The 144,179-nt window shown below is 41.1% G+C and overlaps 1 protein-coding gene across 6 annotated transcripts; it reads right to left on the bottom strand.

The window, feature by feature from the left end:
• Positions 1–52,021: 52,021 nt before the first annotated feature.
• On the bottom strand, positions 52,022–137,834 carry FSHR (follicle stimulating hormone receptor). Of its 6 annotated transcripts, XM_040059196.2 has the most exons (11): positions 137,597–137,780; positions 108,594–108,665; positions 83,692–83,766; positions 83,229–83,303; positions 75,567–75,638; positions 73,159–73,236; positions 69,474–69,542; positions 69,289–69,363; positions 64,248–64,433; positions 56,756–58,031; positions 52,022–52,161 (listed from the first exon to the last, which is right to left on the bottom strand). In XM_040059196.2, the coding sequence occupies exons 1-10, from the start codon at positions 137,746–137,748 to the stop codon at positions 56,804–56,806; spliced, it is 2,082 nt and encodes a 693-aa protein (XP_039915130.1). In that variant the 5' UTR covers positions 137,749–137,780; the 3' UTR covers positions 52,022–52,161; positions 56,756–56,803. The 6 variants fall into 6 exon arrangements, with proteins under 6 accessions (XP_039915130.1, XP_039915132.1, XP_039915131.1 ...); XM_040059198.2 differs by lacking the exon at positions 73,159–73,236 and having other exon boundaries at positions 52,022–58,031; positions 137,597–137,834; XM_040059197.2 differs by lacking the exon at positions 108,594–108,665 and having other exon boundaries at positions 52,022–58,031; positions 137,597–137,784.
• Between the last annotated feature and the right edge of the window lie 6,345 nt (positions 137,835–144,179).

The following is a 144,179-nucleotide window of genomic DNA, read 5'->3' as shown; positions in this document are numbered from 1 at the left end:
AAATGCCCCACTGAAGCTTGATCCCAAGAGACAGGGAAATCTGGAAAAGCAGTGCTTGCGACCTCGACAAATCCTCTAGATCACAATGTCTGGTGGGAAATATTGGAATATTTGAATTTTTATATCAAGCATGGAAATGTTTTTTATTGAAGAAAATGTGCTTATGTATACTTTTTGTGTTAATACATGAGATTTTTGTTGATTCTTTCATATAAAAAATTATGTGGAAATGCCTCTAATGTTTTCTTTGAGAACTGCTTTGTTCCGAGTTCCCCAACTAACCTGCTGTGCTATGGGCAACACTGAGAAACCTATCTGTGGGGGATTTCTGAGTCAAAGAACTCATAAAAAGCTCAACTGAAAAGCCTAAACACGGTTTCATTTCTGTTTGATTTTTTTTATTAAAAACCATATCCTGGATGCCCAGCTTCCCTACCTTTCCCCTGATGCGCAGTAAAAATTCCGGTTATTTTTCTGGGGAGAAGTGAAATCATCACTGGAACTGGATCAGACCTTTCATAGGTTTTATCAACATATTTCCAAGTTTCCTTTCAATTCATTTCCCTAAAGATAACATTAGAGATTTTGATTTCTGCTGACAATTCATACCATGCCCTAGTCTAGTGGGAGATTTAGGGAGGGGTATGACTCACTGGCATTCAACTCCAGGTTTACACTGCCTGGCTTCTGTGTGGTACCTACAGCCAGCATTTTTCAACAGCAGAGGCCAAACCTCCTGAGACCCCAATGTGAGCAGACAGCAGTAGAAACATGCAATCACACAGCAGCATGCTGCCTCACACAAAACCCTTCATATTCATAATGAGGGTTTTTTTTCAGAAAATATTTGTCTGTGGTTTTTAGGCTTTCTAAAATGAGAATTCAATAACTGGTTGTTGTTGTTGTTGTTTTGTCCCTGAAAAGCAACTGTTTTCACTGACAAGTTATTATTTCCCTCACCCTAGCTATGGGAATGTTTTGCTTCCAATATGCACCTCAGTCTCCCTGACTTGCTCAGATAGACTCTTTAAAACCATGAGCTGCATGAGTAAGTAAAACAAATTGAAGTCATAAAATGGTGTCCATGTCTGGCTGGCAAGCACCAGTCGCTGTATCAGCACCTGCTGTCTACTCCAATGCAGGTTTTGATTGCGTTTCCCACACACTGCAAGCATTTGGCTTCTGTGGATTCATCCTCCCAGTCCTGAGCCCTGATGAACCGCCCGTGCTCCTCTGCACAGCTCGCTCCCAGCAGCCCCAAAAACCAGCTCTGCTTCTATTGGATGGTTGACAGCAGCTCCTTGATTTCTGCACTGCCTTGTGCATTCAAACCAGCACTGATTTGCAAGCCCATGGAGTTTTTTTGCCAAGCCACGAATACGCATTAATAAAGCGCAGTTTGGTGCTGCTGAATATAGCAGTGACATTTGTCTCATGTTTGTGGCTTTGATTGGATAAATCTCTGGCAAAGGCCTTTCTGAAATGCATCTCAGGCTGTGCTGAGCGAGATGTGAGCTGGGCTTTGTAGGCTCGGTGTGCTGGGGCACTGTGACAGACGAAAGACACAATTATCTCACACTGCCAAAGTAATAGCTTTTGCTTATTCCTCAGTGAAAGCATAAGGGCCAAGTCCCCAAACCATTGAAGTCAAGGGAAAGATTCCTGTTGTTTCACACAACTTTGGATCAAAGCCCCTGGGCAAAGGCACAATTTTTCAGTAGGTTACAAAGAAATTTTTTTTTTTTTTTTTTTTTTTTTTAAATCCAAAGAATGAGAGCATGGACATGCTATTTCTAACCCAGCTGTGCTGAAATAAAGAGAGTGGAGAAGTTTAGGGTAAATTCAGATGAAGGCATTTGGAAAAATAATTTACTGATCAAAATCAACAGTTTTAGGAGGACTGAAACTATTTATGAGTGTGTGGTATATTTGAGAAAAGGGGTGGGCAAAGGAGCAGTGTGGGGGCATTTATCCACAAAAATTTGTTAGAAAAATAACATTTCATTTAGAAACGTTGCATGATGCAATTTAAAAACAATAAAGCAACACTGTCTTGACCCAAATGCACTGAATTAAATGATCCCCTTTCCCTGAATGATCCTTTTGCCTCCTTCCCCAGTTTCCCAGCTTAGCCATCAAAGGAAGGCAGGAGTCTGATTTCCCAGCTGTGATTGTAAGGAAACGACTCAAACGCCGCAGTCGCTGTCTCCTCGTCTGTGGCTGAGCCAGAGGAGTGAGCCATGAGCACTCCCATTAACTGGCAAGCTAATAATTTTTTGCTGCTTGTTATGGAGAGAAACGCACACGGATGTCTCTGTTTAATCGGATGAAATTCTGAAAGTGCTTTTTGGTTCCTGTGGCTTTCATCATTGGTGCCAGGGTTTTCAGCCCTCAGCGGAAAGAATTAAGGTGCTTCCTTTTCTGGCTCTCCCGAAAGGCAGATTGGTTATTACACCTGGATGCAAATTGAGCCGTCTGCCTTTGTTGAGACAAAGAAAATGAGAATGAGCTTCACTGTAGGAACAAAAGCTCCCTGAGTCTGGAAGGACTGGCTCTGGGTATATGTGCAGGGTGATGGGGGTGTGAGTGTGTGAAAGCAGGCTGCCTTCTCATGGACTAAAGGGCTCTCATCGATCTTTAACCACAGCTCAGCACTGCTCTGGAACGCTCTTGGCATTAGTTGAAAAGCATCACCTCCAGTAACAGGACCCTTGCTGTGCTGGGTGCACTCTGTCTCCATTGCCCGCTTTCACTCCACATCTGCCCTCTTGGACATGTTCTGACCAGTTCAGTCCAGTGCTTTTCCTCTACCAGCGACTACAGTAGATACTTAAGAAAACATTTTTGAGGAAAAAAAATCGATTACCTGCCCAAATTTCAGCCATCGGCAAGGCAGACCTTGCTGCCTCTCAGTCTTCCAGTTTAACACTCTCAGAAACTTTCTACTATGGATATTTATACCTTCAGCTCTTTTAACATCCTGTGGTGACAAGCTCAGTGTATTAATTCTATGCTATGTGAAGACAATACTTCCTTCTCTGTGTTTTAAACCCTCTGCCTGATAATTGTATTAGGTGCTCTCTAGTTCCTGGGTTATGAGCAGTAGTTGTTAATCTTTCCAGACTGGCTTTACTGTGGTTGAACATGTTTGCCAAGCTTAACCTGCCACACTTGCCTCCTCTGCTGTCCTTTGTCCAGGCAGAAGTCTGACCTGCTTCACAGCTCCTTTGCAGGGGCCATTCCCTACATGGGCATAGCCATGAGTTTTGATGTTCCCAGTGCTTCCTCTTTTGGGGAGAACAAAGGGTAGCAGGACTGCATGATATCCAAGATACGACCTGGAATGCAAGAATATGGTTTGGAAAAATGCTGGGATTTTAGTCCTCTCATTTCCTTTCCAAATATTACTGCCTTTTTGATTCCTGATGGTAACTGAGTTGATATTTTTGGAGAACAATGCAGAACAGCCTTACAAAGAATTAGCCAATATCCTGTTGTTTTACATTCATCCCTGGGGGTGTTTTCTCAATATCCATAGCTTCATACATCTTATGACAATATTATCAGCCCGGCACAGCACTGGACTCAAAAACGGCTGCAGAGGTTTTTGTGATCAGTTTTCTCTCAGTGGTTTTGTCAGGAAGTCTAAAGCACACAGACGGGACAGAGAAGGAAGTGAACACACAGAGGTATCTGACACCATCACTCCCAGACCTGAGGGTGACAGGTACCATAAACCTCTCTGAAAGCTCACCACAATTTGCAGCACAGTTCAAGGTATTTTTATACAGATTTTTAATTCTTTTTTTTTGAGAGATAAGTTTACCTTTTGTTAATTTTTTAAAGCAGCCTGAGAAAACAGTGGAAGTGTTTCTCTACATAAAATAGCTATCTGTTCAGAAAAAAAATCCCTTAATTTTGTGTTAAAGTGTTAATGCTAGCTTAAAATCACAATGAGAAGTTTCATTTGACTGAGTACATGTTTCCTTCAGGAACAGACATTAAAATGAAAATAAATTTGTATTCACCCAGCTTTAAATGTGATGCTGTGAGAGCAGAATACTGCAGAAACCATTTCTCCAGCACTGTAGTCATCAGCTTCACTCCTGACCTCACAAAGTAGCTTGATCTGTGGGGTAGAACTAAGGAGGCCTTTAAACCAACATTGTACAAAGTTTCAGGTGAATGAAAGGTAAAGATCACATTTTTACTTCTGTGCAAATGCACTGCCAGCGATATCTGAAAGTCTGTTCTGGCATGTTGTGTGTGGAGCAGGCAGAGGCCACCCAGCGTACGTGGAGCAAATCACCTTTAGAAGTGTTTCCTTCTTATCTTCTGGTAACTTGTGGATAATTCCAGCTTGGACTGGTTTGAGCCGCCTAAAAATAACTAACCCAGGTTGAATTTAACAAGGCAACACTTTGGGGAGCAAACCTGAATTTGATTGATACTTTGGATAATTTCATCTCCATGACTCTCTGCCCATCTTTGCCAAGTGAAATAATGTTCTTTCACCCTCTTCAATCCGTGAGAAAATTCAGCTGGAGAGGTGTCAGATCTAGATCCAGGAAAGGGCTTGCAGGTTTCAATGCCTGGCACTGCAACTCCTGTTGGGGATGTCACAAACTTGGTGTTGCTTAATTTCTGCCTCAGTATGTGTTGGATTAGACTCCACTACAGTGAAATTGTTTCAGTGAACGAAATCAGACAAGCACAGCAGCAGCAGGTTCCCTTCCTAATATGCTTTGAGCATTGGTGTGAGGGGAGAGGGAAGGTCAAATGTTTTGGGCAGAGAACAGCTGCATGTGGATCTTGCATACTTCGTGTGAGACCTCTTGAGTCCCGAGCTCTTGAGGAAATGGGGAAATGCTCTGCTCTTCTGCTTCTCTTTTGTGAGGAGGTTGACCCCTAAATGTGCTTTAGCTATCTTCAGGGAAAGCAGGCAGGGGAATGATGAGTTTGCTCCCAGATACCGTTGGGATTCTAGTGGTGTTTGGGAATGGAGATGCAAAGTTTCTCAAAGTTATCTGGACATACATCCCTCAGAGGATGCTTTGAGGTCTTAAGGATATTTACTGACAGATGTGGAATTAAGGTCTGGGAACTTGGAACATCTCCCAGGCAAGGTGGAACCAGTGGGGGGATTTTGAAGACATCCTGATTTTGTGCTCTGTGAGCCTAGGTCCCCTTGTATATCAGGCCTACATGCAAACAGAGAGGCCCTGCAGAAGACCTCCAAAGAGTTTAAATCCACTAGAAAATATAATGTGTAACTGGGTGCTTAAAGACTGTCACACACAGCAAGGACTGGGATTACGTAGATAAATTTAAGTTCAGGTGTGCCCATCTTTGAATAGAAACATCATAAGTTTTAGCTCTGTTGAAAATATTTTGTGTGATTGATGCCAGTTTAGAGGCAGTAGATAAAGAAATGTTGCTGGTTTGGACATAACCAATATTTATTGTAGTGGCTTTCTATGAGTTGAGTCTTTTCAGGATAGGATCTTCTGGTTAAATAGCAAACATCACATTCCCTCATGTTTTCATTAAATGTGAGAGTACGATTATATCAGTGAGAATAAGGATAACACTGCACAACTCGCCAAGTTAAGAGTATTACAAAAGCCTTTAAAGATAGCAGTACACAGAGGGTGTGGGAACATGAGGTTTTCTTTTCTTTGGACTGAGAGGCTGTTTTCCAACATTTCCCAGTCCCCTGCTTGCAGCAGGGACCCTCCCAGGCTGACAACACATCTACTGCAAAACAATGTCTTGCTTCTGAAGCAGAGGACATTTCAAAGAGGTCACTTATGACAAAGGGTAAATATTTACCTCTCTCTGCTTGCAGAGAAAAAGGCTCTTTTTCCTTTTAAAACCCTATTAGGCAAATAAGAAAAAAACTGGCAAAAAGGTATTTTTCCTGGGAAACAGAGTGCTGGAGAAGGGATGCAACATTTTAAAGCAACATCTACTACACCTGAGCTGAGCTGTGTCACCTCTAAATGCCTTAGAATAGCAATCCTCTCACCCTCCCATCATCTAATTATGAGTATTAATGGACTTTCCAGAGTGCATCCATGGGAAATGCAACTGCATCTCTCTGTTTGTTTCCTTCACCATGACACTGCCTGGGCACACTGTGGGGTTTATTGGCAATAACTCTTCTTCGTTTGAGATGTGTAAAGCTGTATTTACAGTACAATTGTTTTAGTTACTGATACAGAAGTGATAAAAGGGCAGGAAAGAAAGGGATGATCCATAATTGCCTATTTTTGCCTCTGATCAGCAGGAAATCCATCAGTTTCCTCAGAGTTGTTCCCCAAAGGAATGAAACATGTATAAATATGTAAGATGAGTTTTAATTACTGAAAATGCAGTACATGTTTCCATGACTAAAACCTTTCCTGGAGTCATGATAAGTGTCCCGCAGAAAAATGGGCCACTAATTAGTAAAGAAAGTAAATTATAATCAGGCATGGCAATATCCATGTTAATGGATTTGGAATGTGCCAGTGTTAATTTTGTAGAAAGAGCATTTTAGGACTTGGGCTGCCACATGAACCTCAAATGAACAAGGATGTGCTCCTGGATGTGCTAAATCCTCTCTGCTGACCATTGCCCTCAGCACAACAAAGGTAAATTATGCCCTGTTGCTGTAGTGGCAGATTTAGGACTGGGTTTAAAGGGATGTGAAGTTCTTGTTGCTTTAGGTGAAGCTGGCATCCAGATGTATCTGCTTTTCTCGTGGAAACTGGCAGTTCACTGAAGCCAAATCCCTTCCATCTGAAGCAGATGAGAAGTCTCCTGTAATTTTATACAGAAGGGGAAAAAAATCCCCAATAATCCAAATTTCCCAAATCTTTGTAAGATGTGGAGGTGTGTCTGCCCTAATCCAGAACAGGAGTGATTTCTTTGAGAGCACAAAAACATCTTCAGGTCAGAGAAATTGTTTCCCAAGCATCTCTAATGAATTTACTTCCATATATAAGGCAATATTGTGTCTTTGGGTATTCTGGGAGTGTGGGCTCACTCTCAAAATGTTCCTTTTTTTAGCTTTGTTTGCATGAGTTTTCCTTGTATTTTGTAGTTGATTAGTTTAGATTGATGCAATTAGTGTAATTAAGTGTAATTATGAATTTTGGTGCAAATTCATGTAATCATATATTTACAATGCGTAATTAGCTAATTACAATATGTAATTTGCAATATAAAATGTAGTGTCATTACACAATGCTGATTAAATTTCATATTAAAAAAAAGATGTCCTGGCACATGGAATCAATGATCTCAAAAGATGGAATTCTTTTGGAATATCTTTAGGATATCCTTTCCAAATTATCCAACCCCTTCTATTTCCCATATGGAACCAGAACACTGCAAAAACCTGATTTTATAGAGCAAACATATTTCCTCGTCTCACTGTAGCCAGCTGAAAAAGATGCCCTCACCCTCCACCTACATTTTCTACCCTCTTTTCTATGTACAGACTTTAAAAGAAAGACAAAAAGAGCTCCAGTAAAACATGCCAACAATTTGCAGCAGCAGCAAAAGAGCAGTAACAAAGAGATTTATGTTTTGGAATTGTAATGATTTGTGCTCTGTTTTATAGAATCCATTTTTCTATGTAATATTTAATCTCCAAGCAGGGCATTTAAAATGCAGCAATTAAATGCCTTTATATGTTGATGCATCTCTGAGGACCAAAGATGAAGAAAATGGATTCTGCATGTGGATACTTTGAGGATGTCTTCTGGGAAACAAAATCTCCATTTTAGCATCAGCAGTAAATATTAACTGAACACCTTCATAGTCCTCTGTGGTGTGTTCAGAGAGACTGTTCATCCCTGTGGATGAGGACTAAAGGAATTCCTATTGTGTTTGACACACATCTTCTCAAGATATTGAGGTTATTGGTCAATAGATGTGATGGTAGAAAGGAAAGTCACTCTTATGCTAACCTAGCAAACTGTCTCCAGGTCACAACCTCAACATGCAAAAAATCCAACTCCTGGGATTTGGCAATATCCCAGCAGGCATTGCCCTTCATCTGTAGGACCAAAAGGCTCTTTAAAAACATCTCAATCTCACATTAAGGTGTCTTTAAGCCATTATATTTTAAAGTTGTAGCAGAAATATCAATCATCTTAATAAATTATTATCACTTGGGCAGTGTAACAGCCCCATTTCTACTGAGCCATGAAACTACAAAGCTCAACACGCTGAAGCTGCTTGTTCTCTTGGAGAAAATGTGACTTAATTTTTATTTTGATCAAGTCACACCCCTATTCATAGGGGTAAATAACTGAAAAGACAGCAAGGCAATATAAAATTTAATTTTAAGTCTGATACTGCTGGTTAGAACAGGCACAAGGGGAGATGGTTTCATCCAAACAATGACACATCTCCCCCCCAAACTGCAGAGGTTCTGTAGTGAAGGAACAAAGGGTTTCATGAGCCCAAAAGGGGCTATAAGGTGCTGTTCTGAGTCTTGGGAGACTTTGGACACAAGCCAGCTTCTGGTGCCAGACCCTCCATGTAAGCCAGGGCATATCAGGGAAACTTCACTGCATCCTTGCTAAAAAGTGATTTGATTTCAAGCAGGCATGAGGCCAGCAGCAGAGCCTGAAGAGGGGCCATGTCATTTGCTGTTCCGTGTTGACAGATTTCCATTGCAATCAACACCTTGGCACAGCCAACACTTTCCTGAGCTCCAGATGAGAGCACTACATCTAACCTGACTACAAATCCTGCTTGACTTGCCAAGGAAAATAGGTCTCAAATTTCCTATAAATTGCACTGTGAGCCACTCTGAGGAAATACCTTTCTCCACTGGTTTCCAAACAGTGTGGTCTTCTCTACCCTTGAAACAGAGGTTTGAGCAGAATCTAGTCTTGACTTTAATTAGGGCTGAAAGTGAAGTATGAACAGGACCATAAGAAGAGAATAAGAATTGCTGAAAAGAGAGGGAAAACTCATCAGCTGGGGCACTCTGCTCCATGAAGCTCTTTGGAAAAACAAGATAATTCACAAAACTCTCCCTGAAGCACAAAGAATTTGTACCACTGGTTTCCATTAATACCTGTAAAGATTACCCATTAAAATATCCACTGCACAGATGGGAGAGGAGACTGTGTAGCTCTGCTATGAAATAAATGTGGATGTTACCAAATAAAGAACAGGTTTTTTGCACAGATCCTGTAAAAACCATTCTGTGATGTCTGGCTGTGAAGCAAGTCAAAGGGTTAGGTGATGAGAGGATTTGGAATACAAATATATACTGTTAGTTGAAATAAAGGGGGGAAAGCACATCTTTTGACAGTAGAAATACATGCTAAGGTAGGAACTATCAGAACCAGGAATTGCTTTCTTAAGATACAATAAAATCCTCCAAAATATTTGTCAAGAAAATAAGATTATCAGGATGGCTTTATCATTAGAAGAAAAGGAATATTAAAAGACCTCAGTTAGGTCTGAATAAAAAAGATAAATTTAAAGTAAACTGGCATGGAGTTTATCCATGGTTGGGTTTGCAGTAATAAAGTCAGTCAGGGTATAAGCTGTGTGATTTACAGGCAGTAAGCTTCTGTAAAATTTACAAACTGCTGTTATAAAATGTCACCTTTTATGATGCATTCCTCTCAGCCTGCATATATAAAGGGCACTGCAACAGAAAGAGTAGCAAAGGCAAAGCAGTTTTCTCTCCTACCTAGCCAGCTACCTTTTTTTTGCTTTTACAGCAGTAGCAGAGATCTATCATCTGATGACCCTGCACTAGGTTTTTTCTCATTAGTTTTTCTGTTTGTGTAGATACACTGCTGGCCTTGTCATTGTTAATAGAAAATGTAGGGTGGTTTAAATGAGACTTTTTTGTAATGGACTCATGGATGAATAGAGGAAGACTCCTCCCACACCTGTCAGTGTTTGTATAAAAGAAGTGCTTATGACAGAGATGGGTAATTATCTGTTTTTTTTTTTCCCTGCATTGATTTAATTGCTAGGTCTACAGCTCTGCAAAGCTTAGGTGGCATAGGCTAAAATTAACCTTTTCCTTGATGCTCTTGAATTTCTACAGAAGCTGACCTTGGGAACTCAGGATCCATTTCCTGCCTGGCTAGTTGAATCTAGAAAACCTCCAAGAATGCCCCTCAGTGTAGTAATCCCCACAAGACCAGACGACCGCCGATGGCAAAATAAGAGTCTACTCTCTGGCACCAGGTGGGATTTTACAGCTTTTATTCTCAAGTCCTACCTGCTTTGCTGGAGACCGTCCGCAATGACTCGCCGGCGCCAGAGAGACCTGGCCCCTCCCGTGTCGTGGCTTTTTCCCCGGGGGCACGGCCCAGAGGCACCACCCAATAAAGGAGAAACGGGACGGGAACAGGGCTGGGTTACATTTCAGTGTGGGGGATGGACACTGGGGGGCAAGGACAGAGCACATGATGCGTAGAAAAAACATTACAAATCCGATGAAATATAAACCCAATTAACGCATTACAACACCTCAAGGTGCCAAGTCTGTTCCAAGGCTTTGCTGGAAGGGTGACTGAGTATTTTCACTGCACCTTTTCGACAAGTTGAGGTGTCACAGACAGGGAAAATTTTGGCTGGTACTATCAGGTTTCTGGTCAGCTTGGCCAGCAGGTGTCCAGGCTGAGCTCCTCAGCGGGTGATCTGTGGTGACTGAGCTCCTTTGGAGTCACAGCCTAGTCCCTGCTTCATGGCAGAAACACCCAACACATTCCTCTCATTTTCTGTGTCAACTGAGGGGGTAATTCCTGCCTAGAGCTTCACCTCCAGGTGAAAGCTCTGATATTATTTTGTTGGGCTCTTTTCAGCCCAGTGTGAGTGACACAGTTACCTCTGACCTAAGGGGAAAGTCCTGATACTCTTCTGTCAGTGCCAACAAAGAAGAAACACACTCTGATTTAAGATTTTAACAAGGCTGTATTCTGGAAGTTCAGGAAAATAAATCAATAATGGTGGTGATAAAACTGCAGTTTAATGGTAGCTGTTATAGTAAAACAATAGTCAGTGCACAGCCATTTTACCACTCTATGGCAATGGTTTCTACAGTTTACTCTGACAGATTTATGGTTGCCTTAATTTAATAATTTACTTCTCTTTAACACAACCACCACCATTATAGGTTTAAAATAAGCTCTTTTTAATTTTACTGCACAAAACCCAATAGAATATATATCTACTGCCTCCCTAGGAAAATATTTGAATTTCAAACTGTTCATAAGCAGAAAAACAAATAAATACCATTTAGGAACCACCTCTTTTGCAGGAAATTGGATGAGCCTCATCAAATTCAGCTGAGAAATATGTCTGAGAGCATGCAGGATGGAGAGTCCTGTGTCTGTGAACCTGCCAGTAAACTCCAAGAGTGTGCTGTGCAATGAATTACAACCAGCAAACTGGTTTAAATTCCTCATAAAGTTGTATTGCAGTAATACAGATCTGGAAGCTAGGAGAGTACTGGCATATGGGAGAATCTGGAGTGTCCTGGAAGGAGCAATTTCATGTTAAGTCTATAAAGGAAACACAAACCAAGGGTCATGCCAGTACAACTCCAGAGTTTCTGATGCCAGGGAGGATTAGAGTGGGATCATTTTTCAGCAGTGACCTTCGTGGAAATACTATGATTTGAGGTGCATTGAGTCACATATGAGTTAAATAATTACATGATCCGGACCTTGTATGCAAGAGAGACAGCAAATAAATGCAGTAAAATCAAGTGGGATTAAAAAAATTAAGAAAAATTAGGAAATCAAAATGGGTAGATGCTGTGGCTTTTAATGAAGACTTTTGAGAAGCTTTTTGAATGAGAACTTTAGCATTATGTGTTCCTCCTGTTGATATCTATAGGAGAAGGGAATACAGGTGACCTTGACCCTGATGATTAACAGCTGTGTTGATTTCCCAATACAGCCTCATCCCTGATGAGTCACAGCTATATCCAATAAAAGTAAGTGTGGTAAAGGGAGTAGGTAGCTGGTGAGGGGAGGATCATGCAGAAGGAGGATCCTGGGGAGAGAGTCACTGTTGTGAGGTTAGTCTGGACCTGCAGCCATAGTCTGGCTAGGTAAAAGCCTGCAGTCAGATTCTGCAAACTAATCCATGCAGTCACAGTTCAGCAGGAAATAACCAGCAGTCAGAGGCTGCAAGGGAAACCTACAGTAGGAGCTTGCTACAGCCAGGATCAGTGAATAGCTGGAGTCAGGATGGCTGAGCTGTAAAAAAGGAATAAACCAGGAGCCTTTTCATGCTGTGATAAATGAGAAGTCTGCATCTCAGCTCATTTCTACCCTCTAACAAGAGGGCTGCTGCAACAGATATCAATACTAACTTTCCAGGCAGTGAAGTTGGTCTAAGGCTGGACATTTCAGGTTCTCATGCACACAAAGTGCTTCTTCTCAGACTGTGCCTCAGGGGCTGTGCTGGTGCCTTGCTCTACAAAGACGCAGCTGGGAAGAGATCAGACTTGGCAAGTGCTGTTCCTGACTGGGGCCAACAGGAAGTTCACAGGAAAGGATGTATCCTGTGGGAGGGGTGACAAAGTTTGGAGGCTGAAAGGTCCCAAAGAAGGACAATTGTGTGCATCTCTTGACATTAGTGGTTGGTGTTTCTTCCTGCACTATCTGTATTTCCTTGGATTTTGAGCTTTTGTGGTATGTTTTGTTCCTGGCCTGTGGATTTGAGTGTGATCACTGAAAGCCAGGAACATGTTAAGCCGTCTAAAAGGGCTTACTGTAATTTGAGGAGGAGCCAGGTGAGCTTATAAAGCACAAGATTAATATTGCTGCACCACAGATTAGATGACTTAAATCAGGATTGCAATGAGGCTCTGTGTCAGGACTAAAAATAGAGAAAAGCCTATGGGTCCCTTTTGCATAAAGCCATCCTTCCTCTATGAATGTGCTGGCCTGGTCCTATTGAAATAAATCCCAGCAATTCCACTGATTTTAATGACTCAGAACAGACCACAAGCACATGCTCTTTAAGGTCTGTCTCCTGCACTAATATCTAGTTTGGATTTCCTTCTGCAACGTATGTTAAATGCTTGATAATAAAATATTTGAGCAAATCCAGCATTTTTTTTTTCAATGGAATAGCATAAATTAATGATGCATAGATCAACAGAATTATATTATTCCTTCAGCAAATACAAAAATTTGGCACTTCAAAGCACAAAATATTTAGTACAGATACATGTTGTACCCAGTTAGAAAGGCAAAGAAAAAAATCTTGACGTATGTTGGAGCATTTCTTCTCTGCATAGAGTTGCTCTTCCAGAAGCCCTTGAACACTGGCTAACCTTCTTCAGCAACAAAGGACGTAGCACATGTCTTTTCAGAATCAAGTCTCTTTCCTTCCTTGTTTCTGCTGTCTTAAGGACTAAATAATATTAAGTTGCACCAGAAAACTGAACTTGAAGCAAACTTATTTCTATACTATTGGGAACTGAAGTGCTGCAAAGCCATATTTGTGGAATGCATGGGCACAAACAGTTTTAGGCGTGATGGAAACACATGTCTGATATAATTTCTTTCATTTCACCTGCTTACCCTACTATTTTAGTCCTCTTCCTGTAAAAGGAGAAGTTAGAATTAGACTGCCTGTCCAAATCGACAGAGTTTCTGTGCAATATGTACGTGCCTGCACACTATTTTTCCACCGGTTCTCTGTATCTTCAGTGCACATAAGAGGTATGCTTGAAGAATTGAGTGGATGTTTGCTAGCTTTTTCTCATTGTTCCCTGAGCAGCCGCATGAATTAGTTGCACACCCCATTCAAACCTTACTCAGCAAACAATGGTTATTTTCCCCCTGGACTCTCCTTTACTGTTCATTGCTATAGTACCTAAATACTTCACAAATATTAGGGTACTTATTTTTATGCCATTCACCTGCACATGCAATAACTCCACTTTACTGATCATAAAACGCAATTCAGGGAAAGAGGTTAAAAATATCCCCATCTGCATACCCAGGTGGAGGCATGGGAGTTTGGTTTTCAGCACACCCAGACTACTGCTCTCAGCTGGATCTGTGCAAGCTCCAGCCTTCTGTCAGCACAGCTCCTGTGCCTTTCTAGGCACCTGGGTGTGCCCTTGCTGCGAGTGCCTCTGGAATTCTGCTTGGCAAAGGTGGGGAGGAAGTACAGCTTTTTAAGTGGGCAGGGAGGCTCTAGCCCTTCTGGGTCTGAAAACTGGATGTTGAGATGCCTTGAGCTGGTATCATCCAGCCATGGTCCTCATCATGCAGGTGATCATCTCACAGCTTCATGAATTCCTGCTCCTTCTACAGGAGAACAAGGAATTAACAGTCTGTGGGGATCCTTGTTGCTTTTCCTTGACACTGCAGTAGTGTGTGGCTGTTCAGTTACCGTCTCAGTTTTGTGGTTCAGCTCCAGATAAAACTGGGATAATCTAGGAATATTTGAGAAGAATTACAATTAATAAACAAAGCTAATGGAGTGCCTGCACTTGGCCTGGATCAAGGCATCTGTGTGTGACCTTGGGGACAGTGCAAATAGTTTCTACAAGCACATCTTGCAGATAGATCAGTTCTTGTCAAGCAACATATTGGAAGTTCAGGATGCCTCTTGCTACGTGTTCAGTGCCCAGTGAGGGTGTCCAGATAGCTGGCTCCATCAAAACCACTGCAAGATCCTTTTCCAAATAAACAGCCTGGAGATGCTGCTGAAACCATAAAGAAACCTGCAGACTGCTGTGGTTTTTACATGACTGTGGGCTGCAGAAAAGCCAGAAACAGGACTATCCAGAGCTGATACTGTTTTGGAAGAAACCTCCCCATCAGAGCTGTGGGTTAAAACTTACCAAATAACATTTGTAATGCATAAGATCCATTCTGCTTACAGGAGTTTCCTCAACAGCTGTTATGCATCCACATTGATACATTCCCATCAGTTACCAACCCAATGTGGATTTTGGACTGTAAAATCAGGCAGAATCATAGCACCAAGTGGAATGGCCTCAGGCCAGTTTCTGCAGCCCAGCGAGCCTCACACAGGCTCTGAAGTAATTTCTGGGAGCCTTTGAATGACTTACACAGAGGATATATTAAATATGCCTTAGGGAAAGAAAGGCAAAAGACTGAATTATTCTAAGACCTGCAGAAGTAATATTCAAATGTCTAAGGAGTGCTCTGGTGTCCTGAATTGACCCAGAGGAAGGGATCAGTTTTATCACGGCCAATGGGTCTCACACATCAGCTAAACTTTCCCTTTTGCTTCTACACAGGAAAACCATTTTCTTGGCTTAGATGGGGGGAAACTACCTGAATAGTAGCAATATTTACAGAAGGCAGCAAGAACACTTGCTAAAGGGATTAAAAGCCCCCACTAAATTCTGTGACCATCCATGCCCTAAAGAAATAAGATGGAAGTGGGATTAAGGTACTTTAGGAAATGGTGAACGGTGCTGCATCCAGCTGGCAGCCTGTCACCAGTGGTGTCCCTCAGGGGTCTGTGCTGGGGCCAGTTCTGTTCAATATTTTTATTGATGATATGGATGCGCGTATTGAATCTTTGATTAGTAAATTTGCGGATGACACTAAGCTGGGAGTGTGTTGATCTGTTGGAAGATAGGATGGCTCTGCAGAGAGACCTGGAACAATTGGAGGGATGGGAAGAGTCTAACAAGATGAAGTTTAATAAATCCAAGTGCCGAGTTCTGCACTTTGGCCACAATAACCCCCTGCAGTGTTATAGTTTGGGGACAGTGTGGCTGGACAGTGCCCAGGAGGAAAGGGACCTGGGGGTACTGGTCAGCAGCTGGCTGAACATGAGCCAGAAGTGTGCCCAGGTGGCCAAGAGGGCCAATGGCATACTGGCCTGGATCAGGAATAGTGTGGCCAGCAGGAGCAGGGAGGTCATTCTTCTCCTGTACTCTGCACTGGTGAGGCCACACCTTGAGTATTGTGTCCAGTACTGGGCCCCTCAGTTTAGGAAGGACGTTGAGATGCTTGAGCACGTCCAGAGGAAGCAATGAGGCTGGTGAGGGGCTTGGAACACAAGCCATATGAAGAACGACTGAGGGAACTGGGGTTGTTTAGCCTGGAGAAAAGGAGACTCAGAGGTGACCTTATCACTCTCTACAGCTTCCTGAAGGGTGGTTGTAGTCAGCTGGGGGTTGGTCTCTTTCTCCAGGCAGCAACTGGCAGAACAAGAGGACACAGTCACAAGCTGCACCAAGGGAAATATAGGCTGGATATTAGGAAAAAGTTTTTCACGGAAAGAGTGATAAGGTACTGGAATAGTCTGCCCGGGGAGGTGGTGGAGTCACCATCCCTGGACATGTTAAAAAACAGACTGGATGTGGCTGGCACTTGACGCCATGATCTAGTCGAGGTGTTAGAGCATGGGTTGGCCTTGATGATCTTGAAGGTCTCTTCCAACCTAGACATTCTGTGATTCTGTGAAATTAACTGGTGGTTCTGAAGATATTATTAAAACCTCTGTCTCTGATATCATCTATTCACGAGGTAAGAACTTCTTTCCCCCCAAGAATGGGCTTTTGCTAAACTTTCATCCTAACCAGTGCAAGGAACAGCTGTTTCTAGTGGTGACAGAGGAAGCAGTCACATGGTTAGTTAGTTGCCTTCTGGAAAACCCCCTGTAAAGCATCTATGTTCACCAAAGAAACGTTTAATTTTCATAGTTATCAATGAGAATTTGGGCAGAACTTGTGAAAAAATAAAACTTTAAAAACCCACATAATTATCTGATAAGTTAAAAGCATAGGGGAAATAGACATTGGGATGACAACCAACCAGGATTTCTGACAAAAGGCAGTTACAGCTAAGACAGAAATAATAAATGTCAAAAATGAATTTTAATATCCTGGGACTGTCACTCTTTTTCCTGCCTATAAAACCATTCTACATATAATTCCCTGAATTTCATTTTTCAGGGTTAGAGGTAGTTTCCACCACAAAGGTGGTCCCTATCACAGAGGTTGGTATCCCAGAGTTACATGGCAATGAAATTTTTTCACTGTGGAGGATTTTCATCTGAAATGATTTATTTGGTGAGTTATAAACCACAAAAATAGATCAGATTAGGGAATGTGGAGAAGTGCTAATGCAGATACCTCTGCCAGGTGGTTCAGTCTGGGATGAATTTGTGGGTCATCATCAAGAAAAATCCCTTGAGTTTCAGCCTTGGGGCAGCAAGATCCATCTTCTGTAGGATGTGGTAAGTAGGTTTATCCTGCAGAACAGATGTTAGTACAGATATAGTACAGGCTGAGAAAATAAACTCACTCCCAGTGTGAGGAGTGCAGGCAGTGCCTGGATATGTACCCATCTGGCAGCTCATGGAGATGGGAGCAGATATGTGCTGGTTGTTGTGTGGTTTCAACCCATTTGTATGGTGAGTAAAGAAGTGGCTTCTCTCCAGCTGGGCTTGGCAAGCGGCTCCATGTACGCTTCAAGTCACAGTCAGCGTCAAGGAATATGCGTGTGGAAACCCAGGACATGGTACCTCTGTCAACGAGAGGTGGAGAAATGTGTGGGTTCGAATCTTGTTTTTTCATCAGGACTGCGGAAGAATGTGTTGTGCCGTATTGCAGTAATGACTCCATCAGCATTCCTGGGTATTTGCAGCCATGGCATTGCTGAAATGAGAGGGATTTTCTGTCAATGTATTCTTAAATGTTTTTTTCCCAGTCTGAGCTAAGTGTCTGTAGATTTTGTGTTGATTTCAGACAGTTCAGTCTCACTGTCTCCTGTTACCTTTGTCTAACAGAACAGCTACCTTAAACAGAGTCCTTTCTGGCTTCTTGCTGGGTAATATAAAATTCTCAAATGGGAAGACTGGGAGATAGCATTTGCTAAATAATTAATCACATATGATCTTGTTTGCAGGCTGAATTTTTTTCTTGTGGGGATAAACGTATGCTTGCATGAAGAACAATCCTTTTGCACTAATCTGTCCAAACAAAACTTTGTTGTAGCCAATATCAAACATCGTGGGAAATCAACATGGCCGCAATGAATAGCTGTTAAGAATATAAATGAGAGTGCTAAAGTTTTATTTGGGTTATCTGAAATCTAAGCTGAATGCAGCAGAAACCCTCAAAGAGTGATTTTTTTTTTTTTTTTAAATATAAATAATTCACTGTGTGCACAAAGCCTGCATTTTATTTCTGTTTAGTTTTGGATTGCTCAAGTTTATTTTTCTGGTGTTTGGGAGGTGTGGAAGCATAATATTGGCCCTATCTTTGCAAGCAGAGATGTAATTCTGAGAGTGGTGGGAGAGCTTGACTCATGCCGTGATTTCTACCAGAGAGCCTGAACCATGACAGCTTTTGGTCTCCTGTTCTCTCCACTGACCCCTGAAAAAGGCAAAAAGCAGGAAGAGTATTTTATGAACAGGGAGGGGAGGCCAAGGACTTTTTTGTACCCTGTGATCTTGCTGAGGGGAGGCAGCCATGGCTCTGAACAGCTCTGGGGAAGAGCTCAGGTTACACTCCTCTAAAATGTGTGGCACACCTTGCAGCACAGCAAACAGGCAAACCTCAAAAGGGGAAGCAATATGCTGCGCTTCCTCAAAGGTCTTATCAGGTCATACAAGAGATTTTAAATACCTTTGGGAGTTTTTACTGGTACTCCAACTTGCTATTCTCTTCACATACCCCTTCAGTCCCCAAATAGTATCTTAGAGATCTAAAAATCAGAGCCCCCTGGACCTCCTGCTAGCATAATAAGATTTGTTTCCTGTTTATTTGAGTGTGTCTGTGCGTGTTTAGAGAGTTGAGGCCTCGAGCAGGGGGCGAAGGGAGCTGATGTCAGGATGAAGTATCTGTTTCCTGGCTAAACTGCTGGGGACACATAATTATAATTGGCACCTTAAAATTTCAAAGCATCTTTCAGAATTGCTTCCACTCCATAGAAATAATTATTGCTGTACAGTCATGAGGAAACATCACATTCAAGAATGCTTGGTGTAGTTCACTTGATGAGGATGTGTATTCAAAGACTAAAAGAACAATAAATGGAGTTATTCCTCTGAAGGCATTGAAATTAATTTGAGTTGATGGCCTCAAATGTGTGTTTGTCAAATACAGGTAATGTTCAATTGTACTGTAAATCACAGACTACTGGAGCTTGTGCATACTGATGTTTCATAAAAAGGATGTGCTAATGCTGTTTCTGCTTGATTTTCTTTGCTCTGTTTAGCCTTGTATCTGTTGTGTGTCTAATAGTGGACTAAACTTGTATAATTTAATTTGTTTTCCCTTATTAAATGTAGATTTGGTTTGGCTTGTGGCACAGGCGTGAGGTCAGGTCAGGCAGGAAGCTGTCTCAGAACCTAAAGGCTTAAGCTAATTTCACTTTTTTTTTTTTTTTAATCTTTTATCAAAAATTAAGCATTCTGTCCTTTCAGTCTATTCTTATAGTCCTGAAAAGGTGGCGAGCTGAGCTAACACTACAAGCCAGGGCCTTAACCTACCCCTGAAATAATTGTGGTTTTGCTAACACACAAAACCTTTAATTGAAAGGTTGAAGGTTTATACAACCCTCAAATCGGGAGACTGCTTCTGGTTTTCAGTCACATTTTTGAAGTAGAAGTGGAAGAGTCACTGTAGTAAATATTTCTCCTGGGTGGCTGTTCCAGGGGCTCAGAAATTGAGTGAGCTTCTCTATGGTCTTGACACAGAGTTTGTGTGATCTTATAAGATCAATGGGATTAATAACTGAGCTTGAGCTTTGTTCCCCACCAGCAACCTCCAGCACTGGCTGAAGCCCCCTGCAGCCTCCAAAGGGACTGTTGGCCGTGAAGAGGCAGTGTTTGAATACTTGAATCCCTGGTGTAGCATTTGTTCCACTCCTTTTTGGCCTGTATTTAAATACCATGTCTGTTGAAATGTCTTCTCCCAGCGTTAGCCAGTTGGTATTGGGGCTAGAACAAGCCCCTTCCCAAATGAGCCAGAGCTGAACACCCAGAGGGGAGATCCGGTAGACACTGCAAGGTGCTCAAACAGCTATCATTTTCCAGGACACAAGCTGAGTAAGTGTATCCTTCCTTTTGGGAGCAGCCTGGGAAGCTGGTGAAAGGAGCTGGTAGTGCTAGAAAAGAATTAAATAACCTAGAAGTGCAGCTTTGGCTACCAAGGGAAATATTCAATTTTGATTTTTGAAAAAAAAAAAAAAAAAAATCTTACTCAGTATAATTTTGCACAAAGTTTTCTCACACACTTTCTGCTCTTGGAAGAGGCTGTGTGGGAAAATTAAGTTCTGTGCAAGGATATGAGTTTTTCTGAAGGCCATTTATGAGAGTGCACGCCACTAAGAAAGCACCGGGTTCCCTCTTTATGGCCTTCTGCTTTTTACTACCACAAAGGAAAGGCATGAGATATGTCTAGCATTTGGAGTTTTCATGTGTCAAAACTATGATAAAAGAGGGGATGCAGAGAGGGACCAGACCACATTACACTCTCTAAGTCCTGTAGTATTTAGCTTCCAGAGGCATTGCTCCTTAGCTCAGTTTTTTGCGTTCTTCAGTGCAGCTGTGTGACAAAACTTTGCAGAAGGTGTCCCTAAAGGAGTCTGGTTTTGACAGTAACCTACAATAAGTTGAGGAATGTTAGTGAGATGGTCTCCAAACTGTCAGAGATAAACAATTAGGGATAAAAATCTTGCTTTTATTTTTTCTGCCTTTTTTTTTTTAAATGTATAATTGGCTTCTAATTTCTACATTTTAAAGCATTTTAAACATCCACCCTAATGTTAATTGACTCACAGTTGGGTAGCATGATGAGCAGATGCCACTTACCTGTTCCTTGGCACTCTGAGCAAGTACCACCTGCCTTCTACAAGGCATCATAAACAGATTCAACCTGTTCATTGGCAATGTGAGAGAAAAACACCTTCTGTATTTCCTGGAAAAATGTGGAGTTGCCACTTGCCCTCAGCTTATTATCTTGAGCAAAGAGCTGGTGCATACTTTCTGCCTTGTGTCAGCAGGAGAGATCAGAGATTGCCATTTAGCTCAGATTCACTCTCACCTTTAGGTGCATGTGGTGTCTCATTTTTAAAGAACAATTAGTTGTAGGAAAAATCATCCCAACAATAACAGTAGTACTGTATTTGTGCCTGGAAGCCCAATCTCAGATTTGCTCATGAGGCTGCTGGATTTTTCCATAAATAAAAGTTCAGGAAAGGTGCCAGCTGAGGTTAAGTAGTTTGTCATTATTTAACTTGGCTTGTGAATTTAATTTATGGTGGCGTTGTATAAAGCTTGAGGGATCTCTGAGTGTTTTGGACAGGGGTCCTTGACGGTTTTGAGATTTGCTTTCTCCCTCTACTAGCTGATCAGCTGGTGGCCAAAAAAGAAGTTTGGGCTGCAGTGAATACAAATGTTGGCTGGAATGAACCACCAGTAGCTCCTTTGCAGCAAATGAAGCCTGGAGAATTTGCTCATGCTGGAATTAAAAGCTTGAACAGCTATAACCCTAAAAGTCTGGAGAGCAAACCAGAGTGTCCTGGAGTTGTCCTGTGAAATGATGTGAGAAGGACAGAATTCATCAGGGATTTTTCCGAGTGAAAGATCCTTGGCTTCATTCTCATCCATGTAAAGTATGTAAAAAGGGAAAGCACTGCCCATTATTTACGTCTTGCAGGTATCAGTCCCTGGTGCTGTGGCAGAGAGAGTTTTCTTAAGGAATCCCTTAGGCTATGTATTTCATTTTGTCTTTCTCCACAGCTCTCCCTTTGCTGTCAAGCAGTAAATACACTTGCTATGCGTCCTCACTTCAGTGAATGACGGATCCTACCCTTAAGTATTATCTCTCATTAAGATGTCACTCCTGCCTCTCCTGCCTCTCCTGCCCAAGGCAGCAGCCTCCAATACTTTTGCCTTATTGGCACTGCAAATGCTTCCCTGTCTTCTCCCATGCTGCCTTTCATCCTTGAATACACTTGTAAAAAATTCATAAACCCCCTCATTATTTTCTCTTAAATCCCTTCTAAAAGCTCTCCTAGACCATGTTACCCACAAGAAACTCCTTGATAACAGACCCCTGGGTGTAGGGACCACGGCTCCTTGCAACAACCTTGGCGTTTTCTCTCAGCAGGTGATATAGTTCTGTAATGCCTTCATTTCTTCTCCCATGTGAATAATGGAATTTTGATATGGCCCGGGCTCGATAGAGCTCCTGAAGACTTGGAGCATATGCTACAGAAATATTTGCCTCCTGGAGAGCCCAGAAGAAGCTCTCCTGGGCAGCACCAAAGCCTAAACCAGAGAGGCAATCCAGAGGGATGGCAAGCATACGCCTTGTTTGAGCCAGGACAAAACCATACCAATTTGTTTTTCCTGTTGTCAAGTTAAAGCTCAGTTCCAGATTTACACTTCTACACAGCTGTTACAATTAGGAGCTGGGCTCTCTAAACTACTGATGAGGCTTTCATTTTAAACATTCATGATACTAAGAGAGCAATGCTGAGATGTGCAACGAGTGTCCAGCAAGCCGTGTGGGCAACAAGATGCAGTAATACAGAATTTCAGAGGATACAGGCATCTATTTGAGCAAGCTCTTGGGCACATCAAACTGTCACATAAGATTTCCGTGACGAGTTGGCATGAAATTCAAATTATGAGCAACTATTGCTTTCCAGTCTGCTGACAATTTATTGGGAATTTGCTCTGAGACTCTGCTGCGGGCCACTCCTCTAGCTTAACATGACCTGACAGACAGTACCCAGCGCTGTGCTTCATGACACAAAACATCACACAGTGCCTCTTGAAGAGAGAAGGGGGCAGTCCTGGGGGTAGAAATACTTTTTAAAGGTTTTATAGGGAAAAAGAAGTCTTTATTCACAAATGCTCAAGATGGAGTCACTTGGCTTTAATTCCCCTCTATATCCTCAGGAAACTGGTGATGTGCTTGTAATGCAAAAATTACCACCAGTATCCTCCTGCACCATGGGTGATCTTGGGACAATGGGATATTCAATGACAAAATCAATTGCTTGCCTTGTGTCAGCACAATGACACCCTCAGCCCTGGGTGACAACTCCTGGGGCTTTGCATACTTGGGCATGCCCCAAGAACAGCAATTCCCAGCCTGGGCTCATATGGCTCTCAAATTGAAACATGCCTCCAGTCCCTTCTTCTGCAGTACACATTGTGTTTAAACCCTTCTTCCTAATTTAATTAGGAAATAATATAAATCTCAACTTTCTCTCCAGGTCAGAACTGCATGTGCTGCATCAGGAAAAGACCATGCCCAGAAGGGTAGTTTGGCACAACCATCTCCTTTGTGTATGAAATATCTAACTGCATTTCAGACTTCATTATAATTTATCTTGCTCTTCTCTCCTCTCTGCTTCTTTCCCCCCATATATTAGGTCCTAAAAAGCCTGCAAACTCACACAGCTTAATATGTGAATAAAACTTTTCACTACACTCTTTTACAAGCAAGTCTCAGATTAGATCAAATAAGAAACTTAGCTGACTCTGCCCAATATCTCAGCGAGCTTGGGTCCTCCCAGAAGGTCTGTACCTATAAATACCACATTTCTGCAAGCTCAGTAGCAAAGCATAGACATGCAAATGTGAGCTGGCCTCACTGAACCTGGCAGTGGCAAGCACACCAGCTGCATTTGCAGGCAGTTGCCTTGCATAGTGAGTAGGCACTTTGGAGCAGCTCCACTTGAAATGATCTGGGAAAGCCATGACCCTCTCTGCCTGACTACTGTGCCAGTAAAGATGTTGGTGGGTCCCTGGAAAGAACAAGAGTGCCTTTTCCAATCTCACCACAGCTGCGGAAATAGAAAGGCACAGCACTTTTTTGGCCAAGGAAGAGCCAGCAGTTCAGTGGGGAGGGATCAGGGGCCACTGGTGCAATTAGAGCAAGGAAAGTGCAGTGTCGGTGGCCTTGCATGCAAAAGGCTGCGGGGCTGGAGGTTGGACAGAGTGCTCTGCATTCAGCAGCTGTGCTGCTCTGTCTGTGCAGAAACTGGTAGCCTACAGGTCAGGGGATGTTGGCTCACGATCGGTTCAGTTCAAAAGCAGAGTCATGATAAAGCGCTAAGGGAATCCAGAGGCATCATTCCGACTGTGTGGAATTAAGGTCTTATGTTGATTTACATTAATTTACCAATTTCTGATTTTCAAGACATGTTTTTTCCTGAATTTAAAAGTTCCATCAACCAACCTCAGCTCTTCACTTTGCAAAACAATCTGTCCTTCTCTCTGGTAGGAATGAAATCATTAGTTGTGAGAGTTAGGATTATACAGGGAGCTGTAATTACCATCCATATTTTCAGTTCATGCTACGGCAGGCGTGAAAGGTCCATGTAGTTTCCAAGTGTTCTCCACCCTTTTCTGTTTATACTTTCCTGATAGTGAATCATGTACCAAAATCCTCTACAGACTAGTTTCTCCATTTGAAAAGTCCTGCCTCTTTTACTCTATGGAGGTGGTGATAACACTTTGAGTACTTGATGCCTGCCTCTTGCAGCCTCTTCCTCTCCCTTCTGCCCTGACCTCAAGAGCTAATCCCTGGCTAGTGCAGTTCAGCTGCTGCTGGGAGCAGCTCTCGCTCTTCCTTCCTGACAGGCACGTGCTGGAACTAAGGTGAATGCTGGGGGACTAAGCCAGTGATTAGAAACATGGTTTCAGTGTGCAACTCAGTCTGGGAGACATGGGAAAGGATTTTCCAGATCTAAGTCTGTGAAGCTGCAAGGATGGGGCTCAGGGGCCTCCCAAGGGTGGACGCACCACACACAGCACATGCAGGACATGACTATGTCACATGGATATGCTTTCCCACATCCAGCTCACAAAAGGGAGCAGAAGCCCCATGGGATTCAAGGACACTTAGGTCCAAGATCTTACAAGAACCCCCCATCCTTTGTCAGTAAGAGGGAAGAAGAGCATGAAAGTTGCTATGTTGTTATTCTTTCTATCTTGCTCGGATCCCTACCCTCACATTGTTTTTAAGCTATTCTTACCCTTGTGTGCCCCTCTATCCTTCATATGAGTCCTCTGAATTTTTCAACCGGTCACACATCCCATTTCCTCCTTGTTCCCATCCCACATTTGCTTCCCCTTCCCTAATACCTCACTGCAAGAATTTGTCACTTTCTTTTTGAAAATACTTCTAAGCATCTTCTGTTCTGCTCAGATCACATCTCCCCCAGATAAAATTCTGTCATAAAACCCCTTTTGATAGAGTCAAGCAGTAGCAACATTTGTTTTTCTTTCCCAGGCTCCTGCCAGCTCTCCGATGTGAGCTGACGGTGACTGGGTCAGATTTGGTGGCTACTGTATGTGCACCCAGGCAACCCAGTGGATGTAAAATTTGGCAGCTAGGCAGCCTTTCAGCTATTTGGCCTGCATTATGGGATTTGTTTTGTTTATGAGCACCAGGCTCTATCTCTCCACAGAATTCATCTCTTCACTGGGTGCTGTTGGAAATGGTGCTGTCATCTGGTGTGTTGTAGATGCCATTAACTGAAGTAATTGTTATTTGACCCCATTGTGTGGGAAGCGTGAGGGTTCAAGGAAGCCTCTGAGGATGTCATGGTGACAGATGGAAAGGATGAGATCTGACTGCCTGATCCTTGGGTCGGTATTAGAAGGAGAGTGTGGTGCTCTGTCAACCTGTCACTCCTTTCAACTGTGCTCTAATGTCTTCAGGTGGAGCTCAAACCCTTTCTTACAGGCCCCAGGTAAAATAAATAAGCACCTGAGTGCTTTGAATACTGACTTTTAAACAGAAGAGGCTGTTCCCCTTCACTTGGTTAGTGCATCTTTACCTCTCTTCTATAACTGGTGTTTTCCTGTAGTGGTACTTGTCAGGTTTAGTTGGGGAGATGTGTTAGGAATTGTGAACTTCTGGACATCTTCTCAAGGTTCTGGCTATGGTTCAAATAAAGGTGCTGACTTTGGAGCAGATTTACCATCCCCATGGAAAGAGAGTATCTGATGATAAAGGAAAAATTGGTGGAGTGGAGTAGGGGGAAATGAGCAGGTGGCATTCACCCATCAAAGGGTCTCTTGAGCTAATTGTGATGGTGATGAGCTCCTTTTTAAATGGAGTGTTTGGGCGGGCAAATCTGGTGTCCAAGGCAGAGCCTTGGGATAAACCACCAGCTTTACTGGTCTGGAAATTATATTTGGAGTCTAAATCCAGCCCTTTACCAATCTGGTAACTTAGTTCAAGTTAAGTTAATTAACTCAAGTGATAAAATCTGAGGTAGATGCACTCAGGTATATTCCTGGCTGGTCATAGAAATGGAATGAAATAAACACCTTAATTATTCTAGCTCTTAGAAGTTAAATGAAATAAATCCTATTATATAGGTTTTTCAAACTAGATAATGATGGGACAGTGGACTGGATAATGAATCTCATGAGTAAAACCTGAAATATTAGGCCAAAACCTCCTTATCTGAATTTCAAAAGTAGAAAGTTTCTTTCTCAAACCTCTTCATGTGCAAGGGCTGTGCATAACTCGTGCAAGATAGTGGAGACAAAGAATCATATTCCTCAAATACTAGTGATTCCTTAAAATGTTCTAAAATTAATTCCCTGTGTATATGTATTTATATCTTCAGTTTCATACTCTTGAGCTGAGCCATTATCAGTAAAATAGTGGTCGATTGACTTACAGATCAAAATCTGTCAGTGGGGTATCGCTGCCAGTGAGGTGACTCTTCCTTCTACAGCTGGCTGGAGCATTTGGCTTTGGATTAGGCAATGCCACCTTATGTTCTTGTTCTTCACTATTTTCTTTAACCTTTTTTTTTTTTTTTTTCCTCTCCCTCCCTAATTTCATAGTTCTTCTTTAGTTATTACCTTTGTTCCCTGTGGCTTAGTTCTGGGTCACCTACTCCTTTCCACTGCACATCTTGCTCCCTTGTGATTCTCTGGTTTCTCATTCACAGAGCAGAAATGGACAGAAGCAACCAGCTTCCTCTCTTTCTGCTCATGAAGGTCTCAAGCAAATATTTTAGAAGAAAAAGGGGCATACAAAAGAGCCTGGGATCCTCCTTTGCTTGCTGGTCAGTCCATGACTGGTGGGATGGAAATAGGCAGGCAGAGTGACCGGGAGGGAGGCAGCTCAGAGATCCCTCCTTGAGGCATCCCTGGGGACTGGGAAGCAGTTGCTGTCTGCCTCTTTCTGTTTCTGCATTCTCCTGGAAGCCTTTGCCCTTGGTCACTGTCAAAGACAATGAGCTGAAGAGCCCCCTGCTTGGCCCAGCAAGGTCAGCCCCGAGGCTGCCTGCAGCCAGCAGTGAAACCGTGCTGTGCAGATTGCTCAGGCACTGGAGGGGACCCAGGGCTCTTGGTGAACCACAATATTTCTTCCTCAGAGGCAGAAAGGGGCTCTCAAATGAAGCTCTGACCTCCCGAGGGTTTTCACAAGCATTTTTAGCCACATCCAGGCAAAGTTTCATATGGATGGCTGAATCTTGGAGCTCTTTTCAGATTAGAGGGATGGTTCTGCCTGGCCAAAGAGAAATGATAGAACAGGCAGAGCAGTGGGAAATACTTGGCGTCTTTGTTCACGTTGTCTTCTCCTCGCCCTGGGAATCAGAGGTGTGCCACTGGATACAGTACAGTGTGTGGAACTGTGTCTTCTTTTTGAAATAGCCCATGGAGAGTGAACCTGCAGGGCAGGAATTCAGACTTGTGAGGCATCAGCTTGTGGACCAGGGCATGTAAAAAGAAAGCAGCAGCAGAAAAATTAGGAAATAAAATATTCTGGGGATAATTTTAAAATAAGCCCATGGTGTATTAGAAGGAAAACATTAAATTTGTCAAATTTGGGTTCCAATCCACTAAAGTCAGTCCTGTCCTCACTCTAAATGTTGCCCAAAACAAACTTCAGTGAATGTCTGCAAAAGAGACAACCACACTCTGGTAGTTCAGAGCTATGGTCATTACCATTATGGTCACATTAGCAACTTTTTAATATGGCACTATGTTACTCTCTTAACAAATATATTACTATGTTCTGTATAGATGTAGAAACTGGACTTCATTGCAAAGGGATTTTTTCCCCCCCAGCAATTTGCTGTAATCAGTAAATTCTGACCAAATATTTAATCTACAGACTAAAACTGATTTTCTTCCAGAAGTAAGGCAAAAACCGGGTACTGAAAAATAAGCTTATAGGCATGGCTGTGATAATCTGATTTTAGAACTAGCACTCATCATTATCTTTACACTGAGAATGATAGACAGGTAAGAAAATAGCTTGGCTGTAGGTCTCTGTTCCAGCTGGCAGAAAGAATTCACTTACCTTCCACCAGAATTTCCAATAAATCTATATTTAGTATCGTTCATAGTCTATCACTTGATGAAATTACTTTCCTTTGTGAATGTGCAATAAAGTCTGACAGTGAAATATGTAAGAGCATTAAATTCTCAATGGCCATGTTATGAGCAAAGGTGATCTAACAAAAAATAATATACTTTAAGGAGCAGACAACAGGGCCCTGTCTCTGATCTCATTGACAAGGCTTTACAGTGGTAGACCTCTTTTTACATTCTTAAAATCATTTATTGATATGGATGTATGGGAGAGAAACTCTTTTTTTTACATATGTGCTTCTCCTCTCCCACACAACATTTCAAATGTTTGATTTTACTAGTGTAAAGTGTATTGTTTTTTGTTCATCTTTGTTCATGAAGTCTAGTTGAATGTAAAGCCAGTGAGAGAAATTCATTAATGAAAGAAGAGAACCAACTGATTGAGTGATATAAGCTGAAAAAACTATTAACACCCCATGCAGAAAAAACATTCCCTTTGGGCAGATTATGATTTCCCCTATTCCATTTCTTATTTATGTATGGAAAGCTAAAATTCTGCTGTTTTTTATTGAGAGGAGAATTTTAATGTTGGTCGTTGAGTTTCTCTGAGTTCCTGGTGCTTATTATCTACTCCTCTGACATGGTTAAAGACCTGCTTCTATTTTTAGAAATAAGAAAAAAACTAGCATTTACTTGAGGATTATGGTTTCAAGTGATTGATGTGCTCACGTGTATTTTCTTATAATGGGTATTTTACAAATTCTTATTATCTCCACTGTCCCTAAGAAAACTCTCTGTCCTTGCACAGGCTTCTGCTTTTCTCTTTCTCTCTTAATTGTGTGTGTTTATTGGATTTCATTTCTGGAGGACCCCTCACAGAAAGGTTTTTCATATCCTAGTTAAACGGTGCTACCCTTTTATCACGCACCTGAGGCTCATATTCAGTTTGAGCCCTCCCATGAGGTGCTCTTTATTTATGGTATCATTATAGTTTGTTTCAGAAGAGCAAACCCTCTGCAAAACTTGCAGGAAACTTACCAGCAAGCACTGTCACTTAGCCGTGGCTGGGCTCCAATCTGATGCCTTAAATACTAGCCTCACATAAAGATAATGCTTTTAATCAGGAAAGGGAGACAAGTTGCGAGAGCTTGTTCGCAGTATCTGTCAGCAGGGAGCTGCAGTGGAATCAGGAAAAAATCTAAGTCTTTGTTTCCAGAGAGGTTTTGTTCTTGAGCCCTAAAGGCTTTTTAAACAGCAGGACCCGATAACTGCAAGGAGAGGAAAGGCGAGCCTGCGCTGCCCAAGCTTGTCCTTGGTAACTGCCGCAACCCTGCTCCCACCCTACAGAAAATGTCAGGCTGGGGGTCCTCAGCTCTAGAGAGACAAGAGGCAAAAGCAGGCGCAGGGCTGAAGGCTGCAGAAGTGCTGGTGGGGGACAGATCTGCTCTCCAGCACTGCTTGGACATCTTAGCTGGAAGTGTGCTGTGGCAGAGGTAGAGGCTGATGAGCCAACAGAGCTCTACTGCAAAGTGTCTGAGGTTCATCAGCTGCTGTGGGAATTATGGGCCAATTTGTTTTCCCTCTTCTTGTAGACCAGCACTGGATTTTCTGAGGAAAGTTGTCGGTTGAGGGAATTTGGAAATAGCTGATTAACCTGGTTTGCTGATTGCCTTTCAATTGCAGCTGACATTTCTAACGTGATATTCCAGGTTTAGTTTCAACATTTCCTCTTCTATATGGGATCAGATAAGAACAGACAGAAGTACTCATTGCATTACTGCAGGATTTACATATATGACTGTAAATTCCTGACTGGTACGTATCAGCCGCTTTTGAATCGTAGTAATTTCTACAAGCTCAGAGTGATATACTCTGATGTATGAAAAAGTTCTTAAAAATAAACAGTCTAATATCTAACCCAAATTTCTGAAGTAAACCTAAAAGCATAGTAACTTTCCTAAGACAGATGAAATTCCGCTTGAGTTACACATTTCCTCACCATCTTTATATTTTCCCTATAAAGGAGTGTACAGGGAAACACAACCCTTACAGTTTAAAAGAAGCAACTTACTGTGACAAGATAAGAATAATTTTGCAAGTTATAGTTTAAAATGTGAAGAATTCATTCATCTTAAAGCCTAGCCTTAGCCATCTATAAAAACATAAATATTAATTGACCTAGAATAAAGGACAAATCAAAAGGTGTTATCCTTAAAACCCAGCTAAGTTTAGATATGTATTCAGCAACACACATCTAAAATGACAATTCTTACATAAAATACCCATAATGATTAAAATACAATTCTTGCTGCCTTAGTCTTCACAGGAGTTTTTAGTGATCTGGAGTAACAGAAGTACTACTGATCCATGCCTTATTAAGGATACTCAATTTTTAAGAAGATATGCATTGAAAATTTACAATTTTATATCAACAGGAACTCTGCTATATACCTACATCAAGTAAAAAATCGCTGCAGAAGACAGTATCAAGTCCAAATGAGAAAGGTAAGCACTTCCCATCTAATCACAGAAACAGGGGAAAATGCACCTCTCGCAGCAGGACTGGTAAAAGATGTAATCAGCCTAGCAGGGCAGGAGTCACATATAGAGGTTTTAAAAAACCCCATTTCTGGTCAAAGAGATGAGACATTGTGTGGCCAGACCTCTCCCTGGGAGTTTGCATGAATCTGAGCCTGCAAAGCAGTTACATGGCTCTAGGTCCTCATCTGTGTGAGAGGTAGAAATTGAACTGGAGCTGTGAAGACATGGGAAAATTCATAGCATGCCTGGATACTCTCACTCAGGAGTTTTAAGTGGCTGTAGATCTCTGTGGTTTATGCCTCAGAGAATTAAATTATAGTGGATTAAAGACTCTGCTGCACAAACTCCAGTGATTCATGTGGGGAAGGTTTAACTGATTATCAGGCTGTTCCCTTCTCTAGCTGGAGACTTCTTCCAGCAGGGTCATAACTTGGCCTGCCGTCATCCTCTCCGCAGTGAGTGCCGCAGTTATCGCTCTGTCTTATTAATTGCTTACACAATCAATTGCAGTTTGGATTAACTCTCAAGGCAATGAACTGTGGCACCAGGAATTAGAACTTCCCCGTCACCTGCACTTTTGCTTCGGTGCTAGGAATAAACGGAGAGGACAGGCATGTGGAAAAGGCAGTGTCCTCTGTCATGCCAGCTAAACCTTGCAGAGCCAATGTGTTAAGACCCTGAAGCCACCTTAGCATCTTGCTGCAGACTGAATGTGCTTTGAATTATGTGCATCGTCTCCTGCCTGCAGTAGGTTTGCTTTGACCTTCCTGAGTGTGTGCGTAAACAGGACCCAAAAAGAGGGTGCTCTGCCTTGCCCAGGCAGACAGCAGAGGGAGGACCGCTGAGTGCTCCTACCACGTGTCACAACAGGAACAGCCATGGGAATGAAAAGGCAATTTTGCTATTTGCCTTTTTATGTTGTCTGATTTTCTTTTGGAAGCTGTAGGCCCGAGCCTGTTGCCGTAGGCAGGGATGCAGAGTGACAAAAGATCTCTATTACCCACTTCAAGGAAAAATATGCCAGGGTGTGGTAGGTGTAGAAGAAGCTGAGCCCCATGGGGGTGTCAGTTTGGAAGCGTCAGGGCACTGTGTATCAAAGAAAGGAAATAAAAGGGAATGAGGGCATGAATAGACTCCTGCTTGGCCTGGAGAGGACCCCCTGCCTGCAGTGGCAGGAGAAAGGGGATGCTGTGGCTGTGGTCTCTTTCTGTGCCTGTGGTCTCTTTCTGTGCCTGCTGAGGTTTCCCATGGAGGGATCTGCGCTGGCTGTGGCAGGAGGGCTGAGTGGCAGAAGGCAGGACAGTTCTCCACCTCTTCTGCAGGTCAGGAACAGAAATTCCAGACACTGGAAAGCCCAAAGCAACCATCAAGGCCTGAATTAATTTTCACTTGAATTATAAGTGAATCCAAACCAACTCCTCCCCCCTCTTTAATGCAACATTTTGCTGTGGTGGAGAGTCAAATTTACCCTTGGGAAATTGATCCGGTGATTAAATACAAATATTGTTTAAAAATTGCGCTGGATTTTTCTAGCCTCAGGTTCTAGCCATTTGGTATTTGATGCATTTGAATGCTAGACAGGAATTTTTACAACCTATCCAAGTAACCCCTCAGGCCTGATGGGATAAATAGCTGGAGCCCCTGTAGTTAGTTCTTTCTAAGCACACTTTCAAATCCCTAGTAATTGTCAGGAAATTTCTTGGAATCTTTTCCAACTTTTCAGAGTTTTTTTGAGTGACAGATGCTGTGTTTCCATCACAGATGGGTAAGTCCCATATGCAGAGAAAATCTAAGCTCCCTGCTTCTATCAATACTCTTTAATTATGCACCTAATGACTGCGTTTGTCCGGGGTCACTGTGTTGTACTAAGAATTCACACTGAACTGATTATCTGCAAATCTGTCCTGCTGAAGATAATGTTTGCTGTAGAGAGCCAGGGGAATGTTTATCCCACTGCTGCCTTAAAACACAAGCACTTTTTCTAGGTGGCTTTGCTAAAACATGCGAGATGCCTCAGTCAGTGAGCCAGGCTCCCTAGTGCAGCCAATATTCTGCACTGATTTGTCCATGTTTTACCATGTGAATGTGAGGAGGCTTTTGCAAGGGTGCCGTGTGCCACACTTGTTCTGTGGACATGAGAGAGGATTTAAATAGGTTCATAAGCACCGAGGGAACAGAGGGAGACGCAACACAGCAACCTGCACCGCTCTCACTCGATTTCCCATAATGGCTTTGTTATCAGGACTAGATGGACTTGTCAAATTTCCTCTCCCCTGCAGAAAAAGAGAGAGAAAAGCTGACAGCAGTACATCCCTGAGGGCTGCACACCCGGAGCTGATCTCTGCAGCTCATCCCAAGACTGTGAAGAGCCGCCTGAGGAACACCAGTTTGTGAAGGCAGCATAGCCAGCATGCAATTTATTTATAACAGCAGTGAGACCAGGAGGAACAGTGCTCGGGGGAGGGTGAGCTCTCCATTTAGGTTTCATATAATACAGAAGGAATATTTAGTCTTTCAGGCCCCTCTTGATGCTGCGCGTTTGCATGGTGATAAGGTGGCTTGTCCATAACCTGCAGATATTAGAGGAGAAGCAGGTTGTATCCCGGTGGTCATAATGCCTAGCATCCTAGGGAAATTATGTGATTAATGGGGCTGGAGGTACTTCTTATATGCCACAACAGTGAATTGCACAAACAGTAGTCAGCAAATCCAGCACTGTTAATAATTTCAGTGTAATAGGTACGTCACTGTGCTATATGGGCATCCAGAAGATTTCTGCAGTGAATGCACTTGGGGAGAGGAGGAGGGGGCAGCTGGGCTTGAGCATTATGGAATGTACATTAGAAACATGTAGATATGGGAGGACATATATTTAAGAAGGGGTTTGGGCATGATTCTCTACACCATTACTTTTAAGTGCCTTCTAAGTGAGAAAGTGAGTTTCATCCCTGTGTGTGTTGGCGCTGCAAAGCTGTGGGTGGCAGCACACCAGAGGGGTGGCAGGGGAGTGGCTGGAAGGTGTGTGCCTTGGGTCTGAGACAGCTGTCCATCTTCTGGGGAGCTGCCTGCCCAAAGTCACCCCAAAGATTTTAAAGCAGTGTACAAATGAGAGAATTAAGAAACACTAACAGAGCACATTGGCTCCAGTCATGTTACTTAAGGTTACAGGAGTGTAAAGAACCGGAGCACTGGGACATTAAAAAAACCCCAGTAGATCTGTAGCAACCTTCCTACCAACACAAGAAGCTTAGGCAATAAATAAGAGGAATTACACATGAAAAGAAATTGGATTACCTCAGTAGTACCGAGAGTTGTTTGAAAGCCTGAAATACCTGGAGTGCCCAAATGCTGGGCATAACCTCTGTAGAAACTTTAAATTGTGCAGAGAGGCATGTGTTTTGGGTGCTTCTGATAGGCTGGAAGCATCTCTCTCTATCAAAAAGGCCATTTGTACCCCAGAGTGACCTTTTTCTGAAAGGCTAAGAGTTCTTGCATGCTGATGGTCGCAGGATAGATACAGACGGGCTGGGAGGTCACCAAGAGGCCACCATCCCCTTATAACCTAAGTGCGTTAAGCAGAGGGAATAAGCAAAGAAGGAAAAAATTTGAAGCACATGTACATTCTTCCAGTCACACCATAACCTTAGAGCTTCTAAATATGACAGGTAGTTTTCTAAGCACAAAACCCCCCAAAGGTATTTTAAATATCATTAAGAAAACCCCAGCTGTATTTGCTGATCCTGACTGGAAGGCAGACATATCCAGCAATTTCCTCTCTTGCTTCCTTTCTGCTTTAAAAAGGGATAATTCTCAAAAGACAAAATCATAATGAGAAAAATTGAAACACCAGAGTACACACAGTAATAGAAAACTCTTCAGGAAATGTTTATTAAATTTCAAGCCTCTGCAATTCAGCAGTGGGGGGAAAAAAAGGCCACAGCCTCCTGCTGATTAGAAGGAAGGGCAGTGACTGTAAGTGAAAACAATTAGGTGTATAAGTTTATACACATTCCTGGATATGAAATTGGAATGTAGGGCTCTTAAATTTAAGATAAAATTCAGAATATTGATAAAAGAGTCTAAAGACAGTGCTGAGCAACCTGAGGAACAGATGAAACCGTAACATTGGTACATGGAGAGTACCACATAGAGAAGGATGTGATAAAGATATCTAATACTAAATCTAATACTGATGCTATCTAATTACTATTACTATCTAATACTGATACTAAAAACCTGAAATCTTTGTCATGAGGGTGCTGTTAGAACCATGGTAGCAAAAATATTTAGGTAAAGCAGATTTTCCAGACAGTGATAAAATCTTTTATTATACCTGCTATCAGGATGATCAAAACTATTTGATAGTTTTGATAGTCCAGCAAAGATACCGCTTCTCCCCAAAAGTTTTGCCTCAGGACTGTTCAATAATTGTTTGTTCTTTGCCCAGAAAGAAGGAGAATGATGGTTTCATGTTAAGAACATGTGTGGTAACGCTTTCGCTTCTGTTCTTATTTAGGGAGGATGTTAAACAGCAACTACTGAAATTAAACATTTTAAAATCTCAGCATTATAGTGCTTATATTCAGAATCATTGAAAGTGTTGCCTGAGGAGATTTATGAACTGCTTGTACTGATTTCTAGCAAGTCTTGGAGCAAGAGGGCTGAGGGATGCCAGAGCTAATATTAAGTCACAATTTAAAAGGGTAAATTGAATGATCCAGCAAATTACAGACAAATTAATCTAACAACTCTCTGGAGGAGACATCATGTAAAAATAGAAGAGGATCCATAAGTAACAAAAGAAAAATAATTGCAGAAGTATTGCTTTAGGTTTATGAAATATCAGTTTGCTCATCTTAATGATGTTAACACAGTGCATTTCGATTTCTGAAAAACAACTGGAACTTGCCATATTGATAGTCTGGCGATATCATGGTGGAAGTATCGTGGATACCTTGTTTAAAAAGAGAGATTAATGTTGTCTTTATTACTAGTGCGTGTCTCCTTTATCCAAGGCTGAGAGGCAAGCTGTTCACTGTATTAAGTCCTACCCTAGCTAGAGGAGAAGCTGCTGGTAAAAGCCAGGTCTGTAATGCAGCAGAAAAAAAAAGTAAGGACAGAGGTGGGAAAGATATTACTCAGGATGGACATAAATATATTAAAGCATGCTTTTCTTTCTTTTATCTCCAGTGATATAATCACCCATCTTATGCTGAGGTCACAGATTTCTACCCATGCTCAGTTACCTTCCCAGGCGGCTCAGCCCAAGCTGTAAGCTTGCTGCAGGTGGTGCTGGGTGAGATTTTCTGTGCCAAGCAGGAACCACTGTCAGTATTGCCTTCCTGGCCCTAACATTTTAGAAATGAGAAATGTCTTGGTGGTTTAAATGAGCACGGGCATCAGTCTGAGGAGGTGAGAGGGCTCAGCTGGCAAAAAGCTGGGAATAGGCTGTCAGGCTTGGGTTTAAGGGCAGTTAAATATTGTGAAGGGTTGGGGTCTTTGGACAAAGCATTCATTGGTAGTGCTGTTTACGCTGATGGAATCACACCATATTTTTTTCTCCTCCAGAATTTTAATCATCCTGTACAGACATAACTTTGCCATTATGGGAGACTGGTTCTTTGTTATGAACACAAGTGCTCAGCTTGGAGGTCTCAAGCCACTTTTACAATCTTCATCCCTGCAATAAAAGTCTCTGGATGGCAAAAAATACAGAGTACCCATCTAACTTTTATGAAATCAAACACTCAGGTAAAATTAATTAAAAAAAAAAAAAAAAAAAAAAGGCAGTTGGAAAAGATTTTATTTTGAAGTACTTTGCATTTTGCTATGTGCTAAAATATATTTTGCTCTAATCTATTCCTATATTTGTGAGCAGGGTCTAAAAAGAGATAATCTCATGCAAAGAACACAGTGACCTGATATATTTATATACTTGTAGAAGCCAAATGAAACAAGAGTCTTTTCAGTTCCATGTAAATAAATATGTATTTTAATAACAGCTAATGTTGGTTCATAAAGGGAAGCACACTAGGAGAGTTCTTGAAGAGAATATTATACTCTTGGTGCAAAATCCTTTCCTAGAAAGTGATTGAAAAGAAATATGAACTTACAAAATATCATCTCCAACACAGAACAGTCTCAGCTCCATTTTTTTTCTGGCTCCCTTAGGAAAGCAGAAAGGCGTTATTAAGGCATATCAATCAATTTTGGTAGCACCTTTACTGCCTAATATTATCATTGTGTACATACTAATAATTTCTCCACATGCTGTTTACATAGCACATTTTACCCATCCCTTCTTCCTTCTTCTAACAGTTACCACAAAAAAGTGCATGATTTAATAATGCATATGCCCCAAGTGCTCAGTGGTACTCAGACAATATCCACCACTGGCAAAATCCATGACAAATGCAAAGAAGAGATGGTCCCTTTCTCTCTAGTACCATAACCCTTTAACATCAGACATGGTCTGTACTCCTCACTGGTTCCTCCTTCAGATTGTATCTTTCGGGAGAAATGTGTCACACAGCGGTGCTCCCAGAATAAATTATAGGTGTAACTAGAAATTTAGAAACCTGCACTGTGTTACACCTCTGCTGTCAGACCCTGGGTCTGGCCAGAGTTCAGTCCTTTTTGGATCTCAGTTTCATCTCCACTCACTGCAGATGTGGAGTCGTGGCCAAAACTCTAAGCATCCCTTTGTCTCTTACATTTATTTCTTGCTTAGCCGGCTACAAAATAAATAGAAGTGTGGTGAAAGACCAAAACCTCCAAATACAGTGTGTCACAGGACACATGAGGGCATTTCCAGAGTCTCAAGACTTACAAAGGTCGGGTTTTAGCTGAAGAAAAATCCCAGACTGCCCTGAAAATGGGCCCATACCAAACAACAGAAAAAGATGGAAAGCAAAAAAAGTAAAAGCAGTCAGACAGGAAACAATGATTGTTGCAAAGTGATCTGTTGAAAAACAAGTTTTAGTCCAAACCAGATGATGAGTTTAACCCTGAACTGATGGGTGAAAAATATAGATGGCCACCTGGAGGGGTTTAAAATCATTGAGCCAACAATGCACTTTCTCCTGTGGACAAGCTCTTGTGCTTCAGAAGAAGGTGGAAAAAGACCGGCCCTTCAGAACCCATGTTGTGTGAGAAAGAAAAAGCAAAAAAAGCTCCCACACTCCTGTGCCGGTACTCTGAGAGATCTGAGGCATGAGTAAGTACAGAATAAATGGAGTGAGATCCGATCCACTCCCTGCTCTGCAGATATTGAGAATTTTGAAGTTTCAGGATTGATACAGCAATCCCATGTCTTAATCCCTTTTTTATACAATCTCATTAATATATCAGCCTCATTTTAAAACAGTGGGAAGTTCCAGTTCCCACTATTTTTTGTGTAGGCTATTTCAGTTTATTATTAATTTATCAGAAGTAGTTCCCCAATTTCCACTCTGAATTTGTTCTTGATTTACTCATGGCTATTTGATTTTGTATCAGTAGTTTTTTTAAACTATTATTATTTTCTTGGTTTGTGCTTTCAAACCCATTTAAAAATAATTATGGTGATGGTGATGTCACCAAGAAAACTGTGTTCGAAAAACAGAATTGGGACAGGCTACCTCTTCTGCCAATGAGCAGTAACTGTTGACTGACTGAGACTGTGACTACTCCTGAAACTTACATTTTTTGGCTAGTACTGCTGAAACACTCAAACCAATTCACAATAGAACTCTTGCAAGTTAGAAGTGAGAAAATTATATAAGTGAGTCTAGAATTAGCATTTCAGAGACCTTGGCTCTCTTAGGACACACAATGCATTATCTGCATTAGCATCTTCAAGCAGGACTGGAGTGTGTTTTAAAATTAATTGCCTGTCCATTTCTCCTCACTCTACTTTTGAGTCCCACTGTGGAGCAGTTTTGGACGCACCTGGTGCAATCTGCTTGTGAGTCTGGGTCCAGCTTTATGGGCCCAGACTAGAAATACATAGCAAGGATTATCCATGTGGGTGCTTTGAACCCAACACAGATATCATGGATTGATACAGAAATCCTGTGTCTTAATCCCTTTTTTATACAATCCCATTAATATATCATCCTCATTTTAAAACAGTGGGAAGTTCCAGTTTCCACTATTTTCTGTGTAGGCAATTTCAGTTTCATATGTTTTTTTTATTAATCAGAACCAGTTTCCCGATTTCCGCTCTGAACTTGTTCTTGATTTACTCATGGATATTTGATTTTGTATCAATACAGATTTTTCTCCCCGTGGCTCCACTCCTCCTGGTGTGTGCTACTTCATCAATTTTAGATGTCCTGCATGAGCACACCAAGGTGATTTCAGGATTTGTACCCCATGTTCTCCATCTGCAAGGCAGGACTAACTTGAGTTTTCTCTTGAGATCATTACAATTACTGGTGACTTGTGCTGAGTCCTTACAACAGTGATCACAGCAATTTTTATGACCTCTTCCTCTTTGTGGTACCAGAAATTTCTCATTGCTGTTAATTAGCAACCAACTGAGCAAAGGAAAAAAAACACTGACGATTAATTTAATGAAAAAAACCCATGTTTTTTTAAGAATTGTTTTCAATTTATTATTTATTTTTGAATCCAAAGAATTATTTTCAATGCTTTACATTACTTTTTAAAATTTCCACAGAATGTGTTGTTTTCCATTTAAACTTAACACAAATTTTGCTTGAAATATAAAGCCCGATTGTATAACAGAAAGCTATATCCAACAGGAAACTACATCCAAAGCATTTTAATTTTAGGTCAAATATCACTTTTTACCTCTTCCAGAATATATATGTTTCCTAGAGTTTTCCTGTGACATTTTTCAGGTAAACGTAAATATTGTGATCTGACCTGAAATAAATTTCTTATAAATTTTGAGATCAAACACAAAACTGAGAAAAAAATACAAACTCACAATTTCATGTTATCCAACAAAACACTGAAAACCAAGCAAAATGAACTGAGAGTGAGATTACTTCTGAAAGAAAAATCCTTGCATAACCTCAATACTCAGCACAAGCCTCCTGTGGTTAAACTACATCACTGGAGTGCAGCTTTGAATCCTAGAACAGTCTTTGGTGCACTAATATATCATTAATGTGTCTGCCTTTGCCTCTAGCTGGCAGAGCATCTCTGCAGAACGTCTCTGCTGGAGACGAGGAGATGCGCTCCCTCTGGGAAGAAGGGTTTGCAGTTTCATGCAGCTCTGGCTCCAGCAAGTGTCTGTCCTCAGGGGGCGGCCACCACAAACAACTGGGGCTCGTATGCAGATGTGCTGAATATATTCACACTTTTAAAGCATTCTCTTTACACCAAGTCAGACTCTGCTAACAACAGTAACAAACCCTTTTAGCACAATTTGACAACAGTTTGGATGGTTTTCTTCCCTTTTTTTTTTTTTTTTTTCTTTCTTTCTCTCTCTCCCTGTGTCATGAAGTAAAGACAAATATGTCTGAATTTCTTCCTTCTTATTCTTGAAATATATAAACTCAGTAACTTTCTTCTACCCAGCAGTGAGAAAGATTTTCCATCATACCCAAAAATCATGTGATACTCAACTGGTTTCTGGTTCTAGCTCCAGCAGGGCTTTCTTTGAGACCTCTTAGAGACTGCAAATCTTAAGCATAAATTGCAAATGGAATAATTTAGCTGCCTCCAGAGCAGCACAAATTTCTTGTGTCAGAATCTCCATTGATTTGTTTCATGATCATTAATAAAATCCACACGGCAAGTATCCTGGACCTTCATTCTTCAGAGCTCACATGCAGGAGCTGATGGAATAGATTCCATACCAGTCCCTGTTAGATATTTGTTATGTACCAGATTATTTATTTCCTTGTGTTTTTCATACCCCCAGTGAGCTGAATGTGGAAGGCTGCCCAGGTCTGTGAAACACAATTCTCCAACCTGCCTATAGGAATGGACACAGTGATTAATTGCAGAGACACAATTAATTATCAAAAAAATTCGATGCTGTAGAGCATCTGTTCCAAAAAAGACAAGCTAGTCACTTCAGATTCTAGAAGAAAAACAATAATGTAATGTGTAGCAATACTTCTAAAAAACCTCTATTTTTGCCTATGACCCTCCAATCAAGCAGATAATAAAGTCTGTCTTGGTTTAGCCAGGAGGAACAGTGCTGGGTGGATCTGGAGGGCTCTCACTGCAATTCTGTTTTGTGTCTGCATTTGTTATTTCCGTTCTTATCCTTGAGGCAGCAAAACAGCTGAGGAGCCTTGAGCTAGCTCTAAGAAGAATATAGTCTTCCAGCAGTCTGGAAAGCACTCTGTGCATACCTGATGGAGAACTGCATGGTTCAGTCTGGGCTTACACCGTGATTTAGGTAATGAGTTGCCCAGTTGTGTCTCTTTCTGGATTTAAGATTAACTCCACACTCCGATTGTGTTGTTAGGGTGGCACTCTATGCTCATAGGGTAAATCATATTTATGTGATGTGAGGTAGAATGTCCTTTTTCTTCAAGCCTTCACTACTCTTACAAGATCAGTGGCGGGAAGGAAATATTAAGAAACCTCAGAATCACAGAATATGCTGAGTTGGAATGGACCATCAGGACCACAGGGTCCAGCTCCTGATCCGGCACAGGGCACCCCAAGGGACACACCATGTGCCGGAGAGCATTGTCCAAACTCTTCTTGAACTCTGTCAGCCTTGGTGCTGCTCGGGGGAGCCTGTTCCACTGCCCAGCAACGCTCTGGGATATGAAACTACATATGTTATGAGCATATTAATAAAGCACATTTTTGTTGCAGATATTCCTTTACTTTTACTTTACTAATTAATACAATTCAGGCAATCCCATTGGAATGTCTCTCTAGTCTGCATGCAGTAAGAAAGGCAGTGAACTAGGAATTCTATTTCATGTTCTGATTTTCCTGTTACACAAACCCCCAAGTGCATTCCTCAGCAGATATGGATGCTCACTAACACTGCTTCTAAGAAGAAATAAATATTTTCCACAGCAGAACCTCTGTCTACAGTCCTGGAGACCCTATGGTCTACAGCTTTAATGGGAGCAACCAGCCCACAGAGAACCCCTTGATCCTCAGACACTGACTTCTCCTTCAGTGGTCAGGTTTTGCTGTTGTTGGCAACCTGGCTACATGTTTTTCTTGGAGCCTTGTGGTTGATTGTTGTGGGTCTGGTGTGTTGGCTGGAAAAACAACATTCCCTGGGCACCTTTCCCTTCTGAGTGTCAAAGAGCACTGAAGGGTTGTTCAATCTGCTTTGCAGTGTTTCTTCTTTCAGAACATATAATTACATTGAACCTAGCAGTGTTGTGGGTGTTTGGGGTTCATGATGAGCAGAATGCTTGCATACATTCCCTCCCCAGGATTTCACACAAACACTACAACCTTTCCAGGAATAGCTCCAGGAACATGGTGGTGCTGGTTTAAGTTTCAGACTTTTCTCAAATTTTTCAAATAAATAATCTCTTACATTGTTATAATTAATAAATAAAGTGTGAATATGTTAGGCCAATATACTATACTTATATTCTTGGTATTTTAGCAATAGGTTATGATGGTATAGGTAGCAATGCAGAAAAATCAAAATAAGTTTTCTTACTAAAGAATATTTGACACCAGTTTCTGAGTGTAACCACCAAAGTGTATTTGCTATCATGAAGCAAACTAAGGGAGTGCACCATCACTGCAGCTCATTTCAGCTGCCTATAATTCAAAATTTATAATCTGGGCATCAACTCTTGTCCAAGGACATATGGAAAATACTTATTTCCACAGTCTTTGCAAGGAAACTTAGAGGTTCTTCTTCCTCCTGAGCATGTGAAGTGTTTTGTAGGAGTTACTGGGACCTCAGAGAGCTGACCTCTATACAGGAGTTGTAACCTCAGTACAGCAGAACTGACACACAGAGCACATTGTCTTTTTATTGATACAATTAATCTTTTGTCCCTTAAGTGGAAAAATCCAGAAATGCATTAAAAAAAGTCCTTGAAAGCACAGTGTACGCCTTTGTCAGTACATAGAGAGGATTTCCGAAGTGAATCTGTATCTCTTACAGGGCTGGAAATAATGTTTCTCTGAATTTCCTTCTAGGTGCAATATTTATTTGAGACAGAGGAGAGACAGCAACAAAATGACATATTTGCAGCAGTATGCGACCAGAGCTGCCTCAAGATGAAATCTGCCTTTTTGCTGTGAGCAAATCTCTTTTGTCAGGCTCCTATAAGGGTTCATTCAGGTGTACAGCACTGTCTCCAGCTCCTCACCTGGTATTAAAAGCATCCGGTCATTCAACAGTAGGGGCAGTGGAATTAAAATTTGGGGGTCTTTTACACAGCACAGAAGAAACTACAGCCAATGATCTGACTCAGCCCTGTTACAGCTCTTTTTTTCCCCTGTGCGCATTCCAGTTGACAAGCAGAAGGCAGCAAAGCGCTGAGCACTTGCAGAATGGTTGCAGAGGGGTTAAATTCTTATCACCTGCCTGTGCTCCAGGGATGGGTTTACAGGGTTGGCCATGGGTCAAGCCCAAACATGTGAGCATCCCCTGAAGTTCTCTCTTGCCCTCCCACGCCAAAACTGAGTGTGCACTTCAGGGATCCACATAGTCCTTTGCTCTCCTCAGACCCCCAGGAGACCCCAGGGTCCCTCACTGCTTTTTTATTGGTGGGACCACAAAAATGTGCTTGCACACCCCTTCCTAACTCCAAATGGTTGTCTCCCACAGGTGGGAAGCAGAGGAATAATGAGGGCAAAGTCACAAGCCAGGGTGGAAGAATCCAGCCTCCCCTTCCCTACCTGCGAGCATCCCTGCATTTTAATCATGCAATTTTGAGATAAATCATGCATTTTGAGATAAAGTTTGTGCTGTTGTCCTTAAGGAAGGAGTGTTTCTCAGTATAGGCATGATGTAATGCTCCTTTTTTCACTTCAGAAAGAAAACAGGAATTGCAGTCTGTGCCTCACTAATGTCTGTGCAGTTATATAGCTCACTGTGCAGCTGTGTGTGGGAGCACACCACAAAGTCAGTCTCAGAGAAACTCATTTTCCAGGCACAGCAGCACCGAGCAGGAACCTCCCTGGCATTGGGCTGACCTGGATGCGGGGAGCAGCCAGGGGACAGTGTCATGCCAGAGGCTGCTTTGCCTGCTGTTTGCCATCTGGGAGTGATGGTGGATCCAGGCAAATCTTCCCTGAAAGGCGTTCCGTGAATGAGGCAGAGTAGCACCGTGGAATTGGTTTCCTGTGACAGACCTGTCCCCCATGGCTCATTCATCTCACCTCTGGCTCCATGGCTCTCTCCTGAGCCAGAAGCTGCAGCAGGAGGGAGCTGCTGTATCCTCCAGTTTGTGCCCTCTGTGGGAGATTCCAGACATTTCCCAGGAATGAAAGCTTGTCCTTTGCACCACCTTGCAAGCCTGAGGTACATGAGGAAATGTCAGTGTCTCTGTGAGCAATGGGAAAAATTTCCCTCGATGTTCAGTCACCTGAAACACTCTCCAGGGACCAGGATGAGGGTGAGCTACCCAAGCACCCTGATGATTCCAAGCAGGTTGGATGTGCCATTTAGAGTGTTGCTCATTCACCTCTTTGGAATTATATGCCTGCTCTGTTTATGCCTGGATTGCCCCAGGAGCCTGATGTTGCCACGGGCCATGCCCATCATTTGTATACCAGCTTTCCTGGCTGCAAACTCTTCTGTATTCCCATAGGCAAAACGTCTGATTTTTATGCTGTTCAAAAGTTTTCAGTTACTCAGAAACTTCTGTCAGCTCCTGCTGCTCAGCCTTGGTTTTCATGTCCTTCTCTGAGCCTGAGCCTTGGGCATAAAAGCTTATTGTATTGCCACAAAGCAAGCCCAGAATTTATTAGTATTTTTGCTGTTTCACTAGCACAAAGTGACTGCTGTGAAATCCATCATGATAAACTCCACTGGGATGCCATGGCCTGAAACTGATCAAAGACGTTCAGGAAGCAGAGCAGTGAGTGAGCATTTCCAGCTGCTGCACGTGTGCCAGGAATGCTGGAGTCCCTGAGGATTGAAGCAGAGGAGAATAAGAGGTGCCCAGCAGTGTCCTGATGACAGCCAGCACATGGGCATTACTATGAAAAAGGGGTGGTGGTTTGTTTTATTTAAATGCCTCACCTAAATTTAATTTTGCTTAAATGCCTCACCTAGAACCCTTGCAAGGTCAGAAGTTCTCTGGTATAATGAGCACATTTTCCTGGGGTGTGAAAGCATAGGATTTGCTAATCCACAATACCACAATATTTTTACCAATTGAACTGTTTAGTAAAAAAACCCCTCTGCAACTCCAGGGAACCTTACTTTCTAAGATGGAAGAATAAATCAGAGGTCAAAATGGATCTTTGACCTGAGTGGCTATATAAGTCACTACATTTTACTTTGCAACAATCTTGAATGTGTCAGAACCTTAAGTCTCTGCAGAAAAATTTATGCTATTTGTCCAAAATGGCTTGGAGGTCAATGGAAGCTTGACCGAATATAGAGTGTGTGTTGCTGTGTGAAGACTGTTGGTCTCTAACCTCAAAGCAACAGGCCAGACCTGATTTTTCTTTTAGTACCATGTACACATTTTCATTAGGCTACGCTAAAATGTCACATCCCTCTTTCAGATAAAATAGAAAAAGCTCTGGGAGGAATAATTTTGTTCTAAGAGAAGCTTGGAGGAAGACTGTAGCAGGTATTTCTCCCTCAGTCATGGGAAGAGAAAGGGTTAAATAATCTGTCTAGAAAAATTTGGTGAGGCTGAGGCATGAGAAAGGAAAGGAAATACTCACTGCTTCTGGAAAGCTTGGTCTATCCTGGCAGATGCATAGGTGGGGTCTAGATGGACAAACAGCTATTGGGCAGCAGGCTAGCTAATGCCACCCCATTCATACGCTAAACACTGGATACTGTAGAAATCCAGGGCAGCTGCTTTCTACTTTAAGAGGGAAGGGAAGCTTCTGCATTATTAATAACTGAGACTGGGTATTCTGTGCAACTGTGAGTTAATCCCATTAAGGGAATGGATAAGAAACCATGACAAAACTTTCCAAGTGCAGAAATAGCAAGTGGCCACAAAGCCCCAGGGTGCTCCCAGGGTGCTCTCAGAGAGCTGAGGTGCATTGCAGAAGCTTGCCCTGTCCTCTGGCCTCACCACACCCAGCTGGTGGGGACAGCCCATCGCCAGGTCCCTGTCTGTGGATGCTGTGCCCTTGCTCTCTGCCCGCAGGGCTTAGCAGGCAGAAAGAAAATGTGCCAAGAGATAGGATTGTGAAGAGGGGAAAATTTCAAGTTCACAGCAATTTCCCAGCAACTGGCATTTCTGCTTTCTGGAGCAGCTTCTCAATCCTAGGAGCTTGGCTGGGCCAATTGTGGAGTGTGCAGTTTATACATCCAATCAGCCTGATTTTGTGGCTGGAGGCTGCTTAGCAGCGTTTTTTTCATCTGGCAGTGCTTTTAAAGCACAGCAGCTTTCTTTACTATTCCTCTTATTAGCTGGAAAATGCCAGCCAATGTCCTGTAAATAATGTGACAGTGTTTTCATAACTGCTAGCATCTCTGCCTCTCCATCATAATGTACATAAACCTTGTCCTTCTGAAGGGTTTGGTCTTTGGTTTCAAAAGTCTATACCAAACCAGGACAGACCCTTTGGGCTAGGCCAAGGTTTATCCTTCCTCTTCTTCTAAGACCCTCAGAAAAAATTGTCTCACCCATCAGTCTCTTGCTCAAGCTCAGACTTTCTTCCTCGAGCCTCTCTCATCTCCCCTCTCAGCTGCTTGTATGCTTGAAGGGCACAGAATATTCCCATCAGAGGTGAAACATCCAGGCTGGTTCAGAGGAATGTAACAGAGAGGGACAGGGAAGAAACAGAAAACATTTGAGCAAAAAAGAGGGAAAAAGGACACCTGTGCCTTAGGAGGTGGTGGAGGAAAACACAGAAGGGGATTACAGGAGAGAAATGTGGTACAACTTGGTGATCAATGAAGAAGGCAAGAAGGAGCTGTAATGTTAGCAGAGCTGCAAATTCTTCCTGCTCCTTGTAACCAGACTGACTGTGTGCTTTCTCCTGCTCTGCACAAGTGGATGCTTTAGCTTTTAAAATGTTATGCACAAAGAATATGTAGATCTGGAGGGCAAATTCTTCCCCCACCCAAAGTCAGGGCCCTTGAGCAGCTGTGGAGCTCAGCTTGCTCTCATGGACCCTGCACATCGTGCCCTTGAATGGTGTTCAAGCACCACCATATTTTGGTGTCCTGGCTCTCATCAAGGAGCAAGGAGCAAGAAGAGTACACCAGCAAGGCAACATGCTCATTTCCTTGTTTCCTGAGCTCCAGTCTTGCTCTCTTCCTCATCATACTCACCTAAATAAAAAAATTCTGCACTAGAATAAGGGACCTGTATGAAACAGAGAGGAGGGCAGAGACTCTCCAGCCCTCTGCTGGCTCTCCTCCATGCAGCCCCCACTGCCTGTTTGGCTTTAATGCCTGCACAGCAGGTGGAACAATATGTGCTCACTTATTTCACATGCTTTTCTCGGCAAGTTTCTCTGATGCAGAGTGTGAACAAAAGCAATTCTGCAAAAGCACCAAGGTCTTGCTCTCATCTTGCAGCACCTACCACTCTGTCTGGGGAGAGCATGCCTTGCATATACATTTTTGGGTTTACCAGGCTGCACAGCTCTGGTGACCTCTGAGGGGTGAAGTAGAGGCTTGAGTCAGTCTGCACACCCTGCTGTGCTTGCTGATACTGATACCACTGCCCAGGAAGCAATGGATGGGGTCCTGGATGGGGTCCTGGACTGCCTGTCCTGTGCAGGCATGAGGCAGGAAGAGAGTTTACTCTGCCACTAGTGGAGATATCAGTACCCTGAGCAGACATGCAGACTGCAGCAGTGGTTTATTGCAGACACACTTTCTGGCACTAGGAAGGGCTTGAATAGGAAAATATTTTTTTTCAAGAAAAGTGTAAGGAAATATAGAGATAAAGCTTAGAATGATGAGACAGTGAGAGAATTGCATTCAGTAATGGTGAAAGTGGTTCTTGGTGATGAAACATGAGGGAATTTTTTGTGTAGATGTGTAAATTTGGCTGTAATTTAACAGAAGAGTTAATTTGGTTTGTTTCTAAGCAAGAGCAGGTACAAATCCATGTCATGGCAAGACCACAAGGTAGATTTGGTGGGGGTCTCATGATCTTCCAGCCCTTTAACCACCCTCTTGTGGAGGGAAGGGTGTTGGCTTGAACAGGCTGAGAGCTGAGACACTCAAATGAAACATTCCTTCCCTTTGCCCAGGCCTTCTTCCCCCCTTTTTTTTTTTTTTTTTTTTTTTTTTTTTTTTTTTTTTTTTTTTTTTTTTTAAATACAGCTTGAACAGATAGGAACTCAGGTGCTCCTGTCATCTGTCTGCCTCCTTTCTGTGATTTTCAGCTCAAAAAAACTGCCCTGATCCCAGGCAAAAGGTAGGAGCCACCTGTCTTTTGGGGGAGGATTTTGCCACGCATTTTACTTTAAAAGAATGTGTTGCTGTGGTGCCATTCCGTGATGCAGAGCCTTGGAGCCCAAAGTGTACATAAACAAATGTGTGTTCAGAGTGGCTGGGGGTGACGGGGCAGGCGTGGGCCGTTTTTCATAGGCAAAAGACAAGCCTTCCCTCCTCAACGTGAAATTTGCTGCAGTGCAGAGGGCCAGCACAAAACTTACGCATCATGTCAGCCTCACTGTAAAAGGTCATTTTTTGTGGAAATAATCCTTGTGCTGATTCTCTGAACAGGGATGGATATTGGTCTCTGTGCAGAGCATTGCTCATTCTAGGAGGCCTAGCTTAAAAAATTAAACATTGGGGTTTTTTTTATGAGCCACCTCAATGCAAATCTTTTCACTCCCCTCCTAAGAGGAGTTTTATTTTTAAGTAAGAGAAATTTCATTCTCCTTGTCATCCTCTTCCCTCCTTCCTCAGCACTTTTTCCTCAGAGTTTGCCATCAATTAAAAAGAATTATAAAGCCTTTGAAACCCTCACTAAGACTCTCTCCTCAGACAGCCATTTTCTCTTAGCTGGCTGAAGGGCATAGGACATGGAAGATTTTGCTTCAATACCACCTGGTTTCTGGTCACAGCCTTAAGCTCCTGTTAAGTGCACCTTTGTATTGGATTATATAACCTAAAAATGTGTATTCTATTTCATCTGTTGAAGGCTGGTTTTTTCCTTTTTTTTTTTGGAAATGTTTTCTCCTTCTCTTGCCCCTCCAGGGGGGAAGGAGGCAGATGCCTCCTGATAATGGCCCAGCTGTTAAAACCAGGTGGGGCAGTGTTTCTTATCTCTTTCACCACCCCTCCATCCTCCAGGGGAACATCTTCTGATAATGGGCCATTAGGGCCCACCAATGACATGACACATTCCATCATCCCATTGTGAGATGCTCCACACAGTGTGGGGGGAACCAACGGTTCCTAGCTAGAAGAAAACTGCGACTGAAGCACACAAGGGATCCTGTTTTTCCACTGGATTCCCGGAGGAAGACCGGACCCATCTCGTCACCACTGGACTTTCTACAGGACCATCTCTACTCCACAGAACCACCTCTGTTACTCCAGGAGGACTTATTTGGACTGCTTCCAATACCCTGAGCAACAGGGTGCCAGGTCGTACCCCTGACTCTGTCATGGCTTTTCCAGGATTTTTGTTTGCTTCCTTGCTTGTTTTTTTTTTTTTTTTTTTTTTTTTGTACTACTACATTTGTATTTTCCTTTTTATTTTAAATATTTCTAGTAAAGAACTGTTACTCCTGTTCCCATATCTTTGCCTGAGAGCCCCTAATTGCAAAATTATAATAATTTGGAGGGAAGGGGGTTTACATTCTCCATTCCAAGGGAGTCTCTAGTTTTCCCTGGCAGACAACTATCTTTCAAAACCAAGACAACCTTGTTTTCCTAGATTCCATCCATCCATCTCCCTCTCTCCCTCCTTACCTCCCTCCCTTATTTGCAATTCTCACTCTAGTAGCAGTGACTGCTTCTCCAGGCTTACCCGTCAAAAGCCTTTTTATTCTTTTAGTCTTTTGGGAGGGGAAGAACACCATGAGGGTAAGAAAGGCACTGATGGAGACCTGCCTTTGTGTCAGCAAGTATTGATTAAAATAGAGTACATTACCATCTTGTCTCAAGTAAAGTCCCCTTCCTCAAAGAGTTTCCCCAGATTAAAGAGATACTAAAACCCCCAGCCTTCAAAGAAGTTCTCCCCATGAATGTCCCTGAATCCTGGACAACTGAGGTCCCTCTGGAGCTTTCTGCCTAGCTTGTACACCATTGTCTACATGCAAATGTTAACTGGAGTTTTGCAGAGTGAGGGAGGTGTGGAGATGGCATTATGCAAACAGCCTCGGCTCCTCACTCAGCTTCAGGCATTGCCATCTGTGCCTTATTGGCAAGGGGATGCCAGACACAACCCTGGTGGTGTTTCTTACCTTTTGAAAAAAGTGACAAAGGGTCTTTAATTGTGAAAGAAGTAACCAGAAGCCACTTGGGCTACAGCTCACAGGCGGACTCTTCAAAAAAAGGAAATAAATGTATTTGCTGATGAATTGTTCTGAGAGAGGAAACAAACCAAAGGATTCCTGGATGGTTATTTTCCAGAAATTAGGTCAGACCTAATTAGCTGCATAATTAAATATTTGATTGTCTAACTAGTTAACTCTTAGAGACCTTTATTGACTCGTGGTGACAAATGCATGCACGCATATTTTACAGGAGAGATCCCACTGTGCTTTACAAACTGCAGCTCCAGCACAGTGAGTTCTGGGACACAGCACTGTGGTGCTGTGTGATACACGGAGGTTCATCTACAGCAACAAGGAGAGAGGCAAAATTGTAATTACAAACATTTACACAGGAGATTTGGCTGCTCTTCCAGTGTCCTTCGAGGTGCTTGAGTGATGATGAGGCTGTTCTGAACACAGGTCGCCTATTTCCTCCTCAATTTCTCATGACTTCACAGCTCAGCCTCCTCAGGGACAAAAGCAGGACTCTTCTGTGAACATCAAAACAGGACTAGCACCTACAATTAGGCAGTCTAACTGGGAGGTGTCTTCTGAGTATCTGAGAATGATGACACTTGTCTGATTTACACAAATGCAGAAAGGATAGTGAAACCGAGACCAAAAGCACCACCAAGTTCATGTCCCCTCTTTACTCAGTCTGTGTTTCCTCCCTCCTCCTTCCACAGCTTCCCCAGGTCACTTACAGTTGCCTCACGCCAGCATGACATCTGTGGGACAAGGCAAAAATGCAGCTGGCAATGTGGGAGAGGAAAATTGTGAATCACCTATGTAAAAATTAGGTTTTTTTCTCACCAACAAAGTCTAGGAAATATGTAGAGTCAGAGAGAGGAATCTATTAATATAACCCTGATATTCTGGCAATTGTCTGGCACAAACAATGATTATTTCAAAGCAGAATGTCTCAAGCTTGGCAAAGGGACAGTTATCCTCACAACAGTCAAACAAATAACCAGAATGAGAGACAGAGAAGCTGGAAGGCAGCAGAAGACTTGTGTACTGCAGAACACAGAGCTATGAGCAGCGTTCTGGTCTTCCAACTGCTGATTTCTGAAGAAGTGTTTCTAAGGTATGTGGAATCTGTTCCTTACATGACTGCAGATAAAAGCAGAGCACTTCCAAGCACAGAGAGCACAAACCATCATTGTGGAAAGGGACAAGAAAAACTGAGGCAATGAGGAGGCAAGAGTATAGAAGTCCAAGGGGTATGTGCCTGTCCACAAAGCACAGCCAAGAAAAGAAGAAACTGTGAGCATTTAAAGCACATCAGGCATTTGTAGCTCACAATGAATACACAGAATTACAGTGCAAAGGTGACTGGTGATGGTGCAATGTGGTGCCAGGACAGCTCCTAAAGGAACTGCTATCTCTTTTTCCAGAGACAACACATACTCTCTCCTTATATCAATCTTTTGCTTCTAAACCCCATTGACTTTACCTTTAAATTTTTTCTTTCCATAGGATTTTTCCATGCAAATTTTTATTGCTTTCTTCCTGGGAACTATAATTCATCTAAACTGCCCTTTTAATGCAGAATTTTAGCTGGGTATTCAAATGACTCAACAGAAATGTCCATATTTGCTCGAATCTGCCCTGAAATCTTCCACCCACTCACAAATACAGCACGTTCCCATCTGTGCATTGCTCTCATTGTGAACTTGTTGATTTTTTCTGTTCTTTTTTGGTGGGGGTATGGCTTGGTGCAGGTGTCCAGGCTGGGGTAACAAAGACCCAGGTAACAGATGGCAAACTCTGCATGAGACAGAAAACAGAAAGTACAATATTTTAGTTACAGCAAGGTTAAACAAAGTGTATATCTGACGAGTAGGGTCTGGAAATATATTTTTGTCTCAGCCAGCTTAATTTCTGTTGGAAAACCAATTCTTTACAAAAGATTTTCAATGGACTTGGAGAAGTGAAGGGAAAAGGGCTCCTCTGTAGTTTCTTAATGTTTGAAATCCATTCCTGAGTACTTTCATCCCTAATTAAAGGTCACCTACTGGTTTGTGAACAACTGTTAATGAAGAGTTTAATTAGCCAGATGACAGCTATAAAATCCTACTCCTATGCTTGAATATTTTGAAGCAACAACACCCAGATTTTCAAATATGTGCTTGTAGCCAAGTACTTAGACAAAAGCTCTTATGGAAGAGGACTGTGTATGTGCAATTCCCATTTGCATACACAATGGGCGATTGCATATGCCCACATTAAAGATGCAAATCTGTGAGGAGGTTTATATGTGCTTACTTGACCATTTGAACCAGACCTACCTTTCTTTTCTGTTCTCTCTCTCAGGGAGGGGAGGGATGGTTAAATTATTCCTTGAGGATAAATCATTTTGCATTATTAACTCTTCTCAACAACAAAGCTGCATAAATTAAATGTAAGATTATCTGCAGTGTCCTCAGTGGAATGATTAGGAGAGAATCTACAGGAAACAAGTGTGGTCAAATGATTTGAAGACTTGCTAAATGGGATGCAAATCTCATCTTGAATTCTTAACAAGCTCAAACACAGACCTGCCTTCTAATGAACAAACTCTGCTTGGCATATCTGTGCAACCCCCAGAGCAAAGTTGGAAAAAAATGGATCATGTTTCATTTTCTCTACCGAATCAGGTTTTTGTTTTTATTGACACTTTTGACCAGGTGCTCCTGGTGCTCCTATTACCTTTACCTATTACCTTTACCTATTACCAATTTTCATGATGCTTCCTTTAGTCTGCCAAGCTGAAGTGGCCCCTTTTCTCATTTCCCATCACAACACCTGATGAATGTTTCTTAGGGAGGTCAGGTTTGGGTTCTCCACAAGGTACATGCCTGAAGGAATGATGTTTCTATCAGAAAGATCAAGGAGTTGCTTTTGGTGTCCTCACTGACAGCACAGTCTCTTTGTTTTACTCTGGTGATGGCACCATAAGGGCAAAGAGAATCATAACTCTCTAACAGCATTTTTGGGGGCTTGGCGAAGACTAAAATGCAATGAATGACCACAATGAATGGCAATTCTACCCATAACAGACCAATTCCCATTTTTTTCCTGTCAATCAGAGCTAGGCTTTGATCCAAGTTTCCTTGTTACCTTTGGCCTGTCTCTCCTACTACACAAGCTTATGTGAACACATAGACACACGCTTTTGTCTGAGCAAAATACTAAACAAAAGAGAATTCCAAGCCCTAGCACTAAAAATAAGGGGAAAAAATTAGAATGCACCACATAAAAATAGTTGTTCATATGAATTAAAGAGGAAAAATATGCCTGTCTGAGTTATGTCAATGGTTAATATCTTATTTCATAAGATATTATGAAATTATACAAGAGATTTGTTAAAACAAAGACAGGTCAGTCTTTCTGCATGTTTGCTGACTAGGTTTCAAGCACACCTTTCTGTGCTTTGTTAACTCTCCAGGAGGCTGCAGGAGGGTTTTCTCTGCAGTCTTTCATCCATAGGTCACAGTGACCTGATGGTGGGGGCTGCACTGCATAAATGGAGCTCTTCAGATAAGCAGCACAACATTTATTGCATACTTTGTCAACATATCTCTGGCTGTACACTTGTTCTCAAGGCACTCTGCTTTGATATTGGTTTTATTAAAATAGATTTCAGAAAGGGAAATGTAAAATAGTTTAGAGATTGCAACATAAACATGTTGTTCGAGAGCTGAGAAAATCCACACCAAACACCAGCAAGCTTTTTTGTATATTACAAGCATGGACAAAATGTATCTTGAGGTTCTTTTCTTCTCATATTGCTTTCTTCAAATAAAAACACTACTGAAAAAATGATACAAGAAGACCAATATCTCACACAGGGAAAGACACAGGTCCCACAATGTCCCTCACAATTTGGAAAATTAATTTTATTAAAATTAAAATAAAACTAATAGCTAAAGCCGAAGAGATCTCAGGACAAGAAGACGGAGAATTTTGTCTTGGTAACTGTACAGTCAATCTCTCAGCTTTGGAGCTGTCACCAGAGCTCCTGAGCAGCATGTGTGGGCAGGATGACGTGTCCTCCATGAGGCAAGGTGTCCAATTATGCAAGCTTTACTTACTCCTCAAGTATCAACTTGTGCCCTTTGGAGAAAGAGCTAGGTGGTTCAGTCCCTTGGACCCTGGTCTGACTCTGGCTACAAGACACAACCCTGCAAAGGTCTCTTTTCAGGGATGTTAATTAGAAAAACATTTAACTGATTCCACAAATATCTGGGCGTTGGGTTTGCATGAAGTAGATGGCCTACATCAAGCTTGTGCCCGATGTATCTGTGGGAAGATTTACTAGACGGGCTTCTAGACTACTATGCCTGTGTCTTCCTGAGCTGTCGGGTCTCATTCCTGGTAAATGGACAGGGCTCAGGTAAAAAAGCATGATATGACACACTGCAAGAATCTTCCTGATTTATCATCAAAAGTGGGGTAGTATTTGCCAAAGAACACCCCTCATTTTTAGCCAAATAATAGATTCAGGACCCTTTTAAAAATATTACTAGATTATTGGTCATTTTGGAACATCATCATTCAGTCGCTTCCATCGGGATGGGTTTTAATGGCTGCACACCAGCACACTATATATGACATAAAGCATTTGTGGGAAAAAAAAAAAAGAAAAAGAAAAAAAAAGATTCCTCGGAGTATTCAGATGATCTTCCCAGAGATGAAGTGTCTTTTCCACTTTTCTCTTTCATTGCTCCTTTTCCTGGATCTTGGAGGGAGTGTTACTTGTGTTGAGTAATGAAATTTCCCCCGCCAAAACACACTGTCTTTGATCTCCCCTGTTTTATGCACTAGGGAGCTGATAGTTCCTTCCCTGGCTAGGACTGAATGAATAATCACCTCCTGTTGTTGTTCACATAAGAGTCAGATGCTGAAATGTGAAGCTGATGACAGGGGAAATTATGGATAGAAGCATCAAGATTTGCTATTGAAATTTTATGAGCTGTAGGTAGGAAACTTTCAAAGTACATCACATTTAACCATGAAGACTCCAAGCTTTTATAATTTCATGGGGCAGAACTGTGAGTTGTTTGTGAGATGGGAATGAAGCCCAGACTGCTCTCCTGGTGTTTTCTTAATGCCCACATATCCACAGAGAGACACATAATCAGCATGAGAAAACCCTATCCATCCATGAATCTTTGCTGCAATTTGGAATGATGAACCATGGAAAAATTAGATATTCAAATCATGTAAAAAGTCTGTACATTCATTGAGACATTAGTAAAAAACCCCTGTAGACATTAGTAAAAAAACCCTGTAAAATCAGGATTTTTAAAAAAATTTTTAAGATTTTTTTTTGATGTTGTTGTTATTTCAACATATGCAGCTTATGATTTATTTCAGGTCTTCCAGTCTAGACCAGAATGTGATAATGTGTATGTGAAGGATTTTTTTTTTTTTTTTTTTTTAAAGAAGGGAAGGAGAAATTCTAAAAAGATTATACAAAAAATTAGGATTTCACATGAACTTCACATCTAGATCCATTGTTCTTTGTGCAGCTCAGGCAGTATAATACACAAATGCTGTTGTATGGGAAACCTGCCTCACATGTCTTGCTGGAGCAACCCATTGGCCCATGCTGGCATATCCAAGGCTTCCAGACACACAAGTGAATTCAACTTTGTGTAAACAACTTGAGAGAACACCCTTTTTATTATGAGGGGCTTCTCTTTCCCTCATTCTTGCGGTTTCTTACCTTGAAAACAAACCCTAAACCAAACCAACTCTTTGATACAAACTCAGACCCAACAAGTTTCTCTGAGCCTGCCAATGTAAACCAACACAAATACCACCCAAAGTGACACTTCTGTGCAGAGTAAGGCAGGTCCACACAGTGTGGAACAGCAAAGACCCAGCATGGCTGGAGATACCTCCTGCCTCCCTGCTGTGCTCAACAGAAGTGAAAACATCACAAGATATTCTCATTCCTACTAAAACTGGAGGAGGGCTTAAATTGGCCTTCTGCCTCCTGTAACTCCAGGAGATATGATAAATGCAAAAAACTAATTATCTGTATTGTTATAACACAATTCACAGGAAAAGACATTAATTATACTTATTTTTTGAAACTGTATATAACCACTACTTAATTCTCAATAAGCAACGAACATCTCCCGAGAATGCAGGGAATCTCTGCCTGCATGGTGGGAAGATACCAGTTTATGATCTCATTTATTTCTCGAGACAGTTCTACATGAAGACTTTGGCACTTTGTTCTTCAAGAACTGATGAAGATGATATCTCATCTCTGATAGTTGTTCATTGTACAAAAATAGGAAATTGGAAATATTTTTCATAATACATAAGTTTGCATGTTATGCTGAAGTCATTATTAAAATTCACATACTTGCAAGTGATTAGCACACTGGCTCAGACAAAAATTTATGCAAGAACTTCAGTTCAAGTGATTCAGAGGAACCAAAGAATAAATAGTGCCATCACTGTTTTTTGATGCAGGAGGGCAATGGCCATTTCTTGTGTGGAAGATATGAGCAGATGAGGAGATCTCTGTTCTGTAAATCTGGGCTTGCATTTCACAGCAACCAAACTTGCTCAAGAGAATGAAGAAATCCCTGCGGAAATTCTTCGTGAAGATGGCGTAGAGGAAAGGGTTAGCGCAGGAGTTGATGGGGTAAAACAAAACTAGGAGGATCTTGGAATTGGACACTGTGATGAGAGGAACCTTGAGTGAGGCCGATATGGCAAAGAAAGATATTGGTGCCATGCAGAGGAAGTCGGTGAAGATCAATATGGCCATGCGCTTGGCAATCTTGGTGTCACTGTTGGAAGAGATGACGTTGGGGTTTCGCACAGTAAAGTAGATGCAGCTGTAGCAGACGCAAATAATGACAAATGCGAGTACATTCAGCACTAACAGAAATATAACGTAAGCCTGGGCAAAGGGTGTTTCTATATCCATGGGCAGACAGATGCTGACCTTCATGTAGCTGCTGACCCCAAATATGGGAAGGAGTGCTACTGTGAAAGCAAACACCCAGCCAAAAATCATGATGATCACAGCATGGCGCAAGCGCACCTTGCGGTGCAGCTGCATGGCGTAGGTGATGGTGTGCCACCGTTCCAGGGTGATCACTGTCAGCGTGTAGACCGAGAGTTCACTGGCAAACACTGTGAAAAATCCCGCAGCGTTGCATCCTGCCCCGGTCTGCCAGTCTATGGCGTAATTGTAGTACTGGCTTTTGGTCTGGATGTCTACAGAGGCAATGAACAGTAGATAGATCCCTATGCAGAGGTCTGCAAAGGCAAGATTGCACATTAGAAAGCGAGGGACAGTGAGTTTGTATTGACTGCTTATTAAAATAATGAGGACAACAGTGTTCCCAGTAATAGCTAGAATGTTGATGAACCATATCAGGACTCTCAGAATGTTGTATCCCATGATATCTTCACATGGGTTGAAAGCATCAGGTTTAGGAGAGCAGGCTACATTAACTACTTCATTGCATAAACCATAGTCAAATTCATTCTCTGCTGGGTCAAATCCTATGCCGTAGTTGGAAATATAATCTTCAGCTGCAGACCTTCTCCGTAGTTTTTTGCCAGAGTTCTCCTCAAAGTCTTGCTTCACCTGAGATATGCTACATATCGGATGTAATTCAGTCCTGAAATTGTAAAAAGAGCAGAGTTGGAAACTAAGAGACACAGTATGAGGCAAAACACCAACACAAAATCATCCAGTTTCCATTTATCAGCCCAGTTTTCCTGGTTAGCTGATTATATAGATTACCCTGGAGCCTGAAATTAATAGTGCAGCTGGTCTCTATTTATAAAATACTACAAGAACATGTAAATGACTTGGAAACATCATAAACTGCACGGAAAAGGAAAACCTAATGTTTGCCTAATGCTCATGATGCAGTTATCCACCTGGATAACACACTCTGTAAGAAGCCTCCCTCGTTTGAAATGAATTTCTGACCTAAGCTGTCACTGACAAGCTGATTTCTGCATGGTGGAAATGCATGACAATGATCACCAATGTAAGACTGAGCTTTGAGGAGTAAGTCAAGTCAGCTGTGCTCATAAGGAGTCTGTATAACCACAATAATGCTACTGTCTCTTATTCTCAAATTCCCTTTTTCCTAAAGGTTTTGATCACCACCGCCTTGTAACTCTGTCAAGGCACACAACTCCATTTTGTGCTATTCATTTTTGGTACCTCATATTAGTGACTAGCTAGTAACACAAGTAAATAGCACAAATAAATTAATGCAGGATATTCCTGGTAATTTCTAGATGACAGATGTCAACAGAAACACAAGGCACAGGAGACCATTTTGCTTAAAAACTGTTTTTTAAAGGAAGTGGATTAGAAACAAGTGAAGTGGAGCAAAACCAACCCAACCCAACCCAACCCAACCCAACCCAAACCAAACTAAACCAAACCAAACCAAGCCGTTTTAATGGAAACAGTAGTTGCTTTGGTTTCTGTCAGAAAATATTTTTTAAACATTTTAAGAATTTTTAGTAGCACAGGTAAACACCGCATTTTTGATAGTTTTGTGTTTGGCTTTATTTTGTAGAGTATTAGCTCTATGCCCTTCTCCATGCCTAGACCTACAGAAGAAACAAATATTTTGACTGAGATAGAAAGATGATCAGCTCCAGCAAGATTGTAAATATCAAGAAATATCATGTATAAACATGAAATGAACGGGGAGTTTTTACAACAGCTCTTTGGCTGCCTTAGAATTTGGCTGTCCCATGAACTTGCATCCACAGTTTTGGATGCAGACCTAATCTCAGTTACGGAATGAAGCAGTTGACATTTTGTTGTAAACCAACCCAGTTCAGCTTTGCCTACGTTCAACTACAACCCAGACTGCAGTTTAGGTGTGTAATTTCTAGGACAGGACCCCAGCTTATCTTCCATCCTGATTCTGAGTACAATTGAGAGAAGAACTCTCTAGACAAGTAAAGTTAAAATTCTGAACAACTGGTAGCAGCCTAAAAGGGAGAATTCTTCATTGTAACCTAATTTTACCCTTTGACTTTCTGCACTCACTACATCTTCTGAAAATTGAGTTTAAAGGGTCTGGAAGAAAGGAAAACTAATGAAAGTCCAGCACCAGAAGGTGAGGGACATTTCCTATGAGATTCTGAACATCCTCTACTATTATCAATATTTTTTATCTTGCCTGTCAACTGAGTCAGAAAACTGATTTTCTGTGAGGTCAAATATGCACTATGAAGGTCAGAGTAGCAATAACAAGGCATTACATTTTGCTCTCCTGTGTTCTACTCGCATAAGGATGAGTGAAGGGTTCAGAGTATTGATCAATATATCAGCAGTTCTCTGGCTGAAAGGGAATATAGGCTTCCAAGGAGCAATAACAGGAGAAAAAGTCCCTTACTTTTTAGGGTAACAGGCACTGGGGGGCACTGAAAGCTACAGCAATTGGTGGTTCTTTGAAAATGAACTCAAGGAAATGTTTGTAGCCAATCATTTCTCAGCATGAGGTAAAAACAGACTTTTTCTAAAATTTTGGAGGCACTGCCTGCACCTAAATATATACCCAGGCAAAAGTGCTATGTAAGGCCAATTAAATATATTTTTGAGTATTACAATTAATTAATTCTTGCCTTATTTTTACAGCCAGTGTCCCAAATAAAACCAGAGTCCCAAGAAATACGGTGTTTGCTCCAAGGAAAGGTAATGAGGAGTGTCCTGCTGGTTGCCTGTGTTGGGAGCAGGTAAGATGAAACTCCCAAGGGAAGGAAGAGCCTTCCTCTGACACTGACTCCTTGTCATATCTTTGTCCTGCGTTTCTCACCGTTTGGGCTGTTGCAGTGCACTCACAGCAACAAGTTAAAGCATTATTTGCCAAGGGATGTATGGGTCCTTGTCATCCTGGTTTTTCTGAGTTTTTTAAAGCCTTTTGATTGTTCATAAAATGGAGTCAGACTTTTTAGCTACTGTACAATATCAGGAGCAGTTTTCATTTTTTCTCACACATGTAACATAAACAAATCCTTTGTTTTTCATTCTCTGTCCTTTGTTTGCATATTTCTAACCTGAAAACAATTGTAACTGACGGCTGGTCTGGCCAGTTGGCTGAGAGGTAAAAACTCCAAAAGCCAATCTTCAGCCAGACCCACAAATGTATAAAAAGTAAGAAATAAACAGGCAGAGTCTCTCCACCTTGTTCTCCGCCCTGGCTCAGCCTTGAGCTCTTGGAGGAGCCCTCTGCCCTGCGAAATCTCTCGTCTCTCATGTGATTGCTTTGCATATCCCGATCACAGGTTCTTGCTTCCTGTTGAGACCGTGGGTCTCGTAATACAGTTAATTTATTCCCTCTCTTTGCAAATTTTCTCACAGTTTAACATTATTTTGCTCAAGTAAACTAGAAAAATAAGATGGAGAAAGGGCAGCTTAGAGAATAAAACTGAAATTGGCAGAATGCTCTGACAAAAATAAACAAAATTACTACCTTTCTACAAGTTGTTATTTAAGTTATTTTATGTGCCTTGTCTGGGTCTGGTGGCAGCAGGATCTTGTGTGCTGAGAAATACTCTCAGCAGAATAAATAGTCTTGACCTATGTTCTGTAATAAGTCCTATCTCAAACCAATCATACTTACCAAAAAGTGCCGTAAGTGAGTTGTGAGCAACTGATAGTATGTTCTTGTGAGACTAGGCCGGAACACCATTCTTGATGCTGCCACATTTTTTGAAAAAGTAGGATTTCAAGTGACAGCTCCTTCAAAGAATAATGATCAAGTGTAAGGACAGAGTCATATCAATGCCATTCTTTTGGGCAGAGGGCGATCTTTATGTCAAAGAAAGCCAAAATCTTCCTGAAGTTCATAATGGTCTGCGTCGAGGGTTTTAACATCCGGCCTCCGTCCTGTTCACACTTCAACGATATTATTTTCCAGTCACAGAAAAATGTGAGGCGAGTTCTACATACTGTACTGTATTTGCCTCAGGAATTCAGCTTACCTTCTCTTAGGTCAGCACCACAATATTCCAGTGTGATCAAACTACAGATCAATATTTAGCATATAATCCTTATTGGAACAGAAAAAAAAAATCAAAACTGTCTTATGTTTTAATGTGTGTCTCAGACTGGCAGAGCTGTGCTTGATGTAGCATCTTCCAAAACTTAGAAAACACTGTTGCTGTAACAGGTTTAAGCTTTCCATTATCACAACAGCATCTGTTCACTGCCGCAGACAGTTTTTAGAGAGGTAATAGAGCATGATCCACTAAGGTAACTTATTTTGTCTAGGGCTTTGAGTGCTGCAAAAGTCTCAAAAAGGGGAAATCAAACATGAACAGGCAGCCAGAAAGGGGCCACACATCCCTGCCTTAATTCCTTCCCAGGGTGCCCACGTGAATGCCAGCTGCTGCTGTGATCCTTAGAAATGCACTTCTGGGGGTGATGAGGCATCATTTTTATACTCCCTGGACTACCTGGAAGAATTTTGTGAGCTAAATGGCCACAAGGAATGACTGTCTCCTGTGAAGGTGCACAAGAAGCCACGTCACACCAGGTCTCCCACCACCACAAGCAATGCCTGCTGCTCTTAGCCAAGCACAGCTCTTCCCAAAGGAATATTGCATATTGTGTGATCAACCACTATGCAAACTATTAATAACTTTTAAACAGCCTGAGCAGCTTTTAGTGCACACACAGCTTGTGCCAGCTGCCATGAAAACGGCTTTGAAATGAAGGAGGGTGTAGCTACTGTATGTGTGACTAATCTCTGCTGAAGTGTATGGTAATACTTTCAGTCTTCAAACCAAACACATGCATCCACTTTCTCCCTTTAATGTGGAGAGAGGATCTCAGTTGCACACCAATTTCAGTACAAGAGACATGACTGTATGAAAGAAATGACAATTTTTTTAATACATTAAAAAGAAGTTGACAGGAAAGGTTAATCTAAATAATATGTTCTCATAATTTTGCATTTATGCTTAATGTCTGGTAGAAAATACATCTGGTAACTATTAAAGGTAAATAAATATGTTGACTTTTGTCCTGTTGACCAGGGTGGTACAGTTGTGACCAGAATTTCTCCAGAAGTAGCTCCATCATGGCATGGTGCTCCAGCCCAGCCTGAAACATCCACACTGGGGCTATGTGAGCTCTTCACTGGTTTCTTGATGTTTCTTTGCAAAATTACACTTACCTAGGCCATGGAAAGGGCTGTGTTATGTTCTCCTTACCTTCTTGCTAGCCAGGGAAAGGCTTTCAAAAGTGGGGTTGTTCTAAGAGGGGAGTGAGTGCTGTGGACTTCGATTCCGTGTAGGGAGTGTGAGGCATGGAAGTTCTTCAAAGCCCGTGTGAGCGGTCTAGATACTGAGAGCTTACCACAGGGTCAGGACTATTTCCTCCTGTAGCTTTTCTTCAATAGCAGCTCTTAATCTGTTTTTGAAAAGTCCTGTCACCTATTTTATGGGGTGGATTCTAGCATTTGGGTCTTGATTAGGCCCAAGCAGCCCAGAAGCCAAGTACCTTAAAAAATATGAATCACAGTGATATCAGTGTTTCTTTGCAGATCCAGAACTAAACATGCTTTCACTGGACTCATTGGAAAATAACACTTTGCCACCGGTTCTGGAAGGACTGGACACATTTCTCCTTAGAAGCCACCAGACAGTGTCTGCATAAGACTGCACAAGTGTGTGAAAACGTCGCCCGCTGATCAACTGTTCTAGTGAAAACTGCATTTTGGATCAAAAATGGGTGATGGGGGATGGATTCTGTCAGATACTTCTGTTATCACTACAGTCTCCACCACCACACTTGCACTCTTACACAATTTTGTAAACACATGTAGATGATATTTATTAGCTATGTAGATGATATTTGTTAGCTGCCAGCAAACTCAGTTATTTTCCCTTGTCTGGTGACAATACAATGCTTAAGGGTATTAAAATAGAGGCTACTAACAGTTTATGCTTTCACTGAATGGTTTTACTTTCCTTTGAAGTTTTTTTGCCACTTCTGAATATGATGTCTTGAATTGTAACAATGATTCATAGTTTTATTTCTGCCATGGAAAAGTCCAAGTCTTTGAGGACATTCAGCAAAGGAAGAATTTCAAACAATAGCAAGGGTTTTCATAGGTACCAGTTCCTCATGTTTTCCAGATTCAGGAGGTTCATTAACTACTAAATGTGAACATTTTAATACTGTATGACTGAGGTGAAAATACTCAATGAGAATCACTGATACCTAAAGTCTCACTGCAACTTGCTTATTGAAAATTAAAACCAGCACGGAAAATTAGCTTTGGAGTCTGAAAAGAAACCTTAGCCTCCCACCCAGCTCTACTGATTTGTGTCAAATGGATCTGCTCGGAAAACATGTCCCAAAATGTCTGAGTATGAACTCAACATATAATGTAACTGTGATGCTTGGCTGGGCAAGTGCTCCAACATCAATAAGGCATTCTGAAAGAAGAGTTTGGGATCACTCAGTGGTCCCGCTGCCCTCCTGGACTGACGAACAAGTGTTGGCCAGCTTCTCTGCAAAGACAGTCTTCTATCCAGTTATCTTCTGAAAAAGTTATCAAATGTTTTCTGTTTAATGTCTTCTGTGTGGGTACAGGCTGGTCCCAGTAAAAGATGGATTAATGACAGATGAGGGCAGAGTTGTATTTATCAAAATTTAATAATTCCCTGCAATGGAGAGGCAGTGCACTGTGTAGCATGCATAAACCTGTATGTATTGCGTATTCATTTATTTCCGTCCATTTACTTACCTGCACTGGAAAGACCTTTCTATCCATATTTTGAGGAATTTTATTTAATTCCTTATCAACTGCCGAAAAGCACCAAAAAGAAAAACAAATGAATTCACTTACTTTTGTCTTTTCCAGCTTGTAAATGCACAGCAATGGCTAGGATAGGTGAAGTTTGCCTCAATCAAAGATCTAAATTTGCTTAAATCAGGAAGCTTTTTTAAATTGTATGTAGACCTTGCTCTTAGCTTCTTAATGAGTTCTAATCCATGACTTGGCAGGAAACTGATTTTCGTGCTGGAAATATCCCTTTAAGAAAACATATGAAAATCTTGGTAAAAAGCAAATTTCCTTCTGCTCAACAATGGATATCTGTTTTAGACTGTCCTACTCATTCTCAGAGTAGTGACTGGAAACAGATCAGCTGGAAATCTACACTGAAAAGATGATCCAGTCCTAAATTGGCTGTTCCTCCAGCAAGCTGAGCTAGTATCCATTGCAAACAACAATCAAGTGATGTTAGTCTGTGAGAACAAAAGAAAAAAATCCCATAATGTTCTGGATAAAAATTAGCAGGCATATAAACTATTATTGCCATATGATGCTGGGTTTAGCAAATAGCCAGAAACTGCAGCAATCATCCCAGCATACTGTTAAACAACAAATAAAAGGCTGATGAAATCACAATATAAGTTTGCCATATGAACGGCACATCACGGGAAGGCTGCTGTGGAAAAGGCAATAAACACAAAGAGAGAAGCTCACATGTGGGTACAGATGTGAGGACAGGTTGGGAATATTAGATTTTGCACTCATTAGGAAGAAAAACAGATTAAAGAGAGTCAGGGGTGGCATTGCTCAGGCTGTTAAGAACAAAAATATCCAAACAAAATCTTCTTGGAGGTTTAAAAAACAAACATAGCACAGACTGCAGCAAAGAAAGGGGCACGACTGCAGGAGGTTAGGAGAGATACGTTTATGCGGAAGGCAATTACTGAGGGACAGGCTATCAGAGGCAGCGATGGAATAAGCAGCCATGAATGTATTAAGGGGAGCACTGGTGGGGCCTTTAAAAGGAAATACGTTCTGCAAACACTACATCTTGAGTTACGCCATGCAAGTGAAGAAAGGGAAGAAGGACCAAGGGTGCTCCATCTCCAGGTTATGAGATACTTGGGAATCTATCCCAATAGTTCCAGACTGTAACAGATGGGGCAAAACATCTCCATATTTCCCTTACCGGGACACAAACTATGTTCCTCAGATCATGACAGCCTGAGATCAGCTCCTTTCTCTGAAGAGCAAAGGTAAAAGTGAACTGCACAAACTCATCCTTCCTCCTTTAAGCCCTGTGTTCTCACAACCTGAGACTGATCCAGGATGCAGTGTTTGCTAAGGCTGCTCTGCGCTTTATTCTCCAAGGAGAGGAAACATTTCTCCCTAATCAAGGAATTGAACTGACAATATTTGCAGTTTTCTCCATGTCCCCTTGAAGGTACAGTTTCCAATTCATCTTTGACAGTGTGATGTCAGCACGTTATTTGATCTCTGTCACCCAACATGCACAAATTGTTTTTATTACTGCCTTAATACAGGAGAGTGGTGCCATGTGAGGGAAGACCAGGTTTTAGTAGCATGTAATAAAGTTTAGACAGTTGCTGTGTACCACACACGTTTTCACCTCTGTTCTCTGGTCTAGAAAGCAAAATTAAAACCAGGAAAGGGCTCTGCTTGAGCCCCAGACAAGCCTAGGAAGTTCATAGGCAGATGACAAAGCAGTTTGTAAAATTGGTAAAGATGATCTTTGTGTCTGTGCTGTGCCCATAGTTGAGGCTTTACATCCAGGCTCTGAAGGAATGTGCCACCTTTAGCAACTGGACAATGGGCTGTGGCAGCAGAGGAGCAAACACAAACTCCATCCATTCTGCTGCCCCAACTGGGAACTGTGACTTTTACTGGGAGACAGACTTGTGTACTCCAAAGTGTTACAAACTTCTGCAGGGCAGGCTGAGAGAAGCCACACCTCTCACAGAAGAGGTTCTGAGGTCCTGGGCCTGTTTCTACAGGAGCTAAATCCGACAGCTGATGAGAAATTTTAGGCTATTGATTTCTACCCTGGACGCTTGAAGAGGTAATTAGGTTGCAATGAGCAGCCTCAATTTTCACTTGTGCTGACTACTGCCCTCAGAGCTCTGCCAAATGAAAACTGTCACCCAGAGTATATGCTCATGAGTCAAAAACTAAACATCAGGTTTCTGCTTAAATCCACAGGCAGCATCACTCATGGCATCATTAAGAGAATGTGTAACTTCATAGCTCTGAACAAGAGCACAGAAAATGTTCTTTGGCTTTTTAGCTAAAATTACCAGTTTGAGTACAAACTGGTATTACACTGTGTGGAAATAATTATGAATAGGAACAGCACTTAAAAGTATCTGAAAGTTTACCAAATCTCTCATCAACTCTAAGTAGTTTCAAAGATATTAATTTTTTTTTCCACAATTTTTTTTTCTTATTATTTAAGAAACTTTTCTTTTTATGCCAATAATCACAAATAAACAGAATTGAGTTAGGGAAAGTGCTTTGCGTACCCTGTGGGTTTGTCAATTATGTCTGTGAGGGATAACTATGGGTACACCGCTGACAAGCCTCGAAAAGCAAACACCGACACTGTGCAGGTGGTTTAGTAAATTACTCCACTGAGTTACCACACACACACACCTCAGCGCAGAGGTTCTTCGGGATGCTGTGCTCTAGTTAGAGGCTTGATAAATTAAATAAGCCTGATGAACAAGATTATAAAGTGGCAGCAGGAAATCAAACCAGAAGGAATCAGCAATTGAAATACGTGTTCTTGTATTATCATTGCTTGGCTGTGAGTCATCAGCCTTGACAGCAGCTGGTGCAGGAATAGCAAAATGAACCTACCTTCTTTTCCAATCACTTCCCTTTCCCACTGGGAGTCCCTGTTGGATTAGCAAAAGTACTGACCAGTTGATGAAGTCTGAAAGGCACCTACAGAAATGGCAAAAAATAGCTCCTGGAGCAGAAATCAGTGCAGGGTAGGTGGATTGGGGAGAACAATTTTCTTTGTGCTTGTATCTAAACTGATCTCTATCTGTGCTTCAGGGACTCAGATGTTGAGCTGGGGATCTACTGAAGCTCTCCTGCAGCCTCCATATGTGGGATTACCAATGAAGACAAATTGCAAGGCTGGGATGGGCCATAGCCACACCTCGCCCTGCATCGAGTCAGGACACAGCCAGAGAACCAAGGACACCAGCAAAAGCTGGTGCAAGCCACAACAGCTCAGAGAGGAGCAGCAGACAAATTAACGAAACAGTGCAGCTGAAAACTGAAGCCGTGAAACTCCAAGTTGGAAACAGAGTGTATATCTGTATAGAAGAAAGATGTATAATTCTGGGATTTAGTAGCTATTTGATTTACTGGCCTACTGTCAATGCCAAAATCCTTTAACTCAAAATTTGATGTCTTTCCCAAAGAGAGATTCTAATTCAGCCAAGAGCTCTAAGTCTGAGAGAGGAATTTATTTGTGAAATTTATTTGTAGCCTGTACAAGGCCTATGATTGGTGCTATTTGTGTTTGTCTTTCTTTCACATTACTTTAATATGATGAATTATAAAATAAAAGTTGGCATTAATTGACTCTGTGACACTGTTCAGGAAGATCAAGAGTTAAACCCACTTGATGTTCATTCTATTAAAACACTGCAGTCTGCAACATGGATTTGATTGCAGCAAAAGCAAAAACATGATTTGTCCCAGCAAAGATATGATAGTGGGTCAATCATTTCCACAACTGAAAGCACATCCCTGGTATACACTATAGTGATGGATGAGTAAGAAGGCTCTTCTTTCATGATCTCATCCAGGATAAAAAGATAATTTCCCATCCACGGAATAGTGGATGTATTGGTAATGGAACAGAAAACTTTTTACACAAATAACTCAGTGTTAGAAATTGAACTATCAAATGAATCTCAACTACAGGCAAATCAATTTGATATACCTCCAGAATATGATTGTATCAAGTATAACTTGCAAAGAAAATGCATTTACTTTTCGCTACAGGAAACAATGATTTCCCAAAGTAACACCTATGACATTACTGATGAAAAGATGCTCCAGTGTCAGTCTTTTCCAAAAAAAGATGCTTTGAAGAAACAATGGAAGTGAAGCAGAATGCAGTACACCCAGCTCTTTATATCACAGGTGCGCTGACCATCACACAGTAGAAATTAAGGCCTTCAGAAGAGCTCTGGACTCAACTCAAGGTTAATCAGATTTTTTTTCTCCCTCTTTTCAGATTTGTAACCACCCTAGCATCTGTATAAAATCTTCCAACAGCTCCAATGACCCCTCTCACTCTTGTTCAGGGTGACTTTTAGCCCTCTCTGGACAACAAGGCTAGATGTGAAGAGATAAAGGTCCAATGAATCAGTGAGGCACAGAACAAATCCCAAATCTCTCTTGCAGCCCTTACATGTGGTGGCTTGTGCTCAGCAGCATAGGCAGCTGTGCAAACTCATATATTTTTGGACCCCACAGCAAACTGCGACTTGAGGTAATGGTGTGTGAGATCCATGAGCATCCTTCTGCTGAATTTTCTACTGCTGAGTTCTCGATCACCAGCTCATCACCCACCAAGGACATCCTGCTGTAACTGTGTGGGATGTACCTCATACCCATCCCAACCCCCATCCCCATAGGATGGGAATTTTGCTTCAGAATTGAGCTGTACAGATGCAGGGGCAGATCTTTAGTGGCAAGTAATTCAGATTTCAGCACTAAGAACCACTCATCTGGTTTTGATTTTGCTGAAACAGAAAACCAAAAGCATTTTTTTCTAGAGGAAAAAACAAAGCAGAACATCTCCTCTCTCTCATAGTTTAATAAACTGTGAAGAGGAACCTGGATCTAAATCTCCCATCCTCAATACTCTCAAAAACTTGAGGACGAAGTGAAAATAAAATTTTTGACTGAAATTTCAGTCATGGCTTCCTTTTTTTACTCAGAACGAGACCTCTGGTCTTGAACTCCAAGGTTTGCAAGATGTTGAAATCCAGACTGGCATTCATATGTTCTTTTCTGACCTTTTCTAAGGAGTCAATAATGAGAAAAATGTTATCCAAATACTACTTACAAAACAATGGGTCCATTGGCTCCCTGGAAGACCTCATTTGGTAATTTTTCTAGGTTGTGATTATCACTTAGATTTCTGAAAAACACAATATTTTATGCTGAAACAGTCTGAGACTAAAAAGAAAAAATTTCTTGCAGAAGTTACTATCTCCATTTTTCAGAATTGCAAATAACAGAAATAGTTACAGCTCATCCAGGTATGTTCCATTAAATGCATGATTCTCAATGTTCTGAATTCCATTTTTATTGAGCCATCTGCAACAGAGAAAAGGAAAAGAGAGTTGTGTTCTTATTTATGCTTCATGAAAAAAAGAGTATTCAATCCAAAACAGGGAACCTCAAACAAATAACGTTATTAAATGGACACTGAAATGGTGAAATTTCTACAAATCCTAGCATGTAAGATCCCTGTAAATAGTTGGAGGAAGGCTTTGGAAGGGGCAGACATGAACAGGGTGGATGAGCGCTACCATCAGAGATGGCAGCTTGGAGTAAGTTCCTGAAGCAGAGGCAGAGCTGGGGAAGATGTTGGCACTTCTCATGGCTCCACTGGGAAGACAGCAGAGGAGCCAGGGAGACCAGGGTTCTTTCCTGTTGATGTTGTCAGTGCCACTCAATTTTACCCATAGCAAGATGTTTTTGAAACGCTGGGCCATGGTTTCATCTTTGCCAGTTATTAGGGAAAAAAGCCTGCTGTGTGGCATGGGCTCACATCCACAGCCATGCAGGTGGAGGAGGGGGGCTGACAGTCACTGAACCAGGCCGGAGGGCAGGAGGGGGCAGCCAAACTGCCCAGAAAGCAGGTGATTCCTCCTACACTGCTGCCTTGACAAATTACACTCCCTGTCTGCTCCGCTGCCCAGTCCTACCTCCCCAGGCTCCTTTCCCCAGCAGGAGACACAGGTAGTGAACCTGGCAATCGAAGCTCCTGGGGCTCTCTGCCAAATTTTTTACTCTGGTGCATTACCTAATTAATGTTTAACGACCTTCCCTCTGTCCCTTTGTGGTCCTAAAAATTTACATTTAGGTCAGTTATATTTATCATCTTTATGGTGCAATCTTTCATCTCGCCTTAAACGTCACTTTGCAGCTCACGCCCTCTCCAACAGGCAGTGACAGGTCTGATCGATGGCAAAAATGGCCTGGTTTAATTAAACTGTCAGCAAACCTGGACTCTTTTCTAATTCATTTTGAAAGCTGAGCATGCAAGTGACCCACTTATCTGAGGTCTGAGGTGGTGAGCTAAGGTCAGCATGGAAATAAGTCATGGGTCTGGCTGAAAGGATTGCTCTTTTGACCATGACAGGCAGATGCACACAGCTCTGGGTCTGTAATGTCTGTCAGGCTGGATGAGGAGAACTGACACCGTCCCCTTCACTTGCCAACATTAGACATGAATGAGCAGGCACGGAGGAGAGACAGGTCCCTGCTTACAGCATTTGAAACATTTATTGTATTACATTGATCTTATAAATTTGTGGCTGCCAGGCTGATAGATATGTTTTTAATCACACTATTAGCACTTGCTGCATTCTCTCACTGAACATGATGCTAATGCAATGAGATACTAAGGCTGTAAAACAGGGTCACTGTGGCCACACAATGTGGACTATACACTTCTGTCACCTGGCTAATAGCATCCGAGTAGTAAAAAGAGAAAAAAAAAATTACCCAAATCCCAAGACCACATACTAGTACACATGGATAAATTCCTGTTGAGGCAAATTCTCCCCTCATTTCAACCAGCATTCTTGCTGACACCACTAACTCTTGCATTAGCAGGGAGACAATAGAGGCAGAGACCCAGAGATTGGACATGGAAGCTTTTCCTTATAATTTCATGGCTACAGCAGATTTTGAAAACTCTAAAATTCACCCAGTGCAAGAAGACACTGCCCCTGAGGTACCATTTACCCCCTGTTTTGGGACTGGAAAGACCTATCTTAGAGCCTTTGTGGCATGCAGACCTGGAAGCAAGGCGAATTTCTTCCATAAATTTCTAGCACTTCATTACCAAATGTCTCCTCAGTTCCCACCTGGGCTGATCCCACGCATAGCATAAGATCAGATGCAATCCATATAACTGGAGGAAATTTGCTTGGGGTCTGCCACAGCTAAGCCTATTAAAATGGTTTATCCCTAGAAAGTGGGGGTTCAGTGAGTTGTGGGTGATTTTACTCATCTTGATATGGCTGCTTTCTCTAAATGGTGTTGCCGTAACCGTAACTTTCTGTTGAGTTGCTGTGAGTTCAGTTTTTTCTAGAAAAATGGCAAATTTATGTCTAAAATGAATTAAGTTCACCACAGCACAAGCCTAATCAGGAACTCTCAAAGGACACATTCAGGGCGTCTGTCCCAAATTGCTCTAGGGAGAACTAGAGCAAAGTCAGGACATTGTCTGAGCAGTCAGGTGCTGGAGGCCAGGTCTGCTCACATGGTTTCCTGCTGCTCCTGCACACACTGGTGGGTTGTGGGGAGCCTGTGACAATGGAGAGCTGCACGAGGAAGGGCAAAGCAGCTGGAAGCGGACATGATCCCCACACCACGACAATTTTGCTAGTAAACCAGCAGCCTGAAGTTCCCAGAGAGATGTCCTTCGATACCCAGGCAATAATCATATCAGAGAATCATAGAAAGGTTTGGGCTGGAAGGGACCGTAAAGATCACCCAGTTCCAAAGCCCCTGCCACGGACAGCAACACCTTCCACTAGACCAGCTTCCATAAAGCTCCATCCAACCTGGCCTTTTGCACTCCCAGGGATGGGGCATCCACAACTTCTCTGGGCAACCTATGCCAGTGCCTCACCCCCTCACTGTAAATAATTTCTTCCTGATATAAGCAATGAAATGAAACATTTCAGGGGAGAGGGGGAAGCCAACTTCAAGCTGCTCAAGTGGCGCAGAGAGGTCAAAACACAGCAAAACTCTGGCATATTTATCTCACACTTCAGTGGTATTATGAAAATAAACACAGCATTTGTTGTGCAGTGCTTTGGAAATATATACTTGAGAAAAGTCTGTGTGTATGTGCATGTGTTTAAAACTTCAGAACTTGAAGTAGAGAGAGGTTGTGTGTAACTGATAGGGAAAAGGGAGAGATAAAGCTAAATGACCTGTTACTGGACTCTCTTCATTATTGACGGTCTGACCTTGCTCCCCCCAGAATCGACGTGAGCTCGATCAGTCAATTCAAACCTTGCTTTTCTCTCTCAGTGTGCCAGGTAAACCACACAAACATGATGGGAATTTTTTCCAGTCTGGCCACTGGCTAAGTGAAAGGAAGGCAGCTTGTTAGCAAGCAAACAGTATGTTTTGATATACAGAGAGAAAGGATCAAAGAAGCCAGCTAGTTCATTAAAATACATGACTGTTCAAATCAAATGTAAAGTCAGCTAACCTTGCAGCTCCAAACTGCACTGTGAACCACCTGTACGAATGCATTAACATTGTGTACAAATAAACCACATTTCCACATCTCCATATAGTCTGCCCAAGTAATAAATGTCTTTGAGTGATGTGTCTGACTGTAAATATTTATGAGTCGTGCCATCCGTTTGAACACAATTTGTATCACAGGGAACTGCAGCTGTAGATGTTTAGCCTTGGCATCAGTAATTACTAAATTTGCTCTCTAATGTGATTCTAAAATAAAGACCTGGACGAGAACACAGCAAAAAAAACCCCCCAAAACATTCATTTGTTTCATGGCAGGGAAACAGAATACAGAGATCTCAGGGGCAAGGAGAAATGTGAAATCTCAAATTGAATTTGGAAATGTATGAAAAAGTGCCCAACTCCTGGTATCCTTGACCCTGTTCTGGAAAAGAAATGAGCTAACAAGGGGAATAATGAATTTGCTATATCTACTCACAGAATCACATTTTCAGAACTCAGGCCCATGAATGAATTTCTTTCAATTGTACGTATATTGATATTGTCTTGAATATCTCTGGAAAAAAAAAATACAATAGAAACTACACCTTTTTGTACTTCTGTGAGCCTTTCAATAAAATACGCTGCTTCAAACACAGTATTTTCCCCTTATATTCAATCTGAGCAAGTACTACAGACAGAGGGTAATAACCAAAGTTTCCAAGACATTTTTTTCCCCCAGAGCACAAACCTTCCTGATAAAAAAAGGCTGGAGCAAAACATTTCCAACACCCCCATACTTTCCTCCCAAATAGGCTGAAGACATTAAAATGCATAAAAGCTCAGGTCTATAACCCTGAGGTGGATGAAATAGCTCCTCCAGCAAACATAGTTCCCAGAAAATGCAATTGGAGGGGCTGTGAGGCCACCCCTTCTCCCAGCCTCCCATCCAGGAGGAGGAAAGCCATTAGCCTTTTTGGCCTGATTCAGCAGGGTACCTACCAGCCCATGCATCATTCCCCCGCTGATGTCAACAGGGTTGCATATAGGCTTTGTATGTGCTTAAGAACTTAAATGCAGGACCCCTGCCAGTGCAGTTTGTTGAACAGACAAGTGGGAATTTCCATCTTTCCTCAGTTGTGACTGATACAAAACCAACCAAACAAACAAAACCAAACCAAAACAAAATGCCAAAAACAAACAAACAAACAACCAACAACAAAAAACCCCAAAAAACAAAACAAACAAAAAAGGAACATTCTGTGGCTGGCTCGATATAGGCCTCAAAGAAGTTAAATAGTGTTACTCGTAATTTAGACTGGGGATATGGCTGTTTCCATGCTGTTTCTGTCGGAAGCACGGAACAAAAGTAATTATCTGCAAAGCTTGAAATTAAGCGCAGTTCCAAAATTATCTCATGCTGACAGCTCCATACAGCCACGACTCTGCCCTGAGTGACACTTACACAGAGGCTTCATTCAGCAAATAGGGCAGCAGAGGCAGGAACAGGGAGGGAACACAGCACCCATGCAAGCAAACTCTACTAAAGATCCGCCCTTTGTAAATTTTAAGGACTGTTTTTGGGACTTAAATACTGGCACAACTGAAGCCAAGGAAAATTTTCTCATCAACCTCAGAGAGACGAAGGCTTGAACCCAGCTCTAGTTTGGGACTCAATCAGTATCAAGGTCTATTTATTCTTACAGGAAAGTGAGGAGCTGCACCCAAAAAATTAAAAGCTCTTGCTAGTACAGGACACAGTAGTTCCTGCCTAGTTAAGACTGATGATAGACATGAAGGTGTACAGGTGAAAGTCTCTGTAGTGCCATAGCTATTGCATTGCCTTGATGGTTTTGAGGAGCAATGAACTGAAGTTCTCAGAATTACATATGTCAAATGTATTCCTGAAATGGATTTCTTATATGTCTGTATACTATATTAAGGCATTCCCTTCTATGTTTAATATGCATTTTTATTGCTATTAATGGCTATTACTAAGATAGACATTAATAATTGCAGGATTAATATTTCTGCAGGTTGAAATCTTCTAATCAAAGATCTGAAGATGTAGAACTTTGTGTGTGAATCAACAATAAGTCTTGTCCAAAAGAATGTTTTCAGTTATACTAAGAATTGATTGAGAAATGTATGTCAACATATTTTTCAGTGAAAAAGAAAGCAAGTTTTTCTGACATGCATTTTTTCCACAGAAGAAGAAGTACTTTAGGAAACTAACAGCCTGTTTTCACACAAAATTTTGCACTTTTTTTTTTTTTTTTTTTTTCCCCTTGTTGGCACTGGAATTTTCCATAGTAAAATATTTCATTCTCTGGACAGATTTACTGCCAGGGCAAAACAGAAAAAGGTATGGTAGATAATTCCCTGTGGGTTTTGGTTTTTTTTGTGTTTTTTTTTTTTTGTTTTTTTTTTTTGGTGGTGGTGGTGGTGGTGGTTTGGTTTGTTTTGGTTTTTGTTGTTATTTTTCTTTCCTCTGTGTTATGGCCACTTCTGATGGAACTCAGGTCTGAGATCTGACTCTTCCCACGCAGGTCAGAAAATTTTCACCAGGTGGCAACCAATTTCCACTGCCATCATCCTGGTTTGGATTTCAGCTTCTGAAAGAGGAGTCAAAGGCTGTTATCTGACCTCTGGGCCACCCAGACACGTGCTCACACAGCAGTTAGAGTAGTCTGTAAAGTGCAAGTTCCAAGACTTTGTAGAAGGGAGACCTGGAGAGAACTGAGACCTTCTGAGCCACATTATCATCAAGGCCTGCAAAATTACAGTCAACACGCCACTGTGGAGGTAGTAAATGAACGCATGGGGAATCATGTCTTGAAAGGCTGTGCTGGAGCAGAACACTCAAAGGCAGCTTTTAAAGAGTGAAAAGCAAATGTTCAAACTTACAGCAAAACTTTCTGGAAAGAGCGAACCTTGTGGACAGCAGGTAAAAACCTAAGGCCAGTGTTTGATATTAACCTAAGGGGAAGAGAAGATGAAGATTATTCAGTCTGCCCCTGGAAAAAAGGCAGCAATTAATGAAGAAGAAAGAACATTGGACTTGAAATGGTTGTCGCAAAAGGCAGAGTTTAGCCACAAAAGTGGCGTTTCCCAGTAGGAAACTTGACATTGTAATTTTAGAAGCTTTTTGTCCAAAGTACAAGCTGAATTCTACTCTACAGAGGTAAAGGGAGAAACCCAACATTGGAGGATAACACAGTCCTTCCTGATGATCCCAGTAAATTGTCCATATTAATTGCTCAACAATATTCTGCGAAATCAAGTGCACTGATAGGGGATAATTATTTTCATAGTAACTGTTTTAAGACAAAAGTATCAATCCACCACAGTTTTAACCTTCTACTGTAATAGAGGACAAATAAATTGCAGGGGAAATTAATTGATGAAATAAAGAGAGAGTTAGGACATTTTACTCCCCAGCACTTCTGGTAGTGAGGAGCCAAAACCATGGGATCATTTCAGCAGTTTGTGCAGCTGGAAATGGACCCAAGCTTCTGTCCTTCAAGACCTCCACCCTCCCACTGCACCAGCCATCACTGACCTCTGCACTGCAGCTCCTGTCCATGAAAACAGCACCCAGAGCTGCTGATTCTGAAGCACAACCCTGAGCTCACAGCCAGTTAAGGTCGCAGGTATTCACAGAGATGGACCATGTCTAATTTAGTCGAATTTCATTATTCAGAGCAGTATCAAGGACAGTAAACCTGTGATGTTGCCTCTCCATGCAGCAGGAGAGGACTGGTGCCTGCTGATGGCTGGAAGGAGGGCTGAATGCTGGAGGGAAGAGTTGGACTGGACTGGCCTCTAAACATGTGGGAGCTTTATCCAGACACCAAGAAGTCCCATGTTTACCCCACCAAAAAAAAGGAGAAATTTTGGTTTCTTGAAAGTTTGATTATATCTCTGTGTTTTTAATATATGAGATGGTAGAGAAGGTAACCTTTCACTAAGGATATTGGTTTCTTAAAGAACATAGGATATGTAAATTTTTTTTAATCCTAGCACTTAGAACAATATTCTTTTATTATTAGATGCGACCTTTTTTTTTTTTTCCCCCTTTTTATTTTTTATTTTTTTTTCTTTTTTCTTTTTTCTTTTTCTTTTTTTTTTTTTTTAACAGAATCATTCCTGAATAGCTGAATTGGGATCAAAGGACTGGTTGGGACTGGAGAAAGGTAACTGTTCATATGATTTTTTTTATGAACCTAGATTATTTCAGGAGTGTTGCAGTCTTTCAGGTTTCATAATTTGAACTGAAACCGAACACCTCCATGTGACAACCAAATCCTACTTTTGGGAGCTCAGGGTGATACATAAGCCCGTAGAAAAGTCCTTCACTTGCATAAGGACTGCTTTGAGCTCCCTGAGATGGTATCTGGGTATCCTCAGATGCTGAAAAGTCAACTTTGATCTGTCTCATCTTGTAACAGAAAGCAATACTTCATATGCAGGGAAAAATTAAAGTAGTATTAGTGAATATTCAAGAAGCTACTTTGGGGAAGTTGCTGAAATGTCAAGACTGTTTCTTCTCAGGATTCAGAGTGGTCTGACATTGCATTAACTCAAAAATAACAGCTGTCGCATGTGACCAAAGAAGCTCCACAAAAATGCCTTTGAAAAACTGTTACATATAGTTAAATAGAAAGCATGTTTAATGAAGCAGGTGGATTGCACCTTGCTATTTAAAATATTTCTGCACTAACTTCATAAATGGACTTCATAAAAAAAAAAAAAAAAGAAGAAGAAAAAGGAGAAGAACCTTTCACTTGTAACCCCCCCCCCCCTACAATATTTTAAAATACACTCTCTAAATTACTGGAGATATACAGGGTTTTAGTGGAAAACTGCCTTTAATTTTAAATGAGTCATATGCTAAAAATTCATGCAATCCTCTTTTGTAATCCCCTTTTAAATACAAATTATGGCATACATTTCCCTTAGTAGGAAAATGAAGGAGGAGACTGCTGCCAAGTAGTGGTGGCTACTGCAGGACAGAAAAGACACAAGAGGCTTTTCTTTCTACAGTCCTTTCCCAAGAAAATCTCAATCCTCATGGTGCAGCAATGAAAGGTGACAGGACTCTAACATCTGCTATTCAAACACTGCTCCCAAGGGCAACTTAATCCCAGCAAAACAAAATTCCACATTGGTTATCAGGGCTTTCACCATACACGTGAGAAGAAACATACCTAATGCCTTGGGTTAGTTCTGATCTTTCCAGTAATGCCAAAGTGTTCAGGGCTCAATTTCCACTGGTGTCAACTGAGCAGCATGAGATGAAGAGGAAAGCATTTTTGACAAATCATTACATATTGAAGTAAATCTACAGGTGGTAAAAGTCACTGATTGCACAGAGGCACACAGAATGGTGATTAGGAGCAGAAGATGTTCCTTTAATTAAATGCAGAAAAAGAACTGAAAAAATATTTACCTAGACTTCAGCCTAGATTTTCCCTCTCTTCTTGTTCTCCAGGGCAAATCTCCAGAGGCCTTTAAGTGGATAATCTTTTTAGAATGCGGATAATCCAATTTACTGAATATCTTTTCTGCAGGACAGCTTTGTCAATGTATTTACCATACAACATATACATCGTTAGCAGCCTCACTTTAAACAAGCGTCCTCTTTAATCTGTTATAACTGAGTCCCCCTTTGCCATGCATAAACAGCTTGGTGAGAACCTTTTATTTTCAGATGGCTGATGGCTGCTTTCCAAGGTATTAATTGTCTTTCTGAAAAGGCTTACTGGAGTCAACACTTAAGAAAACAGAGCACTACAATCAGCAGAGAAAAAAAAAAATCAGAAACTAATTCCTGGAAGATTCTGGCTGCTTATCTCCAGATGTAACAACACGTCTGCTTTTTTGTGCCAAATTGTAGGAGCTATTCTGACAAATCTGGGAATGCAGTTTACCTCATCAACTTACTGTGGGTATTTGCTAAATTGCAAACACAGGGTAGGCAGAGATAAACACAGCTTCACTCAGGAAGCATTATCTTTGTGTCCCTTAATCACTCTGGTTACTTGATGGTGTGTTTGAGCCTGATTCCAGTGAGACATTCGTCTGATTCCCATATCCCAGGCTTCTTAAATCTGCAGCCCCCAGTCCTTGTCTTTAACTGTGAGGCTGCCATGCCAAAGGAAGGAGGGGGCCATCACTTTTTTTTTATGAAGAGTCAAGTCCAAGAAAAGGATCAGTAATTCTGTGGAATTTGCTGCACCTGCAGCAAATGCAGGTTTGTGTTTAGGAAGCAGCAGGCAGGTATAAGCAGCTGCAAGACTTTGGAGTTGGGCTCTGTTCCTTCTGCAGGCACAACCCATGGTTTTGGGACCTACATTTCCCCACCCCTCCGTCAATTCAGCTGTATACTCTCAAAATTAACCTGAAAGGAGTGTTACATTCAAATCTTTGTATTGTAAGCTGAGATTGCTAAATAGAGGATATTGACACCCCTCAAAAATGAACCAAAGGACATAGATTACATATGAGAACTAATTTTGGAAAGAAAATGAATTTGAAAAGCCATCGCTACATTATTAAAGAGACTATGCCACAGGTCTCCCTAATGAGAGCCAGATAAATAATCTTGTACCCATGAAAAGGTCAGTCAGTTACCATTTTGAAGCAGTCTGTCTCTCCAGCTTATACCCAAGAAGACCAATTAGCAATTCTCTTCTCTGCTTCTGGAAGACTGGTGAGAAAGTTAAAGTTGCCTGTTTCTAGAAGGTTTAGACTATTCAGCACTGCAATTTTTTGGCATTTTCATCTCCTTTTTGTTTTTGCCATACTGGTAATGATGATGCAGGAGACAAAAAGAGTGTGCTGAGGAAGAAATATATTTGTCTCCAAGTTGACAGAGATAAAAGCATATTAATATTCAACAGCTGGTGGTCATAATGAGCCCATGAAGCTGATGAGGGGACTGACAAGGCTAGCTAGAGCTTCTTGCCTGCCCATAAACATGACCCAGTGGCTATGCAACTATTTTTGGAGAAACACAGAGAAAGCCTTGCAAACAATGTGTTGCAAAGGTCATCAAACTAATGGGCTGTAGTACCTGGGTTCAATTTCGGACATTGAGACTGATTAGTTTTTTTCTCTGTGTTTTCTAAATGAAAACCAATAGTAAATAATTTTTTTTTTCTGAAAGATTTTCTGCATTGTGTTTTAAGAGTTCTGCTACAGCCACAGAACGGTGTAAGGAATCACTGCATATGTCTTGAATCCTGCCAGACTGTCCCCAAAGCTGGGAGCTTCAGAGGAACCACAGTGGCCCAGGAATGGGCAGGTACCCAAGTCCTTGTGCTTTGAGATACTGGTTGCAGCTTGGTCTCTCGTACCTCCTTACACAGTCAGATAGAATCTCTTAATCTGTTATGTGACAAGATACTGACAAAACTATAGGCTATTCCTTCCTAACTTACAACAATTAATGTGAAAATTAGGCAGTGATGTACAGGTTTACAAGTTTCCAGGTTTTACAAGTTTCCTTTTATGGCCTTAAAATTTTTATGATTTCTGCAATAGCTGTTCCACACAGATGCTTTACTCTTTTATAAATGATTTTAAACTATAGTCCCACATGTTTACAACCTTTTGCTCGTGTATTGTATAGAAAACCCTGAATAACCACCACATCCCCACTCCCCCAACTGAACTGAAAAATGATCAATCTAGTAACCTCCTCGACATCTTACTTTATATTTTCAGTATTGCCTCTTCCTTGCATGTCACAGGAAGGTGAATATGAGGACTGGGTTACCTTTACCAGATGCTGTTTTACAGCCTTCCATCAAGGTTTCTGCTTTCTCATTAAATTAACTATCCTACCCTTTCCAACAGCAAAGCTTTCTGCTTTTTCAGATTCCAAAAGGGCAAGCACCAGTGAGTGAAGTGAGGGGATAGAGAAAATGGCATCTTTCTCCCAGAAACATGGGAGAGAACACAGAGGTGTTCTTTGTCTATGGCTGTATGTAGAGAGATGATCTGAGCATGTAAGTCAGCATCATGCCCTGCTCACTGGATGTAGAAAGTCCCCAACAAGAACTTTGTGTCCTGCTCCTGGTCCCCGTGTTGGGGAAGTGATGTAGCTTCTCAGAATCCAACAATATTGCATGGATATATACCCCCAGCACATCCTCCTCAACCCTTGTTATTAGAAAAAACCCACAATCATCTATTCAGAAGCTCTGAGCCACGAAACCTGCACCTTTTGTACTATCTATATTCAAGCTGGGGGGTTTTACATCCTAAAATGAAGGTACAGAGGGGATGCAGCATATATCCATTAGTGGTGTAAACACCAAAGATGGGCTTTATAAACATAAATTAGAGAAAAGTTTTGGCACAAGAATGCACATGAATTAAGGGACCGTAAATAAAACTAGAGGAAACCTTCTAGTCACCAAATCATTGAGTTTCTGGAAAAGCCTCTCCTGGAAAATGGAGGAAAAGCAGGGAACAGACAAGAGCATCAAGAATGTCAATAAAGCGCCTAATTAATGGGGTATATGAGGTGGATCTGGGAAGAAATAGGACACAGCAGCTGGAGGGTCTCTTCTAGCTCTCCATGCTCACAAGAGAAAAACCTTTAAAGAACTTCAAAATGCAGTCTTCTCTGATATCAACTAGCAAGTAAAACTAGCTGAAGAGGGGAGGGGAATGATCAGGTAGACAAGTAATCATGTGTATTTTCAATCTGTTGCTTCTATAGGTCATTGGATTCTCCTACAGCTGAATTTTTACATAGGTGGAATTTCTGAATGAGTCAAAATGCATGGGAGTGCGGAATGACAAGTGTTTGGAAGAGGCAACATCCACTAGTACCGAGAGAAAAACTTCCACTATTTCAGATATTTAAAGTATGAATTTATCTTCACCTGTGATTTCTATGTCCCATATTTAAATGATCACTGAAATTAGTGTGTTATTTAGTGTGTCCACATTTCTTCTTCAATTTTGTGTGAGATAAATGTGCTCTCATTCTTTCTTCCCATCTGTACATCTAACAACTGGCAGCTTGCTCTGGATTTTTTACATGTAAACAAATACTGTGGTTTTGTTCTTAGGTGGCTAGAGCTACTCAAAGACAGCAGCCACTGCTGAATGACTCAGGCTTGAAGCGGGAGGTAAAAGGGACGTGATTTCTCCTCACGACAATGCAAACTTAGAGCTTTATTCCCCCACTGTCAAGAAAAAATCTGCATTTTGTTTATGCAAACACAAAAGTTAAAGTCTACTAAGGTGCCTGATAAATTTGATAAAGTGAGAATCAGTCAAAATACTGGGAAGAGTGAAAATCCTACTCCAAATCTAGCTACATATTCCAGTTCAAGGAGACTTTAAGCCATAACAGCTTCTGTAGTGCTAAATACACCTTATCTCCTAAAGTCCAAGTCCTAAATTTGAAATCTTAAAGTACAAATTCAAAGCAATGCCTCTTGGCATTTTTGAGCCCAGAACCTGTCATACACTAGTGATTTTCAGAGACTTTCAACACTCCTTGGCTTACGGAGAGCTACACTTTTCAGTCTACTGACCTGATTTCATACTGTCTTTATGAAATCTCTAACCAGACAATTAAATGCTTACTTTATGTACTGAAATGTAGAAACCATGACCAGGCTTCTTGTACGAGTGGGGTTTCTTGTGTCAGTCAGGAAAATCAGATGGGGTTTATGTGCTCAGGTGGATGGACATACAAAAGTTAAGTTGGTATCCTGCTGAGTGAATAAATGGGTATCCCACACACCGAAGGGCACCATTTGAGCTGTATAAGCTGTGACCATTAAAACTTAAAACCAGCTAGTTTTAAATGGAGTTCATTGGACTTCAATGGGGTTTTAAGGCAGAGAAGAGATTATTAGTCATGTCAAAACCATGTGCTAAAAGCTGTGAAAATGTATTTGAGCAACCAGCTTACTTTATGGATGCATTCAGTTACCACTGAATTTTGATGGCAACTCCGCAGAAGCAGATATGGCAACCACAGTGGTGCAAATGACATTCTTGACGAGGCTGGCTGAGTAAATAAAACTGTGCCATACATCAATATGTTTGTATTTTGGGGATCTAATCATCTCACATCAGGCATTTATGAAGATCATGGCTATAGCACTACCTTTGCTAAAGAAAAAATAATTTGAACGCCTAACACCATGTATGTGACATCTAACAGAAGGCAGCACCATAGCAAAGACACGAGATTTTTTTTTTTTTCTTTTTTTCTTATGCTTCCAGGAGAAAATTTCAAGCTGAATTTGTTTCTATAGACGTAAGAAAGGTCCAGCTCCACTTCTCATCACACATTTTCAACCTGTTGCTTAGAAAGGCTCAAGGAATTTGTGTGTGGGACTCCTCGGTGGAAGTTTTATCTTCAGATTTTCTGAGGATGGGCAGGCATGAAAATATGTATTGACAATGTGCAACTAGTATGAGGAGAGGAAATCATCCTGTCTTATCAGCCAAAGTGCTCAGCACCAGCTGGACAGATACACAGGTGTGTAATTCAAAGTGACTCTAGGACTTGTAAAGAGCAAATGATCTTACAAATATCTGAGGCTCGGAAGGTGTTGGAAGGCATCTTTATCGACGTAGACGAGGTTGTTGGCTTTCTCAATTCTTCTGCAAAGAGGAAATGAAACATCAGAGAAAAATATATCAATATATTAATCTTAAAATTGTGTTTGTCCCGTGATGTAGTGGAACAATATGCTGAGATTTTCTCTTTGACAGCAGAAGATCTGGATGATTTCAGGGAGCAGCCTACCACAGACAGGCAGACCCTACCATCTTTGGGTACTCAGTGGTCTGAGAATAAATTTTCACCTGAGCAGGTAAAGAAAGGGACAGCTAGATAAGAAGATGGAAAAGACAAAGGGAGATTTCAAATGTTCCTATACTGCTACAAATTCTTCAGTGCTTACCTTAACCAAACTGCAAAACCTTTGATACTTGCCTATAATGAATCTTTATAATTGTCTCCTTTGCATTTAGATTGCTCATTACTTACATTTCATGTAGTTTGGGAAGGTTGGAAAACACATTTGCTTCTATGACCTCCAAGGCATCATTCTGTGAGATCTCTCTGAAAAATAATTTAGAAGTCAAGATATTTCAAGTCATGGTAAAGCAGAAAATGGAGACGTGAAAAATTCACAAAGAGCTTCTCAGATAACTGATGAGTTTTAAAAACAAGGTGGATATCAGATAAGAAAACAGAAACACTGGTGAGTACTGCTGTGGCAAGCAATAACAACAGTCAGGAGCAGAGATCTGAGGCTGGAGTTTGTATCTGCAACATCAGCCCTGCATGTCCTGCTGTCACCACTCCCTGTGCATTAGAAGTCAGGGTCTATCCATCATGGGCTGCTGGACTCCTGACATTACTAATTATTGACAGAAATTTAATGAAACCTTTTAACTCAGTGAAGAAAAGAGGTGGAGAAGGTGTCTGAAAACAAAGACAGCTAAAAAGTCCCCAGAAATATGACACAACTTCCGCAACAGGACACTGCTGTCTTGACCCAGTGGGAAGTAGAGAGATTAAAATGGGAAGCAGGGAGATTAAAACTAAGTCACAAGCAGATGTGCCCTTGTTAACAGCAGCTGGAGACCACAGAAGTGAAGAAGTCTTCCACACCTTGGAGCAAACCCTATTTCACATGGTCTGTACACAGGTAATGCCCACTTACAGCCAGAGAACTACAGAATATAAATGTCCAGTTTACTGCTGTCACCACACCAGAATGAATCCCCTGTTAGTCCAGAGCACGTATTTCTTTGATTCCTTAATCTGTGGGATGGCAAACACAGGGCTCAGGCTCTGGTGTAATTTCGAGCTCAGGAGTTCTCCTGTGAATCAAGTGGGCATCACTGCACTGTCCCCTGTCCCAATCCATCACTTATCCTGGTACTGACCAGGAAGGTCAAGGTAAAGACAGCCAAGCCAGAATACTCCTCACTGCCATTTTTTTGGAAATGGTGCCAAAATATAATTTTCTCAGGCTGAGGTCAGCTGTAGGAATTAAAATTTGTAATACAGCTGTAATTTAGTGATAGTGTCATGGTCTATTGCATTTTAATCATAAGGTAACTGCGTACATCTTTAGAATGAAACCTTGGATAAACAGATTGCAAACTGGACAACATTTGTTCCTGGATATCTTGTTCTTTTGAAATTATGATGGTTGCAAATAGATTCAAATAGGCTGGAGGTAAAACATGAGATTGTAATGTCGGGTGCACAGTCAAAAAATAATCACAAAAATTAGTCAGAGGAATATAAATGTATTCTCCTCTCTTCTAAGAAATAGCTGAACCATACATGACAGATTACCTCTGCATCTAAGACAAATAAAAGCCTTGCAAAAGAAGGTTTTACCTGACCTTTTCAGTTTTAAATAAATGCCTTAGTGGTTTAATATTTTTTAGTTTAATAAGAAGTTTTTCCTCCTGTTTCCTTAAGTTTTTTATGGAAGAAATACAGCTCTGCTCTGCTCCAGGAGCTCTAAACTATCTGGAGAATAAGAAAATAAAAGTACATGAGGACTGACAATAGGTGCTTGGCAGGGTGCGTTGTGGACTGGATTTGTTTAGCAGCGCTGAACCACCGGCTCACATGTGAGTGTGTTCCTCTTTATTATTTAATTTTCAGCAGCAACGAAATGTTTCGACTGAGGCAGGGATTCCTTCATGCTATGCAAGATACACAGCCATTGCAAGGGATGCTTCAAAGACTTTTTATCATCCTTCTGTTTTCTTTAAAATTAATTGCAAAATATAAGTAGAACTATCCAGAAGAATGGAATGGAATGGAATGGAATGGAATGGAATGGAATGGAATGGAATAGAATAGAATAGAATAGAATAGAATAGAATAGAATAGAATAGAATAGAATATAGAGGCAAACACTCCCTGTGAGTTATTTATATGACAGTATAAAATGCACTTGCCTAACTACAGTCTCAAAGATTTAACAACATGGGAAGGAGTCTCACACTTCTAAGGTTTGGTTTGGTTGGTTTTCCTCGTGCTCTTTTTTGGGTGGTCAGGTGCATATTTGCCATTCCCCACAATCTAAAAACCAGTTGTCTAGAAAAAAGAAAATCTTCAGGAAAGCAGCATGTTTAATACCAACAAATACATTTTGCCAGAAGATACTTCATGCCACTAAGAAGTTCAATGAAAAATGTTGCAGATGTGTTGGCCTTATACAGAAAAAAAGGGTTACTAAGAAACCATAATGCAGTTGTGACCTCATACAGCAGATAGTGCTGCTGAGGGTAATAATTTTTTATGATCCAATCTGCTATCTAACTTTGGAACAACTTGGATGACACAGCTTTTTAAATGGATTGCCTAAAAATGAATATTTCTGCATCAGAAGAGCGTTTTGGCTTCCTAAGAGTGTGGTAGGTTATTGGCTTTGTTTTGATTCAAGAAAGGGGAGATACAGATCTGATTAAGGTAGGGCACAAACAGGCCATGGCACTCTGAAAGGCTTGGAGAATGCATGGTGAAGGAAAGGATTGAAGAGAGGTAGGAAGATAGGAATCTCTAAACTGTTTTTGCAAGATTAGGTTTTTAAAATAGTGAGTTTTTTAGAGATTATGTTTTAAACAGAATTAAATAACACCTGTGTGAGGGGGCTTTCAGAGACCTGGGAAATGACTTGGCTTTCATTCTAACATTCCCATTCAGAGGTACAGAGGTGACAGTCTGTCTCTCTCTCTCTCTCTCTCTCTTTTTTTTTTTTTTTTTTTTTTTTTTTCCTTTTCTTTTAACAGGTAATGAAAGTATGGCCATATATAAATATGTCCATTTAAAATGACTTCTTTTTTTTTTTTTTTTTTTTTTTTTTTTTTTTTTTTTTTTTTTTTTTTTGTCTTCCAGCTGAAGCAAACCTCTTTTGCAGCTGGTGAGGTTATGAGCATCTCTATATGAGTAAAATGAACAGAAGAGAAAATTGTGAGTGGCAGAAGGCAGTAACCCTTCTGGTGCTGGGCTGCATCTTCTGTGTTTGGGTAAGGGAAAAGATCCTCTGTCCCTTGCAATGAACTGTATGCTCTCCTACACTCTCTCCAGGAAATCCTGTTGGTGATGACCTTACTCATCATTGTCCTTTGCACTGTTTTGGGCAGCACGTAACCTGACAGGGCTGTTGTTCAGGTAAGAAGGATAAATAAAATAAAACCATTCTGTTCAGGAGATCAGTCACACACTGTGAACAATAGGCAGCACCAATCTGGGGTTTGGTTGCACAATTTGTGTGAACTATTTATTCACACATAGCAAATAGTGCACACCTGTCCCTGGAAATCCCAAACAACACTGTGTTGGATACAGGTATCCATGACATTAAAAGTGCAAACCACTGCTGTTCACATCAAACAACCAACTCAGCAGACTCAGATCCTCTGTAGAGGAGAGCAAATAATACCTGAAGCAGCAGCAGCAAAGAGGAAAAAGGGATTGCTGGCTAGTGTTTGTGCAAGCGATTTGTCTTACAGTATAAATATACACAAACAGATGATTGCTCATAATGCAGACCTCATTATATGTCATCAAGAGAAGATGGGGCTGTTATTACATTGTTTGTTTGGAATGAATGGCACTAATACTGCTGCTGGTAGCTATGGCAGGAAACCCAGCCGGCAATCCCAGCATTACTTCTGAAACAGACAAGACTTGGAATAGATGGTGTGCAAAACTGTCAGTGCCGATTTCTTCAAAAATCCCAAATATCCCAACCACCCAGTGGTTGCAAAGTGCTTAGGCATCTGCTGAGCTTAGTTTTCACTGCATGCAGAGTTGTACTGAAATCAATGGTGATCCTTGAAAGCATAAATTTTTTACTCAAATACAGCCTAAAAGATGAAAAAGCATTCAGTAAACTCCTTTTCCAAAGGCGCAAAGGACAACTGGTTTTATTTTTCTGCAAAGAGAATGTAAGACTAAGATGTGACATCACATGATTAAGGGATTTCCTCTAATTTACCACTAAAGTAGCAAACTGGAATTGTGATTACCCATTCCTCAGCAACTGAGTGCAGCATATCATTTCTACGTGTGATAGTCAGAGCCTGTGTTAAAAGAGAGATGGAAAATCATTCAATCTGCCTGCAAAGCTGCCCTTAGGCAAGGCCAGGGGTACAACTCCATGGAATCTGAGGCAAAGCCCAGGGTGATTCATAGGAAGGATTCCCCTTCAAACCAGCTGCACTCAAAGCGCAACCCATAAAAAATCAAGATACAACGAAATGGCCTTTTAAAACAGTTCTGTTAGCAAGGGAGTTAGAGTTCATAGCAGTTTCTTCATAGGCCACTAAAGGAAAAGTGTCTCAGAGTAACCAAAGTCTTACAGAAAAAACAAGACTGTATTAAACTCATCAACTAATGATCTTGGGGCCAAGTCTCATGTTTCAAAATAACAAAAGAATAATAGATTGGAAGCGTATGTCTTTTATAAGATTTCCTTTCAAGATCAGAGAGGAGCATGCAAGGATAGGGCATAGGGTAATTTCTTCTCCTGCTTGGAAATATGACTGTTTTATTAAAAATGTGTGTTTACGTATGCGTGCTTATACACAGATACAGAAGGTTAACAGAGATCAGTAGGTGGGTTAAGTCGTGCCAAAGAAGAGCAGAGCATACACGAGGCAGAGGAGCAGCTTAGACCAGCATTAGCCACTTGCAACCATGCCCAGGGATGTGTGATTTGGATCACGAAGACCTTGTAATTCCCAGCAGCGGGAATGACAGAGAAACTGCTGCCCACCTGGTGAGCTTGGCCGTCTGATGGCCACAGTAAATGTGGGATTATGGATTTCTGCATTTCTTCTCCCCTGTGGTGGCCTAGCAGAGGGGACTGCCCTGTCTGTCAAGGCTTTCTCTGTCCTTGCTTGGTGCAAGCACCTTGCCCACAGATGTGGCACATGTTGTGAAGAAAGGATTTCCCCCTCTTCAGGAATATGGTCCTACTCTGTGGTCCTGGTGGTGACTCCCTCCCTGTAAACTCCTACAGCCTTCCTTAAATTCCCTTCCAGAGCAGGCTACGCTTGATCTGTTCACCCTGTATTTTCTGTGATACATTACAATAGAGTCTTTATTGGCTATTATCCTTCACCTTTGATGCATTTCTTTTGTGGCACAGCTATCCTGTGGATTCCCATGAATGGTTTTCTTTCATTCTATGGGCACCTGTAATCAGCAGTGATACTGGAGGTTTAAGGTACTGATTCCCAAAGCAGGTGGCCTCACTGTGCTCTCTGTACGGCTACAAATCGACAGCATCTTGTTCATTTAAGGGTAGAGAGAAGGGAAAAAAAGGCCAGCAATGCTTATTTCCCCCCTTTTCTATAAATATAAATACTCTTTGGAGCAATTTTGCAGGTCAGTTTTACTCAGCGGTTTGACTGATGCCACAATTTATGTCAAGCATCAGGAGTAAATGTGGTGTCACCCAGGCAATCGTGCCTAGCATCCGCTGGGTGAGCCCCCATGGGACCAGCCTGGGATGTGTGTGAACTGAAAAATTAAACACCTGGCTACTTCTGTCTCCTCTGTCTCTCTGTCATGGATAGAGTGGCTCTTATTTCTTCAGCCTGATCAGAAACAAGCCTGTCTAAAATCTACTCTTGAAAACTTCCCTCTAAAATGACAGGAAAATGCTACTACATTGATTTTAACAGGTTACAAAAGGAAAGCCATTTTTCTTAAAAATATTAGAGACTTTTGACCTTTAAAAAATAGATAGTTGACACTTTGTCCTGTCACTTTTCCTTGTGAACATGAAAAACTTGTCTCCCTACCATGATTTATTGAACAGCAGGGAGTTACACAGTAATATCTCTTAGCAGATATTGATGTTTCAGAAATGAAATCAAGGACTGACACTTCTCATCATCTCTTTGCTTTGCTGAAGATACACACGTGCTGTACTGGCCTTACTAAGTAAGTGGAAAACCCATTTAACCAACTGAACACTAACAGCGACTCCACAGCTAGAGCCAGATAGTGAATGCATCAGTCTTTGAGGGAGATTATCAAGAGGTGCCAATGCTGTGCCTTCCTGTCTTCTCCGAAGGGCATGAAACCATGTTCTCAAATAAATGCCTGCAGGCATAGGGAAAAAAACAAAATGCAAATTTCTGCACGGCAGACAGAAGCAAAGGGGATATTATTTCTTTCGGCACTTTAGCACCAGACCAGCAATCCATATGAAAATCTGTGGAGAGCTTGGCTGCATCAAATTAATTGTCCATATAACGGTTTTAAATTGATCTCTCTAATCTGAAAAAGCACACGATTAGTCTGCAGAATTGGGACTGATAACAACTTAGATGCAACAGACGAAGCTACATCATTATAGGAATTGATTTTATAATCACTACAGTTTGGGGGGATAGATATCTCCTCATACTCCAGCACTAAGTAAGTGCATTGTACTCCTTTTAGTTTATTGCCAGCAATGCTGAAAATGCATGAAACTTTGCAGGGTCAAACAAGAAAAAGAGCCTTTGGAGGAAATGGCAGCTTTCCACAAAAACATGGTTTCAAGCAGCCAGCCCAGAGAGATGGAACTTAGAACTTAGTGCCCTCCATCTCCTGGGACAGACACAGCTGCTGCCTCCAGCTTCAGTTAATACTACATTTTATTTTTGATAATGAAAGCTTGCAGGGAAGACAGAAAAATGTGTGTAAAATAGAAACACCCACTCAGTCAATGGCACTTTTCTCCCTCAAGCATGATGGGCTCCAGAGGGTGTTGAGGCCATGCTGGCAGATGAAGATGGGTGTTCAGCTGAGAAAGTGACCTTCTCTTTCAGAGATGCTGATATCCCTAAATTGTAACTCCCTCCATGGAAATGGGCAAGCAGCATTTATTACCACTTATCTTGTATTACTCCTCTCTTGGCTTCAGTAGCCAGCTAAGGATGAATAGTTTATCAAGACGACCTGGGCAGATGAAGAAATTACATTTGAGACAATCATTTAGGAGAGCAGCTGAACGAGAAAGTGCAGCAAATAATTTCTGGCAAAAATCAATCGGCAGACTATCTTGGACTGGGAGAACATGTGGCTTCCAGAACCCAAAGTCTAGTGACAGCCTTTCCAAACAGATCATCCTGAATCAGATGCTCCCAGATACTTCAGCAGACAGTTTTGAAATGCTTTAAGGAAGCCCACATTCATGACAGGCCTCTGGAGGACATTACTAATTCAAATACATTACAGAAACAGGAATATCCAGAATAACAAGTGCCTCAGATAGGCACAATTAACATTTTAGCTAAAAGAGGAAATTCTAAAAAAAAACATTCTTACTCCCCAGTTTTTGCATTTAAAATTCTCCCAGGACACTGAGTATTATTCACCAGAGCAAACCACATAGTACATACACCTACTTCAGTGAAAATAAATCTCCATGACTTGACCCATCATAAGAAAAATATTAGCATTGCCTAATGTTAAACCCAATTATGAATATAGACATCATCCAACAGCTGGCAGCATCATGCACTACATCTTTCAAATGTTCTCCTGAAAGGATTTAGGTTTAATAGTTCAGTGTTAATAGTTCTCCCTGCGAAATATTCTTTTCCAGCACAGAGACTTCAGTCTTTTTTCTACTTGCATTCATTCTTCCCTTCCATAAAAGCTACTTACTATCCTTATGTTTTGTATCTAACTGAAGCCTTGACCCTACAAACTCTTATCCTTGGAGCTTTGGCACCAGGTTTAGCTAAGATGGTACTGCATAAATGTTTGTATGATTACGTACAGCCTAGCCAGGAAAAAGGATATTCTTTTATGCTTCCAAAGTTAAATCCAAACCTCTACTTTGCTACAGACTGCCAGAGAAAAAACACCCACCACCCAGAAGCTACTAAATCAAAAGCTTTACAAAACAAGTGTGCAACGAGACTTATTTATCTAATTATGATACAATCACAAGCAGAAAAAATTACTGTCAACCCCAAATCTGCAGGTTATATTGGAGGATGAAGAGATGACATGCAAGCATAGGAATTACACACAATCCCTACTCCTTTTGCCAAGTGGCAGCAAATAGGAGCCTGAATCAAAATACCTAGAGTCTTATTTTACAAATAACAGAACAGCTGTCCACTATGAAACCTTGGAAAATCACCTGAGTTATAACTCTTATCAGTAAGCACTGCAAGGCTGCACACAGAAAGTCTTAACAGGGGGAAGGGAAGATGTCATAAAATTTGGGCCAAAATTCACTATAATATGTTTCTGTGTTTGCATGTGTATACACACAATATTCCAACAGCAATAAAAATAATAAACACATGGCCACAGGATGGCTCCTACTCACTGAAAGCAGGCAGCAGCTGCCTTTCTGCAAATCTCACTCCATTTACAAGGAGGCTGCTGCCACCACTGCTCTGTAACCCACTCTGGAGAAGCAGTGAACAAAGGCGTTCTGCTCTTGGGGGGCTTTCACAAGAAAATTCTCAGGCTGGACCCAGCCCTTTGATGGGGAGCCCTCAGGAAGAACCATTCCACAGGAATGAGGCAAAACCCCTGAGAACCCAGAGGCAATCCTTGGCCTTGGGACAACCTTTTCCTCTCCTGTGTCAGAGTACTTTGATCTACCGGGAACCCTTCTCCTCCCCACTGAACTGGGTCATACATAACTGGGGCATAGAAGGAAGTTTGACCAGAGATGATGCAAAAAGCCTTATTGGAATTGGGTCTTCCTTCCTCATCAAGGGAAAACAGGAATCTTCCTCCCCAGCCACAGCACTAAAGAAAGAGGCTGGAAAAGAAATGTGGTTTGAATAAAAAAATTATCATGTTTTCCTAGAAGTTTCTGTCTAATCCTTTGCTAAACAGTACTGCATATACTTATGATATTTTTTTTGTCTGACTTCCTGTATTGATGTAAATAAAATGGAACTTACAATGTTTTCACAGCACGCAAACCTGGCAAAACCTTTTTGTATTTCCAGTAAAACCCTTTGAGAAAATACTACTGAGAAGGGGGAAAAACAATTCCTCAAGAGATCCCAAATGACAAAAATTACCATATGGAAAAGTCATGCTCATGAAACACACTTAAAAAATAAATAAAGAAAATTAAATCCATCCTTTCTGATAAATTTCATTGCTTTAGTTGAGACTGAAGAAGATTTCAGACTCTGCAGCAGGAGGAATGAAAATCCATTTGTTTTAACTGTGGATCTGTTTTACATTAACATTCTACATTTCAGAGGAATGCATATATTCCTGCAATTTTGAATAAGTGTTTTCTCTAGAAAGCACACAGTTCAATACACAGAACATGGAAGTACACAAACTTAAAGGTAATCCTATGACAGCAAATTAGCTCAGATTTAAAGGAATGTTTTTTGCATGTTGAATACTGAATTAAAATGAAAAGAAAAATGAAATGCTGTTTCTTTTTCCACCAGATGGGGAAGAAAAGCATGCATTTTTGAATTATTTTAATAACAAAATGAAGAAACAAATATAATAATATGGAACATGATCAGAATTCCCTCTGAAAGATACTTTGTCCTGAAATTACTCAAATTTCCACCAGATCCATGGACAGAAGGGCATTTTTCTTACATGCAGAAAGATACAGCAAACAGAAAGCAACAAGCAGCTCCTGCACACGCCACGTTCTTCTACACAAAGGTAATAGGGTTGCATTATACTCTTTCCATCAGTTCCAAGATGGCTCTGCAGCGTGAATATGGCTAAGAGATTCCCCAGATGAATCCCTTGTGCTCCATCTGAATGCCTTTGGTGAGGACAGATTATGTAGCAGCTTAAATATGTGGGGTTTTAATTTTTGTCTTTGCCCTAGGGGCTGAACTACTGAAGTCATGCAACTGGTACTTCAAAATGACAGGGTCAGGACAGTGACAACTATTTAACTTCAGGACCACAAAAAGCCCCACATCAGATGTTTTTGATTTAGTTTGAGTCATTAAAAACCGATATAATCACGGACAAAGACCCTCTAACTAATTAAAGTTAGAAAGTGCTGTGTTTATTCACCGGTGGGCGGCACGGGAGTCATCTCTGAAAGGCTTGGCTGCCCCGAACAAGGCTCTTTGCTCTCTATTTATTTTCCAAGATCTTACATGCAATACATATGCATAACCCAGCACCTCCCATCCCCGCTCTGTATTAAAATGAGGCTATCAGTCCTTCACGCGTACGCAGTTCTTCTCTTGAATTGGGTTGGTGGTCTCGAATTGGGTCAGTGGTCTCAAAGGATGAAGTCAGGAGAGTCTTCATCAGGTCTCTGTGACCCTCTGGCACAATCCAAGGCACCCTGCTTTGTGATTGATTGATATGAAGTCCGGGTGCTGGCCATTGTTCTTACTGGTTTCAATCTGCTCTTACAATAGTTCACTTACTCCACTTTCTCCTATAAACAAGCTCATAATATAACAGTTAGCTCTAGAGTAGGTATCTAATAATCATTAACCTACCATTTGCTGATCTAACTTATATCTTGATAAATATAAATTGCTTCTAACCCTTAGTTAAAATATTAACTCTTTAAAATCATGATTCAAGTTGATACTAATGAATTCAAACATACTTGTATATTTTGATTTTTTTGGTGTGTTTTTTTGTGTGTGTGTTTAGTAGTTGCTATTGTCTTTTTCTCAACTGGCATACACTTTGAATCAATTTTATAACTTATTTTCAGTTAAACAAATGAACCTCTGTGAGCACACAAGTCCCAAAAAGCCACAGAGAGAATATTTATCTATGAGGCCTGTTAAAAGAGATTAATGCTACAAAATGGCCCCACTTCTTCTCACTTTTTTTCTCTGTGTGCTGCTAAAGTCAATCTAAGGACATTCATGCACTGAAGACTGAGAGGGGCAGGGAAACTCCCCTGGAGTTCAGGTTATGACCTGAAGTCAGGACATGACTCTCTCCCATCTAGACCTGTGACCCTCCTAGATACACTTTGCCTCATCATTCAAAGAATCCAGAACAGTAGCACTAGGATGCATGCTCTTATATCCTCCTCCCGAAAGATGTGCAGACGGAGACCTGTTAGGAGAGCTCAGCTTTGTCAGTGACACGATTACTTAGGAAGGTGCCACAGGAGAAGAAGGAAGACCCCCCTTAAATGGGGAGAATGCACTTGATTTTCTTCTAGGTCACATTTACTTAAAAGTGAGGTAAAAAGACTTTATTGATGTAGATGGCAAAATCTTCCGTTTATCCACAGATGAAGCACAGCACAGCCAAAGCAATCAAACCTTCCCACAGTGCCCCACAAAGGAGTGCGGACTCCCACTGAGACCCCATTTCAAAGTCTGGCCAAAAGAGGCTGCTGCTGCTGACAACCAGCTGTGGCAGCCTTAACTCGCAATGAATCACCATTTCCTGAGGGCACAGGCTGACATCACCCTCTCATGGCATGCCTGCGATCAGCCTGCCCATGTGAAAATAAAACATTCATCACACACATGCGGACTGGATATGAACAAATGACCCAGAAATCTGGGTGTTCCCAGTCCTATTGCCCTCTGCCTGAGCCATTCTCCCATCACATGAAACTTGTTGTGACATATTTTGTGTGGGCTGCCGGGGGAGGGGTGGAGAACAACCCAAAGCCTACTTTGTAATTTAGTCCTAAAATTATGTATAACTCACTCAATATACAAATAAAAGGGAAAAAAAAAAAAACCCAAAAAAACCCCAAAAAACCCCCCAAAAAACAAACAACAAAAAAAAACACCAACCCCCAAAAAACCTACCATGTCAATGTACAAATAAAAGAGAAAAACTACCATGAAAGAGAAAAATGTGGTAGCAGGGGATAAACTTCCTTGTTGCATATTAGGTCTTAATTTGAATTCCAGCATATATCTGAATTCTGAATGAATTATATTTTTTAATTTGTTTAACTATGCTAATAGTCACCATGCACTAGTGGTTTTAGCAGTATTTTCCCTTTATATGTATGACTCAAGAATTGCCATAGCAACTTGCTTCCTAATTAGCCTTCAGTTACCAACAATCAATACGATTAGACAAGGTCAGCGCTGGAGTAAAAGCTGGAGTAAGCTCTACAGATTTTAAAAAAAGCTACTGAGAGTGAATAACTGCAAGAAGAGGAAGAGAGGACTCCTGGATGGCCTTCCTCAAAGAAAGCTGGTCTTCCCCAAAGAATGATTATTGCTCTGCCATTACTCACTCTCCTGTGAACCAAAGAAGTTGTGGAAAATGAAAGCTTTGTCCCTTGAGTGCAGAGAGCTTTAAGCCAGCCAACGGATTCACAAAATACGGGGAATAGAAGCATCCCTACACGTGCAGATCAACAGATAGCTTACTGTCACATTGCTGGGACTGATGTTGACTGCACACCACCAAAATCAAGAACAGATATGTCCTAGATTTTTTATCAATATGAAATCAATCTCCCTGTGTGGGAAAGGCGCCTGAAACCTGGAGACTGTCCAGTTCACAGGAAGGTGCTGCCTTGAGTTAAGCTTGTGCAGTGCTTATCCGAGGTCCCATTAGGAGGCCCTCCCTCTGGAGACCTGAGTGATTGCCCACTGCTGACACAATTCCCCCCTCATTTTTACAGCCTGTTTCAGTCGTTAACATGTTATCTGTTACCCTGAAAGCACAGTGCCTGGCAGCACACTAGGATGCAAATATAATGTGCTATTCAGAGCTGCTCTGGGTCCTGGGAATACAAAACAGGATCCTTGATACTGACAGATGAAGGCTCGTGAAAAGCCACTTTACTCGTTAGTGTGTTTAGGTTTGCTACCACGAAACACAGGCAAAACCAAGCTTATTTTTAAAAAAACAGTTTGTGTTGTCAATTATGCCTGGGCACATGGCTGTCACAGATGAACTGAAATCCATTTACTTTCCTCTGTAGAAATTCATTGCCTCTTGGCTCTGTCCTCAGTTCCTCCCTGGAGGTTACTCCTCTGCTGCTAATGTGCCTCCAGCCGCAGCTCTTAGCACCGGGTTCCCCAACAGAGGGTCAGGATCAGGGAATGGAGGAGCCAGGACGCGGCACATGGTGAAAATGTTATGACAAAAAGAGTCTGAACCGTGCTGTGTGAGGGCACTTCAAGTCATGAGTTTTGAGGCAATGTGTCTTGACCTACCCCTGCACAGGATATCTCAAAGAAGAATGAAAGGGTTTTAAGCTTAAAAAAGGCAGCTTTGATTAGAATTTTCAACTAGGATAATTAACTTTAAAGCAGAAAAACCTTACAGGATATTGGAAGAGAAATGGGAAGATTTCATATTCTCCCTACCCTGACATCCAGTGCCTTTGGAGGTTTGGAGTTCATAGAATCATAGAACGGTACAGGTTGGAAGAGGCTTTTCAAGGTCCCCCTTCCCAGAGGGACATCTACTAGACCAGGTTGCTCAGACACCAGAACAACCTGACCTTCAGTGTTGCCAGGGATGGCTCATCCACCACCTCTCTGGGCAACACATTCTAGTGGTTCAGCACTCAAACATTCAAAAGCTTCTTCCTTATATGTAACCAAAATTGACCCTCTTTTAGTTAAAAACCACTACTCCTTGTCCTGCTGAAACAGGCCCTGCTGAAAAATTTGTCCCCCTCTTTTGTGCAGTCCATCTCTAAACACTGAATGGCCAAGTTCCTCAATGGCTTGTTTCTAGTGGCAATAAGCTCTGCTCAGACCTCCTGTAAATCCTGTCCATCATCCTTGGGGCTGCTCCATGCTCTCCAGGGCAGATCTTGAGTGACACATATCCATCTCTGGCTCCTAGCTCCCCTACCCCTTGCAGCCCCTCAAAGCTGCAAAGCCCCTTAATCCCACAAAGGAAATACCCAACACCCCTTCCTCCAGGGAGCTCTGCTGCTGCCAGCTCTCCTAAAGAGCCTCATCTAATTGGAAACAGAAATAATAAATAAGCATGTTCCTTTCACTGCATCGTGCTCACCCCTTCTCACAGCACAGATGGGAAAAGCATAAATCTTAAAAATCCAGCACAAGAAGCCTTAAAAATGTGGGGAATAAAGATGAAAAGCAGATCACTATAAAAACCTCATTGTGAATAAAAGATAAGATTGACAAAGGGATTAGACATGTCTAATGAGCGCCTTTACTTCATAATTACACTAGAAAGGATAAACATTTCCAGATAAACATGTAAAGCTTTGTGCTCTTGATCAGAAAAGCAGGACAGAAGTAAACAATGCTTCCAAATAACAAAAACTGGTTTAATTCTATCCCCGCATGAAATTCTGCATTATTCCTGCTTTTAGTGAAGAAACTTCTAAGTACAAAAAAAAAAAAAAAAAAATGGAGAGACCATCCTTGGCGTTTCTGCTGGGAAGCCCCCTATTTATTATGTGCATTTCTTCTCCTCAGAGGAAGAAGCACCCGAGGAGGTGGACAAAATATATTCTCCACATGGATGAATTATCCCACAGTTGTTCCAGAAATGTTTTCTTGAATATCCTCCTTCAAAAAGTGACATCAGCAGCTCTTAGAGGCGAGGTTCTGAAATGGGGAAGTCAAAAGCCTGTCCCTGTCCCCAGCTCCCAGTCTTCTGCTGACTAGTCTGGAAAACTTACAGACTTCGAGAATTCTCCACCTTTCTGCATTTCTCTCACAACCATTTGTAATTTCCATCTGTGGTACTGGCTCCCCAAACATTCAAAATACTTTCTGGCTTAGTATCTGTCTACCATTTTAAATCCTAGCAATTGAAATGTTTCCCAGACTACTCTCTATGTATACACCACCACACATGCATGTATTTAAGTGTATAAGTATATATATTCTGACAGGTGGTGAGTGGTTTAGTCACAAAAGGTACACCACTCTTACTTATTTTTAGAGAATCACACACATATATGGAAGTCTTCAACCAAACCATGTTCCTACTCTAGAAATCAAAACAAATATTCACAGCGTTTTGTGAGCAAATTGTTCTTGGCTTGGTCACAAAACAAACAATGGGCAAAATGAATCTCTGGTTTTACACCTGGGATGAATTAGGGCCAGCAGAGCCTTTGATAGAAAAATCAAAATGCAGTTCACTAATAATGATAAAATGCTCAGTTGCCTCTCCATGGAGCAAAGAAGCCATCAAACTAATGATTAAATCCACATCAATCATTTGGCATATAAAAATAAAGGCTGTGCAATATAATGTTGTCAGAGAATCAACATCTCCTGCTTAGAAAATAAATGTCTTGACTTCATCTCAACATTTGTTTTCCATAAATGCTGAGGGTTATATCAGCATTTGTATAGCAATGGGAAATACTCCTTCATTGCAACCTGTCAATTCCACTAGCATTATTCATAAAATAAACAAAAAAGCTGGAGAAAATTAATATGGGAGGTGCTCCTGAAATCCTCCTGAAACTGAATTGCCAATTCCGATCTGGTGCGAGACTTCTTTCTGCAAACAATATTTAGTAGTGGCAACAATAAATGTTGAGGCAAATCCCCTTTAGAGAAAATTGGGTCACACCTTTAGCATTCACTCACTGGTACAGTTACAATATACTCAACAAGATTAACAGAAAAAAATCCTGTAAAAATTTTTTTTATAGTTAGAAAATTCCTTTTTTTTTTTTCCTTAAAAAACCTTAATTTTGTATTTACAGTTCTGTTTTCAAGTCAGTACATTTTAATTCTGAATTCTATCGAGAAATTTGGGAGTTAATATGTAACTAAAGGGAACATATTTTGCAAATTATTTGGCGATATTAGAAAGAATACACTGATTTTATAAAGAAAAGATAATAGGTTTAATTCAGGACAATATTCTGACACATCACATAAGAAAAGCCATATGTTTTGCCATGTATGAGTGATGAATTATATTTGAAGATGCAAATATAAATAGAACCAGTGATTCTGAGTTCTTAGTTCCATGGTATATGCAAATAAATTTAATAAATGTACATTCAGCCACCTTAAGGATTATTTTATGTTAATTAGTAAATACACATTTTTATATTTACAAAGTCACTTAGATGGTCATTTATTCTACCTTGAAAGCACACAAATCTCATAAGAAAATACAACTTGAAACATCCTTTATTTCCAAACAGAGGGAATCTTCTGGAGGAAAGAGAAAAACTGAAGAAATTACAGATTTTGGGGAAAAATTTTGATTTTGCCAGCATCCATCCTTCCCTCTTGGAACAAAATTCCACCTAAAAGCACCTGAGATGAATATCAAAAAGCTGGCTAGAAAGCAGACATAGCAGCCTCCTCAGCATGCAGTGACCATACCCACGGGAGAAAAGAAGAAAGATTATGGGATAAATTCTGAGGCTCCTTGTTAGGTTTGCCGGTCACAATAATCAGCTTCATGCTTCCCATGCAAGGGCCTGGACTGGGGCTGCCTTGCAAAACTTAATCCAGAGGAAGGAAATATCTCTGTGTGATGCTGAACCTCCAGCCCGTCTGGCATAGCTTCTTGCTCTAGTGGTGGCAGGGGAAGCTCAGCAAACTAAGCACAGGGCAAGCCAACTGAGAAATAATCTTACTAATTGAGGAAAAAATCTTCATAATTCATAACATTTTCTATTACAGGGGTGGGTTGAGCTTGCAGGATTTTGTTTTTTTTTTTTTTTTGACCGCTGGGCCGAGACCTTCAAGAACTGTGCACTTCACCCTCAAATCTCATTTTGGATGAATGAGGCTCCTTGAGAGCCTACACTTACATATGCAAAAAGGCTGTCTTAATTTAGCATGCACTTAGTTTTATCTGTTTTGTTAGCGTGGAGGAAGGCAGAAGAACACTGGATGAAAGTTTCCTTTTAAAACAGAGTGGTAACTCACATAAGCATTTGCCCACATTTCATGTTTTATGAATTCAGGTAAACTGAACAGTATGTCACCGGGGAGAGGCATTAAAACATTTAGCATACATTTAGAAAAGCTGGTTCCCTTTTTTTTTTCTTTTTTTTTTTTTTTTTTTTTTTTTTTTTTTCCCCCTCTCTGTCTGTCTAGACAGCTGTAAAACAAGGACCTGAAATGATGTGCAAGATGATTCTCCCATTAAATACTTCAGTCTTTAAAGAATGTTGGCTTCACACTGATGCAGTTAACAAATAAAGATTCTGCTAACAGTTCATTACCACAAAGCTCATTCTTGCTCAACAAAAGCAAGTAATAACAAAATGTATTTTCTTTCTAAATTTATTTTATCAAAGAAAGCAAGCATCAAGATACTAAACCACATAGAAAGCACTATGAAATAATTCTTTCCTGTGCTCTGATGTGTTTCAATTAAAATATGCAAATATTAGCATGCTTTTTCTGGGACTTTTTGAATAGAAAATTTAGAAAATGTTGATATGGACACTATTAAATGATTTTACATTTCCTAGCTTCTTCTTCTTTGGGTTTTTTACTTTATTTGTAATTATTTTCACCCAAGCATTAGCAAAAGACTGAGATCAGATTATCTTTCCCTGAAATGTAGCAAAACTGTAATTAAATCTCTGCTCTTTGACACCGGCAGTGAGTAACTGACACGGATAATAAATTTCTCCGCTGGTTTTTGTGTAAGGGATGACAACAGTAACTGCAAGTAGAAGACCTCTTCCACAGATAAGCTTTGGCAGGGAAAAGCAGAATACCAAGTGATGATGCAGCAAAAGGTTTATAGATTATAATAACGCCACCCAGTCTTTGTTCATTGCTTACTGTGCTTAGAACCCAAGGCATAGTTTCTACTGGCATGAAATAACCTGAATTTAGAACCCCAGGCTTCCTATCTTTTCACACCAAACACAGAAGTTTGCCATCCAGGGGTGATGTTTCCAAAGGCTGCAGGAGTGTCCCCTGAAGCAATGGCACTGCCTGGAGAAGAAGTACCCCGGCAGCTCGTGGCCGTAGCTCTGGAGAGACTGTGGTACCAGGCACTGCTCCTCCCAGCTCCTCCGCCACCATGGGATACAGGACACCTGAGAAAAACTCTTGTGCCCGCCTGCCTTTTACATCCCATTTTTGGGAACTCATTACAAAGGGCAGAGGGGGCAAAAGATGACTGACACACCCTGGCTGCTGTTGGGCTGTGAAATGCACGTCTGGCAGAGTACAAGAGTTCGTACATGATTTTGCTGCTGAATCGGAGGACTGAAGTGCCACCAACCCCTCCACTGAGGAAAAGCCTTGTTCCAACCCGCTGATCACCATCAAACACAGACTGTCAGCTGTGTTTGGGGTGGGGCCATCTGGGACTTGTAAGTCCAGCTGAAGGAGCCAGGAAGCTTCTCGTGATTGCTTCCTACCTGACCACCAGCCTGCAGATTTGTCCAGGGCTGCAGGGGATGCCTCCCATCACACTAATGGCCCCATTCAAACTTTTATTCTTTGGGATAACAGCATGAATTTTGAATTTCTTTGCCTATATTGGTTACTTGCCTTAATGTTTTTGAGCAGTAGTCCTCTGTTTCCTGAGAGAAAATGCATAGACTAATTTACATGCATTAAGTAGTATACTTATTTTCATGGCCTGCCCATGAGAAAGTTATACAGAAGCTCCTATAATGTAAATTAGAATTTAATATCCATAGAGTTGCACCTTGAGAATGTACCCTGGAGTATTTACAACCAAAGGATGACTTTTACCTTATTCAGTATGTATTTTGGTACACAGAAAGGTCTGAGTATCACTTTCACCTTAGGGATGTAAATAAATACTTTTATAAGCATGTTTATAAGTACTGTTTAACTTATATATCACAGTAGATCCTAAAAATCTATATTTTTCTGCTGCAAAAAAATAAATAGCAGGTTAACCCAAATGATGCAATGAAAGGTAGAAAGCAACTCCTGCCTAGATACAATTTCCAAATTCTTTGGCTACACTGAATCATAACCATTTTCTCAAAATAGCTTTAATGAACTTTCTTAAGCCCAGTCTTTTGCATATCAAGTGAGGCAGCACACAATACAAGAAAAACTGGAGAAGCTTTGAAGTGCTGGACAGCTTTCTAGGTAGCAGAAGACACTGTCTGCTTGTCCTTAGGTGATCCTGTGATTCCTGCCTCCCCCCGTTTCCCTCCCATATCTTTGGGCTCTATGCTGAAAAGTATCACAGAGTCATGTGTAGGATCTTAATGAAGCTGATTTTAGGAGCACATGGGATGGGTTAGCCACTTCCTAGCCCAGGCAGCCTGGTGGCTACTGCTGAAGAAGTTCTGGATGGTGAAAACAGCAATTTGCCAGGTTGCTATAACTTGCTAAAGAACGTGAAGTCTTTCCATTCTGCCAAATTCTCTAGGTGAGACTTACAGTCAAGCCAAGAATTCTGGTTCTTCCCAGTCACATAAAGAGGGACACCTCTTGATTCAAAATTCTGTCTTCTGGTATCTGTTGTCCACACGTAACTCCTCTGAGTTTAGATAAAACATAAAAGGTAACTCAGTGTGATCTAATTGAGTCAAAGGAAAGTCTGACTCGCCTTTCAGCCTACAGGGGCAAACAGGAGAGATTTTAGCATCAGGTTGTTTGTTGTTTATGAAGTAAGCTGGTGCTTTTGTACCCAGGTCACAGAGCAGCAGCATTTGTCCTTAGGAATTATCACTGGATCCATAGTGTCCACAAAGAGAAAACCAGAAAACCCTGAGTGCACTAAGTAATTGTATTGGATTATGTAACCTAAAAATGGGTATTCTACTTCATCTGTTGAAAGCTGTTTTTTGGGAGATGTGTTATCCTCCTTACTCCAGGGTGGAAGGAGGAGGATGCCTTCTGATAATGGCCCAGCCATTAAAACCAGGTGGGGCAGTGTTTCTTATCTCTTTCACCACCCCTCCATCCTCCAGGGGAACATCTTCTGATAATGGGCCATTAGGGCCCACCAATGACATGACACATTCCATCATCCCATTGTGAGATGCTCCACACAGTGTGGGAGGAGCCAACTGCTCCTAGCTAGATAAAAACTGGGACTGAAGGACACAAGGGATCCTGTTTTTCCACTGGATTCCTGGAGGAAGACTGAACCCATCTCATCACCACTGGACTTTCTACAGGACCATCTCTACTCCACAGAGCAACATCTGTTACTCCAGGAGAACTTATTTGGACTGCTTCCAACACCCTGAGCACCAGGGTGCCACGTTGTATGCCTGACTCTGTCAGGGTTTTTCCAGGATCTTTGTTTGCTTCCTTGATTTTTTTTTTTTTTTTTTTTTTTTTTTTTTTACTACTACATTTGTATTTTCCTTTTTTTAAATATTCCTAGTAAAGAACTGTTACTCCTATTTCCCATATCTTTGCCTGAGAGCCTATAATTGCAAAATTATAATAATTTGGAGGGAAGGGGGTTTACATTCTCCATTCCCAGGGAGGCTCTAGTTTTCTCTGGCAGACAACAGTCTTTCAAAACCAGGACAGTAACTGAGTAAATACTTGATTCAGGGCTATTTTTCTCTATAAACTGGTGAGGAAGCAGTAGATAGCTGTTGTCTCCCATGGACAGAAAACTTGTTTCCAGGAGTGTCAGCTCTGGTGGATTCCCTCAACCTAAAAGCTTTCGCTTTCCATGATCACCACAGCTCATCAATTTCTGTTATCCATACCGTGGTTCATGCTCTTAAAATTTGTCTTTGCCAGCATCTGTTAAAAGAAATTCCTCCCTCCAATTACTCCAAAACAAAAACAGGGCCAGTAATCGTGGTTTTTTTCCTCTGTTACATTTAGTTCAAGAAGTACTACATCTTCACAGCTGAACTTCCTTAGGCTGAACAGGTTGGGTTTGAGAACAAATGATGAACCAAAGCATTATGTTTTAGCTTAAACTCTTCAAAAGGAACAAATAACTGATGATGAATTTTCAAGGGGACTGTGCCGCAGGGTACAGACATGAAGCCTCTTTGGCTTGCACAGGGTAACACAATCAGACCAAACTTCCTATAAATATGATGCCCAAATCAGGCCTGTGTCAGATCAATATTCACAAATCTACTTTGCCACCTTGTAGGAACAGCAGGAAACTCAGCAACAGAAAAAGAGAGACTTACTGTTGCTTCTGACCGCCTCTACTCCAAATTAAGCTCTTTCTCTGCCGGGTGAGGATGACATAGCTGATGCAGAGCATGTCAGATTGATTTTGCCAGCTATGTGCCTCCATGGCACTGCTTTTTAATTTAGTAACTGGAGGGTTAATTAGTTCTGGGAGTGTAAACAAGTTGGTTAAGCAGAAATCTAGAAGAACTGCCATGTTCCAGTTGACTAAGACCTAGGAGTAGACTAAGCATGCAGCAAAAATAACCCATCTGGTTTCCTGAACACCTATTTGCTAAATTAACATGAAATCAGAGTTGTGCAGGAGTTGGAAAGCTGCCGGCAACAAGATGGTAAAGCTGTTCCTCCGACCTGTGGGATTCTGGAAGAGTTCTCTGTAGGAAAATTCAAGTTGCATATTTAGTAAGAGAGGCTCTGATAATTAGAGCCTGTAAGTTTATTTCATAACTTTAAACATTTTATTTAAGAAGAAAAGGTTCTTCTCCCAGAACGTACTTCAGGAAAATTGTTGTACCATAGAACAGTCTGCAGAACAGTCATTTCATGTTTTGTCAGTAACTGAAGGAATTTAGATGGTTGAGAAGACAATGACAAACCAGAAAATGCTTCAAATGGGCTCAGTCTTCCAAAAAAAAAAAAAAAAAAAAAGCAAGCAAGAGTATTCCAATGACAATATTGCCAAATTGGAAAAAAAAAAAAAAAAAATCAGATGAAACCCAAAAGATTTTTGTCTTGGTAACTAAAACTGGAGCTTCACCAGGGAGGTCACATCAACACCTCCACGCCAACACTTCCAAGTTGCACTAGTTTTTTTTCCATTATGATTCATGGTCATTAGTGTCCATTCTGGAAAGTTCTTGAACAATCCAAATAGAAAACAAATGAGACCTTGCCTGGATACTCTGACCATTTGACATTTTCTGGAAAAATAAATCTATTTAAAGGTCTCAGCAGTTTGAATGTTTGGGGAGATACTAAAATGCATAGTGAAAGCAGGAAAATCAAGGAATTATTTTTCTTTGAAAACCAGAAAATTCAGAAGCCTTGATTCACTTTGAAGGGAAATATAACAGAGTTAGGATTCATAGGGAGGACTCATCTCTGATTCAACCTAGAATCATAGAATCATTAAAGTTGGAAAAGACAGATATTTCACAGGATATTCTGAGCTGGAAGGGTCCCTCAAGGGCCATTGAGACCTCCAAAACTATCAAGTCTAACCTTTGACCAAACACCACCACCACGTCAAGTAAACCTGTGAAGTCCAGTCATTTCTTGAATACCTTCAGGAGTGGTGACTCCATCACTTCCATGAGCAGTCTGTTCCAATGCCTTAAAACCCTTTCCAGAAATTCTGAAATTCTCTCTGGTCCAATCTTGGCCTGCCCTGGCACAGACTGAGGCCATTTACTCTTGTCCTATTTGCCTGGGAGAAGAGGCCAAGCTGCACCTGGCGACAATCTCCTTTCAGGAGATGTTCTGAGGACAACCAGTCTTTCTGTTAAAGGCTGAGGCAAAGACAGCATTAAGTACCTCAGTGTTTTCCTCATCCTTGGTGTCAATGTTTCCCCCTGGGTCTGCTAAAGGAATGAGATTTTTCTTGGCCCTTCTTTTGTCGCTAATATATTTATAAAACCCCTTTTATTACCTTTCACAGCAGTGGCCAGACTGAATTCTAACTGAGCTTTTGCCTTTCTAAATTTCTCTCTACATGACCTAATGACATCCTTGTATTCTTCCGGAGTTTCCTGACCTTTCCAAAGGCCACAAACTCTTTTTTTCCCCCTAGGTTCCTGTGAAAGTTCCGTGTTAGCCAGGTTGGTGTTCTTCCTTGACAGCTCATCTTTCAACACATAAGGACACTACTTCTGTGCCTTTAAATCTCCTTGAAGTATGTCCAGCCTTCCTGAACTTCTTCATTATTAAGGACTCTTTCCCAAAGCACACTCTGAACCAGTGTCTTAAACAGGCCAAAGTCTGCTATGCCCAAGAAAGCCTCTGACAATCACATTTCCAACTTGTAATCAACTTCTTCATCCCCTATGGGTGATTCCAGAGACCACCATTTCCCTCCAAATTCTGGGCTTTAACACCTACTCTGTTCTCAGAAATGCACTTAGGAATGATGTATTAGTGATGAAAATCACGAGTACAGCTATGCTGGACCGCAGAAGATACTGTTTTTCTTCAGTAACACGTTCAGGAAATATTGTCACTCTTCATTTTTAGCCTGCTCAGTTCTAGGGGAGCACACACATTCACTACATTGAAGTGTCTCATTCGTATACATCAGGCCATCCACATTTTACCATATGGAGGTATCACATTATTAATAGCTGTTTTCCTTAAATAGGATACAGTTTGCTTAATCTTTCTTTCTGTGCATGATCTTGCAAGAGTAAAAAGGCTTTCATAAAAAAGCTGTGTTTTTATATGCAAATCTATTATTTGATTACCCACTTTTTTTGTCCCTACATTATCATAAATATTTCTGATTAATGTTTTATGGGTTAGGTTCAGGATTTGTGAGCTATTTCAAATTTTATCTGTTTGCTATATCATCTTCAAATACCACAGTTTTGTCGATGTTGATTGGTCTCATTTGCATATTTATCACACTTTTATTTTCAAGGATGTTTTGCTATAAGTTGACTGTCCCCATTTCTCCTCATGTACTGTTAGTAGATAGATGTATTTTCAAATTGAGCCCATTTCCATATATAATTTTTTTTGGTTAACAATAAATCATCACTTAGAAACAGCCCATTCAATATCTTCATACATATCTGAAATATGGTTTCTGTGTAATTAAAGATAACAGAAGCAGTTCACAATGCACTTTGCAACCCATTTCACAGTCCAAAATGCTCAAGATTTTCCATAAGGACTAGGCTAAAATGAACCCTCACCACCTTCTTGCTAAATCCCTTATTCATGCACGAGTATGAGGGAGAAGGGTAGAAATGATGCACAGTAACGTCCTTTGGAGTTCTGCCGTTACACACACAGCACTGAAAAAAGTACTGCATTTTAAGTACATTTCCCGACTACTAACTCAGACTGCTCTTGGGTGAACAGCCTATTTGTGATCCTCTCCTCTCAGAGTGCAAGTGTTGTTCTGTTTCTTAGCAAAATGTGATATGTCCACATATGAAATATTTCAGAAAAATTATATACGAGGCAGAATACTTCAGGATGGACAGTGAGGGTTATAATTTCTGGTGCTAGCACCAGCTAAGCTACAGATTTTCTGTTGTTGAAGAGAAGTAGGAAACATGTTACTAAGGGTTTTCCCTTCTAGTGGTGGAGGTGTAATACCTCCACAATAAGATACTAATGAATGTAAGGTACATCTGTTCACCAAAGGTGCTCATAATTGCATCTCCAGGCTGATCACTCAAATTCACAGAAATGAGCTTCTTACACTCTTTGTGTACTAAGATTTTTGGATCTATCATCTGTAAGAAACTTCTCTCACACATCCTGCCATCTGCCTCAGAACATGCATGAAACAATCCTACTTATTCATTAGCAAAAAGAGAATTAGCTGACCTATTATTAACAGGAGCTCTTTCCTCCCTAATCTTTCCACTGTTTCATTCCAAAACTCACATCTTCTGCTTCGGCACTGTATTTATCAACTGCAATGACACTCCGTGCTCAACCAGCCCTTTGACTGAAGACTGCCCGATTGCTGATACGTATTTATGACAACATTGTTCTGGAAGGTGTCAATAAAAAAGCATTCAATTTTTTCTTTAAACAGAAAGATAAAACTATATGAAGCTCAGTGACAGGGACTTGCTCGCAGGCTGTAAAAGGAGCTGCAATCAGAAAGTGCTGCTTGGAGTAAAATAGCTGTTTCCCAGTAAATATTGACACAATACATACATTTTCTCTAAGTCAACAAGTCCGGCAAAAGCTCCCTTGGGAATGACTCTCATCTTGGTGAGGACAAATCTCCTGAAAATAGAGAAAATGGGGTGATTATTTACTATTCACAATACAGGACTGTGCAGTAGCCTTGCCAGCACAGGAGAGGCCTTTCTCATAGGCACAAGGATGGTCTCTGGGCTGAAGGCTCTGCCATCTAAACGCAGCTGTAACATCCAAAATTACAGCACAGCACTGGGGCTCCTTAGGGGAAAAAGCATCCATTAGTAGGTGCCATTTCCTTGTTTGCTTCAGGAAGAAACCCAGACTTGCGGCTTCTCTGTTTGCTGAGAGGGAACAGCATCTTTCTCATCTCAACTGCTCTTTTGAGTGATGCTCAAGCACAGGATGAAGCACCCCTGTGGAACCAGACTGGGATGAGGCGCTTACTCAAGGCTGTAAAGTGATCCATCCATGCTCATGCAGGAAAATTCCTTAACCTGCTGCACAGATAATTTAAGGAGTCATCTACTGTCTCCCATCATTGCAACTTTAATGACTCTATGGCTTCTCACAGTCTCTCTTCTAATTAGCTCATAATGTGCCCCAAAATTGGGACTTTGGAATACTCGATCACACATGCACCAGGACAACATTTTTATCATTTTTAAAGGTCACAGAATATGCTTTATGAAGAAAACCCATTTGAAATACCATGTAAGTTTTTTGTTAACCTGGAGTCATCTTCTTTAATTGCAATAAACAAAAAGGACTAGAAAACTTCTGATGGAACTCAGCAAATGATATATAGGGTTTCTACTACCCCTCAGAGAAATAAGGTGTTATCTGCATGATTGTTTTCTTTAACACATTTAATCATTGATAAGAAACTAGCATGAACAAATGCATATATTAACATGACCTGCTCATCACAAGACACCTGATAATACTGGTTGCATTGAGAAACTGTTGTTAAAAACTCCTTTTTTCTTTTTAAAAGAAACCATTCATCCATGTTACATACATGAACCTGTTACATACATACATACATCACACTCTGTGCTTCAGTTTCTTAGCTTCTTTTTCCATGGAATGTAAATGAATTTTTTTCGACACTACCATGGAAGTGTCTTTTTCATTGGACATATCTACCAGGCCACCCCTAATTTTCATCATCTCAAACTGGTTTTGCGTGGCTGTTTGGGATCAGCTTTCAGCTCATAAATTGTCTCATTGTAAGTTCTGCAGGAGGACAGAAATGGGAACTTAGCCTGCAATTACCTCTGTGCAGTCCTGCAAATTTTAACATAATGCTTCAAAACTAGAGATGTATTTCCTTACCATTCGCATAAAGTATTCATGCAATCCTCATCTATGTTTTATTTCACATGATTAGCTGAGAATTTTCATGGGAGATTATCACATTTTAATCAAAATTTTAGGGGAAAATATTATTGTGTCAAGTACCAATGTGGCAATTTCACATTTTTAAATCGTAGGTCTTTAATACAGAGTCTACCCCCCCCTCATGAGTTAATATTTACTTAAACAGGAAAAAGTCAATACATATCTCACCTAGTTCTAGAGATGTCATAGTGATTACACCAGGAGTGAACTTGGTCCCGCACCTTTTTTAAACATTGAAATTTATGGTATTCTCAGTTGTGAAAGACAATGAAGTCAATTTGGTATTTCATTATTCTTGTACTATCATTAATGTAAATCAGAAAGAGCTTCAACACACTGTCACACAAGAATTACAGTATTGAGATGATTATGCAAATGTTAGAAGGATAAAAGAGCTTCCAGAAACGGCCTAACCTGGATTAGGCAATTTGTAAAAACCTGACTGAAAACAGGGCTTGGTGTAATGCATGCAAAGCTGTGGCTGTGCTTTCAGAGTGGATGGGTACAATGGATCCTTGCAGAACACCCAGCAGGCTTAGTGCTACAAAGCTGAACCATCAGGAAACCCTTTAACTTTGATCTGCTTTGAAATCTCTCTCAAACTCAGCTTTGTAGAAATCCACGCCTAATTTCTGAGCCCTAGAAAAAGGGCTTTGTCTGAAAAGCCACCTATCATTTCTTTTAATGGAAATATGCTAAAATGAATCCTCTCTCGGCAGATGCAGGTCATCGGGACATCTGCAATTTTTAATTAAACACTGGCCTACACCATGCTTCACCACAACAAGAAATTACAGTCTGATATGGAAAATAATGAAAAAAAGGGAACCTCATTCAGAGATGGAGTTACTAATGCGAGAAAAGCAGCATCTACATAAAACTAAAAATCAGACCTTGAGTTTCTTTGTAGAAGACCCTGATATCCTGTCTTAATAAGGTGCCAGAAATTCAGGATCCATGCGTCTAATGTCCCGAAGGCAGCTAAAACAGAATTGAAGTTTAATAGCTGAAATCTCATATTCCACTTAAAAAAAAATTAATGTTAATTGTTTTTAAACATCTTTGAGTGAGCTACAGGAAATCAGACTTAAAGGCATAGCTAACAGTGAAAAATAGAATCAGCTACTTGCTGAATTATCATCTGTAAAATGAACAGAACTATTATAACCAGCCAAAATTCTCTACTTACCAATACCTCTTACCAATTAGTTTCCAAGAATCAATCTGTACTTAACATGAGATATGGGCTGTTCAGTACCAATTCTTTCTGAGATACATGGAAAAAATAAAATGGAAAGCATTTCCTAGTTTTGTTTCAGGTGTTATTTTAGGGTCAAATAAATGAATACAGCCCACTTTTGCTCAAGCATGTTTCATGTCAAGAGAAGCAAGTAAAAAAAAGCTTCCCTTAAAAAATATGTACCTAAGAGAGAGACGCAGTATTGGTCCTAAAAATTTATGTTGGCACTTAGGCACCAGCAAGGAAAGCACTGAAAGGCCTAAAAATTCAGTGGATGTTGTGGAATTGAAAATCCAGAGCCAAGTGCCTAACACAACACATGAGAAAGTCCTAGAAAGGACTCCAGTGTTGGAGCAACTAAAAACTTAAGAAACGACACAGCAGGAAGCACAGAAAAAGGAAACAAGCCCCAGATGGTCACACGGTTATCCTGCATTGTGTGAAGGCTATATACATAGCTGGGAATAGAAAAATGGCAATATTAACTGTTGTTATTCACTGTGTAAAAGGATAGATTCAAGCCCATTGCTTCAATACATACTGTGATATCCAGGAGAGGTTTCTAAATCCTGGCTTAAATCTCTGTTAAAAGTGATTCTTGAGGAATTTATTGGAAGGATGTCTGCTCCAGTTTTACTATCACACTCATACTTTCTATATTTCTCTGGACCGAACATGCAAAATTCCCCTGCCTTTTTTCCATTTTTCATTTTTATTTCTTTTATATATCTCTTTATTATATCATTTTCATTTGTCTTATGAATACGGGTGGGTAAACTCCTCTATTATAAAGCTACTAAAAATGTTGCTACTTAAAGCCAAACCTGTCAGGGTGAGAACAGAACCACCTTCCACAGATACATTTATTTGTATACCTGTTTATTTGTATTTTATAAACCTGATTATTTAAAACAGTGGTGTCTCAGTTATTATGAAGCCACTGACACAGACGATTTTCACTTTACACCACTATGAAGAACAAACACCACAAATGCATCTTGTTTCTGTATGGCTGTGTCCAGTATCACAGAAATACCATAGTGACGAATTAATCTCAAAGCCTACAGAGGACATGATAAAAAGAACAGAAATTAGCAGGTACTGCTAAAATGTTCCTTAATAACCCTCTAACATTTCCATTTACAAAGAGATTTATTGATCTTTTCTTAAAATAGAGTCTTCTTTGGCTGAAGTAGTTCAGACAGGCAGAGCATAAGACATGAAGGAAAAAAAAAAATCAGAAAAATTAATGTTCTCTCATCCAGCCCCACATGATTGCAGTGACAGAAAGGAGATTGACCTCATCATGAAAGGATGGAGTACTGGATGTCATTATTCAAATACCTGATGCTCAAGGTACAGGTGATTAAAAAGACTTGTTAAATTAGAAGATAAAAAAGTGGACCTTTACAGGTAATTTCTGCTAATTGTCTCTGAAAAAAAGTGCAAAGGAAACCTGTGAAGTGAAGCGAAAGTAACTACACTGTATTTGTGAGGTTAGCCATTTGTGTTCAGAATGGTGTATTTTACATGTTCATCAAATGAATTCTCAGACCCCGGTCCCACAAGTTTTTCTTGAATAATTATTAAAGTGCTCTTTGGCATTAATTTTCCACCAGAACTTGCTCCCACACTGCTTTGGTGTCTCCTCCTCCCCCTTCCTTGGCAAAGGCCTCCCCCTGCCACTGGCAATAACCTTGCAAAACAAAGAACTGCACTGATTATCAGAAATTAGACTGGTTAAAAAAAAAAATAAATTTCTGCATCATAAAGCCTGGCTGAATTTAGGTCTTTCAAAACACTCTTTAAAACTCATTTCTTAGATCTACTTAAGTCACACACAGTTAATCAGAAAAGTGTGCGCATTGTAGAATTATCTTCCCTGCCTCGTGTAAATTGCAAATTCTTGACATTAAAATGAACTATATCAAGCAGGCATTATAAACTTTATCACTTAAAGACCAAAGGAAAATAAAATAAAAAGCCAAAAAGATTCAGTAACCATAATGCTAAATCACCAACTTTGGTTCCAGAGAAATAATGTGATAGGATTGAACATTTTTACTTTAATCTCTGAGCTAATAGACTGATGGTATCACCTTCTAATCCTCTGCAGCAATGTGCATTTTGTCAAACAAAGATTTACAGTGAAATTTAATTTACTCTCTGTAATTCTTTTTGGTTGTTTCTTTGTTTTTGCTTCTTCCTTTGGAGATGTGCTGGAGGTTCCAGCACAAGCAACAGATGAATTTTTGTGTTACGTCAGGGGGAGACAAAATGATTCTATGACCTATTTAATGTGCTCTTGATTAAATGCACAAATCAACAGGATCCTCCATCCTGGTGGGTTTTTTTTTTTTTTTCTGTTTTGGCTTGATTAGTCAATAGAACAGTGAAGGACTATTTCGCTTTTCATGCTCTAAAAGGAGATAAATAGATACTGCAGACTATATCCCAGATGGTGTAAATCAATTGATCTGTGTCACTTTGGCCCTAAACCTCTATCCTAATTCTCACAAGAATGAATCATGGGATTCCTTAGAGGTAAATGCGATTTAATTTAAATTTATAAGAACATTTATAAGCCTCCAGCTCATTGAAATGTGTCCACACAGTCATATGACTTCACTGTGACTACGGTCTGGTTCTACTGAACATCTCGCTGGGAAGGGGCATATGTAGATATATGTGAACATTAAAGTATTCCTCCTACTCAGCTGCCTAGGTGGAAAATATCTGGAATCTATTAAGTAGGTTGTACGTGCTTTCAGACAAAGCTATATTTTCCCTTTCCTAACAGCATGCAGAGAGGAGTACGAAAGTCATAAATTGGATGCTAAAACATCAGGCTTCAAAACCCATCAAGCTAAATGCAAAAAGCTTGGGTTTATTTGCTTTTTGGCTTTAAAGTCTTTAGAGTGCATTCATATCATGCTGCTAAGCTATTTTCAACACTCATGAGGCTTTAATTTAAGAATGGGAAAAGATTTGTATTAGTCACCTCGATTCTATGGGATCCTGAAGGTGGGACTTTGTAAAGCTGAGTAAAGCAGGGCCATGAGGAATGGCACAGGCAGTGATAAAAAACATTTCCCACCATCCTGCTGTCTCATCTTTTCAGAGAAACATGGCATTATTTTAAGAGAAAACCAAAGCCAAGCAGAATATTTTTCTAATAATGACTCTTCATGTAACTACAGATTCATTTCAAAGAGCGGACCCCGACAGCACAGGCACACTTGATTAACAGAGGAAAAGCTTTGCAAATCATTTATTCAGCTGAGATATGATCCATGGATTTGAATGTCTGAGGGGCCCTACTTCACACACATGTAAATGGATTTATGATGGAAAGAGCGTAATCCCTCGCTAACATGCACAATCTGGATTGAAGCATCTGATCACTGCATACACCTAATGCGCTTAAGTCAACTGCTCATCCCTTTTAAATGCTTGAGAAAGAAGTTATCTAGACGGTGCAGCTGTTTTATTCTTGTGGGATAATAAAAGCTGGTAAAGGTGAGTTTTCCAAGGGAAATCTAGGCAGTGCATATTTTATGAAGACAGAAAATGTAGGGTTAATCTAGGAGGGAGATTCCTTTCAGGAAGGCTACTTGGGAATTTCTTCAGGTCTGGGTAAAGGGTATCTCTGAGAAAAAAATATTTTGGTTTGTGAGCTATTTAAGAAAGTATTGTACAGACAAAGTAAATACAATAAGAACTGTGATAATAAAGTTATTAGTGACGTCTGTCTGCTTTGCAGGTCTGAATATAAAAGGCAATAAATGCAGCAGCTGATGAAAAATCACTCCTTAATCCTTATTAGTGGCCTTCCATAAAAATCAATTTCCTTTTCTTTTTGGAATTAGATTAAGAGGATAATTAATAGTACTGATTGCATTCCTATTCTAAATTTAGTTAACACTTACCCAGTGTAATAATGCCCCCCAGCCACAAAAAGCTGCAGGGAAGCATTTCAAGATCACGCCCCCAATGTCCTGTATGGTTCTCACTCGCAGAGTGCCCACAACACCACAGCATGGATAACAACATGCCTGTTTTCCCAGCAGAGCTGTGATGCTGGTTCCACAGGCACACAGCAAATTTGCTGTGGGATTTATTTTTCCCCGAGGACCTTGCTTAGGTCAGCTAATTAACTGAACGCAGCTGCCCGTAGGCAGCTAACAGCTGATAAGGAGAGATAAGGAAACAGAAAACTGTCGAGAAAAAAGAAAAACAAACAAAACAACCAAGCATCTAAAAGACTGTAAAAGTGGTCAAGCAGTGGGCTTGTAGAGCTTAGTCTCCCTCCTCCTCAAGGAGGAGTTTTAGTTTTCCAAAGCTATGGCATGTTTCGTCTCAGCACTGATAGCCTTTTCATTTCTGGACAAAGCACGCACTGTCCGCAGTAGCACTGCTACATCCCCCCACGGCAGCAGATAGCTTCCTTCTGAGGTCACACGCGCACCCGGTTAAAAATAAAGCTCCAAGGTGCTTTTAAATAGCTCTGCTCGAATAGGGTGGGTGGATTCTGGATATGGAGGAGGAAAAAAAAAAAAAAAAAAAAAGGAAAAAAAAAAGAAAAAAAAAATAGGGATGGCAAAACTCCTAAGTGGAAAAAGGAATGTAACACCAAGACTTTCTGAGATATTTAATGGTCTACACTTATTGTAGTTATTTCAGTGTGTTTAGGTTGGGTTGATTACTCAGACCAGCTGCTTGTGTGTGTTAACTCATTTTGTAAATTCCCTGACAATGAATTTTGTTGAAGATTTAGGTGCAAGTAGCAGTAGTGCCCAAGTTATGTCACAAACACAAATGACATCAGGTAAAGCAGGCAAAGCAATGCTGTGGTGGCAGGAAGGATCTCTTCCCCACTTTAGGATTACCCAGAGCTGCAGCAAAGCAAAGCTGGAGCTTTGCATTCCTCCACAGTATATACACATAGAGAAAAAGGGTTTGCTACCGAGCACAAATTGCAACAAACAAGTCCTCTTTAGGCCTCTGAGCAGAATCACAGTTATCATGTTCACATCTGGAAAGAGTTTAACTGCTTGGAATGAGTTACCACAAAAAAGGCCAGCAATAAGCTTGAAAGTACGGTTAAAATTGCTTCTATTAATGTCAAAGGCATGGTGTGAAAAGTGCTCTGTGCAAGATAAATAACCCAAGTGAATGAAGTTATCCTGTCTTGGTTACAGACAGTCAGGAAATAGTGATTGCTTTATTTTTACAAATAGCTATACTCCTATTAGTATTGATTATCCTGTAAGACACTATGCTACTTTTAGAAGAGCACATCCTTGTTCCTCACAGCTTACTCACAGGGGCCTTTGAGAAATGTACAGCATGTGATGAATGTACAACTTCCTTAAAACCTGACCTTGATATCTGCAACCATCTTTATGGTGAGGTTGAGCCATTAAAAATTCATTCACTCTGAGCACATTCTTGGTGTTACATCTATTTATATTAATATCTCTGCATATTTTCTGGACAAAAGAGCATTGTACAAGTACTAGGTATTTTGTTCTTGCAAAAAGAATGTTTTACTTTGTGTTCTTTCCCATGGGCAACTTGTCAAGGCAAATATGGTTCTGGAACATGTCCACAGTCCAATCAGATGGGAGGCTTTTTAGGTATTGTCTTCACAACTTTCTTCCCCTCTTTTGATTCAGTGCAAGAATAGCCATCCTGCTCACATACAGCCAATCTACTTAGAGTCTTCCCGTCCCAAGAATGTGTCAAAAAAGATCTTACTTCACCGCAGGGAGAGAACAGGGGTTTGTTCATCGTCTGAGGTCGTACCCGAAAGGTGAAAAGTATTCTTTGTGTGTAGTGTTTCTACCTCTAAGACTTTGGGACTTTCTATGTTGGCAGGCCCACCGTACATGATGCTATTTTTATGGACTGAGTCAAATCCTCCAGGGACAAAATTCCATAAGTTCTGAGTCGGGCGCCTTAGGAAAGGTAAAAGGGAAAAGGAAGATTTTCTACAAAATTTCTTGCTGAACCATCACTTCATAGCAAAACACCAAATAACTTAGCTGTATCAGTTTATCTTGATAAATTCATTAGAAATAGCTAAGAGTGCATTTTATCTCCTTCTCATCCATATTTTCATACGTGCTATACTTATGCTGCTTAATGGGACACAGCCAAAATATCCCAGAATATTAATGAAATAAAAAGAAAGACACTCACAATTACATTCCCTACTTAGCACATAGTCTAATAAGTAACAGGGTCCCCACCAAATATTTGGATTAATTTGGATACATGCAAAGGCTTGTTTGAAGTTGTGATACCAGATACTCCCGGTGCCAGAGCAGTCAGAAACCATCTAAGAAACAGCACTTGGAGACTCGACTGTACTCCTCTTTCCTATCTGAATATAAGCTTTGCAAAAGTAAATCTTCTCTCTGCTATCTACTACGTGCTGTATTTTCCAAAGAGCAGTGTAAGTGTCAAACACAAGTAACTCAACTGGAATTCTTGGGAAAACAGCCTCTTTGGAAGGAGGGGGGTCCAGAGGCAAACAAGTACCTACTCTGCTCTTCCCAGGGCACCAGCCAGACTTGCTCTAAAAAAGTATTCTGAAATACAGAAATGTACTGGGCCTGTGCCACATGCTCCTGCTTCTCTCACACCATGGCAAGTGGAGAATTAACTTCTTTTTAACTACTGAAGCACACATTTAAATTTTAAATGTTTAAGTTTTGAAATAACACTAAAAGGAACAAAGTGGAAAAAAATCCCTAACTTTGGTCACTCCAGCACCGTGCAAAAAAGGAAACGTCCTCTGGTCATGCATTCCTCTAATCTGAATGTCTCTGTTGACTCTTTCAGGGACACAGAATCTGGCTCCTGAAATTGCTGCTGCATGTGCAAGGGGGTGAACCACAAAGCCCACCAAGAATGGGAGTACCCATGAGATTAAAGCAAGCAACAGGTTTCTGTAATTGCAAAAGAGCTTACTGTCCTTGCACTTTAATGCACTTTGCACATTTTATTCAAGTCCTGTAAACACTCTTGCTCACTGCCATTGCTCACCACACACTCCCATATCACTGGTCCTCTTCCCAGTCACAGAGCTCCCATTGCAAGAACTTTTCTCAGCTCACCTCTTGGGGATTGCTGAGAGAAACAATCACAGGGATATCAACTGCAGGTGCCTGGACTCTTCCAGTATTGTCCTGCACTCTCCTGAGAGTATCTCTTCTCCCTCACAGTCTTTCTCTGTTATTGAGGTCCCTTCCCCATAGACATCACCAGTTTTATAGGGAATGAAAAGAAAGGATTTCTCCTTACTTCTCCTTGTACAAAACCAAATAAATAATTACATTTTCCTATTATTTTAGCAGGAATTACCTTGCCACTGCAAAAAGCTGAATTTATCTATCTACGTTCCATAAGCCATGTATTTATTTTCACATATTAAAATGATGTTCCTGACTAAATATAGCATGGCAGCTAGTGTGCCACTATCCTTAAAAATACTAACTGTACTATTTCCTTTAAGACTGACAGGTCTCTTCTCAGTAATACACAGGACAAAGCCTGCATTGTTGTCAAGCATGGATTGTTATTGCATTTGAAAGTGAGCAGTATTGTTTCAGAAAGAGGCCATCTTGACCACACTGGCAACTGAAATACCAGGTTGTATTCAGAATAAAGATATGCTTCATGCTTTCACCTTCAGAGTGCTTCTCAAGCATGAACCCTCCATCGAGCACTTAAAAATAATAAACATACATGGTCCTCCTAAAAAGGGTGCTAGAAGAGTGAAATAGAGATGGGAGAAACTTGACCTGCTCATGGCACAACTGCAGATTATGGAAGACCTCTATGAAAGAATTTAGCAGTTATGCCTGGAAAAATATATTCTTTGCAACACTCAACCTCAGTGGATGAGACTTCTGCCCCCTTCCTACACACCCTTCCATCATATTTCTTGATTTGACTGTGACATCAGCTCTCTAAATGACTGTGATAGGCATCTCCTTGCATAAAACTGAATAAAAAAGGCATGTGGATGTGGCACTTGCTGATACCATTTAATATCTTCAGCACCTCATTCAGACTCCTATTTCATTGCACAGAATTGGCTCCACAAGACACTACCAAAAATAAATGTGACAAGAACGCTTCAGCATTCCTTAATAATGAAAATATTAAAAGAATGTTTCAGCTCACCACAAATTCCTTTCCTAGGTCATTTTGATAATCTTTGTAAAATCATGCAAATTGAGCTGCCAGTGCAAAGTCTCAAGTTGTCCCTTACTCTTCTCCCAGGCCCTCTTTGGGAGGTAGACTACAAGGCAAATTGAGGCTCATAATACTCTAAATGCTTAAGGGTTTTGTGTCACTTGTTTGCTGCGCTTTTTTTCTAAAACCTTCCTCTCCCTTCTCTATTGTAAAAACAGAGGCTGCAGTTCTGATCCCTCCATATCAAAAAGGGTATTTGAGTATTGGGAAAGGTAAAGAGGAGGGCACTAATGCTGATCAAAGACACGATAAGACTTTTGTAAGAGGAATTTGACTTTTTGGCATGCAAAGCTTAAAGGCAGGCTAGAGGTTCACAGAAATCCTTTACAGGGTGGGCAAGGACTGATGCTTCAACACAAATTCCAGGCAACCCCCTGGACTGGAATTATTTGGAGGATAGAGGAATATTGTGTTAAATGTATCTTGAATTCTTGTCCGATTCTTAAGGTATACTTAGCAGCTCCTAAGACCCTCTGTTGTGCATAGGATACTTGATTCACTTACAGCTATGGCTCATATTGCGGGGAGAGAGCAAGCAAAGGAGGGGGTCTCTCCCCACAGAAGGAAAAAGTTACCATGATCTGCCTTTGCTGGGCTGTAACCCTGCCAGGAGAACCAGGGGCAAGGAAGTGGAAACTGGGAATAGCATGGCCTTAGCTGGAGCTGATGGGTCAAATTTGATCTGCTGACCCCTTGCTGAAGATGCTCTCTGGGCTATACAACATCTCTGTGAAGGTTTGGGGCAAGATCATGTTGTAAACATGTAGTGGGGAGTTTCTTACTGCACCTAAACAACCGTGGTTTTGCTTAAATGTTGGTTGTAGCAAGCATCCCATCAATAATGTACCTGTGGCTTTCAAGTCAAAGCAAAGATATCTTCCTAATGCACTACATTAAGGCATTTCTAACCTACAAAGAAATATTCAGCAAAACTGGCTCCACCTTGCTGTGCCCATATTGATTCCGAAGTAAAGCACAGTGTTTTCAATGCCAGACCAAGGCTTCTGAGGATATTTTTCTATATTACCTTGTGCCTGTTTCCTTCATGACAATATCAAGGCTTATGTTTTGCCTGATTGATTCCAGCTGATAGTTCTGACATACTGCAAAAGAAATTGCAGGCTTTAGACTGTGAGGATGACCAAGCAGACCTCAGCATAAATTAGGAACGACGAGATTTTTTTTACTGTGAAAAGAATACATTACAGCAGCAAACACTAAAAGATGCAGTAGGCACAATATACAGTCCCTGCACAAGCAGGACACTCAGAGAGCTTTGAATCAGCCAAATAATTTGTAGGTTAAATGTTTAAATAATTGTGTTAAACTGGGGGAAAGAAGGCCCAATAGCATCACTTACAAAATGCACCAACAGTAAATAAAATACCACTAAGTCACTAAATGCTGATTTTTGCCCAGAAACTCAAAGCCAGCTTGATGCTAAAAAATGTCTATCTCCTTAAGGCTCATCTTTTAATCTGTTTGGAATAATAAGGGCTTGATTTGATTTATCTAAGTTTGAATAAAGGTTTTCATTTTTAGAGAACTATCACCCAGCCCTTAGACAAACCTGTACTTTCTGGGAAGCACAGGGAAAAGATTTCCTCTGCTGGCCCTTAGTTTAGGAACATGGTGACTCCCATGAACTCCAAGATGGGAAGATTGAGTGGATTTCAGAAAATACTTTTTTTTTCTAGCACAAAGGTAGTGTGCTTTGATTTAAGCCAACAGAGAACATTACACAGTGGGCCACCTTCTGAACAAAACCTGCATGAAAAAGAGTCAGGTAAACTTTCCTTAGTTCACTTCATGTGTCAGAAAAGGGAAAGTAACCCCCCCTGGTTGCACTGGAAGTGTGAAACAAATGCCTTTTTTTCTCAGAGAGAAATAAAGAACCAAAAAAACGAAACACAGAACAGAACTCTGCTTGAAAGCAAAGTGAAAATAAATCAGCAGTGAATGGATTAGCTTCAGATCAGAGTGCCTAGAGCAGACTGATTTGGAACAGCAGAACACTCAGGGCTCGTGTTTTTTAAATTAGTTTTAATAAATAGAATCAACAGCTCAAATTATGAAGAAGAACAAAAGCACAGATCAAATCGATCAAGGCTGTAGCTTATCATTATAAGCCAAGGGGTGTCTTCTCTTGTCTGAATGTGATAAGATGGCAAAAGAATCCACTTGCAGCTTTTCAGTATCTCTCCCAGAACAGCTGTACACAGAGCTGGATACTGAAAATACTCCAGGTTATCCAAACATAAACACAGACTCCCTTTCCTTTTCCTCAGAAGAAAGAATAAAACAACCCCAAAATAATAAACAAAATCCAAAAATAATCTTTTTTTTTTCTTTTTTTTTTTTTTTTTTTCCTGAAGATAAATGCAGGAATTTACAGGGAGGACAGAACGAAATAGATAAGCAAGCACCAAGTATCCTGCATTATATATGGGATTTAGTGCACAGGTGAAGAGATTCTTGGTCACATCACCACCATTGGTGGTGGTCTTTCCACTGAGTAGGTTCAGAAAGGGTGTTGGAGAACACTCAGAAGTTCTCTCTAACCACAATGCTCATCCAAGGATTATCTGCTGGAGGGGAACAAGGGAGGGGCCAGTAGCACCTTTAGGTGTTTTGCTTGCTTTGTTGGACTCCAAAGGGACTTTGCTCCTGGGAAGCTGCAGTGTCTTACTAATGGGAGGACCTGGTCATTGAGGGGCTCCCCTTTCATCATAGAGGTTTTATTCGCAGAACACCCTGAGCATCAGCTCCGAAGAATAAGTGCTACATAGAAAATTAAACCACTTAAACACCTCCCAGCCCCCCTTTCCCCCCCCCCTCCAGTAAAACTTTTTGTTAAATTTGATCCAAATACAAACTACCAGTCCAGAATTTATTTTATCATATACAGTAAAACTGAAGAGGTTTTTGAACATTATGGGACAACATCCTAGATGTGTGAGAACAATGCAAGGTGCTGATAACCTCTGCTAACTCCTATTCATCCTCAGGTTGAAAAGCTGGCATCAGTTATGTGGGCTTTGTGCTCATGTAGAGCACATAAGAGTCTTTTTCATTGTTGTGGTTGAATTATAGATAAACAATAGAAGAGGAATAGTAATCTTGTAATAATAGAATATATGACAGATGTACTACTGAAAATCATTCACATGCTCCAGTGGTGAGCATGGCTCAAAACTTATCTGGAATAGACGTCCATCTTGCTAATAAATATTCAAAGACTTTATAGTCTTCAAGGACATAATATTGAACATCTGACAAAAAATTCTGTACAGATCCATAAACATTTTTTATTACATTTTGATCGGAAGCAGATTCCTTAATGTTTATAGCAAGCAGTGCCTTTGCCTGAAGTCACAGAATTTTAGCTACTGGGTAAAGTACCCAGTGGCTAACTTCAAGTCCAACAAAATAAACAAAATACCAATTATGATTTAACTGTAGTGTAATTTTCTATTCAGTGAGGAAGAATTGATTTTCCCGGCAGTGTCACTTACACGGCAATGAGTTTTGCACATAAGACGACTTAGGAAAATGATGGAAAAACAAATTAGATGGGCTGCAGATCATTGGCTTATCTTGCCTGCTCACCTTGAAGAGAGTTAGGTACTTGAAACGCCTGCTCTCCTTCCACCGCCTATTAAAATTAAAAAAAAAAAAAAAACAAAAAACCACAAACCAACATTTTCAGCAGGGATGAAACAGCACATCTTGCCAGTCTGAGGGTGTCTGCTAAATTAAAAACAATGATAACTTGCTGTGACAGAAGGTAATTAAAGGGTATAAGTTGTATAAGAACTTGGCTATTTCTAATGCTCTCATTTTATTCTGAACATCCTTTCATGAGTCACATGAGAAAAACATTGCCATGACTCCTTGGCTTCTGTAAGCTTACATTTCAGTGCCAATGATCAAGTGCTAAAGCAACACAGTGAAAGACTAGGTCCAATATTACGACACAATCTAATGGAAATCAATAGGAATTCTTCCACTGATTTTTCAATAGGTATTGGACAGACAATTTATTGCATGCAGAAACCTGAATAATGGGAACAGAGGTTAACCAATCAGTGGTGCAGTGTTAATCTCTTCATGCTGAGATGGAATTGTCCCAATCAGAGTTTTTAATAAAAAATGAGTTGGCCTCACATTCTTCTCCGGCGACATCCACAATCAGCCAACGTTACGTACATTAAGTGCTGCACATCTTATCTAGCTGATAGAATTTGCTGCAAGAGGCTTGGTTAACCATGTTTGGTTTAGCTTAAGGGCAAGCAAAAATGACAGTCAGCATCAACCACTGAACCTGAAATGTCCCTGTGAAGTTTCACACTTACCCTTCCAGAATCACTACGTGTTCCCTCAGATTTATTTCAAAGGTCTGCATCATTACTCTACTCTAATTGCAGCTTCCTTGCAGAATCTCCTATCTTTTTCCTCTGTTTTACACGGCAAAAAGTCTTTTAAGTTTCAAAGACAAGTTGGCCTTGAAAAAAAATGTGAGAATGCATGGATTTTGTAGCTGATTACTTTATCAAGAAAATGTGCTGCTAATTTATACCCCTTGACCTGTTGGGTTAGATTCAGTGCTTGTTATTTCAGCCCTTTTGATTATTTCACCTCAATAGCCAGCCACATTTTTTTTTTTTTTTTAAATGTGACATTCATATCTCTTCTTGCAAATAGATTGTTCAAAGAGTAGGCATGATCGCAGTCATTCTCCCTCACTTTCTCAGATTAAGGAATGCTTCTGGCAATGAGAAAATTAACATTTTTCTCCAAGTCTGACAGTTGTAAAGGATGTTTATTTCCCAGGGTTTTGTTTATAAGGCTTCAGTGTTTAAAATAACATTCTCTGCTGCTTTTGGACTCCCTCTCCAGTCCCTTCTCCAGCTCCACTGCCCTTCTCTGCCCCTCAAAGTCTTCCTCTAGTGAGGGGCCCAGAACTGGACACAGCACTTCAGGCATGGCCTCACCAGTGCCGAGTACAGGGGGACAACACTGCCCTGGTCTTGCTGCCCACACTATTGCTGATCCAGGCCAGGATGTCACTGGCCTTCTTGGCCACCTGGGCACACGCTGGCTCATGTTCGGTGCTGTAAACCAGCACCGCCAGGTCCTTTTTTGCTGGGCAGTTTTCCAGCCGCTCTGCCCCCAGCCTGTCATGCTGAACGGGGTTGTTGTGGTCTAAGAGAAGAACCAGGGCTTGGTCTTGCTGAACCACTGGTCTCAGCCCATCTATCCTGCCTGTACATATCCCTTTGCAGAGCTTCCTGCCTTCCAGCAGATCAACACTCCCACCCACCTTGCTGCTGTCTGTGATCGAGGGTGCCCTGGATACCCTCATCAATACAAATACCGAACAGGACTGGCCCCAGTACTGAGCCCTGGGGGGACACCACTAGGCATCTACTGGGTGTGGCACCCTTCACCACCGCTCTCTGGGTCCAGCCATCCAGACAGTTCTTAACCCAGCCAAGAGTGCACCCATCCAGGCCGTGAATTTGTAGAAGAATGTCATGGGAGATGGCATTAAAGGCTGTACTGAAGTCCAGGCAGACCCTACAGACTCCATCATTCACAAGCTGGGTCACCTGGTCATAAAGGATCAGGTTGGTCAGGCTGGTCATAAAGGATCAGGACACGATATGGCCGTCCTAAAGCATTGCTGACTGGGCCTGATTCCTTAGTTATCCTGTGTGTGCTCACACACAAGGTTATCTGTTCCATAACCCTCCCTGGCACTGAGATCAGGCTGACAGGCCTCTAGTTTCTCGGATGCTTCTTCCAGCCCTTCTTGTAGATGGATGTGAGATTATCCAGCCTCCACTTATCTGGGACTTGCCTGGTTAAGCAGGACTGATGGTAAATGAGGGACAGTGGCTTGGTGAGCCCTTCCACCAGCTCTCTTGGTGCCTCTGGGTGAATCACATCTGGTGCCAAAGACTTGTGAGTTTCTAGGTGGCCCAGAATATCACGAATTACTTCCTCCAGGATGACAGGGGGTCTATTTTCTCTCCACCCCTCTCTACCAGCTCAGGGGGCTGGTTATCCTGAGGAAAACTGTTCTTACTGTCCAAGAGACAAAAAAGAAATTAAGCATCACAGCCTCTTCTTCTTCCTATATAAAAAGCATTGAAAATATAAAAAGCCAAAATCAAAATATTTTCTGCCTTTGTGTATGCTTCTTGATTTTCCTAGCTCCTTCACTCAAGGGTAATCTTCCAAGGCACACAGATGTTTTAGTTGATTATCCTTTATCTGGCCGAAGTAGCCTCTCAGTGAGTATTGCTATTTCAGCATGGAGATAGTAAGGAATGACTAGTGATTGGTTTTACACTATTTTCTTTCTGGGCAGTATTTTCCATCACCACTTCTTCAATAAGATCAGCAAGGGTGAAGACCAATCAGATGACCACACAAGCTAAGCATAGCTTGGAAAGCACGCTCCTAGGCAGGCTGGCAGAGGACACATGGGCTTCTATTAGGCAGCTGCTGAAACACAGATCCTGAGGTTGGAAAAAGACCTTCCACTAGGAGGAACTCAAAGCCACAGAAACTCCTACACTGATGCTATACTTGATGTTGAAGGTGAAATTTAGACCTCCACATAGACTTAGTGCACCTTTTTCCTTCTTTGGGCCATTTTTAGAAAAACAGTTGGTATCTTATTGAAGTTCAAGGCTCCTGGGACTTTTGGGCTTCTAGGATTGAGATACATCCTGAATCAGTTGAGTTCAGACTAACAAAACCCTGAGTGTTGCTATGCAACATAGGCTAAAGCCCAAAGCTGTTCATAAAAGTAGGATACCAGCGTGTGGTGTTCTACGGAAATCTATAAACTCCTTCATACAATGGACATTGTAAAGATGTACTCTAGCTGGCAAGTCAGGCTAATAAAAAATAGCAGTCTGCCTCCCCACCAGATCAGAGGTTAACAAGCTTTCTGTGGAATGCAGAAAATCTTCAAGGAGATGCAAGCAGGAACTTCTGAGGCACCCCTTGCCTCATTGCCCATTTTAGCTGATAACCACCATGTAAGCACAGCCTGGAGGACACCAAAGAGATGAATCCACACCTAGGACCAAGGCCGGCTCCTGGCAGCCTGACACAGAAGGCAAAAAAAGGCAGTCTTTCAAAGCCTTGAACAAAGACCCAGTCTCCCTGATTTCCAGTGCCGCCAGAGTGTCTCTTCCAGACGGTGTCCACGCCTCTGGCAGACAAACAAAATGGCAAAGCCTGAACTGCTGCTGGTCCACAGCCCTGAGGCTAGAAGCTGTCCCCAGACCAGGGCATCAATACATCCAAGGGCCATCATTCCTCAGTGGGACCTTCACGGACACTGCTGGCTCCATGTCCAGCCTGTACGGTGCTCTGCTAAGCTCTGGATGGACATGCTCCAATTTCTAGGGTAAGGTGTTCAAAAACCAACATGATTTCTGGGGTGTGGGCCCAGGCAGTGTGCTCCACCACACTGACAAAACGCAGCAATAATGTGTAGAGAAATGAAGGAAGTCAAAGAAATATTGTTTGTTATATGAATACTGTAAATATATATTTTAAAAATTTAAAATATATTTAAAAATTCCTGTAGATGCAACGTTCATACATTTGTGAAGATCTTTAGCTAAGGAGAAATATACAGAGAGCAATTAAACTCAAAAAAGGGTGAAAATCTTCCAATTAGTGCTCCATAGGCAGCCCTACTGACCATAACAGAGCCAACAGTTAGCCATAATTGAAATACTCATAAAAATCTCCACCTCAGCTGTCTTTAAATAACTGACTGCAACACTACTGTGAAATGCTGCTCTTCTAATACAGTGACAGAAACTGATACAAGAAAAATACAGAAACGAAGAAAGCCGAAAAGGTGATGATGCAGATGTACCGAGTCAATAAAAATGCGTTTGAGGGAAAAAGCCCTGAAACTTTAAGCCTCACTTGACATTAAAAAATAGTAGAGTTATAACTTTCTCTCCTGAGAAATAGTTATTAGAAAGAAATACAAATATGCAAGAGGGTTTTTTTTGTTTTGTTTTTGTTTTTTTGGTTTTTTTCTCGTTTCTTTTTGGGGTTTTTTGCTATTTGGAAAAAGGGAACACTTTGCCATATGAGAACAGTCTGGTGAATAAGATGGGGCTAAACCACTGGGTTAAACCCTGTACTCTTGGGAAATTGCTCATCTCTTGCAACCCATAGCTTTGCCATTACTGTAATGGATAAAATTACATTTACATTCTTACCAGGAATGTTGCGAAATGCCAATATTTATAGAAAACTTTGTGAACCCTAAGACAGTCTTATCAATTCAACGTGGCCCATCAGAACAATTAAAATCTCCCCTAATAATTTAAAATAAATAATAAATGAAAATGTTTTAAAACTTATTTCATTTGCACTTTTAATGCCCATTTTATTTTTCCCCACAGTGGTTTCCTGTCTACTGCAATAGCACAAAGTCCTGAATCTGCAAATACATGCAGACAGGTACTCTCGCACCTGCGATTTGTCCCACTGAGAAGCAGTGGAGCCGCCTGGGCAAGCAATTTGGATGTTTATGAATGCCTGTGGAATCAGATCCTGGATTTTCTTGTAGGGTATTCCCTCACAGGGGCCACTAATGCTGATTTCAAAGGACTGGAGAATGAGGTCTGGGCTTCATCTGCCACGGCAACAAATATATTGCAGATAGGAAATTTCAGCTCTTGGGATTCGGATGCAGCGAGTATTTCCCCAAACCAGTAATTCCACCTAGAGAGAGTTGTTCTGCCAAGACATTTCTTGGTCTGCTGTCATTTTCTAGCACAGCCTGTGCTTCTTTTATGACTCTTCACTTGCCAAAAATGAAAAGCAAAAATTTCCATAGCTGCTCTGTTGGCCAAAGAAAACTTTGGGGACAAGAGAAGTTTTTTAGCATCAACCCACTGTCTTTCCATGGGTTTATAGCCCCTCCACTTTATACCTTGTTTGTTCAGAAACTTATATGTGTCTATAAATAATCTTGCTGGGATACTGGACTCCAAGGATGACTCGTCAGAACTGACTGCTTCCCAGTAGTGATTAAGAAGGGAAAAATGGATTTGGCTGATCTGTGCTCCTTTTTTGAAAGCTGCGGAGAGACTGGAGACCTCCGAGAAAGCAGCACAGGTGGTGCTTCCACTGCTGGAGACAGATGTGCTTTCTTACCTCAGTGGACATCTGCGGCCCTCACAGGCACGAACGTTTCCCACAGAATAGGATACCCTTTTACAAAGGGTCTGGTCCTCAAAAATGCCTATTGGGCTACTAAAGGCGATACCCTAATGTGTTTTATACTATGTGATGGTACAAATGAAAAAAAGAAATCAAAGCTTACCCTGAAGGTAAGCAGTGAAATCCAAACCTCTCAAAGCCAAGTACAGGCAGGACTGTTACACCAGAGAGTATTTCTAAGCACAAGACATAGCGCGGGATATGAAACCATTAAAAGGCTTTCAAAGGTGCGCTCAAAAGAAAACCATTATAATTCTTATCCTGCCTATGTGACAATCCCTTTCAGTGAAGGAAACCAACCTCAAATAACCACATATCACTTCTTCCTACCCCATGCTCCTGGTTTTTGGGGAAAAGGGACGGGCAGAGGTTTCCTCCTTACATTATTACTCTCTCTCATCTCAGCCTGGGCCATTTTTGGAGTTACATCTATAGATCCATGCTACTGTTTTCCAATCTCATCCTCTTTGCCCATGGCCAAACTGGCGGAGGAAGAATTTAAACAGACACCCTATGCACATACACAGGTGTGTGGGGTAGGATCTGGTTTTGGGGTAAGAGGGAGGGAAAATGTCTTCATGAGTATCCCATGGTATCCCAAAGTTTTATGTTTAAACATAAATATAGGGCACCAGAAACTCTCCTGAGAAAACAAGCACCACTTTCTTTTCCAATCTTCACACAGTCCATCTAGGTCTTCATTGCACGCTATTATTTCAAATTAAAAAAAAAAAAAAAAAAAATCTTCTGATCTTAATTTGAAAGTGTATTCCCCCCTTGCTCCACTCTCAAACAACAGATGAATCAAACACTGAAAACTTGGACACTTTCCCCACTGCATGTTTATGAACACAGTGTTTTTGGAAAATCACTGAAGATTCACAGATTTCTGACTAGTAAATATTTAGAAATTAATTCCAATTAACTGGCTGTATTTGGATAAGGATTCATATCAGAAAATATATCCTCATGTATGTGGATATGGGGAAACTTTATGTCAATAGGACCATTCTCAGAATCATGCTCCATAGGCATTCACAAAACAGAATTTCCAGCCAAATATGTTAAAATACTGACTAGTAGTAGCATCCTTGAATACATAAGAGAGTGAGCAGTGCTGAAAGCTTCAACCTGCAGCTCATCAAGTGGGTATATGCTTAAAATTGAGGCTGTCCTGTCTGTAGGAAGATCTGAGTATGTTACCTTTAAGGACACGGCATTATTTAGTTAGTCCAGGCAAAGAGGGAGGCTCAGCAAACTCAATAAACCTATGAAAAGCAAGGATTAGTTCAGCTGAGTTGGGTTGGAGGCTGTTTTCGTTTCACTCAGACGCATATCTCCCTCTGCATATAATAACAGTCTGTAAATTCTTCTCTAGCTACCCAGGAGCAAATGACTGTAGGTGGCTTGATAAAGTAATGGGAGATAAAAAAGCATCCCTACCTTCCAGGCTGAGCTCCTGAAACTCTTAAGGATAGTTGGAGGAAAACATCGAACAAAAGTAAACAAACCCCAAGTTTTTCTGGCCCTAGACCCTCAAGATCAAAGAAATTACACCCAAGTAAAAAGCAGAAATTGGGCTCCTTATTATAGTGTGTGTGAGACAATTAGAAGAAATAATTTTCTGTACTCTTACATGAAATCCATGCTTGGTCTGACCTATAACTTGAAATAGACTTCATTTTAATGACTTAAATTTCACTGCTAATAAGAGCAGCCCAATCAAACCACAGGCAAAGTGTGTGAAATAATTTACAGATTTTGTCTGAAAAGGTCAAGGTCTTAAACAAAGAAAAGTGACTTTTTCTACCAGAGCACTTGCCCCTCACTGTGTAAAACTAATAGACTGCTATGAAAAATAATACCTGTCTTTTGTGCCCAAACTATCTTGTTTACTGAACACACACACACACACACACACATTCACAATCATTCCCAGTCAGCTGCTGCCAAAATGAACAACACATGGCTGAGAGAGGTCCCCATTGCCAGACGGTGAAAATGAATGGAGTTCTTTCGACTGAAGTTAATGAAGCTATGACAATTTAAATCAACTGTGAGCTTACCCCAATTATCTGTTAACTTGCCTGCACAAGGACTCAGGAAAGTTAAGCAGAACTAACTAAACTGCCAACAAGAGAGGAGAGAGTGAGGCATGTTGAGATCTGCATGAGTTTCTTCGGCTCCCCAGTTGGGTGTCTCACAGGTTCGCTTATTTTTCTTTGGCAGATAACTCTGCTTGGCTCTGCAGGACCCCCTCCTGCACACAAACTGCTAGCAGTTAAAGCAGCTCTCCCTTTGGGATGTATATTCTTACTTAGCATCTTTCCTCTGGCCAACTGTTTTCCTGGTTTTGTGGCATTCCTCATCCACTCTCTCCTGTCACCCTTGTTAAGCTCTCACACAAGCAGTGTTTCCAGTGACATGTCAGCCTGATGAGACCCCCTCAGCATCTACAAAGAAAACCCTGGAGGTACACAGTAGACTTGCCCCTGCTGGCTTATCAGGTGACACATTTTATGTGTGATACTCTTCCAGAGGAATGTTATTTGCAGCTTTTAAAGACACATCCCACTGGGGATCTCCTCTCCAGAAATCATCTCAGAAATGTATCTGGGATTATCAAGTATTTGAGGAGCTTTTTTTAAATTTTATTTTTATTTAAGTGACATGGCCTGGGATATTGAGGGAGATAATAAGCTTTACTCTTCAAGACTGCAATGCTGAGATGAATTTGCTAAGTGTCTGATCTAGAAAATTATTAATTCAAATTCTCAAGATGCCACTTGTAAGCCTGACTGAGGAGCTGAAAGCACAACTGCACAAATACAGGGATAACAGGTGAGCCGTCCCAGATTGGTAGCTCTTACAGTACAGCAACTTGTCCCCTGCTGGGTCAGAGCATCAGTGGCACCCACAAACATACCCCTTTCTGCATCCCTCTCTTCGTAAGTACCCTGAGCTCCCTATGTAAGGGAGGGGAAGGCAGCTCCTTGAAGCTGAGACTGAACCACATAAGCACTTTAATGTCACTCAATATTGTGAAAGCATTTCCCTAGAGCTCTGACCATGCTCTGCTCTCCCAGCTAGCAGCAGTCATCTTTGAGTGATACTCAGTAGGATTCCCTGTGCCAAAGTGTCCCTGCATGGGATGAGAGATGGAGTTAATACATTTTAATATTAGACACGAGAAGGCAACAAAGTCTGAAATACAGTGTTTTACTTCTGCAGAGTGAGAACTGATGAGTTGTGAGAAACTGTCATAAGGGGAGTAAATGAAGCTAGGAAATCATCCATACTGTTGAAGTGTTTAGCCTAACATACCATTCAGAGCAAAGGAAATTAACTGCTGCATGACACCAGTGAATTCATGACTCCTCAAATCTGCTTAGTGATTCATATTCTTGTTGGAGAAGTAAAAGACAGACCTCCATCCTACTTTGCAATGTACCCTAGGCTTACCAGCTTCTCCATTTTTACCACATTTTAGTTAAAAACTACTAATTTCAGATCTTAGTAGGGCTTTTCTTCCCTGCCGTGCCTCAACGCTAACTTTGCTATTTACCAGATCCCATCTCATGAATAACATTACTGTCAAAATCTCCTGGGTTTTTAACTATATTCATGACTTGAATGGGGAGACATGAAGACACCATATTTGAGGCAAGAAAATGTAACTCCTACAAATGACTACTTTAATCTTCCAAACACTTTAGAAAAACATTATTATCTCATTCAGTAGGCACGTTTTGATTCTTTGTAGGAATTGAACCAGAACACATCTAAAATGTCTAACAGAGAGGCTTTATTTCAGGACATGGAGCTCATCAGCCAAGGAGCCCATTTTGCCTGGTTTCAGGCATGTGGGGATGTGACACAGGTTGGTTTGTGTGTGTTTGTGTGTGTGTGTGTGTGTGTGTAACAGAGACTGCTGGAAAAAGAAGAATTTATACATTGAGAGAATCTCTCTGTAGCTGACCCCAGTGAAGAGCATCAGCTTGGTACCCTCCCAATGCTGCATGCAAACAAAATCAAGTCTTGGCTTTCACTGTTTCCCTGCAAAAATCTCAGTCATTTAGTAAGTCATTAAATTTTAAGTGAATGTACTTCCATTACAAAGATGTATTTTATACATACATATATATCTATATATAGATATAAATATAGATATATGCACATATATATATATAGACAACTATACATCTTCAGTCTTGGCCATACCTCTCTCATATGTGCACCAAGCTGGAGATCCCATGAGTAAGGTGAGAGCTCTGTACAAGCATTTATTTATAGCATCAGGAGCAAGCCAGCAGAGTACTGCACTGCAAACCAGCTTCCACTGTGTGCAGTATAACTCCATGTGTTTAAAACTCCTGAAGGTTTAGAAATGGAATGTTTCTGTAAAGGTATATATTTGGTCATTTATACCAGTCAAGGATCTGTTGTGCTGAGTTTATTATCCTTTTGTGTAATTTTCTTCTGTTTCTTTTCCTTCCTCTCTCATGATCTGCCTATTTCTTTTTATCCTTCCAGTTAAAATGTCAACTATGGAATCCAGCCTAAGCACTGGACCACTGCAATGATATACAGGCAGCAATCTTACCGCAGCTTTTGCTTTCTGTTTCAAAGTAGGAACTGATCATAAATTCAGGAAGAGAAGAATGTAACCCTAACAGATGCAAAGCTGGTGTGAATTAAAAACTAAAATAATTAAAAAGTCTTTAGTCAGCATGTAATATATTCTCAAGATGCTCTGCTGTGAAAACATTCTCATCTCATTCCCCCCAAAAATGTAGGTTTATTGATTAACTGTGTGATTAACCACCACAACACAGAGAGTTCAAAGCGTCATGGGTCTTCATTTCACTAGTTTACTTTATCTTCTCACACCTTGCCTTTCTTAGGTTAAGGTCAGTTGAGTATAATATAGTCAGTACAGTATATCCATTAGTATAAACACCCAAGTAAGAAGTGTAGCTGTTTGCAGGTTTCAGTGTAATTTCAACTCTAACTGTGAAAGAAGTGAAAGGAAAAAAAAAGTCCTAATTGCAACTGTCAGTAACAGTGTTGCAGCTACAATTCACATCATTTGCAGCTTCTGTCACTGGGAAGCACATCTGACTCACTCAGTACATTACACAGGACTTGCTATTTCTAGGCAGCTGATGTTTTAGTGCTCAGACATCTACTCAGCCTTGACTTGATAGTCTAAAGTAAATATCCTTGAGCAATTGTACAAAAACACCTATGCAGCAAGCAAGCAAAAACCCCTGCTGTTTATAGTTTGCAGATGCTTGGGAGAAAACACTCTATATAACATACCTCTAAACTGCTCTGACAATGGCTAAACTGCCTCCTAGGATCATGGAGTCATTATGGCTGGAATAGAACTCCTAGATAATTGAGTCCAGCTGTGAAGCCAGCACCACCTTGTTCACCACTAAACCATGTTCCCAAGTGCCACATCCACAACACTTACAGGGATGGTGATTCCACCACTTCCCTGGGCAGCCTATTCCAATGTCTGATGACCCTTTCAGGGAAGAAAGTTTTCCTAATATTGAACCTAAACTGCCCCTGGCACAACCTGAGGCCATTTCCTGTTACCCTGTTACTTGGTGCTATTCAAATGTTTCTGCTTAAAGCAGTTTGTTAAACCTAAAGAAGGATCCCTTCTGAGAATGTTATTTTTGTCAGCATTACTATCTCAAAGCAAGACATCTAATGAATAAATGAAATACTACTGAATACTGATGATGGGTTACAAAACCTGACACTGGATTTTAAGGCTGGAAGAGATCTTCAAGGAGCTAAATGCCTGTAGTGGCTTCTGAGTCACTCCCTCCCCTCTTCCCCCAAGGCAATTAACTGTTAATACTTGACACAGGTGAGCCTACACTTCCCATCTGAACTGCTGGCCTCTGGCTTCTAATGGATTGACTCCAAAGTTGTAACTCATAGCCATCTCTCAGGCATTTTGGTATCTATTAAAAAATACCAGAAATTCTTCTATCCCGGCAAAGCTTTTAAAGCAAAACAGCTAATAACCACACACTCAGAACATGCCAGCTGCAGAGTGCATGGAAATCTGCAAAAAAGCAATGTACAAACCAAGCTGTAATTATCCTCTCATGAGATTTTGGCCTGTAAGTGAAAAAGTAGATCTGGCAGAAATTAGAGTGATGAAAGCCCATGGATTCTGATCCCTGCTCTGTTTCCACAAGGTAAGTACAACATGAAATCACTCAATGTAAGAGGCTACCAGCCTTCCCTTTGCAACACCCTTGCTAAAGCAGATACTAACCCAGCCAGCATCAAACCCCTGTCTCATGCACCACACTGCAGAGGTCATGTTTCCTTTGGAGCCTAAGCTCTCTCTGTTGGGAAGCCAATCCCAAAGAAATTCCTCAAGGCAGCACGTGTTCAGGAGCAGTCCTCAAACACTAAAAAATAATAACAATTAAAAAATTCAGCCATGGCAAAGACATAATTGTTAGTGAGGGCCCTATTTTCACCTTTTCCATGAGTTTTCCTACCAAGTGTCAGAGCTGGCTGCCACAGGCCAGTGTCCAGACACTGTAGTGAAATAGAAACATGCAGCAAAGGGAGAAGTGCTTGAGGCTGATCAGGCTCCTGTTCTCACTCTAAAGCATTCACCAGCATGCTATTCAACATTTTAAAGGCACTAGGGAAGGCCTCTAAGATAACTTAGGAAAGCTATCAGATCACGTAAGTGAAGGTGAAGAGCTGTAAGTATACTGAAGAATCCCCTCTCCTCTATATTAGATAAAAGTAGACCGCATCCAGACTCCCAGAATGAGCTCTTAAGTGAAAAAAGTACCTTGCTGTACATAGCAAGAAGTCTCTGCTAATGTCCTGTATAGGGTTCTTCGACATCATGTCTTTCTGTGTTTAAGTTGGTGCACTGATTTAAAACCCTTTTCACTCACTGAGACTTTTTCAGAAAACATAAAGCAAGGTTCTTCTGCTACCAGGAGTGTACCTGCAGGGTCATCTGGAGCAGTAAAACCTATTTTAGTCACCCGAATCACCCCTCTGGGCACTCAATGGAGAGATGCAGAGGAAAGCACTTTTCTAGAGTTCCCCTTTGATCCTGAAGCAAAAATCTAAGATTTATTTGTCACTTGATAGCTTTTCAGCTAATGTAGCTGGCTGTGGTAATGCTAAGGCTTGGTATATTCAAAGCTACTCTAGGCAGTTTTCAAATTTTTAAGGCGCGCTGAAATCAGTCCCAGGGCTGTAATGATGGAATGGGACCTGAATTACTTCCTGAGATACCAAAAGCTGGTTTATTTTGAGAAAGTGGGAAGAGAGTTAAGTTGAGAGATTCTAACTCCAGTATTTGCACAACACTAGCAGAAGAAAGGATTTGTTTGTTGTTTTCAGTCATGCTAATGTTGTATTTTGCCTGTTTCAGAGAATAACACTCGTGCTAAGAGCACACAAATTAGCATCCTCAACAAACTCTCAAGAAGTTAACAAGGAGAGAACAAATCCCATTTTTCTAACAGGTGCTTTTCAGCGATACTCTACTTTGCAGAAATAATTAAAAAATGCTTTTGCTTAATCCCTAGAAGGCAGACCTTAACTGTGTAATCTAAAGAAACAATCAAAGCAAAATTAAACAAAATTAGCTGTATATGCCTGGAGCACAGTTCACTCAGGATTCAGATGACCTAAATCACAGATGGATTAGTTTTCCCTCTAGTTGTGAGAATGATTTAAACTTTTTCTGACCTTTTGTGGTTAATACAGACATTTCTCTCAAGTTTTCACCACAGCCTGCTTAGTCAATGAGCATAACAACTCCTCCTTCTGAACAAAACAGAACTTCTGCCCTAGGAAAACTGTGCCATAATAACCATGGATATACCGTGGTGTGTAAAACCGGGATGGGGTCATATTTTTCTATCTAGTGACACATTATGCTTCATAGTATCCTACCTTCAAACGTGCAGTCCACTAATTAATCAAAGGCTTTATCCAGGACTACTCCTTTTGGTTCTGCTTTAGGTTGTAACAATGCCAGATGTCTGTGGGAGTGTTGGCAAAAGGTGACATAATTTGCCTTAAAACTATTAAAATGAAAACAATCACTTGCAGTTACATACTTTCCATTGTGCAAGCTTGTTTGCTTGCCTGTGCTACTGACATAGAAAACAGCTGCCATACACTATTGCTCACGTTAGCTTTATGAAAAAAAAATGAGAAGCCTTAAGATAGACAAAACCCCTCCTCTATCTTCACATTGTTCACTCTCTCCAGCCACAGCCACGCTGCTCCTCTCGCGGAGGAGGATCCCTCCCTGAATGTTTACCAGAGTACTTTCTGCAACGCCTTTGTGATTTCAAAGGGAAAACATTAAGTTGCTTCTTCGCAAACAAGCGCAAACCTTTGGAAAGCTCCTGAAGTACAAACAAACACTCATCATCGAGTTGTTTGGAGCAGACAACTTGCTCTGCACACTCCGACAACGCTAAAGCGAAGCTGTAAAAAAAGCTTAGACTTTATGCTTCAAATTACTGTCACGGCACCAAGGACGCTTGTTTCAAATTTAGCCTGCACTTTGCATTATAATGTGCAAAATCGTTTCTTAACAGAGATCTTACAATGAACACGACCAGAGAAATGGAGAGGAGTTTCAAGGTATAATTAAATGAGCATCAGAGGAAGGACTGTGCTCTGCGAACGGCTGACTCGGAGTCTCCCAAGTGACTCCCTGCAAACCTGACCTTTGGCTTGCCAAGCAGCAGCTCGTTTGGAGAGGCAGCCACAAGGCTGCTGCTCCCAGCCGCTCCCTTTCCCTACTTACAGCTCGGTGACGTTGGCAGGGATGTCCCGGGGAACCTGGACCACCTGGCTTTCCTGACAGATGAAGACCCTGCCCAGGCAGCGACAGGCAGGGTGTTGGCATCCCAGGCAGCCCGCCAGGAACAGCAGCCAGCAGGACAGGGCCGGAGACATCTCTGCCTTCGCATCTGCGCCTGTCTCCTTTATCTGAAGGGCAAGAACGCAGAGACCTCCCCGGCCAGCTCCCTGGAAGGAAGATCCGCCCCAAAAGCTGGGACAGACCATGTGGCTCTTAGGGGATGACTTCTCAGCAAGTTTCGCTTCTTGACCCCAGATTCCTTATGGCGTTCGAGCGGGGACAGAGATGAGCAATGCTGGTTTTTCATGACACAAGTATTTTGTATTTCAAGTGGTGTTGAAATCAGGGGGCCCAGCTGTACTAACCAGGGCTCTTTTAATGTGCTGGGAGAAGGTTTTTCCTTCTCAGCTACGCTGTTTTTCGTGTCTTGCTTGGTGAGACCAAGGGACAACAAAGCATTTTTACTTTCTGCAGCCCAGACCCTTTTTGTCCCCGAAGGAGAAGCACTGTACTTATGGCACTATTTATGCTCCCATTCATGGGTCGAAGGGCCCCTGCTTTTGTATTGCTCCTAGGAAAATGTAAGGTGCTATTATTTTATATAGTCTACCTCATTGGGGTAAAAGCTCTACACACCTGAAGCCAGAACGAAATAAGGTCTCTTTTCTTCACAACTGTGATTGCTTTTTATGCAGTTGCTGATTCATCTCCTTTTTTTCCTTTGGCACCTTTATTGGAACCAAAACAGAAGAAAACTCCACAATCCAAATTGTCCCTGTGGACTGGTAAACTAATTTCTTCATTTGGAACAGAAATCCCAGAAATATTGCCAAATGACTATTTGTGACACAACAGGAGGAAAACACCTTCAAGAATATCATCAAAAGGCTTGGACGCTGTTTCTTGTCTTTTTTTTTTTTTTTTTTTTTTTTTTTTTTTTTTTTTACTCTTTTGACTGAGCTAAAATATCTCATTACAAATACTAATCCTTGAGGAGGGGACCCTGTGAACTCTTTGCTGTCACTGAGTCAAGCTGCACCAGGCCATAGCCTGGAACCAGGGCTTCTCTACAAGACACCTGAAATGAGCATTTTGACATAAAAGTGGGTTTTTTTGTGTTTTTTGGGGTTTTTTTTTTTTTAATTTTGTTTTGAGTGTTTTCTTCATTTGTTTTTCTTTTAAACTGTAAATAGTTGTTTCAGACACACAGAGCTTATAAATGATGTGCATTTTAAATAAGTGAGGGAGCAATGGGTGATTCTGCTGAACCTGACTCACATTTAATCCTTCCCATTGCTTGGAAGGATTTCTTAATTTTGTTAAAAGCTGCTGTTAGATTGTTTGTCATGGTGATTTTTAATTGTTGGGGTTTTTTTTCCCTTTCATAAGCAAAAAGCATTAACAAATGTAATGAGACAAAAGACAGCATATTTTCTCTGAATTGTGTTGACCAAAAGATTCCATCATTCTCACATTTAAAACAAGCCTCATAATATAGATGATTCTTAAGGGAAATAACTAAGATTTTTAAAAATAATTACAATAATTCTTAAACTTAAAAGTTATCCCAATTATACCAAATATTTGTTATTCTTCCCTCAGTCATTTAAGCCTACCCAGGATAAGAATTTATATTCACATAGAAAAAAAGTAAGGAAAAATCATGACAATATTTTTCTAACAATGGTAGACTTATAATGAGTTGTGAGAGTATTCTTCTAGTTGTATGTGTAAAAGGGAGTCCATTTTTCTAAGTTTCACGAGAACGAAGGCGACTGCCAGAAAAAAGAATTCCTAAAACCTTAGTGACTTTTTCCTTATCGCTCTCTTCCCTTTCCTTTGAAAGATCTTCAGCCTACAAGGTCTTCTGAAATGAGCAAAACCTTCAGTCACCTTCATCCTCAATGGGACAAAAACTGCAGAATTCCATCCTATGATCAAACAAATTCCTGTTTAGTTAAATTTTTGCTGTAGCCTACTGAAAGTTGGAATAATGACACACTTCAGGATTTAAACAAATGCCAGGAAGACAAATCATTTGAGGCTTTTGGGGTTTTGTCTTTTCAATACAAAGTCTTTAATTCGTGCAGTTGTAGACTAAAAGCAGGGTGAAAAAAATCTCCAAAATGCAAAATGTGAAGTTTGAAAGGGCGCAAGATAATTTGGATATAGAGGAATTTAAGCTGTATCTCTTCATACTGAAATATATCAGTATAAATGGTCATGTTATACTGATGAAACGGATAGTAACATTTATGGCATAGTTGAAAAAGTGGTAACATTCTCTGAATGTCAAAACAATTTTCAGTGATATGAAGACATCGCAATTTGATTAACTTTGGGTATCATATATCAAACCACAAAAATTATTTCAGATGATAGCGATAATTCTTCTATATGCAAAAAGTCAGGAGATCAAAAAATATCACAAGGATTACAAGGCATTTTCCCAGTTATTAGGGAAACCAAAACTGTAATAAGTATGTTTTATTTTAATGCAACTAGTAAAACAGATATTTTAAAACATCAGGTCAGGCTCAGTAGCAAATCATGAACATAATGAAGAAAAATTGGAGGGAGGTTGTTTCTTTTCCATTTTTGTCTGGTGAGGCCATTTTATCAGTACTGTACACATTGCTCCACTTTCACTTACATCAGTTAAGAATGAGATGACAATTATTAAATCATATAAACCCCTTACCCAGACTGCAAGCTTCTCTTGTAATACTGGGGAGATAAGACTGTGATGGAAATATGCAAGTATCTGTACATTCAGTAAAATCAGGCTAATAAGCTAAACAGAACTGACATTTCATTCATATTGGAACAAGCACTAAATCAGAACCACACTAAAACTCCCTGAGGATTCATGAAGATCCAGAAGGATCTGTTTTAAACAGAGTGTCCAAGATCTTAAAGAATAGATTCTAGTGTATATTATTGTTTTGAACTGGGAAACTGTCTTATTTGTGCACATGACTGTGCAGCCACATCAGCACAGTCCCCTGCACGAATTAATCAGCTGGTGATCCTCTCACACCCAGTTCAGGGGCACAGTTTTCTCCTCTTGGGAAGAAAAATCTTGTAAAAGCGGGGAAAAAAAATCTTCCTGGTATCTTTCTGTGGAATTTGCACCCCCAAGTCGTTCCTGAGTGCCAGCTTGGATCTACGACCATGGCTGAAACAGGACCTGTTGCAGGGGACCACCATCAGAGCATCATGTGCCAGGAGCAAGGATGCACTGTCATTGAGATTCATGCTGGTGAATGTGTAAATGCAGAGATGATGGTGCTTTCAGATATTTATGAGAGCCTTATCTTTGCATCCACTTGCAGAAGAACTATGCTCCAGCTGGCAAATTGGTCTTGAGAGTGTAAACTGTTTTCCTGAGTGAGAAAACAGAAATTTCCCCAAACTGAAGCACTGTAGCAACAGAGATGCAATTAAGTGAATTATGACAGATATTCAATGATGATGTTACAGATAACGAAATTAGATGGTGTCTGGGACAAACAGTTAATTCAAGGTTATACAGTCAACAGGGGATCCTTTTTAAGATGGTAGTAAGGGAGTCTGCTTGATAGGACTGGCCTCTAAAATTAGCTCTGGTTGAATTTTTCAAGCACTGAGCCAGAGGAACCAAGGGGATCTGCAGACTCTATCCTCTGACCAAGCAGCAGTGTCTGTCCTGGACCATGCTGTCACCTGGGAAATAAAATGAGCCATCCCAACTCTCTCTCTCTTGCCCTGAATAAACTTGCTTCAAAGACAGCTCTGAGCCTTTCACCACAGTGTAGATGTGTCCAGGTCAGCACCTAAATCCAGCTGTTGAATGTGTGGAAACAGCTCTTTTCCTTAAGGTGGGAAGGTCACCAGGTGCTGGAGTGCATCAACCTACAGGCAAGCAAGGTCACAGCAGCATCTGCTTCTATTTCCCCCCTCTGAAACACAGCATGACAGCTAATTAAGTAAATACTATTTCTATTGATGTTTCCCAGCCTCAGAACAGTGTTTAATTACTGAATGCCTCTTTGTCAGTGGCTCTGCTTAACAATAAGCATTCTCTAAAAATGTGTAGGCAAATCAATCACCTGCATGAGCAGATGACATAAAAAACACATCCAAAAGAGGTTTATCCTTGCAGAATGGATATTTCTTTCTCTTTTGATGATTTCTAGCACACAGTTTCTCCCTGTGGCTTTACAAGCAGCAATAGCCTTTATTGTCCTGACTGCCACGCTATGTGAAGAAAAACCTGTTCTCTCTCCAGAAAAGCTGGCAATGTGAACTGGAGCAGATCCTGAAAGGAAATTAGAGGAAATTACTAAAAAAGGCTTTGACATATCACTGATTTACCTTTTGCGAATGACCAACATGGGTCTTAAAACAGCAGATCATTGAGGCAAACAGATCATTGACCTGATAAAAATAGAATGTTTTAGGCGCTTTCCAGAAATAGCCATTCCGAATAGAATATTTTTAGCTTCACCTTTTTCTGTGAATGGAGATTATTTTAAAATACATTTGAATGGACAGACTTCATCTGTGCCCTCGGTGTCGAGAACATAAAACAATAAGGCAGCCTAATAAAAGGAGTATTATTGCTCTCTCAGTTCCTTTAGCCATCTGCTCGCGTGAAGCCTCGACTCCAAAACGGAGTGAAACTGAGACAGTAAATCAGCCACCAGAGGGAGTGCAGTGACTCGGGAATAGAACACACACTTGTAAGGGAAAGGATTAGGAATTTCATGGAATGATGCTCATGACGATTCCCCGCGACTGTCTGACTCTTGACTTCACAACTTGGCTGTGATGAGTTGTTCCCTTATTAAACTACATCCCTGCAGAAACCAGAGCTGCACATCACATGGAGCTGTGTCCAATGCAGCAAAAAGCAACTGCACTGTGGCTCTTACTTCCCTCCTCCTTGAAGATGAATTTGTGTCTTGTGTAAACAGTCCTACCTATCTGTTTAGCTCAGGAAGGGCATTGCCCAGCATGGAAGAGTCTCAGACACTTCTAATGTTTCTGCTGACGCTTCTCAGCAGTGAGCTTGTGCTTGTGCTGTGGATGGGGGAAACAGGGGAGTTTTGACTTTATTTCACTCTGTCCCAATACTTTTATGGCTTTGATGGCTAACAAGGTCCCACTCAGCCCTTTATCTATGTGATTTTTCTGAGGCAACCTGAGGATATAAGCACCTCATGTATTTTCAGACCACAGGTGACATATGCAAGAGATGAGAGTGAAGTTAGAGAATAATCTTTGTCACTCCATCTAGTGCTGCTCCTCGGGTTCAGGTCTGTTCATCCCCAGTCGATAATAAAAGACGCAGCCCATCTGCTAGGTTTCTATCACATGTCTGTAGAAGCACAGTTATAGAAGTACTTTTTCTTTGCACTGTCCATGAGTGGGTTTGACTAGACCAAAATAATGCACCAGAGATACCAAAGCCTGCCTAGAATCACACTTTGCATCATATATTCTCCTCTGACGCCTTTCCCAGCCAGCAAAAAGTCCCTGAAGGTCAGAGATGTGAGGCAAGAGAAACCTTGCCTGACCGTGGAGTCAAGGAGCCCTGCCCAGGGACATCAATAACCATGCACTGCTCACATCAGCACCAGGGGAAACCCATGGAAACCAACAGGGACAAGCACAAAGCCCCAAACCTGTGGAGGACAAACTCCCTGCAGCGATGGAGGCTGAGCCCTGCCTGTTCAAGGAGCAGATCTGCTGGTAAATTGACAGATGTGATTATTCCCCTTTATTCAGGATTTTTGGACCACATGGACAGCACTGCATCCATTCTGGGATGCCCAGGCAGAGAAGGCAGACATCATTCAGCTGAGGGAGGGCAGGGAAGAACCAAGATGGTCAGGGCAGGAGCACTTGCTCTGTGAGCTGAAGGTGCGAGAGCAGGGTTTGTTCAGCCCAGGGAAGAAATGGCCTGTGGGCACCTAAAAGCAGTCCCCAGAATTACTACAGGATGGACCCAGGCTCAGGGTGGAGGTTGGGAGAGCAAAAAGTAACAGACTTGGGTTGAAATAAGTGGCATTCAGGCTACAAGGATATAATTTTTCACCTTGAGGACAGTGAAGCAGTGGCACAGGCTGCTGGAGAGGTCGTACTCTCTCCGTCCATAGAAGCTTGAAAGACCAGACTGAGTAAGTCCCTGAGCAACCGAGTTTGACCTCACATAGAGCAACACGTGGGACCTCCCCAGGTTGCTCTTTTGCCTGAATCCTTCTGTGATCCTACTTACAGCTCAGGGAGGGAAAAAACCTCCCTAGGATATTTAAAATAGAGACTGACTATTCATGCTTTTCCTCAATCCTACACTGCCACTTGCTTTTGAGCATGGTTAAAATATACTGATCAGCTATTAGTCTTTAATCCCTAAAGAAAGGAGGAATGTTTGTCAGCATGAATAAAATAGGGTGGACATTCTTTCTGTCCACCATTTCAAAGTACACAAACCTGCCATTCAGGACAGTTTAGCAACAAACCTGAAGTTCTTAATCATTAG

The sequence above is a fragment of the Hirundo rustica genome, chromosome 3, assembly GCF_015227805.2.
Source record: "Hirundo rustica isolate bHirRus1 chromosome 3, bHirRus1.pri.v3, whole genome shotgun sequence".
Lineage (NCBI taxonomy): Eukaryota > Metazoa > Chordata > Aves > Passeriformes > Hirundinidae > Hirundo > Hirundo rustica.
This window is presented reverse-complemented; position numbering and strand designations above follow the sequence as displayed.

What these genes read in the sequence shown, in the direction of transcription:
- FSHR (XM_040059196.2), bottom strand. Translation starts at nt 137,748, where the DNA reads ATGTCTCCGGCCCTGTCCTGCTGGCTGCTGTTCCTGGCGGGCTGCCTG. An exon ending in CTTCCCAAACTACATGAAAT is followed by an intron (nt 83,304 to 83,691) that starts GTAAGTAATGAG and finishes TCCTCTTTGCAG; the next exon opens with AAGAATTGAGAAAGCCAACA. An exon ending in GGAACATACCTGGATGAGCT is followed by an intron (nt 69,364 to 69,473) that starts GTAACTATTTCT and finishes TGTGTTTTTCAG; the next exon opens with AAATCTAAGTGATAATCACA.